The 101,100-nt window shown below is 44.8% G+C and overlaps 5 protein-coding genes across 5 annotated transcripts; 3 read left to right on the forward strand and 2 right to left on the reverse strand.

The window, feature by feature from the left end:
• Window positions 1-5,080: 5,080 nt before the first annotated feature.
• LOC138726631 (uncharacterized) lies at window positions 5,081-11,401 on the forward strand. The gene is made up of 2 exons (XM_069868545.1): window positions 5,081-5,347; window positions 7,021-11,401. Exons 1-2 carry the CDS (start codon window positions 5,081-5,083, stop codon window positions 8,440-8,442), a joined length of 1,689 nt encoding a protein of 562 aa, XP_069724646.1. The 3' UTR covers window positions 8,443-11,401.
• Window positions 11,402-12,070: 669 nt separating this feature from the next.
• TK2 (thymidine kinase 2) lies at window positions 12,071-25,812 on the reverse strand. Its single transcript, XM_069868547.1, has 8 exons — window positions 25,738-25,812; window positions 23,537-23,590; window positions 22,240-22,329; window positions 20,711-20,784; window positions 16,206-16,294; window positions 15,813-15,892; window positions 14,030-14,110; window positions 12,071-13,635 (listed from the first exon to the last, which is right to left on the reverse strand). Exons 3-8 carry the CDS (start codon window positions 22,321-22,323, stop codon window positions 13,537-13,539), a joined length of 507 nt encoding a protein of 168 aa, XP_069724648.1. The 5' UTR covers window positions 22,324-22,329; window positions 23,537-23,590; window positions 25,738-25,812; the 3' UTR covers window positions 12,071-13,536.
• A 2,931-nt stretch (window positions 25,813-28,743) lies between these two features.
• On the forward strand, window positions 28,744-32,254 carry CKLF (chemokine like factor). The gene is made up of 4 exons (XM_069868596.1): window positions 28,744-28,826; window positions 29,627-29,785; window positions 30,159-30,254; window positions 31,868-32,254. The coding sequence occupies exons 1-4, from the start codon at window positions 28,767-28,769 to the stop codon at window positions 31,970-31,972; spliced, it is 420 nt and encodes a 139-aa protein (XP_069724697.1). The 5' UTR covers window positions 28,744-28,766; the 3' UTR covers window positions 31,973-32,254.
• Window positions 32,255-34,058: 1,804 nt separating this feature from the next.
• Window positions 34,059-49,881, forward strand: CMTM3 (CKLF like MARVEL transmembrane domain containing 3). Its single transcript, XM_069868732.1, has 5 exons — window positions 34,059-34,209; window positions 42,920-43,075; window positions 44,837-44,932; window positions 46,188-46,311; window positions 48,264-49,881. Exons 1-5 carry the CDS (start codon window positions 34,099-34,101, stop codon window positions 48,290-48,292), a joined length of 516 nt encoding a protein of 171 aa, XP_069724833.1. The 5' UTR covers window positions 34,059-34,098; the 3' UTR covers window positions 48,293-49,881.
• A 3,712-nt stretch (window positions 49,882-53,593) lies between these two features.
• Window positions 53,594-93,250, reverse strand: CMTM4 (CKLF like MARVEL transmembrane domain containing 4). The gene is made up of 4 exons (XM_069868731.1): window positions 92,970-93,250; window positions 72,339-72,515; window positions 63,143-63,241; window positions 53,594-62,241 (listed from the first exon to the last, which is right to left on the reverse strand). The coding sequence occupies exons 1-4, from the start codon at window positions 93,153-93,155 to the stop codon at window positions 62,068-62,070; spliced, it is 636 nt and encodes a 211-aa protein (XP_069724832.1). The 5' UTR covers window positions 93,156-93,250; the 3' UTR covers window positions 53,594-62,067.
• Between the last annotated feature and the right edge of the window lie 7,850 nt (window positions 93,251-101,100).

A 101,100-nucleotide genomic window follows, 5' to 3' on the forward strand; every position in this document is an offset into this window, starting at 1 on the left:
ACTTCTAAAACAAGCTTAACACAGGCCTGTCATATATTACATGATTAATATCAGAAAGAACAATGTTTAGACATGTTGTTTCTCGCTATGTGATAGCAATACTGTATTTCTGTAGTCATGTCTTTTGCTTCGATTTTTTAGTAAACTAATCTTTACAAAAAACTTTTAGTAAAGAACATACATGTATCCAATGTCGCTTCCGTGCTTTTTATTTCATTGCTATCACTTTGGTACTACGCACAACCTTTAGTCTTCTGTTAACCAGGCAGCTACACAAACACTGTGTTTGCTAAGCAATGCAGTGCTTCAGCCACTTACATTTGGATTTTACATTTGGAATAAGCAGCCTGGTCTCTCCAGCTCAGGAGGACAAGTAAGTGTGTGCCCAGCCAGGATCAACCCAGCTCAGCAAGAGCAGGAAGGGAAGAATCTGCCACCCTGCTGCACTGAAAACCGTTATCATTTAAAGACTCTCAGGCATTTCAAGAACTATCAGAAACCTTCACAGACACATTCGTAGGTACCCATGAAAATGACTAAGGTCAGGAGACTGGAAAACAGCATCACACCACCAAGGAAAAAGAGGAAACACCAGGAAATAACAGGCAAATCTTCCCAGAAACATTCCAAGAGGTAGCTTTTTAGCACAGCAAGATCAGTAACAGCATATTTCCTGAATGGGAACCACAGCAAACTGATCTAACTGTTCATGGTATAGCCTGACAAGTCATTGCTGTCTACGTAAAATTATAACTACAGGTGTTTGTAAATGAAAATAATAATCACCATCACACAAAAAGAGTATTTATCAATCACTATGAGTTAGTTTGAAGGGATGCATGAAGTGGGATCACCTATGTCCTAATGAAAATCCTGAGTGTTGCTGGATTTCAGAGCTTTGAGAGAGAAAATGGACCTATTAAAATTATCGACTTACATTGAAGCAGGTGAAGAGGAGAGCGTAGGACAGCAGGACTGGAACATCAAGAGACAGAGAAAGAACAAGTTGCAATTCCTGCACTTGAGAAAGGGAGGCTCAAATTCACAAACACACAACACAGAGGAACATGTTGGACTGCGGGAGAATGTCTGGGAACTAGACTGAGACAAACACGGACTAACGATGAGCCAGTAATGTCATACTGCTAGGAAAAAAGAAAACCTAACAACAGCCTGGGAATATAAACTGCACTATTAGTCTTAAAATATTCAAAATAGCTCTTCACTCAACTACTGCTGTTAGGGAACAAGTCCACGCTGAGGCTCTACAAGCCAAGGGGGCTGACAAACCCGACTACCTAAAGGAAAGGTACAAGAGAGTTAAAAGGCCTGGTTATTATTTTTCTTGGGTTTGCATGACAAAGTATAGAAGCTGTTCTCCATTGCCACAATACAGAAATAAGATATTAGAATCGAGAGGAAATGGAGAATTAGCATTTTATAAATTGTAGAGAAAGGTTCCATGTCTTGGTGGGAACAGAAAGGCCGAGTTTCAGTCCCCTCTGTTTAGTGAAGTTTTCCACGTCCTCTCTTTATCACTGCCTGACATTGCTTCACAGCCTGGGACTTGGCAGTTGTACTTCAGTCATTTAATATTAGCAGCTTCCCACACCCTAGGTGTTGTGCCTATACCCTCTGGGAAAAGAGGTTTCTCTTAACCCAGACCACGTTAGGGCCCACTGAGAACCATATGATTTCTAACACCACAATTATATCCTCCGGTTCTTTACTCCACTGAACTGATGTGCTACTGGTGCAGTGGAAACTGTAGATACATCAGAAATTAAATCCATGTTTTTCTGAATCCCCAACAGCATCTCATGCATTAAAATTTCTGCTCAGCTAAGTTAAAGCGTTAAAGAACCTAGAAGTATCCATGATGATCCATTCACATTTTGTGTGCAATGCCACGATTCTCTTATTTGTTCTGCTGCATCTCCCATCAATATTGTTTCAATAGCCCTCCTCTGTCTAAAGGAGCCCAACTGCAACAAAATTTCAAGAGCCAGGTACACAGCCTGATGCAGGTCACCAGGGATGGGCCACTGCACGTCTTTAGAACTGTAGTCTTTAAAATAAAATAGGTTTTGAAAACCTTTTTAATAAGTTTTGTCTCCTCTTACTCTCCAAATGAACCCAGGATATTCACAATGGAGAGACTTCTTTTAATTTAAATTCAAGTGACAATGAAGCAGCGAAGGAACCCTGTAAAAAATTAATATTTTGGTGCAGCATTGCTCCTAGAAGGATTTTATATTTCTGCAAGAGATTGAAATCAGCATTAAACGGAATTAACACACCCAGAAAATAGCAAAACTTCTCTGCAAAACATTTCAAACTCTCCTTGAAGAAAGAAGCACAAGATAGGAGACGTCGTAACTCAGAAAAATGCAATTGCAGTTCTGGCACTTAGGTCATGAGCCAGGACTCTGCCCTGCTGGCAGTGATGGGATTGGTACCACACACACACCCCAGGGAAGTGATTCAGCTTCCCTTTTAGAAAACAGGCTTTTAAAGTATTAGGGCCTCCAAAACACAGAATGTAAATCCCATCCTTAGAGGCTGTACTAGGAATCTAAATTCTGAGATTAAGAACACAGTGACAGATGAGACAACTCAGAGTTTACTATACTATGCAAATGTGCTTTACTGAAAAGTGAAACACTGCAAAGAACTAGCAACAAAGCAAGATTCCCTGTGTCATTGTACAAAAATGAACCACGCTACAACAAAATGCAGCTATTCTATACAGTAGCAAGAACAGCAAAGGTTAAAGAACTCAATCCCGCGCCTGCCATGGGAGCCGGTGAAATCCAACCCTCTCATCTGGGTCAATAAAGTGCTGCATATGGTGAGGAGAGTGCTGAGCTGCCTGCAGGCAGCCTACTAAGAGCACAGCCCAGCTTGTCCGTGTACACACACACACAACATATATGGTGGGGGAGGAAACTCAGACATAACAGCAGATGGCCAGATGGTCTCATTTCAACATGTGGTGGGGGAACGGGGATTTGTCCCCTCTTCCCTCTTGGCTACATCAGCAATTTTTATATAGCAGTTTTCCATCCACCACTTCTACAAAACTATTTCCTAATGCCATTTCACTTGGAATGGTGATCAGAAGCATATGTTTTTGGAAAGCCCTCTTGCCTGAAAAGTCAGAGAGAAAACCAGTTTGTTTGCAGCACCACACAGCCACGTCCCACAAGAAAGAAACAAGACTGCAGTTAGGTAAGCCTGCGATTTCCCTTAATCAGGAGAAGCCACACATTTCTAGCAATTAACAGTGAATGCATCATGCAATGAAGACAATCAATAGTAAGATGACCCATTAAAAAGCTGTCAAGTCAAATTCACACTTGGAGCAAATCTTCAGTGGAGCCACCTGAAGACACCAGACCAGCTGGTCTACAACAAAAAAAGTCACAGTAGACCAATGCCAGCACTTATTTGTGAAACCTCACAGGTGCACAGCATTGTGGCAGCCACGAGAAGTGTCTCTAGCACTCAGACTCCAAAAATTAAGATTAACAAGATCACCTGGATCTAAGTCAGGTTTGTGCTCCAGCTGCTGAACCCAACCTCCATTTCAAACCCATACCAGGAAACTTACCATCTACCACAGCAGATGACACAAGTCTCTCTCAGCTGACCATTATACCAGTCTTCCAAGGCAGTGTACAATAAAAACAAGAATCAGGATCACAGAAATCGTAGAGCAGGTGGAAGGGACCTCAAAGCCCATCCAGTTCCACTTCCCTCCTGTCGTGGGCAGGGACACCTCCCACTGGATCAGGGGCTCCAAGCCCCATCCAACCTGGCCTTGAACACCTCCAGGGATGAGGCAACCACCGCTTCTCTGTGCAACCTGGGCCACGGCCATGTAGAGTCGGATTATGTGTGTGTGTTTGCCTTAAACGTTTTGCCTGGGGACCACTCATTCTGTGGCACCAGGTTGTCTGTGGGGTCAGCAGAAGAGCCATGCAGGACCAGGCACCACTCTCCTCCGCTTTGCTGATTGGAGACCCAGAGCTGATGTCGGTGGGGGGGCGAGGGGGATGCAGCAGTGGCTGCTTTCCCCCCCGTCACTTCTCTAAAATGAGAAACAGTCACTTGCAGATGGGGGTCTTACAGGATAAAAGGGATCTTCACAGAACCAGGCTGAGAGCAGTTTCTCCCACACACTTCAACGCGGCGTGTTACTCCTGAGAACTGCTGCCATGTCGAGGTGGTGAACTTCTCCTTCTTGCCCTTCTCTCTCTTCTTGGTGTCCCCCTGGAACTTGGAACACCATCACCTGCACTGCAACCGAGCCAACTGCACCTCACTAGATTCGTGTTGGTGGTAACTAGCAGCGCCTTTACTGTTTCCTTGCTTAGGGATTTCTGACTTTTTCCTTCCTTTTCTCTCTGTCATAGAATCATAGAACCACCAGGTTGGAAGAGACCCACCAGATCATCGCGTCCAACCATTCCTATCAAACACTAAACCATGTCCCTCAGCGCCACGTCCATCTGTGCCTTAAACACCTCCAGGGAACGGGACTCAACCACCTCCTTGGGCAGCTGTTCCAGTGCCCAATGACCCTTGACGTGAAATATTTTTTCCTAATGTCCAGCCTGAACCTCCCCTGGCGGAGCTTGAGGCCATTCCCTCTCGTCCTGTCCCCTGTCCCTTGAGAGAAGAGCCCAGCTCCCTCCTCTCCACAACCTCCTTTCAGGGAGTTGGAGAGAGCAATGAGGTCTCCCCTCAGCCTCCTCTTCTCCAGGCTGAGCACCCCCAGCTCTCTCAGTTCGCCTGTTGACACCCAGCTCAGAGTTAGAATCATAGAATCACTAGGTTGGAAAAGACCCACGGGATCATCGAGTCCAACCATTCTTTGAGCCCCTCGGCGTCCCCCCCCCCCCCCGCCCCAGACCTTCCCGCCCAGGGCCACGCGCCCCCGCCACGCGCCCAAGGGCGCGTGGCGGGGGCGCGTGGCCCTGGGCGGGAAGGGGGGGGGGGCGCGTGGCGCAGACGGTCACGTGCCCCCACGCGCTTCCCGCCCCGCCGTTTCGCTTTCGTTTTCCCGCGCGCCGCCATGGAGGAGGCGGTCGAGGCGGAGCTGGTGCGGGATTACGAGCGGTATTACCGGCGCCGAGCGGCTGAGGGGAGGCTGGTACCTTGCGAGGAGGCGGCGCTGAAGGCGAGGGCGCGGTGGGAGCTGCGGCGGAGAGGAGGAAAAGGAGGTTCGCTGGGGTTGCGGGGCCCCGTCCGGCCCGGGCTGCTGGGAGCGTTGCGGCGGCTTGAGCTGCTCTGCGTCAACCTCCTGCTCCAGCCCTGGCGCCCCGAGATCCAAACCGTGAAGGTAGGGGCTGAGGGAGCTGGGGTTGTGCAGCCTGGAGAGGAGAAGGCTCTGAGGAGACCTTAGAGCAGCTTCTTGTACTGAAAGGGGCTCCAGGAAAGCTGGGGAGGAGCTCTTGGCCAGGGAGTGCAGGGAGAGGATGAGGGGGAACGGTTTCCCCTCTTTCAGCTGATATTTAGAAGAGATCTTAGGAAGGAATGTTTTCCTGTGAGGGTGGGGAGGCCTTGGCCCAGGTTGCCCAGAGCAGTGGTGGCTGCCCCATCCCTGGAGGTTTTCAAAACTAGCTTGGATGAGGCTTGGAGCCCCTGATCCATTGGGAGGTGTCCCTGCTCAGGGCAGGGGTGGAACTGGATGGGCTTTGAGGTCCCTTCCACCTGCTCTATGACTTCTATGATCCTGTCTTGTTCTTTTTTTTATTCTATGTTGCTTCTGAAGGTGTGTGTAATAATCAGTTGAGAGGCTTTGAGGTCCCTTCCAACCCAGACCATTCCGTGGTTCTGTGATAAAAAGGTACAGTGAAGGACTTGAACTCTCATTAATCTGAGTTTTAACTTTTAACTTGCCTCTAAGGAGGGATAACTTTTTACATTAGTTATCACTTTTTCTAAGTTTGATGCCAGTGTCTCCCTGGCTGCATTATTTCACCACCCTTCCCAGCTCTGGTGACCACAGCTGGGGAAGCGGGTAGGAGAACCTCCTTCCTAAGGGGAAGTGCTGCTGCTTTTTGCAGCAAGGTGGTCAAGATTACCCCTCATCCCAAGCACACTGAACAGACCTCATTGCTCAGAAGAGACAGCAATCTTCAACACACATATTTAAACAAAATCCCTCAAGGCCCTTTGTCCTTCCCCTTTGTCCTTCCTACAGCTGCATACGCTGGTGAGGGAAAGCCACTTCTTTCCTTCTTCCTGCCCTTATATCTTACCTGTAGGTTCATATTCTCTACATTCATCTCCCTAGAACAGCGCAAAGCATAAGATGTTCAGGTTTACAATTAGCAAGCTCTCATGCTTGAGGTAGCTCCAAAACCGAGCAAATTGCTGAATAATTTCTTAAGTTGTTACAAGCAGCAGCGTTTTATTCACGCCGTGTTTTGCAGACAGCTTGTGCAAAGAGAGCATGTTGTGGCAATATTTCTGCTAGAAGAGCCTCCCTTCAAAAGGTGCTTTCAAAGAAATAGCAACTTCATTTAGGGGTAGTAGAGTTACAGCAGGAGTCTGAACTGCAGAGAAAGAAAATGTTAGTCTTGTCATCGATCAGGAAATCTGATTCACAGCAACTGCATCATGTCTCTTTCTTTAGGAAAAGATTAGACTTCAGTGATTTATTCCATGAATCTGTGTTTAAAAATCTTCTGTTCTTCAGCAGAGCACAAAAGACATTGCTGAGTTTCTCTAGTTTGATTTAAATTATTTTCTTACTCTTTTCTTTTTTAATATGCGTGCTGCTAGCCAGTATCTCAGCAGGTTTAAATTGGCATAGCTCTAATGCTTGAGAGGCTGACAAAATAAAGCTGTTAAAGCCTCGCTCACCTCAATTCAAAATTCAGACTTTTAGGAACATAGCTTTTTAAAAGACTTAAATAATTTTTGAAGTACTTTTGATTTTTAAGAAGTCTTTCACTCTTCTCTCCAACCCATCCCCCATCTGTTTTTCAATGTTGCATTCTGTTTCAGACATTCACCGGTAACTTTGTCTACTATATTCAGTCTGTGCTCCCAGATGACATTGTAAAAACTGTGCTGGAGAAAATAGGTTATGTTGCAACAACAGCAACAGAGTTTTCACTTGTCAAAAAAAGAAACTATGAGGAGACAAAGCAGACTGCATTTGAAATATTCCTGGCAAGAATTGAGTGCGAAACCATCCTCCAAGTGACAGATGAAGAAAACCATGGCAGTTTGGAGAAGGCCGTACAGAAGAAAGCACAAATGCATCGGCATTATGGAGATAAGGACAAAGAGGATCTGACAGCCCAGAGAGAAGACGCTGGGAATCTAGAAAATGAAGAAAACTGTGAGACATCCTTGTGCCTTGCTACTCAACAGAAGTGCTCAGCTAACAGCAATATGTCCTTTGAAGCTGCTGGGAACCGGAAGATCAAAGATGACATCCCTCAGTTAGAAGCTGCTCAATCCTCTAACAGGCTTGGGGAACACCAAAGGCAAGTCATTAACACCGTACATTTTCCAGGCAAATGCTCAGACAGCGAGGACTTCTTGATCAAATATAGTGACATTGTCATAAGACAAACACCAATTTTCAGTGAGAATCTTTCTCCAAAAGCTTTTGAAAAAAAGCCAAGAGCCGATCTCAGTGAAGACTGCGCTTTGGCAGCCGCTGCAGAGCCAACTGCAAATGAGATCAGGCCAGTACCGCTCTCACCAGGAGCGAGCGGTCCTCCAGCCTTCGCAGTATTTGCTGACAGCTCTGGTGACAGCAAAACCACTTTGGAGTACAAAGCTCAAAAAGTCCCTGAAGGATCAATTGAAGCAGAAATTAACGACGCTATAAATTGCATAGATCCAGATCCTGCTGATGAACCCAGTGAGCTGAAGTCTCTGCCCTACAAGGACGTTGCATCTGTCCAAAACTGCAGCATCCCTAGGGAAGAGGATTGTGAGCTGTCTTTAGCCTTCACAGAACTCCAAATCAAGGACACTGAGGAAGACCTGATGTATCCAGTAGAGGAAACCGGCCAACCTGAGTCAGTACCATATGGAAGTACACATGACAGGAATGTAGGAGAATTTAATCATTCCAAAATAATACAGACACATCTGACTAATGCTCAGATGCAGAACAGAGTAGCTGCGCATACTGAGCCATCTTCAGACCTGTGCTGCACTGCTGGGAACATGGGGGATCCCATTCCTCATTCTGACAGCAGGAGACTATTGGTGGACACCCCTAACCCACACGCAGCTCCAGAGGGCTTCAGGCACATCAGAGAGCCGCCCAACCTCACCTACATCCCACTGCAGAGCATCGATGTTCACTCCACGCACCTAAGGACCAGCACGCGGCGCAGAAGGAAACTCTTGCATCCTGAACAAGACTCTTCTGAATCCAGTGAAGTAAAGGTGGAGAACCTTTAAATTCAAATTTAATTCAAAATTAAAAAGTAAATGAAATTCAAAAGTAAATGAAATCCAGGAGCCTTATGTCATTGTTGACAAAACCCAGCAAGGGTCTTTGCTGTGCCATCACAGCTGATTTTACCCATGCTTTATTTGTAATGTGCCTGCATATTTCTCCTCTCACTTGTGGCCTTTCAAGGAGATGATTAGGTTGAAACAGTTTCAAATAAAACCAAAACCACCACCAGTTTTGGACACTGAAAAAGAGAAGTAGTTGAGCAAATTCTTAAATGGCCCCTTCTCATCTGGAAACTTTGGCACTGAAAAATGAATGGTCACCATTCCAAAGTATTTGCAGCTTCCATAAATTTAAATCCATTTGATTCACCGGTCAGATTCATTCTGGCTATACTTAATACCAGACAGGTTTCTTCAGTTAGGCTACTTCTACTTCTTCCTTCCCTTTTTGCTACTACTACTTCTTCTTTCTGCATGCTTACACTTCTCCTCCAGCTTCCTCCTTCCCCCTTATTTTTTGCTTTACAGACCCACTTCTGGAGTCTTCTTCAAGTACAGCATGCTGCACAGTGACAGAAACAGGTACATGGTTCTACACTGGAAGAAGCTGTGCTCTGAGCTAATCTTGCTTCTGTTTACAGTTGAAAGTAAGTTTAGACAGTTTGATAACATTCCTTTAGGTTTGCAGAAGAAAACGGCACTGTGAATGCTTTATTTTTGTATTATGAATAACAGTTTAGATCTTACAGATGCAATAACCCGTATTACAGGTTTTATACCTGTCTCCAGTTGTTACCAAAATTGTTTTGTGGCTACAGCCACCAATTTCAGAAGCACCAAGCATCGTAATTGTTCACTGCTACCAGAAAAGGGAGATCGGCTACTGCTGCCATTCCCCTTGCCCATGTTCCTGCCACGTAAGTTGCCACCAGCTCTGGAGTTCACTGGATTTTCCCATAAGCCAGTTCATCGCACTAAAATGAAAGGGGGAAACTGCCATTCTCTGCCATTTTAGTGGCAGGCAAAAAGGTCAGAGAAGGGTCCTGGACAGCATCAGAGCCAGGATAAGGGTATCCTGTAGGTGGGAGTGCTGAGAAGGAAAGGGAGCAGGGTTGTTGAGACAGATGGAGCATTTCCCAGCAACGAAAAAGTCTCATATACAATGTCGGATTAAATTCAGAAAAGCATGCAGGCGCTGGTACTGTATTGCAGCACAATCTTCAATGCTTCTCTATACACTTATTACCTGGAAAGACAGTTTAAGTAACTTTTCCAGTATCATTTCAGTCCTAAATGTTTTGGTGTTTCGTGTATATTTAAAATATTAAATGAAATTAATTTAGTATAAATTGTTTATAATTGAATGGCAGGAAGGGGTAAAAGTCAAAGAGGAGCACATGGATTACACTGGAAGAAACTCCGGAGCTACAATGTAAAGATCTGTATTCTGAACAACTAAGTCCTGTCATCACTGGATTCTAGCAGTGTAGGAGGAACAGAACTGTGACAAAGCTAACACCAAGTGACTGAACTGCCTGCAGCTGTGGGTGGGGCTGCGAGAAACAGACACTGTGAACATGCACACACAACTCTATTCCTGTACTGGGTCTGACTGGGATGGAGGCAATTTTCTTAATAGCAGCCCCTAGGGTGGTGCATTTGGGATTTGTGGCTAAAACGGATGATAAGTCACCAGGGTTTTGGCTATCACTCAGCTGTGAGGGCACAGCATCACAGCTTTCTCTTTCCCCCTCCTCCCCTATGAGTAACTGGAAGACAGTAACTGGGACAGCTGACCTGAACTGGCCAAAGGACACCAACTTGCTAACAGTGCATCACAGTTCCACCAAGTCACAGGAACACTGGTGGAGACAGGAATGATATTATAATTAATTTTTTTTTTCTTTCCAAACAATGCCCATCAAATAAACAGTTAAACTGCATGAAATTTACTAAATATAAAATGTTCTGAGAGTCTACTGTTTGTTAAAGTTTGAGTACCTGGACTGAGAAAGAATCCTATCTTTGTGGCAGATTGGCCAGGACCAGTAAGGGTTCTGTCTGCCTTTGTAGGAAGAGCTATAATGCACTTAAAGTCATCTGGATGTTTTCATCTGAGTTTCTTACTGCTGCGCAAGCACCTTTAACTTATCTTCCTGTACAAATGTTGAGGTTTTGAGGTCTCGTACTAGGAACTGCCTTTGTATTTGCAAATTTCAGGGGTCTTGAGAGGACTGCTTTACAGTTTGATGCTTCTGAAGAGGCAGGATTTGAAAACCAGCTGAAATAAAAGATAACTCATATTAAATAGGCCTTAGGCAACAGTCCTTTGTGCAACTTCCACATGAGTAAGGCAGAACTGGGTTTAAAAACCTAATTGTAAACACAGTCATACCTGAGAAGAGGGACAAAGGAGACCGTAAGCTTTCTGACCCCACCTGCCAGTGCCCTGTGACTGCACCTCTCCTTGGCTAATTAACTTAAGTAAGAGCAACCACTTGAGCAGTGCTGCTAGCCCTCCAAGGAAGGTGATGCTTGTTTGTAATCTGTGCCTATCCTCTAGTGAGCAGTCAGCTTTAATTGTGCTACAGCTGGTCCTGATTGTCTGTGAATTGAATGGGGAGTTACTGACTGATTGGATGTCTTTCCATCATAGAGACATAAGGCCAGTTCTGTTCCCAGATTTATATGCTGCACACAGCCACTTTGAATGGCTCAGTTCTCCCCAGCCTTGGATTAGAGAAATTCTCTTTTGATCAGTGCAGACAGAGCTCAGGCAGCAGTCCTGGTAGCTGGGCAATATTCACTCCCACGACCTTTCCCCGCTGGGTCTCTTAACATTCTTATCACACACACTCCCTCACCCTGTCTGGAGCCGAGGAGCTCAAGAAGCATTGCTTGGGGTTTTTGTTGCTTTTGAATCCAAGAATGAAACCCAAATCTCAATGCTAAGACACAAGCAAATGACAAAACCAAAAGCACAAATAGAAAGCGTGCAGATTAAATGGGAGGGAGGGCAATTTGCCTCAGAATTATAAATGATAGCCTAAAAAAAAACAGTCCCTGAGACAAAGCCTATTTGAGAGGGACTGGCAAAGGTGTGCAAAGCACTGATGAAGGTGCCGGTCTCTACTGTTCAGCACCATCTCCACACAAAAAGACAATTTCTGAAACACTGCTTTATCATTTTTTCCCTCCCTTGTTTCTAAACACTGGGAGGATGCTCCACTGCCACAGCTAAAGGTCCCACCCCCTGGAAATTAATCAGCACAGCTCTTTGAGATAGCCAATGAAATCCCACAAGGCTCATTTCACAGCATTACGTAGTTCCACAGACATAAAAAGAACAAAAAGTGTATTAGAATAATGCTGATTGCCCTTTTTTCCCCTCCCCTTATCAACTGAGAGATTTGAAGAAACAAAAGCAAATTCTAGGCTTAAAACCAGCTATTTTTATGTACACATCTACAGCAGACTGCAAACATTTTACATTTATGACACATGAGAAGTGGCCTGTTTGGCTTTGTTCCCAGTTTTCATTAAATACCCCAAATTTTCTATGCAGAAAAATTAACAGCAAAAAATAAAATAAAAGTTCCCTGTAACCACTGTATCTGTATTTTTAATAAATAAATTACATAAATTATTCCTTTACAGTTCATTGTAACTATGAGTATCAACAACCCACACCCAAACTACTGTTCTGATATAATTAAGAAAAAAAAATCTGACAAAAAAGCAAACATTGCTTCCAAAAGCTGAAAGAGAACAGTGATTCTTTTGTGCTGTAAAATTCTCTGTTGAAAACAATTCAGTGCCCTTTACTGCACTATGTGCAAAACATACATCTTTGCCTTCTACAATCCATGATGAAATTAGAATTAAAAAAAAACAGCAGAGGACTGAACTTGACATTTATAGAGCTATTCCCCAAGAAACAGTTCTTTTGGTCCCTTACAGAAGAAGAAGCTTTGAAAGTTTAACAGCAAGTTTCAAGAGTGACTACTGTCCCCCTACAAATCGGCTTCACTAAGGAATATAATTACTTAACACAAAATCTTATTTTCAAGCCAGAATTCTAAAGCTTTACAACAGAACAATAGAACTGAGTTCACAAGCTTTACTATGTCCCCCAAACTAAACAGAAAAATGTGCAGGCAGAACAGCTGCTTTAAAAGGATTATCTTAAAGACAACATTCAAGAGGGTAGAGCAGAATTCATGAACAATTCAACACTTAACTAACAAGTGCAAGAATGAAACCCCCACTATGTTCCTCCACTCTCCAAGTACCTGTAAATCACAATAAATGATCAAGATATAAACCCAAAAAAAGTCTGTCTCCATTTAAAAAAAAAGTAGAATCAAAGAATCAAGAACAGTTAAGAAATAAATTAATTATATTTTTTTTATAACCATGGGAAAGGAACAACAAGTACTGTTCAGCGCACTCTGTATTTTCACTAGACCTGAACTCAGCCATGGTCTGGCCAGTGATTTCATGAACACTAGAGACAAATAAGCCCTTTTAAAAACCTGGCTTTAAAAAAAAAAGCTTCGGGGTCATTCTGCAATCACTTATGGAAACTGTTACTCTTTTACTTTCCACTGAATTCAGTGGGACTCTGCACAGTTATCTTCAGAACTGGAAGATACTGTGATTTCATGTAACGCAGAATATACTTACTGAATTCAATGAAACTGCACCAGTGCAGGTAGGAGTCAAGCGAGACGGCCCTACTTCAACCTGCTACAACCTATTGAACAAAGCTACTTTTACAGAATGCACCTTCCTTGCTTCCTCTGAAAACAGAAGAGGGCATCCTACCTCTTGCTTGGAATTATTTCTTTCAGATGACAGAAACAGGGCTGTCTTGGGGAATAAAATAAGAAACAGAGGTTACTTATAGGGAGCAGCAGTGAGATGACGCAGTAAAGCTGTTGGACAACCTAGAAAGGGAATTGGCTTATACTGTTTACAAGTTGTTTCTAAACATTCTATAGCAGTAAGTTCCCAACAACTAAAAATACTCAAAAATGCCCCCAAATCAGAGTTTATAAATGTGATTTTTTAAAATACAACGATCACAGACTTCTATAAATGGTGTTGCATATTATATGGGTTTAGTATTTGGTCCCGGTTTTCTTCATACTTCTCTATCATTTTCTGCATGTCGTGGTCAGCTCCAATAACCTTAGAAAGAAGAACACGAACGTTAGAAACAATCAAAACCATAAAACGTGGTTGCTTTTGAGCAGAACAGAACAGGACTACGACTGCAGCCAAAGCAATATTCTCCTGGAGATCTTCCCGACCAGCTCTCTGCTCAGAATCTGGCATTCATTGTGAAGCTACACGTCTGACCCTGCAGTCGCAGTGAGCAGACCCCAAATTCCACCAACAGAAAGGAGACCAGACTTTTATGCTATACACTACAGATAGCTGTAAACATTCTTCTGAGGTTTCCCTTCTCCAGAAGTTATTAGAAAAGCAGATTTATTTACTTTTACCACTAAATAACACTCTTAATGTTTAAATAGTACAATCCTCCATATGCTTAATTGGTTATAACTAAAACAATACTCACAAGCACGGGGCAGGAAACTTTAAACAGTGTGTGTTTAATGAGCCACTCTTCGTAGAGCTGATGAATAGCTTCTAAATATTCCTAAAAAAAGAGGCATTCGAGTAACACACATGCCCAGGGATGAAACATGGGTTGCAATTGTTATATATTTGGTAAGTAGACAGGCTGAGAGAGTTGGGGTTGTTGAGCCTGGAAAAGAGAAGGTTCCAGGGAGACCTTAGAGCAGCTTCCAGTACTGGAAGAGGCTTCAGGAAAGCTGGGGAGGGACTTTTTAGGAGGGCATGTAGTGATAGGATGAAGAGGAATGGCTATAAATTGGAAGGGGAAAGAATTATATTAGACATTAGGAAGAAATTCTTCATGATGAGGGTGGGGAGGCCCTGGCCCAGGTTGCCCAGAGCAGTGGTGGCTGCCCCATCCCTGGAGGTGTTCAAGGCCAGGTTGGATGGGGCTTGGAGCCCCTGATCCAGTGGGAGGTGTCCCTGCCCATGGCAGGAGGGAAGTGGAACTGGATGGGCTTTAAGGTCCCTTCCAACCCAAACCATTCTCTGATTCTATGTAGTTACTATGTAGAATTATTCTATATTCTATTCTATGTAGAACTACATTAAAAAAAAAAAAGCACCAGATATTTCCACTAACAGAAATTGAAAGCATCAGAGGTTTCTCAGGAAAATTAATTCACAGTACAAGGTTTTACTTCATGAAAAGCCTCAAAGACACTGAGCTTACAGGACTAGAAGGCACTCAGCTCCATTTAGGATAAAGAATGAAGTTTCCCTCACATAGGTGTGATCTGGCCCAAGATTTTACAGAGAAAAATACAACAATGAGAAGTAGGGATAAAGAGAGTTAAGTGCAAAGATGATGTATTGAAGGCGCTTTCTGTGTCAATACATTTCCCCAAAATTCCGTTTACTTTCTCCTAACTCTGACTCAATTCCCTCTAAAAGCATTCTGTCTGTCATCAACTATTGGGTTTTTCATGGAGACTACTTAACATTTTTCATCACTTCCCTCCCCCTCTCCATAGAGCTGCGATGTTACACAATGTCCCTTCACATCCACTATAGCGAGGATTTTTTTCTCCAAGGCAAAAGTCCACATGGCCCAAAATTCATCTCTCTGCATATATCTCCAACTGACAATTGTTTCTACTGAACCACTCAACAGTAGAGACACCTTTGAGGAACCCACGATGCCTTCTGTAACTACAGTTATTTCTGGTTGGGCTTTCTTTATGAGAAAAGCTGTTTAATGAAGGGCCACTCTGTAAACTCTGACACAGAAAGTGATCATTCCATTGCCACAGTTTATTTTTAAGCAGATTCCCATGCTAACAAATTTGAAGAAGCTGCTTGTTCAAGAAACAAGCAAAGATGCATAAATGTCCTGGTAATGGCAGACAGCAGAAAGTGCTCATGTAAATCTTCAGCACCTGCATGCACAGGTATTTGTGCTTCAACCGGGTGCCTTTATGCAGTTTAATGATACAAAAGCAATTGCTTTTTTACATCCTAAAGATTAACAGTTGATGAATACTCCACCTAAGCAATCAGCTCTAGTACTCTGATTACTAAAACATGACACTTGAGAAAGTCAGTGCACATTATAAATCGTTTTTATGAAATAAATCAAAATTAATTACTGAAGTTTCAGTCTGCAATTCAAACAGCTGCACCACATTTTGGCAATACACTGAGGATAGGATTTTAGTATTTACATTGGAATCATTATGGTTTCAAAGTTCCTTGTAACCACGTGTATTAAAAGAATTCCTTACCAGAGGAATGATCTTTTCCTCTTCTCTGCATCTTCTCTTTAACCGTTCATAACAAACTTCAGGAGAAGTCTGCAGATAAACTGCCAAAACAAGAAGTATATTAGTTATATTCAAGTATCAGCTTTAAAAACAAAGAAGAAACTTATTTCACCAACTGTAGAAGGAAAAAATCCTGACTCAGGTCCCACCACTGAACCTCTCCTGGGGTGTTACTGTTAAATCAACCCATGAACCACCCAGGAATTTGTGCTGTCCAATGCTACACATGGCAACCACTTACCACATTGAACAACGTGGTTATTTATGACCCAAAAAAAAAAAAAAGAATTATTTTTCCTCCCAGCAAGGAAACCCACACACAACACACCCCTCCAGATCCCATCAGAATTTTACCTATCAAATCAACCGAAACGTCAGCGTTGTTTTGGATCCAGTCAAACCATTCCGTTAGGACAACGTAATCCACTTCTGGCATTTTTCCACTGAATGAACATAAAAGCCATCACTCACTGAACAGCAAGCACAGATCAATTCTAAATTCATGAGGTTTCCACCTGACTAGAATCATTCCAAATTTACTCTAGTATATGTGAATTGAAAACAAGACCAATATTACACCCATCCAAATCCAGGGCCTCATAAAGCATCCCTGATACAATAGAGGGACCTAATCTTTTCCTTTAGGAAAAAAAAAGTACTTAACATAAAGTTTCTATTATAAACAGTTACAAATATTATTTTTCCCACTACAGCTGAGAAATAATTACCTGGTGTCTAGAAAGAAAAACAATGCCACGTTGTCATTTATACAGTAACAGTGTATTTATACAGCATTAGTGTCAATCGTATTTATTGCTCAAGTTCTTTAAATCAGGATCATTTCAAGCATATCTGAGCTACCGCAATGTACATCACCAAAAAGGCTTGATTTACTGAGCAGCACTGACAATTCATTACCTAAGCCACAGTAAAGAGCAGTGCAAAAATAAAGACACCACGTAAATAAAATTCACTCTCACTGTAAGAAATATTTGCGGAAAGAGGACTGAAGCATTCAACATGCTTCATTCAAACTGTACTCAGAAAGCACAGACAATATTGGAGACAACTGCCCCGAAGTTATCTCAGTAAAAATAATAAAACATCAAACTACTTATGTAAAAGGGAGTCAGTAGATGTCATATTAAGAACCATGTATTATGGTTTTACTAATACTGGAAGTGTCATTAATTTCCATACTCCTAAACAGTCATATATTACTAGTTTTACGCTATTCTGTCTTCAAAACTGGCGATAGTAACACAATACTCCACACACTTTCCTAAATGCTTCTGCCACAGAAATAAAAGAAAGTGATGGGGTTCAGGAGCTCCTGTCTGCTCCAGCTAAATAATTAAGACCAGTTGCAACTCTTTAAATGCTGATGAAGGAAAAGTTTCCACAGATTTCTCAACCGTTCCCCTGACAATGTGCTCTGACCCCTGGCAAAACTGAATAAAGATAACCCAGAAGGATATTTCCACTTAACTACACCCAGTACTGGCTACCACCTCTCTTCTTTATCTGCCATCCAGCTGAGTATCTTGCCTCCCAAAGCACCCAAGAAACAGGATAACACCATTCACTGCTGTTCTTCTAATCTATCAATAAGTGTATGTGCCATAAAAAGGCACTAAGAGGTGTCTTCACCTCCAAAGTTTGCTGCCATTTGACTCCTACCAAGTAAAGCTGAACGTGAATGGAATGAGCTTTACATCATAAATAACTTAAGAGTGCAGATGGGAGTTGCTCGTGCTTACCCTGTACAGTACCATGCATACTCACGTGCACACTTTAAGATTCTTGAACAGTTTTAAACCTAACATGAGCGTGTCTTTCAGAGCTAAACTCGATGCGCAATCACGGTAAGAACCTGGACATGCATGCATAGCTGTGTGTGCTGGAGAAGCTCACAGCAATTGCTCACAATTTAAGCCTCTTCCATCATCGTTGTAAATCTGACTATTCCTCTCTCTGGAAAATAGCCTGCAAAGCCAAAACACAAATACTGAGTGACACTGGATCAAAGAAGAGCTGGTATTCCTGATACTCCCACAGCTCTTCAACCCTTGCTTATAAACTAACTGTTCTCCTAAAGGAGATGAGCTTGTGTAGACCAGAGATAACAAGGGATTCTCCAGTGCCTTTGAGACTGGGATGTTAAACAACACCTTCTTTTACAGAAAAGGAAGCAGAAAAACTCTGCTCTGTGCAGCATGCTCACCCCACTCACTCTGACACTTGTTTGGAATTAAGAAGTTCCATTTCATTTTTGGGTACTTTTAATAGGAAAACTTATTAGCACACTCTCACCCTTTGTACCAAACCATCAACCCAAAGGCTGATGCAACATAAGTAACCTCCTCCTAGCCCGACACATCCCCTTTCAGCGTGTCCCTTCAGTGGATTTTCCTGTCACATTACAACACCAAGTTCTGCACTTAAGAACAGTCATTCATTAAAGTCTCCCCACCCCCCTCGATAAATACATAACTTCAGACTGACGAGAATGCCATTGTTTGGGGAGCAGGGGGAACTGTTACACAGCACAATTACCAGATTAGTTTAACATCACACGCTGTTAGTCACTGACTTTATATTTTTGTCCAAAGTTTTCATTATTCTTTCTTTCGTTGTTTTTTTTGAAGTTAGTTAGTTAAGGTTAGTTTCTGAAATACTGAGGTGGGTAAACAAACCTGTGGTTACCAAGATGATTTTCCCTACACCATACTAGGGGCTCTCTGCGCTACAATACTCCCTCCTCAGGTGGGATTCCACGTGCTTTCAGACCCCGAAATGGACTTTGTTTCTATTGCAGTTGTGGTCACTGCTATTTCTGTACACCTGTTATCATCCAGTCTTCTGTTATCATCGTTATCAACCTGTTATCATCGTTATCAACCTGTTATCATCGCAGGTCTTATAAGGAGCAGCTGAGAGAGCTGGGGGTGTTTAGCCTGGAGAAGAGGAGGCTGAGGGGAGACCTCATTGCTCTCTCCAACTACCTGAAAGGAGGTTGTGGAGAGGAGAGTGCTGGCCTCTTCTCCCAAGGGACAGGGGACAGGACGAGAGGGAATGGCCTCAAGCTCCACCAGGGGAGGTTCAGGCTGGACATTAGGAAAAAATTCCTCACAGAAAGGGTCATTGGGCACTGGAACAGCTGCCCAGGGAGGGGGTTGAGTCACCTTCCCTGGAGGTGTTTAAGGGACGGGTGGATGAGGTGCTGAGGGACATGGTTTAGTGATTGATGGGAATGGTTGGACTCGATGATCCGGTGGGTCTCTTCCAACCTGGTTATTCTATGATTCTCTTTCCTCTAAGCAGAAGTACTCAGTTTTGAGATAAGTCTAGATGATCCCTAAAGAACTGTGACACATATGGACAGGGCAGGGATCAAACCACATGGAGTAAAGCTATGGAACTGCTTCCCATGTGCATCCTGGAAACTAAAGGGTCACACAAGCTTAGGACCCAAAGAGATTCCCTGTGGGTCACTCAGCTCCAAGAAACCACTGTTGAAGGAGGAAATGCTGAATGTGTACAGTGCTGGGTCTTACACTCTTTGCAAGAACTTTCAACAGCCCTGGAGAGGATATGAGGAGGTAAAAATATTACAAAATTAATACATAGACTTGAAACAAGCAGAGTTGGCCTCATAGCGACAAAGTTGTCAGTCCTTGGGACAAAAGCACTTTGTCTAAAATGAAAAAAGTCAGTAATTAAAAACAAGAAAGACATTTTAGTACATTTCCATTGTATAAAGACTGCAATAAACGTTTGCCTCACATCTTAGGGCGTCTCTCAACTGTCACAGCAGTCCCAGACTGGGCGCTTATGTAGCATGGATGCCACCTTGTGGCATGCAGCCCTTCTCCCTGCAGACAGGGGCGCAGATGGGGTTTGTCCCTTAAAACCACTGAAAAACTCACTAAAACAATGATGTCACATGCACTTCTCAACAGAACGTCAGCTTCTAAACAAAACAAACAAACCCAAATCAGTGCCAATTACTGCATTATTCTTGTTACCACGGAATGGATGTGTTACACATCACCCACATGATAAATGCTTTTTCTACCTCAGCCCACAATCTAATCTCCTCAGAACAAAATGACACAGGTTAGGCCTGATTGGGGTCTGCATCCCTGGAGGGGTTCAGAAAACATGTAGATGTGGCACTTCATGGTTCAGCAGGCACGGTGGTGTTGGAGCAATGGCTGGACTGGATGAGCCTTGAAATCTTTTCAAACCTTAATGATTCTATGATTCTACTATTGCTCTACCTCTGGCCCAGGCACACCAAGGGTGGGGACCCCATTTCGTAAGCAATGTTTAGAGACAAACAGCTTGTTCTTTCTTTACTCAACTAGTCCACACAGGTTTGCAGTCTACTTCGATCCCATGAATCCTGATTCTGATCAAGTGACTCGAGTTCCCGCTTGCAAGAAAGGCCAATCCTGGATGCCAGGCTGGATAACGCTATCTCGTTCCCTCCCTCCTACAGTGTTAGTGTCCGATATCCTCATGGGTTGTTACCCGTTCGGTATGTGTTTGCTTTGATAAGCAAGACTATTGTATTCAGCTGGAGAGCAGATAACTTCAATAAATCCTGTTCTGAATAATATGTTCTAAGCACACACAAGCACTTCTGAAAAAGGCTCTCACCTAGCCACGTCCTACAGGTTTCACTCTGCCAGGGGGCAGCACATCCCATAGAAAGCACACTACCACTCCGACACAGAGCAGATTTCACAGACCACCGAGATGCAAATTATCACAGAAATTGCCACAGATGAAGATATGTATCTTTTTTAATCGAATTAAGCCAAGAAAGCAAAGTAGAAAATAATATCCCTTACCTGCGATACAAATTTTCTACAAAAATGTATTTTGCACTGTGAATCGATCGCTCCATCATTCTCACCGGGGAAATCTACAACACAAAACCTGACAGTCACTGTCTAGTTTGCATTTTCCAGCAGGCTGGTTTCTTTTCAAGTTCATATTGCATATCACGTCCTTTACATAATGGTTTCAGTTCTTCCAGATGTTTTGATAAACAAATTTACTGGGAGGGTGGGAACCACAAAAAATGAATATTTTTAATCTTACTTATGGTTGCTGCATTATGAAACACCTACAGAAGTGATCCGTTATTCATATGCAGGTTTCAAAGCATTCAACTGAGCAGCTGAAGTTAACTGGGAGGACAAAAAAGCAGCAATCCACTCAGGATTTACAGAGCAACAGCAACAGCTGCTCCCTGAATTGTTGCCAGTTTCAGGTGCATTTCTGTGTCGACAGCACAGGTCTAGCATTGGAAAAACAAGAAAACAGAACTTTTAAAAGAAATAATAAGAACTGATTAGAACTAATTAGTACCAGCCTTACTCAGCAATTCGTTTTGGAGAAGAGATTCTCGGACGCTCTCTGGCCCTGCAGAGCCAGGCGGCCCTGGCAGAGCTCTCTCTAACTAGTTATTCTGCACATTAATGACCACAGAAGCAATAATTGCTCCAGCAAGGCTCAAATGGAAGATGACAGCAAAGCTGAGACTGAAATGTAGGCTGATCCTCAGGAATTTCTGAAGGACCTTTTTCTGCAACAGAATGAGGTTTCTATCATCTTGGAAAACTTCTCTTCCAAAAACCTAATGATTATATGTGCGGTACCACTATCAACTGTGATACTTCCTAAAGTCTGCCCCAAACACAGGCTCAGAAAAGACAATGCAAGAAGAATCATTAACATACAAGCCTGCCACCCAAGATCTCATCTTGCGATCAGGGAATGAAAGACAGCTCAGAAGGTATCAAAAGCATTTGAAGGAAAGAAAAATGAACAGATCTTGATAAAAAGGTAGAATATGTGACTCAAGACAGAAAAAGGAAAAATATATGATAAAAAGGATGCAAAACACCTGAAAAGAAGCAAAAGACAATATTAGTAGAAATATTTTGGATAAACACGAGCAGCAATGGCTAAGTTTGTGCTAAGCAGCCTGGAGCAGCAGAATGAATACCAACAGCATCCTTAAGATTACCTAGAGCTTCCCAAAGGTTTGAAACATCTACATTTACCTAGAGACCAATTGCAGACACGGCACTGACAGTGGTGATGAAGATTCACATGCGAGTCCAGCTCATAACAACGGCGTAAAAGAAAGCAAGATTAGTTTTGGGAAGAAACAGTTCTGAGCAGCAGAAACTTTTGCCCCTCCTGGGGTACATGTTGAGCGTATCAACAATGTCTTTGCATTATAAAAATTCACACTCACTAAAGAATGCAAACAACATCTTAACCTATGTATACAAGGTTAGAAATATTTATTTCTCATAGCTGCATCTAACTCTTTTTTTTAAATTAAGATAAAAACAAGTTTAATTACCATTGGTCTGGTATGTTGCTCCAGCATTGTAAGCTGTACGTAAGTCTGTAATGTTATCCCCCACCTTGATGCATCTTGGTACATTAAGCCCTGGGGTTAGAGATGGAAGAAAGAGACGGTTTTGTTAGGTCAAATGGCAAAAAAGCGAAGTTGGGTATTTCGTAAGCTTTCGCACTACACCAGAATTGCTATGGGAAGGGCACTAAAACCACTGACACCAAGCCTGACAAGAAGTAAACAATCATTTGCTCTCCACAAAACAGATGTAAGAATTACAGTCCCGGTCTGCACTGACACTAAGTTGGGCACTTGGAATGCTTGTTGAAGTCAATAGGAATTAGTCACTCTGCACCTGGAACACTCAGGACCAAGGCACAGCTCATTTCAGACAGCTCAACTATGCTCAGTAATTAAAAAAGAAATTATCTGCTACTCTATTTCTATTTGATAGACTCTCAGTATTCCCATTCGGAGTGCACAGACCGTTGTGGCGACGTGCAACACAGCCACACATGCCCCATCCCTTCCCTACTACTAAGAAAGTAAAACATAAGCAACTCTTAGTAGGGAGGATTTCCTTTTCCAGAGGATCTATGTTAGTAGTAACGGCATCACATACACATCTGGGCTGTAACGACAGCACTGTGCTGACAGCAAATTCCACATGGGCTTGAGCACAGATACCCATCTCAGCCAGCAGCGAGATTGTTGCAGTGGAGGTGATTATACAAGCAGGTAAGACTGACACGAGAAAGCACTTCAACCAGCCCAGCAAACGCCCGTCTGCAGATGTCAGCAGAGCCCTCGGTCTGTCTCTGAGCACGGCTGTGACAAAGGGGGGTTCCAAGAACAATGACTACCCAAGAGACAACAGAAGCTCTCAGCAGCTCACAGGACTGAATTTCCTTATCTTCAGCAAACAATATTAACCGACCAGATACACCCCTCACTTTCTGCGCTAATACAATAGCAAAGACATTCTTCCTGTCTTTCAAAGAGGCAGAAGCAGATTTAAAAACAACTGTCACACTCAGGGGTTACCTTTCTGTGACTTTCTTTAGCTCATACCCAGTGAAAGACCCAGTCCTTGCCAAAACCCCATTTTATACACAATGTTCCTATTATGTGCATGTCTTGATCAGAGTAAAAGATCTATTGCATTATAGAGCTTTATTTTTTGCTACGTGAGATCACGACCACACCTTTTCTAACAGTTTTTTTGAGCGGCACGCAGCCCTCATGCACGTTTCCAGAAGAACAAGTAGCTGCAACTGTAGAATTAATTTCTGCCACTTACCAGGATATTGTGACCATGAACATTCCTCCACTTCGACACCGGCTCTGTCAAAACCTTGTTAAAAAGAATTACTCCGTTAAATATGTCTTGCATTCAAAATACTTAATTTGACCCTACGAGTCTAAGCTATTTTTAATGAATACTCATTCAGTAAGTCAGAGTATTCGGGACTGATACAGGCGAGCTCGCCCCTCTTCTGAAAACAACACTGAATCCTGCAATACAAAAGACAACAATGACCACTGCTGAAAAATAGAGAAATATAATTACAAAGCTTTTTTTTTTTTTTTTTTCATTTTTAAACTGCCAAAACCAAAACACTGCATCAATTGCCTAACTAGCTTGGCTATAATTTCACATTTTTGAGTCAAAAGCAGCACCATGCAAAGGAAAGAATGGCTTAATGAGAACTGATTGCACTTCAACGACCTGCTCAATCCCTCACAAATTACTTTCTCAGACAGTAACACTTGTCAGCAGAAAGTATCTCAAGTTTTCATATTATCATTGTAATCTAACAAACCAAATGTATTCAAAACTTGCACAATATTAATCAGAAAAGCTTCTCCCTCAAACAGGCAGCCACATGGGAGACTTTAGTTGGTAAAGCCGGGTCTATAACTCCAATGACACTGCAGAGCCAGGCCTAAGAGAACCTGATAAACCTGGGAAGTTAACCAGCTTTGTAAATAGTGTTGCATTACGTGCAAATTAAAGTTTGTATCCTTTGGGTTCAGTTATTAACTCCATAAGGATCATTCCTGTTAAATTACCACACAACATCTGGTAACCCAGCGTTTCTATGAGGAATCCTACCACACAGCAAATGTGTTCCCAGGTCTGCTGAGAGAAGTGTTAATATCTGCTGTACACAGAAGCAATTGCTCACTGACATTTGATTGCTGATGTGTTTAAAACACAGTAAGCCTGCCCTTCCTCTCCTCTTGTCCTAATCAACTCTAAATCAAATCCACACCAGCCTACGAAATCCCCAGAAACAATTCTGACAGATGTTTTGCTTTTCAGAAAGCATTTGCCGGGACCTCAGTTACATGACAGCAGTATTTCCGTGTCATTACTTCTTTGCCTTTACTTTGCTTATCACAAGATTTAAGTTACAACAACAGCAAACAGGCCCGAACATGCCCAGCTCACCAGGTCTGCGGTTCTCTTCAGAGGTACAAATTCTCACCCATATGTTTCACTCAGGTTTCAGCCTCCATTACTACATTACATATGATTTAAACTTCTTTTCCACAATCTGACTATAAACAGCTGGGGCAAAAGAGGGTCGAATATAGAATCATAGAATCACCAGGTTGGATAAGACCCATCGGATCATCGAGTCAAACCATTCCTATCAAACACTAAATCATGTCTCTCAGCACCTCATCCACCCGTCCCTTAAACCCCTCCAAGGAAGGTGACTCAACCCTCTCCCTGGGCAGCTGTTCCAGTGCCCAATAACCCTCTCCGTGAAATATTTTTTCCTAATGTTCAGCCCAAACCTCCCCTGGTGGAGCTTAAGGCCCGAACATGTTCTCTCATTCTGTCCCCTGTCACAGCTCCCTCCTCTCCACAACCTCCTTTCAGGTAGTTGGAGAAAGCAATGAGGTCTCCCCTCAGCCTCCTCTTCTCCAGGCTAAACACCCCCAGCTCTCTCAGCCGTTCCTCATAAGGCCTGTTCTCCAGCCCCCTCACCAGCTTCGTTGCTCTTCTCTGGACTCGCTCCAGAGCCTCAACATCCTTCTTGTGGTGAGGGGCCCAGAACTGAACACAGGATTCGAGGAGCGGTCTCACCAGTGCCGAGTCCAGAGGGAGAATAACCTCCCTGGACCTGCTGGCCACGCCGTTTCTGATCCAAGCCAAGATGCCATTGGCCTTCTTGGCCACCTGGGCCACTGCTGGCTCATGTTCAGTCGCTGTCAACCAACACCCCCAGGTCCCTCTCCTCCAGGCAGTTTCCAGCCAGACTTCTCCTAGTCTGTAGCTGCTCAGGGTTGTTGTGGCCCAAGTTCATGACTCGGAACTGGGCCTTGTTAATCTCCTGCCATTGAATACGAGCACTAGGTGAGTGCAGTGGCTCACAGCCTGCTGCTCCTTTCTCATGAGCCTACAAAAGGACAACACTTGTGACCTGCCAATTCTGCCAAGACAAGCAACTGCCTCACGCTGTGAAGAAAGAAACGTACATCCCGTACCTCAATGCTGGTCGTTTGTGCAAAATAATCCAGGCATGTTGTTTTTCCACTTGCAATGTTCCCCTCGATACATATCTGATGAAAAACAGTATCACTTTTAAAACCGTAGCAGTAAAAACACGTACAAATATACTCTTGCCATAGCAAGTACAGTTTTCCTACAATGGAAATACCAGATTATTTGACAGGCTGACACTGGGGATCAGTTTGGATTTTGTGACTCCTCACAGACCAACACTTTTTCACTCCTGGCTACTCATAAGCCACCCCTCACTCTCCCAGGCAAAGGGCAGCCTTCGTCCTGGTCCCTGCTGCACTCAGCTGTCCCTGTGCTTCCACAGCCCCCAGGAGCTCCACAGGGTCCCTATTGGGCTGCCACTCCTCCTCCTGCACCGCACTGCCTGCCCACAACTCCCCCTCGGAGACTTCCACTTGGCTTTCACCCTAAAATAAATGCCAACTGAAGAAATAACTTCAATATCTATTAAAAAGATCGATTAAACCATAAGATACATTAATTTTTTTTTACGTTTGGAAACTTGCCCAATTACAATAAAGAAAGGGAATTTTGTTTTAGCTGCCTCTATAATTTATAGCTTAAAGTAATTGGAATTCAAATACAAAAAAAACCCACCACACAGCTAAGACTGTAGAGGACAACTGCAATGCACCAGTGGCACCAAACTGACATACAATCTGCACAAATCCCTCATGACTTTAAACCAGCAAAGCTCAAGTTTGCACCCAGCGAGACCCAGTAACGGATCTGCCACCCAGACACCACTCGGCCAACCAACAGCGTCCAGTAGATGCCAACACACATACGCTCAGACCGGAATAAAATAAAAGGTTGCACATTTTACATAGTTTTCTGAATAACATGCAAATACTTACAACTGTTTTTCTATTATCCTCTTTTATTTGATGTTTATCTGTAACAGAAATAAGCAGGAGTTACAAGCCAGAAGGAGATCTTCCTAATTTAAGTTACAGTGAGCCCCCTCCTGTGAACCCTTCTGGAAAGTCTTTAGTTTCTCCATAGCCTAACCCAAATATTTGCTACATTACCAGTCTTTTAAGTTTTTAAGCAATAGTTGGGTCACGTCACAGACACATTGTGGCATATACTGAAAGCTTTTAGCTCTCCACTGTTCTTGACAGCACAAGGACTCCAAAGATGAGCACCCACACCCCTCCAGCAGGTTCCCCGTACACTCACTGCTCCTCAGCTAGCTCCCATCGGGGAAAAAGTGACTTTGGGGAAGGCCAGTAACAGTGCAATGTCCACCGACTTCACAGGCCTCGCTCCACAGCCTAGTGAAGGTGGAGATTTTAGGACACGGAATTCAAATGTGCCACACAGAATCATAGAATGGTTTGGGTTAGAAAGAACCTCAAAGTCCATCCAGCTCCAAGCCCCCTGCCCTGGGCAGGGACACCTCCCACTGGGTCAGGGGCTTCAAGCACCATCCAACCTGGCCCTGAACACCTCCAGGGATGGGGCAGCCGCTGCTTCTCTGAGCAAGCTGGGCCAGGGCCTCCTCACCCTCACAGGGAAAAATTTCTGCCTAAGATCTCACCTCAGTCTCCTCTCTTGCAGCTGAAAACCACTCCCCCTTGTCCTGTCCCTGCACTCCCTGATCAAGAGCCCCTCCCCACCTTTCAACAACTGAGACTTTTTAAACAATCATTGTTTTCTACCATTCCATAATTAACAACCATTACTCCACAGTCTTTTATGTCCAGCAGCACTTCTCTCTTTATCATTTCCTTATCACAATTACCTCTTCCTCAGGGTCAGGCTTCGACCATCGGTAGGCAAATGCCCTTGGAATCCAAGGGCCACACAGCAGAAAATTAACAGGACTGTTAACAAATTTCTCTCTAACATAGGAGGTGCACTACACCTCAGATCAGACAGAGACACTTCGAGGGACCTGCTGTCGGGAGATCAAACCTGTTTCAAATTAAGTCAGGACACAGGTAGCTGTTTTGCAGTGACCAGGAGCCCAAAGAGGAGGCTGAGGGGAGACCTCACTGCTCTCCACAACTACCTGAAAGGAGGTTGTGGAGAGGAGGGAGCTGGGCTCTTCTCCCAAGGGACAGGGGACAGGACAAGAGGGAATGGCCTCAAGCTCCACCAGGGAAGGTTCAGGCTAAACATTAGGAAAAAACTTTTCACAGAAAGGGTCATTGGGCACTGGAACAGCTGCCCAGGGAGGTGGTTGAGTCACCTTCCCTGGAGGTGTTTAAGGGACGGGTGGATGAGGTGCTGAGGGACATGGTTTAGTGATTGATGGGAATGGTTGGACTCGATGACCCGGTGGGTCTCTTCCAACCTGGTGATTCCATGATTCTATAAAATCGGGTGCCTGTGACACAACTCGTTGCAGCCATAGCAATGACAAAGACTTCTCCGCACTAAAAACCAAACAAACAAATCCCCAAACCCACAAAACCACCCCACACAAACCCCAAACCCACAGAATCCTGAGAAACACACACCCAGGACGTGTACAAATCTACACCTCGGATCAGACGGATCCGCTTGGACCCAGAGGGACCCGTTCCACACCAAGACACGTTCTGCAGCGCCCAGCAGCCCAAAAGGGGCGCCAGGTGCCTGTGGCACAACTCGCCGCAGCCGCACGGAGGACACAGACCGCTCCGCGCTTAAACGAACGAATCCCCGAGCCCCCAACTCCCCCGAGCCCCGCGGGGCGGTCCCGGCCGGGCCCCGGGCCGCCCCTCCCCGCACTCACGGCCGCCCGCGGGTCGGGGTCCCCTCGGCAGCCCCGCCGCGCCCCGCCGGGCCCCGCGCAGCGCCGCGCGCAGCCGCCACATCGCCCATGGCTGCCGGCAGCGCCGCCACCGCTTCCGCTTCCACCCGCCCGCTTCCGGTCGAGCCCCGCCCGCTTCCGCCCTGCGCCCCGCCCGCTTCCGCCCTGCGCCCCGCCCGCTTCCGGTAGAGCCCCGCCCACTTCCGGTCTAGCCCCACCCGCTTCCGGCCGCGGTTCCGGGCGGCGGCCATGGAGCTGCACGCCGCCTTCGTCCGCTCCCCGCGCGGCGCCGTCAAGGTGGCCCGCACGGTACGGGCCCGCGGGAGGGGGCTCCACACGGGGCTGCTCCCGCTCCGGCGCGGAGGTTCCGGTCCCCACGGGTGGCCCCTTTGCAGCGGGTCCCGCCGCCGGTGCTCCCGCTCCGGTAGATCCGGTCCCCCTAGGGATGCCCTCGCTCCCTCGGGTTTTCCCTTTGCGGGGAGTCTCGCCCAGCCCCTTCCCGCCCCGGATGCTCCCGGTTCTAGCCGGGGTGCCCCTCGCTCCGCCGGGTCCGCTCCGATCCCCCCCGGGTGTCCCCTTTGCGGCGGGTCCCGCCCCGGCCCGGTGGGTCCGGTCCCCCTCGAGCTGCCTTCGCTCTGCCGGGTCCCCCAGGGCTGCCCCGGCTCCTCCGGGTCGGGTTCCATCCAGGGATGCTCCAGCGCGGAGAGTCCGATCCCCCCGGGTATCCCCGCCCCGCCGGGCCCCCCCGGTCTGTCCCCTCCGCCGCGGGTCCCGTTCAGCCCCATCCCGCCCCAGGGACTCCTGCTCCGCCGGGTCCGGTTCCCCCCAGGATGACCCCGCTCTGCCAGCTACCGTCCGATCCAACCGGGTGTCCCTTTTGCGGCGGGTCCCGCTCCGGGTGCTCCCTCTCCGGTGGATCCGGTTCCCCCCAGGGATGCTCCGGCGCGGAGGGTCCGATCCCCCCGGGTATCCCCGCGGTGTCGCCCTTCGCGGTGGGTCCCGTTCAGCCCTATCCATCCCCGGGGGCTCCCTCTCCACCGGGTCTGGTCCCCCCTGGGGATGCCTCCAGTCCGCTCCGGTGTCCCCAGCCCCCGTCTGTGTCCCCGCAGGTGGTGGCGGTCACGGTGCTGCTGTGCTTCGCGGCGTCCCGCGCCCCCGGTGCCTGCACCGCGCTGGCCGCCTTCGAGGCCGCCTTCACCGGGCTGTTCCTGCTGCTCTACCTCCTGCGCCTGGACAAGGGGCTGCCCTGGCTCTGCTGGCCGCTCGCGGTGGGTACCGGCCGGGGGACCATGAAGAAAGACCCGGGGTCCCAGCCGCTGCCACCCCCCGCGCTGAGCATCCCTTGTCTCGCTCCGTAACGCACAAATTTAACGCCCGCTTTGGGTTAAACGATAGTGGCCTCTCCTCTCGCCTCCCTGTTCAAAGCCGCTCGCTGCTCTGCTCTGTCAGGCGTAGCCAAATGGCACAAATTTGAGCGCAGAAAGGTAAAATGAGGAAGTTTGATCACAAAACGAGCCGCCGGGTGTCACAGCCGATCCTGGGTGGATAACGGCGTGTGTCAGTTTTACCGTAAACGGGAGCGGCTCCTGCTCCCCGCGTGTGATCGCAGGATAAACACTCCGCTTTCACTGGCTCTTGCAGGATGTTTTTAACTCGGTGATCGCGGCATTGTTCCTCCTCGTGGTGTGCCTGTTTGCCGTCATAGTCCAGACCAACCACGGGACAGTGGCCGGAGGCGTAAGTAGGAATGTTATTAATGGACTTCGGTTCTTAAAGCGGACACAACCTGAACCCCTTGGTGTAATCATGTAGTGGGAAGACCACGGCAATGACTCTGCCGTGGAAGAAGTTACGCACAAGTTGCAGACCACGTTCAGTGTATCTCACTAAAGACTGAGATGTAACGATTATTAGTCAGTAATTTAAAGCTGTTACTAGGCTTAGGAATCGCTACAGAGAAGTTCTAACACTGAAAACTAGAGTCTAACTAATTTGAGTAACTTGCATTGGATTCCATAGCTTGAAACCTAGGTAGGAGAATCCGCAGTTCTTTCAGGACTAGCCGGTTTGGTGGCAGTATTTAAGAAGAAATCCCTACAGTTCTACCAAATAGAGCTGAAACTTTTTAACAGAGACGCTGGTAACTCTTTCCTGATGTGTATATCCTTTATCCTGACTCAAACCAAGAAATTATGGCAGTTACAAAGTATTTTTCAAACCTTGAATACAAAGATTTTTGTGTACTGTTTTAGTTAAGGCAACCAGTATTCCTCATTCAAAATCTAACTAAGTAACATTAATAAACAATAAGGGAGGGGAACTCATTGAATACTCATGGAAAGCATTTCAGTCTCCTGAAACACGAGGTAAGCTAAAACGTACCAAGCAACCAAAAGAAACACAGAATTTGCCGCAGGAGTTGCTCACAATCGGCTGTGGAGCCAGGGGGGTGCTAAGCTCAGCTTGGCTGCTGCTGGCACTGACGACCAAAGCGAAAAGGTGACTGTTTGATAAAGTGACCGGCTGTGCTAGGATATAATTTATATTCTCAGCAGTGAAGTTAATAGAAATTTAAGTTGGAAGCAGGAGACTAAGGAGGTAGCTTGGAAAACAAGATTGGGCAGATAGTGAGAGACCTTCAGTGCCAGGAGAAAGATAATTGCCCCAAGGCCCCCGCTGCTCAGCACAAACTGCCTGGAACTGCTCTTCTGAAGGAGCTTCCCTTCCCATTGCTCCACTGACCAGAGGATCCTTTCTAAAATCGTGCTTATATTAAAAAGGTGGCACGCATGGGGGATCAGGCTGAAGGGCGAGAGCTGAGCGAGTTAACTGGGCAGTCACTTTGCAAACACATTTTTCCAGTCACCTGTCTGAAGTTGCATATTTTTTTAAGTACTTACAAACATTTTCTTCACTTTAGAATGTGTTTCCCATTCAGAGCTTCAGATAAATGCTATTTTTTTCTTGCTAGGCTTGTTTCTACAAATGTTGCCTTTTCTCTGGGCTGATACCATTAATTAGGCCATCCTTAAAGAGATTGAAGGGTTTTCATTTCTGATAAAGGCATTGCCAGGCATAATGCAGCATTCACTTGGCTTTCAAGGAGAACGCATCATCTCCAAGGCTGAGACAAACATCAAACAGAGCCAGGGTGCAGAATGCTGTAGGAAAGGCTTTTAAATACGGATGTTATTTAATTTATCAGCTGTTTTGCATCACATACATATTCAGAAGGCCTGAACCAACTTAGGTAGATGTATTTACTGCTTCTTCAAGGAAGGGTGGATGAGTCACTGCAGTAAAAGATAAGAGGTTCTGTGAGGAAACTAACTTTATTGTTATTTTTATAGGTGATTGGTCTTATATTGCTTGTTCTCTGTGTTGTCGATGCGGTTCTTCTTTTCAAGAAGATTAGCTTTAATAGACCAAGAGGAAGTGATACAACCACGAAATAAGATTACCATTCTAGTAAAAGAACGGTTTCTCCACTGATAACTGTTACTGTTCTCTTTGATTTTTCATGTGTTCATCTCTGAATTTCCTGTGTGTTTATGTGCATTTTTTCAAGTATTGCTCTTCAGTTGTCTTATGTTTACAAATGCAGTTCCTGCATTCCAGTGTCATTGGTACAAGCTTCACAGAAGACTGTGATTAAGCTCCTAAACTTAATTACATTTCCATCTGTATGAAAATTAATTTCAAAATTGTCTTCTCTCTAATAAAAAAGAAAATACAAACTGGCCTAAGTACATTATTTGATATTATATGTAAATTCAGTGCCCCAAAAGTAAAAGTTACTTGATGTAATTTATCAGTAGACACCTTTGGGAACAGGTATTTTCCACCCTTACTCGTGTTCCTCGTTCCATAGATCAGCCTCCTGGCTGCTGGTTGTCTCGCGCTTTAGTGCTGAGACCTTTGAATCCCCAGATCTTTATTTTTACATTCAGAATAGCTCTGAAAATCACCATGCTGCCTCCCTACTGTAATGCAATCACAACTGTACCACAGTACAGTGAAGACAGAAAATAAAAGTCAATTAGTATTATAAGGCAGATAGACTGTGTCTGTGAGGACACTACCCCAGATGCTGCTGTGCTCAGGGGGCTAACGGTGGACTTTGGTGCCCTGGGAATTAATCAGGCTGCGGATAGCCCCGAGGAGAAGATGGGATGCTGGTGGATGAGGTGCTCAGCATGAGCTGGCAATGTTTTCCTTGGCTGCATCCAAAGCAGTGGGGCCAGCAGGGCAAGGGAGGGGATGCTGCCCCTCTGCTCTGCTCCCCTGTGACCTCACCTGGAGCCCTGCGTTCAGTTATAGAATCATAGAATAACCAGGTTGGAAGAGACCCACCGGATCATCGAGTCCAACCATTCCTATCAAACACTAAACATGTCCCTCAGCACCTCGTCCAGCCATCCCTTAAACCCCTCCAGGGAAGGTGAATCAACACCCTCCCTGGGCAGCCTCTGCCAGTGCCCAATGAACCTTTCTGTGAAACATTTTTTCCTAATGTCCAGCCTAAACCTCCCCTGGCGGAGCTTGAGGCCATTCCCTCTTGTCCTGTCCCCTGTCACTTGGGAGAAGAAGCCAGCTCCCTCCTCTCCACAACCTCCTTTCAGGTAGTTGTAGAGAGCAATGAGGTCTCCCCTCAGCCTCCTCTTCTCCAGGCTAAACACCCCCAGCTCTCTCAGCCCTTCCTCATAAGGCCTGTTCTCCAGCCCCCTCACCAGCTTCGTTGCTCTTCTCTGGACTCGCTCCAGAGCCTCAACATCCTTCTTGTGGTGAGGGGCCCAGAACTACACAGGATTCGAGGAGCGGTCTCACCAGTGCTGAGTACAGTCCTGGAGTTCCCAGCACATGAAGGACCTGGATCGGTCACAGCGAGTCCAGAGGAGGCCACGAAGATGATCAGAGGGCTGGAGCACCTCCTGTGTGGGTACAGGCTGAGAGAGTTGGGGTTGTTCAGCCTGGAGAAGAGAAGGCTCTGGGGAAACCTCAGAGCAGCTTCCAGCACTGAAAGGGGCTTCAGGAAAGCTGGGGAGGGGCTCTGGATCAGGGAATGCAGGGATAGCACAAAGGGGAATGATTTTGAGCTGAAAGAGGAGAGATTGAGAGGAGATCTTGGGTTGGAATGTTCTTGTGGGAGGGTGGGGAGGCCCTGGCCCAGGTTGCCCAGAGCAGTGGTGGCTGCCCCACCCCTGGAGGTGTTCAAGGCCAGGTTGGATGGGGCTTGGAGCCCCTGATCCAGTGGGAGGTGTCCGTGCCCCTGGCAGGGGTGGAACTAGATGGCTTTGCTGACCCTTCCCACCCAAACCCTGGCAGGGTGCAGGCAGAGCCGCAGCCGCGGGCGGTCAGGGGCCTTCACCCCGCCCTCAGCCCCGGGCGGCCCGGGGGGCTCCGCGCTCTCTCCCCGCACTCTCCCCTCCTTCGGCTCCAACCCTGCCCCTCGCCCCCGCCCCCCAGATTTGGGGATGCTGAAACTCTTTTCCGCGTTTCCGCAGTGTCACGATTTCCGCTTCCCTCCTTCTGAGAGAGAGAGAGAAAGAGACAAACCAGCCCCAGGGAGGAGCGGGCGGCGATGGAGGAGCCTGAAGCCGGAGCCGGAGCCGGAGCCGCCGCGCTGCGGGCGCTGCTGCCGCCCCGGGAGTTCCTGCGCTCCCGCAAGGGGCAGCTGCTGCCGGCCGAGGCGGTAAGGGGGCAGAGGGGACCTCACACCCACCCCGTCCACCCCTGCCCTGGGCAGGGACACCTCCCACTGGATCAGGGGCTCCAAGCCCCATCCAACCTGGCCCTGAACCCCTCCAGGGATGGGGCAGCCACCACTGCTCTGGGCAACCTGGGCCAGGGCCTCCCCACCCTCCCACAAGAACATTCCAACCCAAGATCTCCTCTTAATCTCCCTTCTTTCAGCTCAAAATCATTCCCCTTTGTCCTGTCCCTGCACTCCCTGACCACGAGTGCCTCCCCGGCTTTCCTGGAGCTCCTTTCAGTGCTGAAGCTGCTCTAAGCTCTCCCCGGAGCCCTCTCTCCTCCAGGCTGAACAACCCCAACTCTCAGCCTGGCCTCATTCAGGAGGTGCTCCAGCTCTCAGATCATCTCCGTGGTCTCCTCTGGACTCGCTCTCGCAGCTCCGTGTCCTTCCTGAGCTGAGGACTCCTGAGCTGGACACAGGGCTCCAGAGGAGGTGGCAGGGGAGCAGAGCAGAGCGACAGGATCCCCTCCCTCACCCCGCTGCTCTCACTGCTGTGGATACAGCCCAGGACACCGTTGGCTTTCTGGGCTGCAGGCACACCTCGCTAGCTCATGTTGAGCACCTCATCCACCAGCCCTCAGATCACCTCCATGGCCTCCTCTGGACTCATCTCATCTCAGTCTCCCCTCTTTCAGCTTAAAATTGTTCCCCCTCATCCTATCCCTGCACTCCCTGACAGAGTCTGTCCCTCCCCAGCTTTTCTGGAGCCCCTTTCCGTGTTGGAAGCTGAAAGTTCGGCTGGTTGTGTGTAGGCAGAGCACGCTAGGAAACCAAAATGCTCATCACATTAAGCATCCTGTGCCTTAGGTGTTAGCAGCAACCCCCTTTTGCTTAGGAACGGCTTTGATTTTGTTTTCACCTACTTGGACTGTGAATCCAGAGTCATTCCTGACCAGATGTGCGTCATCTCCAGGTGCCGTGGGAGAGGTGGGAGGGGCAGGACAGCTTGGCCCGAGTACGTCAAGACAGACCTTAATCATGAAATTACGATGTGCAGCATCATACAGGGCATCAGGATCTGTCCTGTGCACTGAGAAAGCCACATCTATCCCTACCTCGCAGAGGGACAAGCTCGCCCACTGCTATGGAGCCGACTAAGAGGGCACCAAATAATCAGCGTTAGAAATGAGTTTAGTCTGGCAATGGAAATGTTGCTCTCCCAGCTGCTTTTTTTCCTTTAGGTCCCAGTGCCGAGATCTGGGTGGTGGCATTTGATTTTTGTTTTAGCAGTTTCTTGTATTTTACTTGTAAAGGCTGAAAGCCCAACAGATGAAACGGTGCCCGCCTGGTAGGGACAGAGAAAACTCACCCAGGGGCAGCAGGAATTTGATAACCAAACATTAATTAAGAGTAAGTTAGTGGATTGCAATTAGATTTCCAACATCATTTACACCAGAAGTAACAAGAAATCGAAACACTGTGTTCTCTGCAAGTGTAGCTGGAGCTTTGACAGCCGGTAGTTAATACCAGGACAGCCCGAACCAGGAGTCAAGAGCACTGAGCGCTGTTGGGTCTCAGGTGGCCAAGAAGGCCAATGGCATCTTGGCTTGGATCAGAAACGGCGTGGCCAGCAGGTCCAGGGAGGTTATTCTCCCTCTGGACTCGGCACTGGTGAGACCGCTCCTCGAATCCTGTGTTCAGTTCTGGGCCCCTCTCCACAAGAAGGATGTTGAGGCTCTGGAGCGAGTCCAGAGAAGAGCAACAAAGCTGGTGAAGTGGCTGGAGAACAAGAGGAGCGGCTGAGAGAGCTGGGGGTGTTTAGCCTGGAGAAGAGGAGGCTGAGGGGAGACCTCATTGCTCTCTGCAACTACCTGAAAGGAGGTTGTGGAGAGGAGGGAGCTGGGCTCTTCTCCCAAGTGACAGGGGACAGGACGAGAGGGAATGGCCTTAAGATCCACCAGGGGTGGTTCAGTCTTGACATCAGGAAAAAGTGGTTCACGGGAAGGGTCATTGGGCACTGGAACAGCTGCCCAGGGAGGGAGTTGCGTCACCTTCCCTGGAGGTGTTTAAGGCACGGGTGGACGAGGTGCTGAGGGACATGGTTTAGTGATTGATGGGAATGGTTGGACTTGATGATCCAGTGGGTCTTTTCCAACCTGGTGATTCTATGATTCTCTGGCTGTGCCCAGAGAAGGGAACAGGGAAATTCAAGAGACGGGGAAGGCAGCGTCAGGAGGAGGCAGCGCTATCAGGGTCCCTGTCCAGCCCTGCAAGGTCAGGAGTCTGTGGGCGCTGCCCTGTGGCAGAGGCGTGGGACCAGCCAGGAGGTGTGAGGCCACCTTTGAGACAAAAACCCCTTAGTTCTGGAGAGGAGGAGGATTTCTGTGGTGGGGAACACGGGCCGGGCAGCAGCAGGCCACGGGGGCTGTATTTGCTCCACCAAAACTACTGCAAAAATTCCAAGTACCCCCATCACTACAGCATCAGTAGCTCAAAAAAACCACATGTTTAGAAGATAGCAGCGCCCAAGTAACTTAGTTTCTTTAGGATGTGGGTTTGTTACATACCATAACACATACTGGAATTTCCTATACGAGCCTACAGCCAGCAAATTGTGACTTTCACAGCGCCTGGCTTTTTAACATCTCTGAATGATGACATGCTTGAGGAATACTGTTTTGGTCACAGGATCAGACTCACCCTTTTGTTGTCATAGAGAAGCGCTGATTACACCTCCTTGGAGTAATAAAAACTGCTCCGTCTTGACAAAGCGGGGATTTATCCTTTGTAAAGCCACTCGGGGCTTCTCGAGGGTTTGGCTGGCTGAAGGCAGCTCTAAAATCCCATCTGCAGCGAGGCGTTCAGCCCACGTGCTCAGGATCTGTCCTGGCAGAGGGGAGGCAGCAGTAGTTTCTCTCCAGTTGTCTTAGCTTTGCCAGAAGAAATCCTTGAAGACAACACAGACCCAGGATAAAAGTCTGTATACAATTAGAGAAATGCAGTGCCAAATAATTGAAGATCAGTCCAAGTTCAATCTATCATAGTTTATATCTGTTTCATCTTTAGCTTTTTGTTTCTTCTCTTGAATGTCTGATTTTTCCTTTTTCACACAGAACTAACACAGGGTTCAGCATAAGTGCATGTAAATAATACTCATGGGATAGGTTTTGAATATTGACTTTTGTTCAGAAACAAAATGGGGTTCTCAGCATTTGTTACCAAATATCTCAGCAGCTTGGCAAGTCACAAGAAATGTGCTTTATTTCTCTCTTTCAAGTCAGGCAGACATCGGTGTCTCTGCAGGTAGAGCTCTGTTCTGGTCTCTGTTCAGTTAACAAGAAATGCCAAGTCAGTTCTTTCAGCATTCAAAAAGTAAACCACCATAGACTGGAAAATGCACTGCAAGCCTAGCAAAGCAGCAGCTTGCAAACATGCCTTGGCGGGGTAGATGGTTATAGGTACTTCTCTTTTTTGGTGTGTGGCAGACAGGGAGCAGAAGCTGCCTTCAGCAAATTCCTTCAGCCCAGAGACGGTGCTGGTGGTAGGAACTGCATTAAAAAGCTTTGCTCTTCCCAGGAGAACTGGCTGGCAAACGATGGGATCAGCTGTAATAAGTTACTCCAGACTGACTCCAACTTTGTAAATGAAGGCAAGTGCCACATTCTTGGAGAAGAGGATGCTGAGGGGAGACCTCATCGCTCTCTGCAGCTCCCTGAAAAGAGGTTGTGGGGAGGTTCTTCTGGGTTCTTCTCCCAGGTAACAAGGGATAGGACAAGAGGAAATGACCTCAAGTTGTGCCACGCTAGGTTTAGGCTGGATATTAAGAAAATTTTCTTTACTGACAAAGTGATGAAGCCCTGGAAGAAGCTGCCCAGGGCAGTGATGGAATCTTCTTCTCTGGAGGGGTTCAAAAACCGTGTGGACATGGCACTTTGGGACCTGGTTTAGTAGGCACGGTGCTGTTGGGCTGACGGCTGGACTGGATTACCTTGGAGGTCTTTTCCAAGCTCTAAGGATTCCATGATTCAGCCCAGCCTGTTCCCTTCCCTCGTGCTGCCAGAGGTGGCTGGGAGGGCTGGTGCCCGCGGCTGCGCCAGAAGCGTGGGAGCTCAGTGCTGCCAGCAGGGATTGCTTTGTGCGGACTGAGGAAACTGCTGCAGCTGTTTTTCAAAAAATAACCCTTACACACTTTTTCACATGACGGGAGTCTGGTTCTTGACAATGTTGGGATGTAATTTCTGTGTTGGCAGATAAATGTGCTGTGGGCTACCAGACCTGAGCGTTCTGGTGCCTCATCCAGAACAAGGTAGCCTGGTGATGAAGCTGATTATTGCTAGAAGCTTAATTATAATCTCAAATTTTATTCAAAGAAGGAAGTTGCCCCTCCCCTCCCCCTTTCTTTTGATCTTCCTGCCTTATTAATTTTTTATTTCACCTGGGATAGCTAGACAGCCACAAAGCAGCAGTAACATCATGTATGTGTATGAGCTTTGCTGTCTCTCCTGATCCTACTCAGTCTCACTGTCTTGCTCCTCCACTTTCTATTCAACATTCTCTGCCTGCGAGGTTAATTTTTTTCTCTTTGCATTCTCTTTTCTCCCCATACCATTATTTCTTCTGCTTAACACTCCTCTTAAGCCATTCCTGTTTCCTAAATACTCAAGTTGCTATCTTGAAAGTCAACATCTCAAGATGCATTTTTCAGTCCCCTCAGCCCTGCCGGAGCCATTTCACAGCCACTTTCCCGCCTGTCACCAGATCTTGTCTAGACAAGGTCCACGTTTACACATCGTGCTGCTCACCCTGCCTGTTTTAGCCAAGCTTTTGTGTTAGTCCTGGTGACTCCTGGAACAGGCACCTCCTCCATCCTCAACTCCAGTACGCAGTGGCACTACATTTGTTGGGTTTTAATACAAGTACAGTATGAATATGTCAGGTTGTCCTGTGGTGACGCAAAGGATGTAGAACTCATTCTGCCTGTTTTCCTCCTCTTTTCCTCTCTGCTGTCTTTTCAGTCTTCTCTGACCTGCCGCGTGGAGCAGCGAGTGGAGGGCACCAGGCCAGGTGTCAGCTGCTTCCCGGCACCCGCAGCATCCTCGTCGGGCTGCAAGGGGGTCTGTTCACCCTCCACAGAGGATGCGGACACCTTCACGCTCTGTTGGGATCTCAGCACTTCAGCAGCTCCCCCACCCGTAAGGAGCACAGTCACAGTGCTTTCAAACCAGTGTAACTAATTTTTATACCTTAAACTGCAAGCTGGTTATATGAGCAAGTAGAGCTTCATAATGCCTGCCCAATTTAAGAAGCCCAGCAACACAATATTAAGTAATAATTACATGAAAATTACTTTTTGAAATGCAATACCAAACAAGTTCCTTTTAAAAAGGAGAAGCAACGTGTAATATTTCTTTCTCATTTAAGTGTATTCCCATTCCCACAAAAAATGGTGCTGAATGACAGATCAGGACTCCTTTTTGCCAGGTTTTTTATAATCCTACCTCTGCCAGACTGTGAAAGGCTCCTTCTCTGTTCTTTGCTGTATTAGAGCTTTCTGCATCCACAGTGAAGCTGGCAGCAATCACACTGACCTTGCAACAGCAGCACAGAACAACTTGGACTCCCAGCTCCCATCAATGCCAAGGATGTAATCCCAGAGGAAAAAGGACCCCTCTGTGAAAATATAAATGGACAAAATTGATAAACCACCACATTTTGTTTTTACCCAGAAGCATCAGGGCTTTCTGAGTCTGCAAGTGCTAGAAATGAACTCACAACTGCACTGATTCGCACAAACTTCCTCTCTTGCTGTTTCTGCTAAAAATATCTCAACAGACTGTTAAAAAATGACGAGATCCCATTGCTTGACTTTTCTTGGAAATCAATCACACAGCTTCAGAAAAAGAGGGGGAGAACTCTAAGCAAAGAGAAATGAGAAGCATCATCAAAAGCTGAGAGCTTTGTGGGCTCTTGGATTGCATGGGGCTGTCCCCAGCTCACTGAGTAGATCTGGCATTAAAAGCCATATCAGGGCTGCGACAGAGCCACCAGGCAGACAACAAAAGGCAACCAAGGACAAGCTCGCAGAGCCCTCAGGCACCTCCTTCTTTTTATTTCTCCTGTTCTTTCTCATGTCTGCTTGTGCCTCCCAGCCTTGCCTCAATGAAGACTGTAGCATCTAAAAATACCATCTTTCAAACCTTCATTCTAAAAATCCAGTCCATGATTTTATAGGCGTGTACTTCACATCAAATCTTCCTCAGGCCTTTCAGTCCCCAAATGCCTCCAGAATGAGGAATGATGCATCATTTGGGAACAATTACTACACCTCAGGTGGGATTCTTTCCCTTATTATCATCAATAATCCACCGACATCAAGGGACTGCTTGCAAATCAAGGGCATTTAGTTTTTAATATCGCCTTGATACGCAAGTTCCCTGCACACAAGATGCTGACAAGCAGAGTCAGGAGTGGCAAGCCGGGTGGCTGTAATGCCGAGAGCATCAGTTACCGATGAGCTCAGTTACTGCTCATCGGGGCTGAGGAACCAGCAGCAGGAGCCTGGCATCATCCCACCAGTAACCCAGGAGTTATTGGTACCTAGTAACTGCTTGTTAAAGCAAGAAAACATCAAACTGTGTCTCAGTTATATTCCGCAAATGTTGGTGAAGCAGGTTCACAAAGTTAAAGCCTGGTCCTTTCTGTTTCTATTCTGTGGGCATGGAAGGGGTGATAGAAGGAGGTGTGGTAGAAAGGAGGAAGAAGTCCTCTCTCCTCTTAACAGCTTTCAAGCTCTGTTACATCCACTTCTTTTCAGAGAGTACATATCGCTTTTCATTCTCAGCAATGAAATACCATGTTAAGGATAGGATGCACCAAGTCCCCTCTTCTGTATCAAAACGCTAGAGAAGCCTGCCACGAGCCTACTGAGCAAAAAATAATAGGGTAAATAATAACAAATAGGGTAAATATTAACTCCATACAGATCAGAACTCTCTATATCAGACCAGATCCATTTCTTACAACTCAATGAACAAGAACAGTACGGAGGCATTTTAAGATAAATGCAGTGTCTTACCAAGAGTGCCACATCCTCTCAAACTTCACCACCCAGTCCAAATGGATCAAAACAATATATTCCAGTTATTGGTGTGCTGGTCAAGAACTGTGTTCCCCAAAAATCAAGCTTAGAATAAAGGCTTATTAATTAAGAAATTATTTCAACAGGATTGAACTGCTTGGCTGCCCCCTAAGCCTAAATGGGGTCTTTTGATATGTGTATTCGAGGACGGCCTGACCTCTCATAGGAGTAATTATTAATTAATAATTATAGGAACCTTATCATTCAAGTATAATGATGACTTTTTTTGAGGTACAGGCAATTCTCAGGAACACATGGTAGCAGCAGGCAAATAAATCCATGGATCTGAAATTCAATGAGGCAAACGCATTGATCATCGGATCAAGAAGCCACATCTGCCTTCAGATATGCCCTACGGGGGAAAATAACACATCTGTTTTCAGCTTTATACGAGTGAGAATGTGCCACAGTTTAGCCTTGTCTATAAGGAAATATCATGGAGATAACACAGATCTATGGGAGTTATTGATCCTACTGCTCTCTGAAACAGCTCTCTACGAGGTCTGACACAAAAGAGAATGACCTTATAGCTCAGGAACCAAGAGTGGGAGGGGAGAGATGGAGAGATGGGTACAGAACATGTTGTGACCCGTCACAGCGAGACAAGGCTCAGCTCGATCGCTTCACTCAGTACAAGTGGGTGCGTGTTCAAATATAGACGTTTTCTTACCCTCGGATGGAAAATATTGGTGTGTGAGTGAACAGTGTGTTCACACCAAGACACCACGCCACCCCACAGCACTTTGTGACGCATTTTTCAGCTCCTAACAACACTATTCATCAGACCCTGGCTCCCTGCGCTTTCTGCCTCTTCCCAGAGATCCAGTCAGGGCTCAATGGAGCCTTTTTTTATTGACAGAAGATGTGAAAGCAAAACTAATGGAGATCCTCAACAGCCTTCTGCAAAATTACATGTGGAATTGCTTTGGACATTGGCAGCATCATAAGCAGCCAAGTCTCAGCTCAGAAGGGAGCTGTCTTGAAGGTGATCGTAGCTGATTTTCTTAATGTGCTAAATAAAGAGTTACAGGCAGTCTCGGGGTTTTTGTGTCAGATCTCGTGCACTGGAGGAGTAGAACGAACCAGAGACTTCTAGAAATTACAGAATAATTCTTAGCTCTTTTCTATCCATCAACAGCAGACTCCTAAGATTATAAATGCTGAGTTACTTCAGGCTGTCTGAACAATGATTTGGATTTCAAATGAGAACTGTCACAGCTGAAAGCTTCAAGCTCTGTTTGCTTGGCAATGCCCCACTCTATTTTTAGAATTATGTTGTCAGAACCGTTTACAATCCAGAGCAAATTACTGACTCTGAGAGGTGCAAATCCACCCAGCTCTCCGGAAAGTTGATTTCACACACATTGAAATAAATGCCATTACTTAAGATTTATTCCATGCTAAACAAGAAAATTAATTTTGCCTAGGAAAAAAAAAAGTGGGAAGCAGGATGTGCCATCACGAGCAGCCCTGACAGGAATAGGCAGGGAGAAAAACACTTCAAAGCTGCTCAGCTGCCCAAGGCTCTGCTATTCCATGCAAATAATTGGTGTTTTCCCTTTTCTGTAGGTGCTGTCGTTCATCATCTTTATCTGCTATATTGCGTCTCTAGCTGCCTCTTTCATGATGGCACCACTCCTAGAGTTTCTGCTGGCGCTGTTTCTTTTCTTTGCCTATGCCTCCAAACTTAATGAGAAGTTTAAAGGAATCTACTGGCCTTTGTCGGTAAGTGAAACGTGCAGTATAAACCCGTGGATTTAATTGTAAGGTATGGCAGGAGTAAAAGGGACTGTATGGGAGCCAAGGCTGACTGTGAACAACTTCACCTCCTTATTAGAAACCTGTTCCTATCGCCTCTCATTCAGAAGGTCCCAAATAATTCCTTAAACTACGCTGTATTACATCCTACAGCTGTGCTGGTGCTGACACAAGGCACGGCTTTATTAAAGCACAGAATTTATGCCTGATTCCAGGCAAATAGCTTAGGGCTGGATCTTCAGAAGCAGGCAACGTCAGCCTAACTCAGTCTGACCACTACTGGGGTCTCTGCAATATCACTGCCCTTACAAGCAGGGAAACTGAGGCACACTATTCCATAAGGCATATACTACTAAAATGTTTTTGGATTCTTGGGTAGGTCCTGTTGAGATGCAGAGTCATACTCACATGCAAACAAACTGACAGCTACCTTTGTTAGCGGGGAAGCCCTGCAACTCGTGCTGGCAAATGCTCATTCACCCAAAGGAAACCACTGGCTGCTCCTTCAGAGGTTTCAGGTTCGCAGTCACCAGTGGTTACTGCACCCTGGCCACTGGATGTCTCTGTTGCTTCAGGCATGCACTGGGAAGACAGCATTTGTCTAGCAGTACAAATGCTTCCAAAAACCACTAATCCAATCAATTTGGATTCTCTTTTGGTACAGTTTTGCAACAGTTTTTCACAGTGAGAACTAGAGCGCTCAATGCATAAAAATAGCATTAGCGAGGGCCCTGGTGGATAAAGCTACAGCAGTGACTGTGGCAGTGAGCAGGGCTTTCAGAGCACAATCTTAGTTCTATCCTTCTCCTGTCTTCTGCGTGCATCTGATTCCAGAACTCAAGACAAAAAGCGCACTTGTATGTTTATGATGTCCATTACCATAATATACTCCAGCCGGACTATAGATAACTGACCTTGTGCTGACTGCAGAGGAGTCGAGTTCCTCGTAGGATTTGTGTTTTGGACAGTATCTTACTCGTGCATCTGTTCTGAAAAGGCAGAAGATTTAATTGTGAACAGAGGTCAAGATGCTGTTATTGAGGCTCACACGATTTACACGTGCCCTGGGAATTACCGCTCTTCATTTAACAGAGAGTTTGGAGGCACCGTTGCTCCAGCACATCACTGCCTGTATTGCAGGGCACGGCCCCTGCCTTGCAGAGCTACGGTCTCAGCCACAGCAGCATGTATTTCAGTGATCACCATGAGCATGAGGCAAGTATACATACCAAGTCATATTTTTAAACACTAAAGAAAGTGTTTAGTTCCTAACTGAGGAGCTCCTGCACACGCTGCTCCCTGTAGGAACCGGTACGCTCCTGCAGAGCCTTTGGAACCACGGGAGTTCTGCTTGAAAACGAGACTTTTTAAGGCATTTCAAATGATTCTTCCACTCGCCTTGCTGTGCCGAGTTAAACACCACAGACGGCCCTCTGCAGCCTAAGCAAGGCCTGCCCAACATACACACTTTACAAGTAGGATTTTAACCAACATCTGTAGGGACAGAAGCCAATGCCAAGATTCCGGTCATCTCACATTTAAAAATATTTCCCAGATGAGCAATTCATCTGCTACGAACTGCCAGGGGTTGTCACACTCCAGCACCAGGCAAGGCCACCGACACAACAACAGAGAGGTTTAATGGTCATTCCCAAAATCACTTTTGGAGGCGTTTGTATATTGGATTTACAAGAGTAATTCAAGAATGCAACATGGCTTGTTTTACAGGATTTCTTGCGGTGCGTCACTGCTGCCATTATTTACTTTGCCATTTCAATTGCCGCTGTCTCAAAATACAACGATGGAGCATCGAAAGCAGCAGGAGTAAGTAGCCCTGAGCCTTCCGCTTGGCTGTTTTGGTGAACTGCGTACAGTCAGGCTTTCAAAACTATTCCAGTGTGACCACACTGCAAGTTTCTTCAGTTAACTAACTGAGAATTAGACTTGCCTAAAGCCAGGAAGAAATGGTTGGGTATTTAGAAAAGCAAGTTTTGAATCAATGAAGAGTTTTGACATCCTAACAGAGCGGCTCAGTGCTAACTGTAGCACTTGGGGAAGGCACCTATTCTGCTTCTTAATTTCACCAGCTGTACAGGGAAGGTAAACTTCTCTGTTCCTGCAAAGAACATCCAGATCCTTGAATGGAGGGAATAACAATAATAATAAAGGAAATCAAACCTGTAATTACTAAGGACAGTCTAAGTTAAGTAATTTCAACCTCCTGCCCCTACTGCGTAATTTTAATTGGATGAGTTGAAACAAAAGCAGTGTCATTTTAGCCTCCAGTATAAGGTCTGTCCAGGAGAGAGCCTTCATCGTCAGCATTTAGTGTTCAGAAATAAGATACGGCCTCACCATCTGCAACTCAACTCTAAGCATCAATAATGTATGCAGCAGAAAGAAAATTTGAATAACGATTTTTAAAGGGAAGAACAAGGTGCAGTAGCGCTAGCCAGCAACCTTCCTGAACCATCCCATCATACTCAAATTCAAAACAAAGGCTTTGGTTTAAGCTTTGTCCCTCTGTTCAGACATGCAGCAATGCAAGAGCATTCACCCTAGCTTCTCCGACTGAAAACCAGCGTGTTCTTGCCACACTGCTGCTGCCTTGACACTAAATAGGTAACTCCAGAATCTTATCTCAATCTGCAATAGACCTGTCTCCTTGCAAACCAGTAACAAATTATTTGGAGAGCAATCAAGGTGATTTCTTGGTGACCCAGAGAGGCCCTGAGGTAGTGGAGGTGCTCGTTACGTCCTTCCACCACTCCCAGCACAGGGCAACACTGATGCTCAGAACGTGCCCAGAGCCAGAGAACAAAGCAGCATGGGGAAGGGCTAAGGACACGTCTGACAGAGCAACTGCACGGATCGCTACTACTCAGGAGTCCAAATTAGCTGTAATTTAGTTGGTGCCAGTGGGCCAGGGGACATTGCCCTTCCCCGTCTTTTCAGAAAGGCACAAGCCAAACAAATCAAGCGCAGTTTTTTTCTTTAAGAATTTTTCCTGGGTTGGTTATTTTGGTTTGTCATTGATGGACACAAACTGTTGTTAACAAGTGTGATTTTGCCATGTTAGGTGTTTGGATTTATAGCCACGATAGTGTTTGCCATTGATTTCTACATAACCTTCAATGACCTGGTTACATTCCTCAAGCAAGGCAGTTCTGAGTCCGAGTCCCCTGAACAGCGCAAGTCAGAAGGTAGGTAAAATTCCCCAGTGTGGCTATACAAGCATGTAACATGAGATGTTCTTCTCCATTTCACACTTCACAGGGAGCAAGAGCTCTCACAGAGTACTAACAGTTTCTCTTCTTGGCTACCATGAGTTTATATGCCACAATTACGCTGAATTATGAAGCTGCTTCATCTTAAAATGCACTGGCTGGAATTTCAGTGATTTATAAAGATAAATAGCAAGCCAAGAATGGGAAGTTTCTCAGAGTTTTGCACCACTTAACTTTGAAAGGACTCAAATCCATATTTTTTATAGAAATTCTTGTGCAGCACAGACTTTTTTACGCCCATCAAGATGTCTTTCTTTAAAAATCACAAAATCATAGAATGATTTGGGTTGGAAGGGATCTCAAAGCCCATCCAGCTCCAAGCCCTCTGCCACGGGCAGGGACACCTCCCACTGGATCAGGGGCTTCAAGCACCATCCAACCTGGCCTGGAACCCCTCCAGGGATGGGGCAGCCACCGCTTCCCTGGGCAACCTGGGCCAGGGCCTCATCACTCTCACAGCAAAACATTTCTGCCTGAGATCTCATCTCAGTCTCCCCTCTTGAAGCTCAAAATCATTCCCCCTTATCCTGTCCCTGCACTCCCAGATCAAGAGCCCCTCCCCAGCTTTCAACAACTGAGACAAACTTTTTAAACAATCATTGTTTTCTACCATTCCATAATTAACAACCATTACTCCGCAGTCCTTTATGTCCAGCAGCACTTCTCTCTTTATCATCTCCTTATCACAATTACCTCTTCCTCAGGGTCAGGCTTTGACCATCAGTAGGTAAATGCCCTTGAAATCCAAGGGCCACACAGCAGAAAATTAACAGGACTGTTTTCAAATTCCTCTCTAACGTAGGAGGTGCACTACACCTCAGATCAGATGCTTAGAGACAGAGAGGGACCCGCTGTCTGGAGATCAAACCTGTTTCAAATTAAGTCAGGACACAGGTAGCTGTTTTGCAGCCCAAATCAGGTGCCTGTGACAGAACTCGTTGCAGCCACAGGAATGACAAGGACTGCTCTGCACTAAAAAAACAAACAAATCCCCAAAATCCTGAAAAACACACACCTAAGACATGTACAGAATCCTAGAAGATATATAATAATGCTGACATTCTGTTCTAGGTATTTAAGTAGAGTGTTAAATGATTTGCAAGCTCTAGGCCACAAAGAAAAGAAGAAATAAAGGAACAGATCATAGGAAACAGGCTGACTAAAAGCTCCTTGTCCCCACAAAGTGAACTGACCTCAAGAAGATCAGGTGACAAGGGCACAAAATTAGACTACAGATTAGATCTCCTTTCCCTGGAGATGGAAAGAGAAGTACATTAACTTACAAATATGCAGACGCGCAGGTTTGCATCGATGATTTGAGCATGCAAGAAGGGCTCTGCCCTGCAGCGCTGCTCCTCCAGCACCAAACTCATGTTCACGCTGGGGCTCTCGACTGCCAAGGCCAGAAATCCCTTGCTGCCTTGCAAGCTGTGGCTCAAGCTTGGGCGAGCTCTACCTCTATAAGCCCACTGGGATTTCTTAATGTCTTAACAGTTCTGGTTTTCAGATACGTTTAACTGGCAGTGCAGAACTGTGACCCACGGCAAGCAGCAATGGTCTAGTAGAGGAAGCGTCCCTTCAGCAGGCTTCCTCTTGGTGGTCATGCCCCCAGTAACCTCGCTGCAACTTCAGTTGAGCTGTTATCTACGTTGTAGTGGTCTAAGCGCCTCTCCACAGCATTTCTCAAGCCCTTTGAAACACCATTTAAAGCTCTGTCATGTTAGAACAATCATTTTAGAAGCCTTTGCAGAACTCTGCCACGTCCTTAAAACCAGACACCTGCCCAAGAGCAGCAGATCTCTCAGCTAATGCTGATGCAGGGATTCACAGTTTGCATTTTCACTGTTGTTTCTTGTTTTAAATTTCAGATGAGGACTCGGATTCCGACTCGGACTGAAGAATCGAACACCAACCAAGCGTGAAGGCAAGATGATCAAGCACTTTCCCCTTTGCTGAATGCACTGCCAGTTGAAGTATCTCCTTATTTCAGCATTGGTATCCTCTTTCCACCCCACTGTTTATGGAATCACCAAAGCTCTGACAGGGCAGTGATGTGGAAAAGGAGACTATTCCCAAAGACATTAGACACTCCTTCAGAACTACAGATTTTACAGTAGTTCAACCTGCCACAGATACCAGTATCCAAACACGGCATCTCAGTTCACCGTCACCCCTCTACTCAGCACCACAATGTACTGAGTAAATGGGAATGTAGTATTTTAAACATAAGTGGAGCTTTTAATACGCTTTCTTAATTCCAAATCTTTAACATTTAATAGCTTTTATACTTATTTCTGTGCCAAAGAGAGGCTCAGAATGCCTCTACTTTATTTGTATTTTTCTTGATTAACTAACAGTATTTCTTAAGCGTGAGTATCCCACTCTCTCAGGCACTGAAGGCGTAGATTGCATTTAACACATTGTTTCAATATCTATCTGCTGCCTCTCTGTGACAAGAGAAAGTGATGACTGGAAATCTGCAGCAAGAACAAACCTCAATGTAAAATATAATCGTGTGGCAGGGTAGGTGGCTCATCAATGTGAGTATCACTATTTTTAAGCTGCTTGAATGGGGTCACATCCCATCTGCAATTTCACCAGATATGAGGTGTAACAGATGAGGCATTATCTTACCAGCCCCTTCCTACCCTTCGCCTGGAAGCCCTTGTGCCTGTTTGCACGTGTGGGTAAGGGAGGTTTGCCAAATACCATCCACCGTCACCTGCCTATCGAAGCCCGCAGGTATTTGTGTGCAAGGCAGCACTGAGCTCGCGCTCTGTGTTGCGAACACCAGTCCTCCCATGAGAAGAAGCGCTGGGCTTCGTCCCCTGGGTTTGCAAAACAGGCGCTTTTTTCTGTAATACTCAGGATACCTGGGCCCCCAGAGGGCAATATTTCCTTCCCACTGTGAAATGGCAAAAACCCAGCCTCCAAACCAAAGAACGTCTGCAGTGAAATCCATTTTCCCAAACCCCTGGTTTCAGTGGGGGTTGGGTTGGGTTTTTTTTATTCCTGGAAGGACATGATTTATCTCATGGTCTTGTATTCCAGGGAAAAAGCTTTCTGACATTAAAAGAAAGTGTTCTCATCACTAGCACGACCTACCTTGAACTGTTTTGTGTCCACCTTGGGGAAAGCACAGCACGCTCCCTGTGTGCGGCACCAGACAGGTCGACTTCAAAGAAACCTGTACACATCTTTTAAAAATTAATAGTAACAGAACAGGTGGCCTTAACAGAAAGTAATTAAAATGAGAGCAGATGGTACTAACAGAGTAAATGAAAAACAGGGATAAAACAATACAAGTAGATTTCCTTTGGAGCAAAATTACCACTTGGGTTCCAATTCCCTGCTAGCAGCTGGCTGCTGACGGGCAGGAGCGCGGTACCTGGCGGCCGGCAGGGGCTGGGGAGGTGCTGGCCGTACGCAGAGCTCTCTGACAGGCAGCTCCTCCACCTCCTGTTTCCAGACCACTGCATAAAAGCATCGGTTGCTTCCAAATGTGAACAAGTAATCTATGCTTTTATGAGAAAAAGCTCTTTGAGCCACTTCCGGTGTGAAATTCCACATTTTTTAATCTTTTCTATTGTCATATCTTACTGGCACACACTGTGACGTCAGGGGACCTGGGCTCATTTTTTATATTTGTTTTGTATTTCTCTTTTCTTTTTAATTAAAAAATGTACTGCATGTCACAGCTGGAAACCAGTTTATGGTGATATTTAGGAACCATGCTGGATTAAACTTCTTTTAATGGAAGCGTTGGGTGTCTTTACTTATTTTAAGACCTGGATTTATGCCCTTGCCTCAGACTAGCGAGAGTAGTGGCGTTTGAAGAAATTCCATCAGGAAGGACACCACGTGCTGGGGAGGCGACAACCACGCAGAGCCAGCACTGGATACCACTCACTCACACTTACAAGGAGAAACTTCATCTCCAGCACATTAGCATGAAAGGATTTAACCAAGAACTAGTTTTAGCACATTTAGTAGATGCTGGAGATACTGTGCTCTTACTTGCCAAGCAATAACCTCGTAAGCAACCACCCCTTTGGATTTACCTTTCACAGACAAGTTAGAACTTGAAACCTGCTCAGGTTTCTTTGTAATTTTTTTCACTCTGCAATATTCCTGACATCAACAGGAGAGGCAACCAAAAGTTCTCATTAGTTGTTTCAGGGCTACATTAGCAGGCGTGCAATGAACTGCCTGCCTAGAGCATTTCATTATTAGCACTCGAGTATTTGATCATTACATTTATTTCTAAGCAGTTCACTCCCAGGGTCAAACACTCATGTAAAAATTCCAGCCTTTCATTTAACAAGAGATTCCCATGATTGAAATAAAATACGCTTCTGTATTTTATGAATATCATGTCAGAAAAGAGAATTCAATTAAAAATTACTTTCAAGCCAATTCTCACTGGGGCAGCCAGGGGAGCTGACTCAGTCCTTTGTTCCTCTCCTGCCAGCAATATTGCACTAAGCCAAGAGCCAGGGCAGAGGAAAAGACTGCTTGACTTTTTTGTTTGCTTGCTTGCTTGTTGTAACTCAGCTGACAAGATCAAAATAATGGGAGTACTGGTTTCTCTGCAATTGAAGATTCGCGACATAGGAGTCCTGTTACACCTGCAGCACGGAGGCCTTACTGAAGTTCTTGTGTCAGTGGACCAGCAGGGTCATAATCAAACGTCTCTTTTCCATCACAACATCATTCCTGTTCCAAACACAAGCCGTTTCCAAAACCCACATGGGCTGAGTATACGAGTTCATTACAGCTGGAGCCCAGTTATTCCTGTTTGAATTCCTGTGCTGTTTGAACAGCACTCAGCAGCAGACGGACCTAAGGAGCAATAAGGGTTTTCAACAGCAAGCGTGGAACAAATCTGACTAGAAACGATGCAAGAAGCCTTCTGGTATCAAACCCGTGAATCAAAGCCACTAGCAGGAAGGCAAAACAATCAGCTGGCACCACAGATGAATGACTTCATACAGCGCTCACACCCTTGGAAGGTCCCTATCCCACCCTCTCCTGTCAGAAAGCTTTTATACTTATCTGTGGGAGATTTGTTCAGTCTTGTGTGGTGATTTTGGACAGAAAACCTTTCCAAGCAGCCTTTTTAGATTCCCACTGAAATCAAGAGGCTCAGCTGTCCTTGCTGTCCTTTTAGCACTTTGTCCATTACTCCACTTAATTTTGCTTCTCACCTGACACTGTCCAAAGTCTCAAATTTCCAACTGACGAAGTAATTTCCAAGATACTGAAGGAAAAGTGGTGCATCTCAGCCTATACAGTGTTTGAGAAAAACAGCATGCTGGAAAGCAGAAGACAATTTAATGTTCTGCAGAGCAGGCAAGATGTTTCTCATTCATTATGTTTCTGTTAAGTGTTCACTGTACACATTTCTAAGCCTGGATTTTATAGCTGCATCTTCCCCTGCTAGGAGACCAGCAGCCTGTATTATTAAGTAAGTGTGTACTGGTAGCCAAACACTAATGGTGCATGTTTCTGACTTCCAAAATGCATAAATAAATGAGAAAAATATACACACTGCTACTATGCTGAGCTACACCTCATAGCAGGGAGCTTGCAACCCACCTCGTAAGACATAAAAAATAATAAATGAAGTGGCTTGATTACAAAGACCAGAATACAAACTGCCCCAAAGAGTGAGATACACATTGCCTTGTATTTTACATACGCCTGTAACCATCCTTTAATCCTTTCTTGAGCACAGAAAGAGAGCGAGAACACAAGGAAGCAGAAAATTTAGAAGCTCTGAGAATGCAAATCTTGGATATAAAATACCCGAGATACCTTTTTGCATGGAGGATTGTTTAATGGTACGATGGAGACACCATATCTTGATTTTCTTCCAAGTAAACATGACCACATCAAAAAAACCTCACTGCAAAACAGATTCCTCCTCTGTGGGAAGAATTCACAGCACTCCCAAGTGTTTCGTAAAACTCCTAGGGCAGAAGGCAGGATACTGCTACCCAGAAAATACAAGTGTATTCTTAATAAAAAAACTTTTCAAGAATCTATTTTTTAATCTATTTCTGTGAAAAAGAAAACAGCAATTTCAGTATTAATTTTGGCCAAGCAATACCTGTGCTTTTGGTTTATACCTTTGTGACACTGTCCATCATGCTTTGTTAGCCTGATGCATTAAATAAGAAATTGGTTGTAGTCTGCCCAGGAGACTGACAAAGATTCAGCATTTAAGTTAGAAAGAATAAACCTTTTTCTTGTTTGTTTGGTTTTTTTAATTCAACATCTGACAAAACATCTCTTGCCCAAGGAACACTCTGGATAACTTCATCAGGAGCAACGCGGCATTAAGTCCAGCACTTTAACGCTTTGTTTTTAAAGGGCATCGATTTCATTGTGGCCTGATCTCTAACCAGCCCCAATCAACACAACACAACCCTGGGTTACAATTCACCACGGCTGACAACCCCACACAGGGAAAATTAACCAGCTCATCTTCTAGGAGAGTTGTACAAGCACATGATCTCCTTCGGGAACCCTTCTGGAGAAGCTCAATTGTATCAACACCCCCAACCACTTCCACACCGCATGTTATCCCTAAGCAGTGTTTTAAGAGCATCATTCATATTCCCAAATCCTTCCACAACACTCACTGAACCATCCATACGCTTCCTCGGTCCTTACCGTCATTGACTCAGCGCTTCCTCCTCACACCTAAAGCACTTGGACACCAAAAATACCAGTTGCATCACGGTAGGGCTTGCAGCCCATGAGGTGGTAGAGCATTACCTGTTCACTCTGGCATTTCAGCTCCAAGATTCCTTTTTGGTCCAGAAGGTGATGTGGCCAACCACAAGATACAGCATTTTGGCCCATTACAATGTACCAGACAGAGAAACCTCCACAAAAGCAATCCCACCATAACCACTTCAGCAATAAAGCGGTTCCATGTGCTTTCTTCTACACTCTTATTGTGGATTTCTTATATATAGTTTTTCCCTAACTCCTGCACTTATGAGGTTTATTTTTTCAGAGCCTGGTTCACAAACATCTTGGACAGGATTGATTTCTTTGATGTTGAATGCCAACTGCTGCCTTGAAAAGGAAGTGAATTTAAGCAACTGCTGTTACTGGATCATCAACTCATCAACCACAACGCTCGGCATACTGAGCTTATACGTTGCCTTTACAGATGAAGACCATGTTTTATACTTTAATATCTCCATTTATTAAACAGGAAGTCCTTCACAAATGATTCCATACTAGATTGATCAAGATAAGTGTTAGAAAACTACCATTTTCCCTACATAAAAAAATACAGACTTTTACCACTATGAAGACACAAAGAGTACCATGAAAATCCAGAAAGCTCAAACCTTCAAATATCAGGAAGAAAAAGACAGAAAGACAACTAATTAAAAAAAAATTTACAAAAAGTATTGTGCCCATATACAAAAGATCGGAAAAGCAAAATGACATTTAAAACTGATAAATACACCATTTAAATTATGCGATAACAGCATGGATTTTATAAACAAGACTGCTTTCTGTATTGCAAGACATAACAATTCTTCAGCTTGTGGTTTTTTTTGTTTAGCATAGAAACCAACAGAAAAGAAGCACACAACATATTGAAAACTCATTACTGGTGTGAAAACGAGTCGGAGGTTATGCTTTCTTGTAGATCGACCTTGCCTTTGAAACTGGTCAAGCATTAACAACGTGGCTCACAGAGAGATGGAAGATGCCACGATTACATGTATCAACTACAGCTACCGATACTGTAGGGGATCGTGATCGCAGCTGGTAGGTCACAGACCAGAAAGCGTCTATGTTATCAGCTACCCCCCTGTGCAGCGCGAGAACCTCAACAACACTTACCAAAATCATCTGAAATTGTTTCAAGGCTGTAAGTTGTCTCTACGTGAACACGTACTGACTGGTGATATTGTTCAATCCTCGATCAGGATTTGGTGATAAATGGGTACCTGATCTGCAGTCTCCTAAGTCAATGGGGAACTTTGCCTGAGTAAGGACAACAGAGTCAGGATCGGCAATCACACAGAGAGTGTGCTTGGAAGATTTTCCTTGGCAAAACATTACAGTTTTTCTTACTTCAAAAGCAAAATACCATGGGTATTACACAACAGGCTTGTGCTCATATGATAAAAGGAAAATTGCATCCCTTTTGCTCAGCTCGAGATGGAATTTCAACCCACAACGTCAACTAATATTTCCGAGCTGTTCACAATTACAGATCCCTCAGCGTAGGATGTGTATCCCTGAGGGATGAAGTCTTTCTGTCAGGCCTGGATGCTCAGACACCATAAATTATGAGCTAGAATCAGACCATTTTGATTACACCTGCTATGTTTTTCTAGAGGCAGCAGAATCAGCACCGAGGATACAGATATCCCACACTGAGCATCTCCCTATACAAGTCTGAAAGAAAGAATTTGGAAGTATCTTCCAGCTCCCATCAGCCATCCGCTTAATCTCCATCGTTTGGGTGGCAGCTGGAGGCAGAGCAGAGCAAAAGCGATACAACCTCTGGATTCACCATGCTATCAGATTTACTATTTAGCGCACAACAGGAAAGCAGTGACTACAACAGCCATAAAACCTGGGATTTATGGAAACAAAGCACGATGCGTTAGCGATGGACGTTACAAAAATAGTGTTTCCCGGTTTAATAACTTTACAACTCTCTTTCTGTGAATGACAAGTGCTTATACCACACATGGAAGGCACACCAGGTGAAGCAGTTTTCCGGTATTTGTTTACAATTCTGTGAAAAGACATACAAAGTGTCAACTTTCAAATAAAAATTGAGCATTATTATGAGAAATAAATACATACTTTACTATTTTATTGTGGGTTCCTGAACCCTTACAAATTTCAACATATACAAATAGGTTCAAAATGACACTAACACAGAATAGAGTTAAGTCTAGACAGATATAATGATTAGCTAAGTCATTTGTTATATTATGTCATAAATGTTGTGTCTTAAGTATAGAAATCATTTAAAAATGCAATAAATTGGCCACAATATTTAAATCAAAATATTTCCTTACTCCAGAACTGTGATGTATGAGTTAAAACTGGATGAACTGTAGTGCTAAGTTACACTCTTCCTCCCCAAATCCAACAAGTAGAAACCGGTAAACATTCAAGATTAAAGTATAAACAGTAGAAAAATGAAGGTAGCAACTGTTGTAATCAAAGGGTGCTAGCCAGAACCACTTTAACTTGTAGACATCAGGATAACTGTAATATTACTAAAAATTTTTAGACAATAATACTTTTGGGATTAAAAGGTTACCAAAAGTGATAAATTGGCCTAGTTACGAGAGGGTATTTTCTTTCGAACACATGAAGGTTTTAATTAAATGTCTATTGAGACATTTGTCCAAAGCAAAACAAATACAATACCCTGAAATTTCCCATACTCCAGACAATAGTCCGTGACAGTCAGAAGAGGCAGATGGTCATATTTCATTCTGTTACTCACATCCAGATGTTATTAAAACAGCTGTAGGGACCAGCCCCAGTCACAAAATAAGAAAAAAAAACAAACCAAAAAACAGATACTCCGTTAATACGATCTGGCTATTGCTTTTTGAAATGCTCCTATATCCTCATTCTGAACTCATGAAAATCGTTTCCATACCCCTCCATATACGCTAAACTGGCTCTTTAAAATTTTACCCATCTAGTCCCTGGTATACAGATAAAACCTTCACAGTAAACACAAAGCTCTATGTTATAAATATGTCAATCAAGGTAACTATGTATACTGTATATAAAATTAAATATCTTCTGTTTGCCAAGTATAATTTAAAAAGGAACATCTGTGGGTAGGTATAAAAAAATATTTATTAACCCATAGAGATTAAAAGGCAATTTTACTAACTCATCCTCCCAGCACATCTAGAAGAGCTGTGCTGCGATTCTGGATAGGTAACTTTATCTAATCACATTTTAATGATAAATAGACAACTTTCATTTCTGGGCACATATAAGAACACTTTTGAAAGATGCATATCCCAAAAGAAAATTAGATTGTGTTGCACACTTTAAATTAAAGGCTATTACAAATCACAGTGTAAGCAGATTTCTTTTCAAGATCATTTTTGGAATACAAATGGTTAAATTATAGACAGGTTTTAAGAAGACACCACAAAAATAAGACCAAAATAAGAAAGCAACTCTTTCAGGTTGGACAGTACTGACACTGTCAAACAGATCTATTCAGGTGGCCAAGGGCTAACAGGGAAAAACAACGCACCAGGAAAAACTCTAGAGTGGCACCCAGAGATTTCCTGAATATTTGTATAAATTCATTTTTAACCAACTCCCTCTGTTAAAATAAAGAGAGGAAAATGGCGTCATTTCTACTAAGTATTTGCAATCAATCTGCTAGGTTTTGTACCTATTTCAGTTTAATTTGTAAGTTCCTACTGTCACTGCCATGAAAGCTTGCACACACAACATCTCCACCTGCACAGCCTTTCTGAGCTTTGCTGGCCCTCCAACAATCCCTTATTTTATGTCATGAACAAGAACTAAGTACCTGATTCTCAGAAATGCTACGTAAAAGTTTCACTCATTTCAGTGGGACCGGGCAGAGATTAGTCTGCACCTCTCCTTCCTCCTAGACACGTCGAGCCCTTCCGATACCAGCACCTACGCCTTTTGCAGGTCTCTGTGAAGCAACCGCTACCCTCCAGCTGAGCAGAAGTCATTTGATTATCACATCACGTTGTCAACACACCCCAGCTTTGGAGATGCACCATGAACAACGTCGGTGTAGAAACTCTCTGACTGTATGACACAGCCAGCGTGGCCCCAGACTTGGGGATGGAGAAACTTCTACACCTGATGGTCTGACTGAGTGTCCCCCTCTCCTTCTCTTTCCTTCTGAGGCTGGGGATTATTAATGTTCACACCATCATTTTGATAGCACTGCATTAAGTATCAGGTATGGGTTTCTGTCTCCTTCTTGCCCTTTATAACACCTCAAATTCATCATCAGACTGTGCCCACCTTTTGATTTATCCTAAATACCTTATGACGATGTTTGGCTCCAGGGCTTTCAGCATAAGACTTGTTCTTTATGCTCCGATTCTCATGTACAAAGCTGTTCAGTGTCTCAGCTGAGAAGGAGAGAGGATATTTTTGACACTGTTTGAATTGCTATAAACTCGGTGTTTTTTAATTATATATTATTCTTATTTATTTTGAGGTTTTGGCTTTATCCCCTCACAAAAGAGAACAATAAGGAATGTTTATGAAGTTGTCATGAGACAAGAAGATAACAGATACAAAACAAAGATTAAGGAAGGGGGAGAAGAGGTGCATTAATAAAAGCACATATTACATAAGCATTTGCCGTGCCCGCACATCTCCAAAAGAGCACAAAGGTGACAAGTACCAAATTTGTTCAAGGACCTTAAAGTTCATGGAAAACTAGTGGTTAATTCACTCCTAACAGTCCATGTGCAGCTCACAGGAGACAAATTCCCCTGCTGCGTGGCACAGCATTTTAAGCACCAATAAGTCTTGCTGGCTTAGGAAGGTGCAATGACCGTATGGTACAGGTGAAAAGAAGTAAGATAAGATTATCTTAGGGAAGACTGGAAACCTTCCCCAGTTTTCCCCTCTTCTTTCTAGACTCAACAATGAAATAGAAACATGATGAATGTCACAGACTGAAATACAGACACCCAATCTCTACCATCAGTACCTTGTCTCTCAAAAAGGCAGAGGTAGGCGAATCTCTAATCCTCTCAACCTCTGAGCACGTGGCTCCTACCTGAAAGCTCACATAGAAACACATGCAGGACACCAACTAGTGTCCAAAGTCCTAGGGGAAGAGTAAATCCCTCCAGCACATCCAGCCCAAACATCATAAGCCATCATAAAAGGAACAAGTACCATATTTAATCAAAAGGACGCTGGACACAGTATTCTCATCCTCCTTACACTGAAACAGACACCAAACAGATCAATGGAGAAGGCTTAACAAAAATTAAATGTCAAAACGCAAGATAGATGGGACATGACTATATGAAATTATAAGAAGAAATGGAGAGTAAGAAGGAATCAACTTCACTAAGAAGCAATTAATCTGTCAAATCAGTTCTTAATTATGGTTTTAGAAACTCCTGTTGGAGGCAGTTTGCACGTCATTACCAGCTTGTATAATAAACTGAGCCTAAAGCTGACAAAACTGAGCATACGTAGCTTTAAGAGGATAACAGATATTCTTGTTTAATCTTTTGATGTCTGTGCATAGGGTACAAAATTTCCCATCATTTCTACCTGCAGAAACAGACGGAGACTGCATATCTGAGGGTTCAGTTTGATGGGAGAGGACTGATCAGAACCACTACAGTTTCGAGCATCCCGCTCCTACAAGGTTCAGCTGCTTAGCTTTAATTTAGTTTTACTTACAGTGGGTTTCGAGTCCCTTTATGGAGCCAAACAGCATTCTTATGGGGAAGAAAAAAGTATACGCTCAACACTTACAAGCAAGACTGGCTGGGAGGAGCAACTTAACGTCACTTTTCTAGTTTCCAAAAAGATTTCATCTTTCTACCCTACTTTATTCCTTCAGATATTTTTTTTATGACTTCAGTTTGGATAATAGTCTTAAAATACTACCACCTCTTCGATCCACTGTGTAAAATTAAGTGAGGAATCAACCACGTATATCTCATGTGATCTTCATGTCTCAAATTCAGTTGTCTCTCACAGCTACCTCAGTTCCCTTCTATATAATCCAAACAGTAAATGATGTCTCTCTAGAGTAAGAAATGCTTAACTTAGATTTTTAGAAAGTATATACTGTACAATACTAAAATCAATTAAAAATTTACATTTTTTTTGTTTAAGAAAGTGTATCAGATCGTATTTTTTTTAAAATTAATATTCTCTTTGACTTCTACCCTGAAAGCTGTGCTAAGCTCAAGTCATGATGTAAGTAATAAATAATGGCATGCTGTTCTGAGCTCAAGCAAACTCATTTCACATGTAAAACCACTCAAGGTGATTCAGGTACGCTACAGGGTGAAGCATGACACCGTGTTAGAAGTGTCACCGTATCACTCTGCATTTCTCATTCTACCTAAAAGGTAACAAAAGCTTTTCACGATCTCACTCCAGAAAAAGCTTGGTGAAGTTATCCTTTCTCTAGGTAAGGGAAGGTGTAAGGATTTGAAAGACACCACATTAATAAACCTAGATGCACGAGACCTTCCACACTTCTGAAAAAACACAGACTCAGCACAGGGAGCAGAGAGAGGAACAGGGCGTTCTCTTAGACACACACCACTCCAGTCCTTGTCATGAACAAGGACATGCTCCTCATGAAAAGCGTTTGTTCTGTATCACCTAACTCCTGTTTCTTGATTCCAGGTAAGGGTTCCACTCTAAAAACACGGCCCTTCTGGAATATACTGTAGTTGAGCACGGGCAGGGGTTTGTCGTGTGGGGTTTTGTGGAGCGGGTGGGGTTGCTTGGTTTTGGTTGTTTTTTTCCAATCTTTATACAAACTGCTTTAATGCCCATTTATAATTCCAGTCTAGGTACCATTGTGCTACTTTTAAAAAGGTTGTTTTAGTAACCAACAACATATACAACCTCTCCTTGCAAAGTGGGCAGAGGGCCAAACAACAGCGGGATAGTAACCACCGCACCAGCAGCAATAAACTTCATTATTTCATACCACGTTGAACACAGAGCTGTCATTTCCTTGTGATGAAACACACTAACCTGGTGAGACACCACGACAGGAACACGTCTACGTTCTAAACCCAGATCTAGAGCCTGGCTCACGCAGTTTGGTTTTTAAACCGGTGTTCCCTTTGGCAATGCCTTTCATTGAAGCACAATAAAATGCGACTTTACTAAGTGATAAACCATTACTCGTTAAGAAAATGCTAGTTTTCTTTAACCTCGTTAGTACCTTTTTCTGAATTTTAATCTCCCTCTCAGCCACTAAGGTGAAACGCACTGCAGACAGCAGTAAACTGAAAGTAAGAAAACAAGAGTTTTCTATAAGTAAATAATTCCCTATTGCTCAATTCAAACACTGCAGCGCCAGGGTCCCACCTGCCACCATCCCCGTTCCCTGCAGTATTGAGAAAGCCCAGGTATTTCTACTGCTCTTCTGTTCAGTATAACCTGTGTTTGATATTTAAAAGCAACCTGTCTGCAACATGTTGCCATTTGCTCTTAACGCTCCAGGTAACAACATTCACCCAATTAAGAGCACACCTACAGAGGAACACGATGCAAAGAGTGTTCAAGCCAAATGCGACATAAATTCAGGTGTACATGCCACACAGTTCTGCTCATTTCCGATTTCATCGGAATTTGAGTTTTCAGTAGAGAAAATATCTTTGTCTTCACTGGAAATGCAATTTAAATAAGAAAACTCCACTTAACTCAAACTATTTCTAAACAAATCAGCACAATTACCCTCCAATTATCTAAACTGATTTTCCAAAGAAATATTAGGGAAAAAATTGGCAGAAACACCCAATTAGAATTTTTTTAAGAAATAGTTTCATCTACTATCAACACTTAATTTTAGAAGAAACAACCAACCTCCCAGAAAGGAAAATATTTATCTTGCATGAATCACAATATCGCAGCACTATTAACCTTAGAATCATATTTTTTTGCTAGTTTTTGCATACCTGGGGTTCTCAGAAAGGTTGAACCTTAAAAAAAAAAAGAAAAGAAAAAAGAAAGCCATGACCAGAATGCAAGCCTATTGATGACAGCCTCTTCTTTCTCTGCCCTGCCTCTCAATCCCCTTTTCTCCACCCTGCCTCCCAAGCACATTTATTTTCCCATTTTGGAATGAAAAATAAAGTATCCCAACGTTAGCAGAATACCACATACTCGCACTTGATGCATGATGGTGACCATTCAGCAAACACACTAACTGTGCACAAGTTCTGATGTGTCCAGGGCCATGCATGACCTGAATATGGCAACGTCAGTGCCACCCCCAGGTAAGCACCTCCACACCCATCGAAAACATGGAATGGTTGTCCTTGTCAGCTCTCCAAGTGCACCAACAGTGAAACTACAGGAGATCTTGCAGATGAGAATTGAGCTGTGCTGCTAGAGCTCCGTGAGGACCAACACAGAGAGTTTGCTGGACACGACTCACGGCTTAAGTTATTGCTATTTGCCCCTCGCTTCCTTTTCACCTGTATTAAATTTACTTCTGGTGGATTTCTTTCCTACACAAGCAGTGTAGTGCTGGTCTTAGTGTTTTCAATGGGTGAAGAAACAGTGGCAGAAGATGGATATTCAGAGCTTGCGTTGGGGAGAGGGAAGGAAAGGATTGTGCAGTTAATCCAAAACCACAACGTACTTTGAAACATATAGACATTATATATTATATCAGCTATATAATATAAACGTATATGTATGTACGTGAGCATCTTAAACTGATCTTGATTTGAATGACCAACATTTACTGCCTTCATGACGACAGCTTCTGACTCAATGCACTGCTGCACAGATGCAGGGCTGGGCACTCTTTGCCACCATCCGATCTTCCTTTTCTTCCTTAAACAAAGAAAAAACCCTTTATTCCATGAGGGAGTTAAGCACTACTTCTTTTCCCTTTGCAGTCCCATTTGAAGGTCGCTTTCACGCATCCAGACGCTGAATCTCAGGGCGGTGATCTACTTCTCTGGATTCTGTCCGAGCACGTATGTAATCGCTTGTCTGCCGACTGTTTTGTTGTCTGCTGTTCATTCGCCACTTTTTAATAGCTAAATAGGTGTTCACAGCATATGCTGCCATTGCCAAGAAACCAAATATCTACAAGAAGTAGAAAGAATTGTCAAAGACAATTTTCTGAAAACAAGAACAATAGAAGTTTCACAACAAATTCCTCACAAGCTTGGTTTTCTACTTTATTTGCACTGACAAGTCATCATGGCCTGCAAAATTGATGGTTTTATTCTTCAATGAACTAGAGAATGTGCAAAAGCAACTAAGAACAATGATCCCAGAAAACAAAGCTCTCTGTCTACAAACGTGACAATTAAATCCTGCAGTGTAACTTCAATGGAAGAATCTCTGGTAAAGAAGAATGCAGCTCTTCATCCAACAGCTCATTCCTCGAGGTGCACATAACAGTGAATGAATGATAAGAGAAGAGATGACCAGTCCAGGCCATGAGCCTGGAGAAGAAGCTAATTTGCAGTTCTTCCTATATGCTTCTGCAGAACTGTTGTGTGATTTTCAGTGTTCGGGTTTGGAAGAAGAAAGGTTGCCAACTCAAACACAAAATCAATTTGCTTGACCTTACTCTTCTAGATGTGAAACCCTGAAGTAAAGCACTACTGTACTCACTCCACAGAACAAAAATTATCTGTAGTGAGCAAGAATTCAACAAATCATGTGTAAGCAGCTCCAATTTTTTGTGAATTTTTTGCTCTATCTTTTTCCTTCAGCCAGCTACAGAGAAAGCAGCAAGGCCAGTCTGACTGTTCAAGCGCTCTCTGCAAGTCATTTTCCTGTTTGTTCTTGCCTCAAGCTTTAAGATAAACAATTCAAAGGATACCAGTACTTCTAAAAGCAGAATTAGCTTACCGCCAACTGTAAAATCAGAAGTAAATTGTGATGGAAAAGGCAACAGGAGTATTCAGTGGACACAAGGGAAAAGCTAGTTTTAACAGAAGACAAGAGTCATATAAAAGTAAGTTAAAATTCTTACCACAGCAGCAATTTCTGCTCCAGTTTTATGGTTTAAAGCAGCAAGAACTACAGAGGCAACGAAAAAGAAGAAAGTGCTGAGTCCAGTGTTGACCAGATCCTAAAAAAATAAATGAATTAGCGTTACTAAACAATTATTCCTTGCTTGCTTTTATTAGAAGTGATGAAACAGAAAGTAGTTAAAACAAGAACTACAGCTATACCTCCCCATTTAGTATGCAGTTTATGACTTACACTAAAGGCAAAGACCATTCCACAGGAAACACAGTCAAACAGTGTGCACCATACAGCACCAGTGCCAATTCTGATGTTACCTCCATTTCTACTGGGTTTATTAAGAAAGCAGTCAGCATGAACCATGAGCAGAGCTGTTCTACTTCAGCCAACCCTAAAGCCACCTGAATATCAAACCTGTGCCCTCCAGAAACCCCTTGCTCTCTTTCACATCATGACAGTGCCCCATGCATTGCCCTGGTAACAGTCATGGATGTTTCTACAAATTCTTTGAGGCTGTTGTAGAACCCTGCACATCCTGTGCTATTTCTACCAATAACAGCTGCCTGTATGATGAGAATACACAGATTTCTATGCATTTATCACATAAAATTCAAGCCTACAATTCAGGCAGACGTTTCAGAACAACTGCACAGCAACACCCAAGGTGCATCTACATTCAGGGAAAATTCTTGCTTTGCTCCCAGCCCACTAAATCAACAGGCAACATGTGCTTCAGTTATAGACACACTGCCTACGTCACGTAGGGTTCAGGTGATTATGCTGCCGTGACTTACATAAAGCAAGGTCATCAACAGATCACTGGAACACAAGTGAGACTTCTGAACAGCAGCTACGAGCATAGGAAGAATGACATCAACACAAGGCTGTGTGATCAGATTTGTTCCCTGTTCTCATACCCACATTTTCAGAAGTACGTTGAAGATTGGACAGGGCACAGAGACAAGCCACGAAGTTATTTGAAAGGGAGAGAACACTTCTTACAGTATGAATCAAGGAACTTAAGCTGCTCTGAATATTAATAAGATTGAACTATGTACAACATTAAGACCCCAGTGTTCAATGAATCAAAAACTACTAGTAGTTTTAAAAGTTTTAACATAGAAAAGCATAACAAAGTTAATAGTATAACAAAATTAACAGCTGCAAAGTTAAGACAAAAGTCATATTCAAAATTTAATGACTATTAATTGTAACAGAGCTAAGCATCAGGACAACCAAAGATGTACTTAATATTCCATCTTTTCACTTCTTATAATCCAGATAAAGGTTTTTTTCAGACACACATTTTGTATTTCCTCAGTACCATACCTAAAGACTAAGTGGAGGGCACATAATGCTCTGATTTATGGGGTCAGATATGCTTAGTCATTAACCCTGTTGACCTCTGACTTTTTGAATCTGTCAGCTTGATAATGCTGCTGGAGGAAAACAGTAGAAGCGAGATAGCTAGATCTACCCACAACATGACAGACATCAGCATCTCTCTCCATGCTACAAACTGACTTGAAGGCTTGGTGTAAGAAATTTGAGACACTCTGGAATATGAAATACTGCTGAAATGAGACTGCTGGTGCCATGTCATAATATTTCCAAGAAACCAAAACTATGAGTATGTTAGGAACTTTGTCATCATCACTGGCATTTGATTTTATTTTATTGTACTCTCAAAGAATATGAAATTTATCCTTGCAAAGAATGCAACAATTCAAATCTAAAGAACTGAATCCATCTTGGGGCTCCAATTTATTTGATTCTGCAATTCTATTTTTTCTATTTAGGTCAATACCTTTTAATGCAATTAATAATTGATTCACATTCATACATCAAGGCTGCTTTCTTTAAAAAAAACTAAAACAACTACATATCCCCAGATCAGATTGTTCGGAGTTTAGGGGAGCAATGACACTTCTCAACAGTGTCATAAAATCACAGAATCACAGAATGGTTTGGATCAGAAGGAACCCTAAAGCCCAGCCAGTTCCAACTCCCTGCCATGGGCAGGGACACCTCCCACTGGATCAGGGGCTCCAAGCCCCATCCAACCTGGCCTTGAACACCTCCAGGGACGGGGCAGCCACCACTGCTCCGGGCAACTTGGGCCAGGGCCTCTCCACCCTCACAGAAAAACATTTCTTCCTAAAATCTCACCTCAATCTCCCCACTTTCAGCTCAAAATCATTCCTCTTTCTCCTGTCCCTGCACTCCCTGATCAAGAGCCCCTGCCCAGCTTTCCTGCAGCCCCTTTCAGTACTGGAAGCTCCTTTAAGGTCTCCCCAGAGCCTTCTCTTCTCCAGGCTGAACAACCCCAGCTCTCTCAGCCTGTCCTCATATGGGAAGTGCTCCAGCACTCTGATCACCTTTGTTGGCTCCTCTGGACACGCTCCAATTGATCCAGGTCCTTCCTGTGCTGAGAACTCCAGAACTGAACACAAGGCTCAAGGTGAAGTCTCACAACTATAGAGCAAAGAGGGAGAATCGCACCCCTCGCCCTGCTGGTCCCACTGCTTTGGATGCAGCCCAGGACATGGTTGGCTTTCTGGGCTGCAAGTGCACATCTCGCATGGAGCTGCTCATCCACCAGCACCCCCAAGTCCTTCTCCTCAGGGCTACTCTCAATTCATCAATATACACATCACACAGATATATAATGGTAACACCATAGATGCAAATATCGGTAAAAGTTTTTAATCCAAAATTTCATACTTACTGCTTAGAGCAGAAAGATAAGAAAAGGAAACGCGCAATAGTTTTGGATGAAGCCAGAGCAAACAAAAGAGAATGAACTACAGCAAGAACTCAAGAAGTAAAGGACACTCCCTAAAACAATGTAGGGTTTTTCCACGTAAGAAAATGAATAATCGTGACAATAAAAAGAATAAACTAATTGAAAAAAGATGAGCCATTTCAAATCTGGCCATGATGTAGCTGAAGTTCTTGCTATTATATTTATAGACAAAGTAAAAACCACATCACACACAAGAATTTCTGCTGAAATTACAGCAACCTCATGAGACAGTGTGCTGTGCCATAAAATACTGTGCAAAGCTGCCATCCATAACAGAGAAAAAAATCTATGAGCTGAATCAAATCTACTCTAGGCTGCTGCTGTTCCCTTTCTCCTTTTCCAAGAGGATTTCAAGAGAAAGACTGACTTCTGGTCACTGGCGAGTTATTTGCAAGTCATTCTGTTCAGTCAGCAATGCTCCTTTCATTCTAAAGGACAGTATGCAAGGACAGCGACCTGTCCAAGTCAGAAGGAGCAACAAGCAGAGGAAGCATCTTAACTTGTGGGTGAGGGGCTTTTGTTCTGCTGATTCTGCTGTAAAGGTGGGAAACTTCAGAAAATTAAAGTGGTCAGCATTCTACAGTTTTTAAGGGTCTAGGCCAGTATCATTCCTGGATGAATAAGGATGGGAGAAGCTGAATTGGTGCTATGAATGAGATGTTAATAGGCCTGAAAAATTCCATTAAGGAACTCCTGAAAGGCACACCAGCTTGGAAAGCTTCTATTTAATTCTCTGCTTCAGTATAATATGTTACCAGAGCTGGCTCTGACACTCAGAGGCATCAGCAACAATGTGCCTTTACCCATCACTCTCCATGACTTCACACATGCAAACTTTTACTAGGCATTCAATCAAAGTACATGCTCTGCCCTTTTATCTTGTATTTTGGGGTGAAGCAAGAGACTGCACAAGTGACCAGGTACAGGGAGACAGTGCCATACTGCAGTTGCAATTTGTATAAACAAAACTATGACATTTAACCCGCTGGCTGCTTTTGTTACCTGCTTTCTGAAATCCAAGAGTGATATTTAGATGACGTGGCTAGATTAGTGTAATCTGGAAAACAAGCCTGCACATTTCAACAGCCTCACTCTGTCACAAAAGATGACAGAAGTCAGTGCCCTGCTACTGACCAGGTAATTTTCCACAAAAGAGAGCTCAAAGTAACCTTTCCTCCTAGCTCTGTTTGGGGTTTGGTGGTTTGTTTTTCAGTTGGCAGGGGAAGGGAGGGGGAATGTGGTTATTAATTTTGATTATTCAGGAGAAGGAGAGTAGGGGGTGTACAATGCCTCTAATTTTCCCCTCCAATCGGTACTTTACTTGCAAAGCTTCCCTTGTTTCTATGTGAAGTACAAACACACCCATCACCCTTCTAAACCAAGCACCTCTGTACAGACGCTTAAAATTTTACTCTATAATCATATAATTAAACACTATATGACTATTCTGAACCACAATTGAAAGCGGAAATATGGTTTCTCAAGCAAAAAAAAAAAAGTCTCAGGTAGAAAGAACTGAATTAACTGCATGAGCATTAATTCCCATCTTTTTTACTTTTTATTTAGGCTTACATAGGTAAAGAAGTCTTTATTCAAGCATTGGATTCTGCTACTCCAGGACTGACACAGGCATTCCCTTTACTCAGTAAAATGGTCCACAAGCAGCGTTGTCAGAAACATGTTAGTGACCCAGCGGGCTGGATCCACACTGCGCAGAGATGCCTGTGTGCCCATCTCACAGCGCGGGGCTACGCTGCCAGGGCCCCACAGGTCCCACGTCACACACGGCAGCCCCCAGAGGTCTCTAGCATCCATATGTATGCGCTCCTGTTCAGGTGCTCCCATCCCAGGTGTCTGGGCACTTGCTGGAAATTAGTTCTTTTTCCAGATCTCAAGCAAAGTAAGTAAAAAACTACAGAGTTAACACAAGCAACTTTAAAAAAAAACTCAGCCAGCTCTCCAAAGAGTCAGAGACAAGCTTCAATTCTGAAGAAATGGAAGAAGTGCCCTCAAAAAATCAAGATTTTTATGATTTTATTCTAACTATTTTTTCAGTTGGAGTACGAGCTCTGTTAGATGTAGTAACTCTGCTGTAAAAGACATGTTTCTGAATAAATACTTCTACAACCTCCATTTCGTTTTCTTGAAGATCAGCTGCTCGATTCCCTCTCAGTTCAGAAAGAACTCAAGAGTTCTTTCTCAGCTGCTCCTCACTGCTTCCCCTGCTTGTTTTCCCATGCTGCACACAGACAGGACCCCTGGTTATCAGCACAAAGCAACAGATCTTACTAGGAAGAACTACTAAACATTGTAATATTTCTCCTATTTAAAACTTCTGTTTGTATTACAGTTGGACAGGACGATCTTAGAGGTCTCTTCCTACCTTGATGATTCTGTAAATCTATGATTCTATGATTTCTTACAGAATTAGGCATCGTTTACACCATGCTGTACCAAACGAGGCCTGCAAAGAACACTAACCCAGAGGAAATCAGTTTATAAAAATGCTCATTTTTATCCTTAATAGGTATTACTACTTAGACAGTAAACATAAGAGTGAAGGATGACCAACTTAATTTTTCATTCAACAGCTAAGCAAGCAAAAGAAAAGCAAGATTTTTTTTCAAAACGGAAGGGGGAAAATTTAACTTGTGAAGGCCTTTGAACTGCAGTTTTGCAATTGCACACTTTGGAGCTATAAGATAGTTTGTCACTCTGGCACCACACCAGATTTTCTACCAACTCCTTCAGGTGTTGCTCACTTGCACGCAAGGTTTCATGCCTGCAACAACTGAAAAACCTTAACCCTGCAAAGATGACGAAATAAGTTTTCAGTCAGCACAAAATAGAACCACTGGTCTGTGTCTAAGAGACACACCTGACTCCACTGAGGTTTCCGTCGTGTTGCAGCACTTCCCTGGGACTGAGTCCAGGCTAACAAGCCTAGCAGAGCACCAATTAAGGTTTGTGCTCTGCTCAGTTCTGTGCCTCATCTTTGAGGCTGAAAGAGTCTGCAATCAGAACCACGCACACACACACAAAACACACTGCTAGAGCGCCAGTGGATGGTTAAAATTAAAAAAAAAAAAAATCAATGGTCACAATCTACTGGAAGATTTTTTTTTTTCCCTACACACAGGCAGAAATAGTTCATTCTGTTGGCTGATTATGCAAGGATTTACATCCATCACGACTTGAATCTCACTCGTCATACAAACTCTCATCCAAGAGACACTATCAAATTCCAGTACTTCCAGTTATTTGCAATCACTTCTCCCCCTCCCTAAGTCATCTCTGTTCTCAGCCCTGGAAAAAAGGTACCGCAGCTTTACAGCAGAACCACTGCACGGTGACAGTGATTGTCAAAGCCTGGCAAACCACATGCGAATTCACCACAACACCAACACTGCTACAAACACTGCTTTAAACTTTCCTACCCTGCCCCTTCCTTCTTCTGGAGGGCCATGTCACACACACAGTGCAGTTACAAGATCTTCAGGTCTCCCTGCAAATCACGTGAGATTCAAATAAAGAAATAATTTTTAAAATAAGGACGATTTAGCCAAACATGAAATTACAGTAAACATTCAGTTACTAGTTAATTCTGCAAACAGACGTTTCAAAGCAGCAGCTCCTCAGTTATGCAGGAGCCTCTGCTGTGTGCTCATTCCCCTATGCCACTGAGTCTCCTTGCAGAACAGGCTCCCTTTCAGCTGTGAAGCATAAAGGAAATGGAAATTTCCACTGACGGGTTCCCCGGCTTTTGCATTTCTGCATAATATCGGTAATACTGCACAACGCAGACCAGCAACTGTTCTTTCATCTTACGGTGACAGACTTGCCTCTTCCCAATACATCCAAGCACGGTTCTTTCCTGGCCTCACCAACTGCGCAGTTCTTTCGTGTTTACCTCAGGAAAACATGGAAATGGCTGGCGAGTCTCTAATTAGGGTCAAAACAAAGCTCCTTTCCCCAAATGGCTAAAAACATATATTTAAAAACATTAGAAAATGTGTACACACTAATCCACATTTTCATTCCAGTTGGGACAGCGGCCACCAGACAGTATCCACAACACATTAGAAAGAGTCTAATCTTAATAAAGTACTAAAGAAACAATTCCAAATGGTACTTTCTTATCTGTAGAATCAAACGGTTTCTACAAAGTTTGTGCAACTGCAGTGTCTAAACACAGACTTCTTCTTAAATTGAAGACTATTAAATTACCCTTCGTTAAAAGCTGTCCAGAACAGCCTCCTTTAATTTAATACAAGTTGATGAGCTGGTTTCAAATTTAAAGGTCCATTAATCTATAAATTAAAGTGCAACCAAAGGTATTTCAAGCACTGTTAACAGTCTCTTCTTTTCACACAGCTTCTAAAAGCAAAGCTTGAAGCTTTTCACAAGGGAAATACCCATTACAAAGTCATATTTTTTTTTAAAGCATATATATTAAGGAATTTATAAATAAGAAGGAGCAACTTCCTCCTAAAGCATTATGAAGCATAAAAGTGTGTTGTTCAGAAAGCAACTCTGGTGCTAACCATGTCATACAGAGGCTGCAAAATTATCCAAATAATCATTGGAACACAGGAAAGTACTAAATATTGGAAAAGGCAAATTAATGTATGAACATATATCTAAACTGTAAAGACTAGAACGCCAAAATAAGCCAAAAAAACATTCAGCCACAATTCTACATTCTAAATTCCTGCTAACTTTGCCAACTTAATCTCCCATAGATGTTTTATGAGCAGTCCTCCATCCACCACTCTGTATGCACAACAGAGACCACAGCCATCAAATAGCGAAGATTTCCCTAAAAACTGAAATACATAACTTTTTAACAAACAAACAAACCCACCCAATCAAACAAAAACCCACACTGCATCTTGTCGGATTTTTAAGGCTTTTTTTCCCCTCTAAAGAGCTCTAACGGGGTGCTGAGCAAAGGCAAGTAACGCTGCACTCAAAGCGGCAATTCTCGTCCCTCAAACACCATGAGAAGCCAGAGCAGCAGAAAGGAGCTCCCAGTTCCGCACTGGCACCTGCTGCAGCACTGGGGCAGAGCGCTGCATTTAAGCTTCTGCACTTATGTTTGCTCAACATATTGACAGTGCGTTCTGCCAGGCAGTCAAAGCCACGGGGCCAACAGCGGAACAACAGGTACAGACACACAGAACCAAGGGTAGGCAAAGTCCTTACACCGACTCCTCCAGAAATACAGCTTCAGCTCAGACACAGACACCACTCATACCGCCTTGTGGTCTCTTCTTTGGTCCTGGTCAAATTTACTTTGAAACACGAGCTCGATCCAGTACGCACTGTGAAACTGGTTTTGTTTTGCAAGCCACCTGGATGTCCCCCAGCTACAGTTACCTCTCACAGTTCTCAATCCATCTGATCTATCTACCAAGCACTCTCAGGAAGTGTTCCTCAACAGATCATTCATTCCCAGAGTCATCTGATTCCACATTCCGGTCTCATTTTAGACAAGTCGATTAGGCTTATAAACAGTTACTGCAAACGTGCAAATTGCAACATTAATAAATCACAATAAAAACAAATTACAAAAATCACACAGAAGTCTAAAACCCTCAGGGACCAGTTTCCAACAGCGCTTACAAAAGTACTGTTATAAAATAAAACAGAACAAGGGCACATCTGTATCCATACTGCCCAAAGAAGTTGATATAAATATTGTCCTTGAAGTTGACAGATCTTTTGCTAGAGTGACTAACATGTTGATTTTATGACCTGTGTTTATGCAACCCAATCTGAAAGTTTAACTCATAATACAGCATGGAAATAGAGACTTGTAAAAAAGGAATGTGCACTGCCAGCAGTTCTCTTCCTAAAACTCCTCGCATTTGAGAACACATTAAGCATTGTTGGTCAATGTTTAATAGTTATGTGTGTAAGCAATTCAAAATAGCCATTTTTCACAGAAAGCACAATATTTTACACTCCTACCCGATGATTGTATTAATCTCTGTAGGAAATTACATGCAGCATGGCTGTCCTAATAGAAAAAAAACAGCTTAAAAGGGAACAACAGGCTACTGTAAATACAGCATCTACGTTAAACAACTCCAGGCTGCGGTTTTATCCGCTTCATCTACAAACAGTAATTGCTGGCATTAGCAGGAAGCTTTTTCCTTCCCAAGCGAATCTACCAGAAGACAATTTTAGTTCTGTTTAATGGAGTTTAATCTTCCTACATTTCAAAGCTCTTTCAGCTTTTAGTATTCAAAATAAATATAAATAAAATGTATACTTTACTCAGCAGCAAGGATTCTCATACACAAACTTAAACAACAGTAGCAATTAAAGACCAAATTTAAAACCAGCTTTGCAGCTGTTTCTAACAGAATGAGGATTCGAATGAACTTACAGTAAGATTCCAGTTGATCTGTGGTATTCTTGTGTGAAGATTTAGACTGAACATAAGCAACAGAACTCCGGTAACCACCAAGGCGCTACAGCTCACAAACTCGAAGAAATAAAGGCCTTCACACGGAGAGCATTCCATGATGGTCTCTATGCAGATGAATGCAATCAGTGCCAAAACCTAGGAAGAAAAACAAGTGGAAAAAATATAAATAGATTTCCACATTTTGAAAGCAGCCACAAGTATTCCTGACATTTCCATTGGGAACACGATCAGTTTACACTCAGGAATGTGTGATTTTAGCTTATAACAGGACACCGTCTAAAGAGCAAAAACAAAAGCAAATTAATGCAAGACCCGCTGGATATCTCCCGTTCAACAAAGTACATTTTAGCAAAACTATGAGGAGCCCAACATCAAAATGACTGAGACCCTTCAAAAGCCAGGAAACCCCTTCAGGCCATTGCTTTATTATGCACCTCAAATAATTCATTTCATTTTTCACCCATGGTACGCTATTCCAAAACCTGAAGATGGAATGCATTTGTCTGTTGGGCCAACCTCAAGCTCAATAACGCAGTATTAATATAGTGTGATTGTGAAAGACATTTCAATAAAGCTGCTGTTTAAAATTCACTACCAACTCCAACATCTAAATCACTTCAAAACAGAACAGATTCAGGATCTCTCCCGGCCTCCAAAAATGCCTGCCTTGTTCATGTTTTTTATCCTCATGTTTTTATAGCTCTTTATCAGGGAGTGCAGGGACAGGACAAGGGGGGGCAGTTTTCAGCTGAAAGAGGGGAGATTGAGATGAGATCTTAGGAATAAATTCTGCACAATGAGGGTGGGGAGGCCCTGGTCCAGGTGCCCAGAGCAGTGGTGGCTGCCCCATCCCTGGAGATGTTCAAGGCCAGGCTGGATGGGGCTTGGAGCCCCTGATCCAGTGGGAGGTGTCCCTGCCCGCGGCAGGGGTGGAGCTGGATGGGCTTTGAGGTCCCTTGTGTCCCAAACCATTCTAGGATTCTGTGATATAAAAACCCACTTTATCGTTCTGTTACAAGACAATAAAATAGGCAGCTAATAGAAGATGTAAAAACTCATGCTGTTGCAAACACGTACAACTGGGATAATGGTTAGTGGCACTAAATCCAGGAGCTATTTTGGTAGAGTTAACACAAATGCAGATTGCTGCAAGATGAGAGTTTAACTTACTACATACGATAAAACAGTAAAAATGACCATACTTTAAAATTTGCTCAATGGCCAAAACCGAAATATGGAAAACCCATACAGTGCTGCTGGCTCCTCCTGAGACACCATTAGACACTACTGATGAGCTACCTCCAAGTAATTCAACTTACATATGTATGCTGATGTTTCAAACTGATTTCTCTTTAAATATAAGCAGTAAAAGAAAAGCAGTTAGAATGACAGTTTTGTTGTTCGGTTTGGGGTTTTTGCCTCTGTTTTCAAGACAAACACCCCCCTCCCTTTACATTTTTCAGAAAGAATTCACTTTTTTTTTGCCGCAAAATCCTAATGAAAGTGTAGTAAGTCACTTCAATTTGAGGATGAAGAACTCTAGGAGACAGCCTCCTCAGAGCTAAATATCCCGTAGTTCGAAAGTTTTGCACCAACAAAACACAAGTTTGAAAGGCTGACAGAAGCCACAACACAAATCCATCTGCTCCTTTGCCAGTCTCAATAATGTTTTGCAGATACGCTTTCTTCCAGCACTTCTTATGCTTCATCCATTAATTCGTCTTTGCCTCCTAAAACCACACCCACACAAGGAAGCAAAAGGATTTTGAGAGAAGTTATCATTTTTGCTGCTAAATGAAAGGAGAATACCCTCCCTACATGCTTCAGTTGCCTCATACTTCAGAATACAAGTGTTAATTTAAGTTTAAAAATGGATTAAAACAAAGTAAAACAGCGTTAAATCAAACAACTCGCACTTGGACAGAAAGTCTCTCACAGTTCACTTAGATCTCTTTAAGAGAACACATGCCATACTAATTTTTGCCAGCTAACTCACATCAAACAAAGTCTGAATGGATACTCAGTGACTCAACACTTCACTTCAGATTTTATCTTTGACATTGAAAAGCTTTGGAAAAAAAAAAAAAAAACACAAAAGAAAGAATTCGCAGTGAAATGGAACATTCAGAAAACCGGAATCAAGGTCAAACTATGATTTCAGCAATCACACACGAAATCACTGTCCAGAACACAGCTTCGTTTTACAGGAGTAGCTGTAAAGTCCCCCTTTTCTGTGAACACAAGCCTCACAGCTGAAGACGATACTGAACACCATGTAGGAAAAAAAAAGTAAAGCTCAAAAAATAATCTTAGTTCAAAGAATATTAGGCTCATTTTCTAAAAATACGAACAGCTCTGAATTGTGCCACCAACATTAGTCTGGAGGAGCCAAAAGCTCTGGCATCTAAATTGCTGAGCTTGGCAACCGTGACTTGGCATATGGAGACTCTGTTGTTACACTGACTCTTCCCCATACCAGACAGCACTGCTTCTTCAAGGCTGATGCACACATCTCAACTGTTAAAGCTCAAAAACGATAAGAGATTTCCCTGCATACAGAATTCGAAATCAATTACGTACTGAAGAGGCACTGGGAGCAATGAATTCTAATCAGCACGTTACTGCTATACGCCCACTCTAAAAATTAATAAACTTCAGAGTAATTCTACCTTAAGATTTCATTTTATCCCCTTAAGAAATTATAAAATATGTTTATCTGTGAGACATACTTATAAGTTAGTCGTGCACGCTGCGGTTTGGTGCAACGCAAAGTGTTTCAAATGCAGGTAAAGATGTGCCACCAGTTTCGGTGAGATGCAGCAGCATCGGTGAACGCCGGGCTGGGCTGCAACAGCCCAATGGGATCAACCTTTTCATCAGAAAGGCTGAAAGAAAACCTCTCGTGCTTTAGTTCACAATGAGGATTCTGCCCACAAAGCAGAGGCTGCATTTTGGAAACACAGGATAACCAACTATTAACAGGAGTATTCTCATCACAGAATGGGTCGGGACACTGAAACACTTGTTGGTTGAGGGGACAGGGAAAGGAGAACATTCCCATTCATACAATTTATTTGCAACACTTTTGTACTCAAGTAAGATCCCAACTAAATCTGTCACTGGTTTTCTTGCTATAAAAATATACTTTCCCTTTTCTCAAAGATCCTGCCAGCCTACAGGTGATCTCCTCTTGTTAACTGTCCGTTATGAAATCCCAATTAATCACATCAGAAAAAGCCATCCTCCCACAGAAATTTCCCTTTGCGTAAATACGAAAAAAAAAAATCTGAGTCTTGAATAGAAAATATTTTCTCTTTGAAACATCAGGGCAGCCTTGTCCTCCTACACATTTAGAAACCTGCCAGCAGCATCCTTCCAATTAACTATGAGTAACGTGAGTCTTCTATAAAAACACAGTAGAGTTGCTTTCAGTGGCCACGCAACTCAGGATTTAATTAATAAAATCTAATTTTGTTTCTAATAAGAAAAGTTAACTACTCTGAACGCAAAATGAAAGTGAGGTACGGTGTCGAATCAAACCCGTGGCTTACTCTGACAGCTACACTACTAAAAGGTGCCGTGTAAATGCTGCCACCTGAGCCAAGGCAGCTCGCCAAAGGCCACGAGGCATCCAGTGACCGAGTTCATTTACAAAAGAATGTGTTAACATTGTAAGAAAAACACTTCATTTTCTCTGCATTTTAAATCTATGAAGTAAATTATTTATGAGACAGGCTATATAAATTAGGTAGTGAATTAATACAACTTTGCCACCCAGAATAGCACTCAATTGAGGACAGGGTCGTAACGCAGATGGATACGATCACAAGGGCAGCCCCAGAGCGTCTGTCCCAGTGCAGACAGACCCCAAAGTCACCTCTGGTCTCAGCTTCCCCAGTATATTTTCCAAGGGACGTCATTGCAGATTTACCGCTAACCATTTTCTCTGGTTCTCTCACAGAGCTCTGTAGCTGTAATGAAAACATCTCCACTGCCTGTCTACCACCCATCAGTGCCTACCAAATCAGCCCATCTACATGCAGCTCGCAGCTCAAACACACCCTTCTCCACAGCCTCCTGAGCCCTTTCCTCTGCCACACCACACGCCCAAGATAAAATCGGTGCTTTGCTTTGCTGTGTAGCAAAAAATACACACTCTCTTGGGAGGAGGGAGGAAGGACAAAGCCCCTCCAGCCCTGCTGGGAAGCTTCTGTGCTCCATCCAGGCACTGTTTGAGAGCTCAGACACTCGCATTGCCCAGGTGACAGAGGAACAAAGCTGCAGCAGAGGAAACCCTCACTCCCCACCTCTGAAGCTTTGCTCTTGCTTTGTCACCAATGCTACCATGGAAAACCAGGAGCTAGACTCATTCCAGGCCCCCACCTGCAGTTACAGGACTTGCTGTCAAAAACCCAAAACCCGGCATCACAGTGAAGCACATCTCAGCCAGCAAAGTGCACGCTGCCACTTGTCCCACACAGGAGGTAACCCCCACTTTGGAGTCTCACCTCTTCTCAGTTTAGGGTGATGCATTTCAACATGTTTTTCCACAAGCAGAAGTTTTCAAGGTTGGTTTACTGAGGCAAAAAAGAGAAGCTGAATGTGGTGGATATCTCCCCTATCATGAATGGATGCTGTCTCCCACAAATGACACAGCTACAGCATTCTCAGGCAGAGTCTGTTGAGAAAGAATGGATGAAACAAACCTTTTCTTCTGTTTTCCCCTGTACTGAGTACTTCGTGAAGTTTTCTATTCCACCCTAATTCCTCCAACACCCTAAGATTTGTATAACTCTTTCACGACTATCTTCCTCTTTTTAACAGTTACTTTTGGTTTCCCTTCCACTTCCACTCTTCCTGAAGTAAGCACAGTGGATATTGTGTGGTTATGCAACTGCATCATGATGGAAATATCTGCTTATTCACTTTGGGACATGGTTCAGCAAGCATGGTGGTGTTGGGCTGATGGCTGGACTGGACAAGCTTAGAGGTCTTTTCCAACCTCAGTGATTCTATGATTATTCCACTGGATGCTCAGGTCCATGCAGAGGCATCCTAGGCTACCTGCAAGACCACATTTTCCTTGAACAAAGGAGATGCAAGACTCTGGTCCGCAAAGCAGGATCCAAAGGAATGAGCTTCAAGGTTAGGTGAGAAAAGGCCTGGTTCTGGGAGCCCCGTGCGTGCAGCCCCATGTGCCCAATACAGCTCCAACCGTGTGACGGGGCAAACCGCCCCTGCCCTTCTTCTCCCATCTACCACCACCACATCATGAAAAGGCAGAAGAAAAAATGCTCCAAGTAGAGGATTAAGCATGAGATGCATTTCCCAGGAATGATTTTTTGTGTGTTTCCTCTTGACTCAACTGCCAAGCTGTTATTGTTTGGGATATTTTGGATCACTGAGAACTCCTGTACAACTCGAGGTTCCTGTGCTCCATGAAGCAGCGCTGAACCCCGCAGAAAGGCTCCATTCAGAGGGACGCAGCCCCTCGCTGGAAGGGGATGCAGCGACCACAATTTAGGGCCATTTAAGTCCTGAAAGCGAGCCTCTACACGGGGATCCGATGTCGTTTAATTTAGCCACATTAGCCTCCTACTATTATTGTATTCATCTCAACTTTCCTGCAAATTCCCCTGGAGAAGGGTCCTTAATGCAGAAATCATCTGCCTGCAGGCTATGTAAATGGCTTATATTTACATCACTTTCTTGGCAACACAGGCACCTCAGACATACAACACCGGTTCCCCAAAATGGAGAAAATGTGCTACAGCAAGCACCAGTGCTGAAAGAGAGCTTTTAGGAGGCTGCTAAGGGTGTATTTTTCCTGTCAGAACATGTTGTGTTTTATTTTTGAAGAAAATAATCAAACAACTTTGCACTAAAAATAAAAAAGACAGTTCTGCAATGAAAACAAAGTAAATAAAAAAAAATGAGTTTTCCTGTTTATCTAAAACGTTACCACAGAAAGCCTTATTGTGTGGTTAGATGACATAATTACGCATGATTTCCCCAAACCCACAAAGTGGTCAGCATTTTTTCTGCCTGAAAAATACCCACAGAATTTTAGTAAGAATGTCACACTACCGAGACATTTTTTACATCCAGACTGTTTAAATTAATGGCGCAGCACAATACACATGCACGAAAGAGAGAAGGGATAAATTGCTTTTACACCACTTAAAGTATCTGAAGACATTAAACTTTCTTGAATTAAAATCTAGATTTATTGTTCTCATTTACTTGGCCCAGCAGCCCCAACTTAATGTACGAAACCAAGCGGGTCTCATTCCTTGCAAAGCACATGCATTTCCCACATCTAAAACAGCTGGCACAGAGATGAATATTTGGGATCATATGGCCTAAACACAGTCCTGCTTCTCCAGCAGGAAACCATCCTTTACCCTAAGCAGAAGAATGACTGATTTCCCGCCTGTTCCTACTCTGCATCCTCAAGAGTAAAATAAATGAGTTATTAACTCGGGTAATTGGACTGCGAGGAGCCTTAAATCACAAATGAGTATTGATTACAAGATAGAAAATTTAGGAAAACTGTGCTTACCAGAGAGGGGAGCTTAAGAAGTAGCAGTGATTCAGCACCCTGGAGAAACTAAATTGTGCTCTAATGGCATGAAACACAACACTGAACAAACTCAGAGAAACTCTGATTTGGTTTTGGTGGCGACCACAGAAAGAAGAGCAGGGTGTTTAAATTTCAGGTCTTCACTGCACCTCTAGGGCTTTACAGAAGGCTACAATTCTGACGTTTTCATTATTTCTTAGTTCAGTTTTGGATAGAACGTGGCAAGGCTTCAGTGCATTAAATATTGTGGAATCTTTATTAAACCAGCTCATCTTTTGCTACTTACAGCAGTTTTCTAGAGTCCTTGAAAGATTCAGCTCGCTTCACTTTCTCAATTTAGGCAAAAGACCAATTCTAAAAACAGAACATAGTTCTGAGGTCAGAAACATCTTGATGGCGCATTCTGAGAAAGAGTCACATTTAAGAATGAGGGTAATCAACGTGCAAAGTTAACAACAGAATGATGGCTGTTTTGCAGCATTAAATACACCAAAACTAACACTTATTCTAAAACAATTAATTAACTGGACCGAACTAAGGAAAACAGAAGAGATTCTCAATTGCCTAAAATAGGACTGCAGCAATTTCTAAGTGGAATTAACCACCGAATGAGTCCAGAAGGAATACAAAGCTGCAGACGTGAAGCGGCGATCATTTCCTGCTCACTGTGCACCAGCACAGTGGCTTGCTCACTGCTGGGACACACCTATACAATAAACACTCTTATCTGTGAGATAAATGCAAACCCAACTCCAGTTCAAATACCATTAAACAGTATTTTACAGCATGGAAACATTTTATGTTTGGGGTTTTTTTTAAAGAGATAGAGTCAGATGTTCCTGTTACTGCTAAACAACTTCAGATTTTCTTTCACATGACATTTATATTGTTGTCAAAGGAAACCAATTTCAGCATTCAAAGTGAGACATGCAGACAGTTGTGAATTCCCAGCTTATTCCAGAGTTGTCCAGACCCACTGTGTGCTGCCACGTGCAAGGTGGCCCCAGGCTGCAGTGACCCAGTGGCAGCCACCACCTCCTGCCCAGGCAGCCCCCCACACCAGCGCCTTCAGGCATTAGGGGTGCACCCACCAGCACTGGGAGAGCCACCCTAGAATCACAGAATCATAGAATCACCAGGTTGGAAAAGACCCAGCGGATCATCAAATCCAACCATTCCTATCAAAATGTCCATCAGCACCCTGCCCACTGTTAATTCTGGCACCTCTGAAAAGTCGCTTATTCCCTCTGCACGTGACTTCGCAGACCTGATGCGAGTTTGTCTTATTGACTCACATCCAACCCAAACACAGCCATCTTCCTAACAAAACAGAGAAAACACACACAAATCACTCTGATTTATGTATATTTCAGGTTTTATCCAACCACACAGATGACCAAAAGAACCACTGAACAGAACGCTGAAGCCAAAGCACACTGCAAGGAGTTCTTTGTTCTAGGCACATGACATTTCCCCACAGAAACCTGAATAAGACTCAAACCTACCTTCCAGATCAGATAGAAAAGGAATGTAACACCACTGTTTCCATAAACAAAAGCCCATCAATAGTTTTGTGGGAACCCCATAGAATCACAGAATCATCAAGGTCGGAAAAGACCTCTAAGCTCCTCCAGGCCAACCACCAGCCCAACACCACCGCGACTGCTGAATCATGCCCTGAAGTGCCACATCGACACATTTTTTGAACCTTTCCAGGGATGGAGACTCCACCACTGCACTGAGCAGCCTTCTCCAATGCTTCACCAATCTTTCGGTAAAGACATTTTTTCCTAATATCCAGTCTGAACCTCACCTGGTGTAACTCGAGGCCATTTCCTCTCATCCTATCACTTTTTACCTGGGAGAAAAAAAAATATCATGGGCAGGTGTTGGTATCTTGTCCCATCCTATAGGACCATTCATGTGAAGATCACAGAGAGCCACACTTCAAACAAAGGCAAATAAAACATGCAAAACATAACCAGTTTCTCCCAAGAATTTCTCTCCACAGGAACCTGTGCCTCTAGTCTCCAGAAACTACAATATATGTTTATCATAATTCAAAATATTTTCATAAGCAACAGGTCCTGCAAGAGACTAATGAACAAAATCCCAACATACTGAGTTATATGTTTCTAACTTTCCCACTTATATGCTGTATTAGTCACTTCATTTCCATGCCACCTCACAAAAAGAAAGGCTTATTCCACAGGTATAGCACACTGAATTGTGCGAACGGCTTAAGCAAGTGGACACGTAACAGTGTATTTTATAGAGGGGGTGGGGGGAAGGTGTCTCCTTTTCACCATACTCTGATAGTTAAGGCTTAATTTTCCCTTTCATTGTCTCCTACTCGCTTTGTCTCCAGACATCTGCAAGCTGGTCTCTCTAATGACACTGCCTGGTGCAAGACATGGCAGGTCCCCGGAGGCTGCTGCAACTCACCAAGCTCAGACAGCAAAACTCTCTCAACGATCCCCCCAGCGAGACCAGCATCTTCGCCAGGGGAGCAGAGTGGACACACCACAACGTAAATGCAGCTCCTGTAGACAATCAATGCAACATGTCCACATCACACCTCAGAACAGCACTCCGGAGTGCTGGTAGAAACCAGCATCAAATTGTGCATGTAACAGAAAAGAGAAATTCTTAGAACTCCTCAACTAAGCTTTTTGAAGTCCGATTTTATCTCAATTTGACTAGCAACTGTACATCACGTTCTTAGACAAGCTAGGTAAAAATAGGTCAGAAAAACATCATGCATTTCTTCAGTGCTGCACTAGACATAATTTTGTACACGCTGAGCGCTATGCAACTTCCCCAGCCCCTGCAGCTGCACCCAGTGGAGCAGGAGGGTGGGAGAATAACATATTTTGCCATTAGTCCTATTTGCTGCTAGTTCTACTCATGCAGGCTTTACTACCACAGTCCCACAGAGTAAAGAGCGACAACAGAAAAGAAAATGGGAGGAAAAAAATCTAGTTAAATAACTGAGCTCAAGAAAGTTTAGTAACTCTCAGTCACTAAGGCTGGGGAAGAAGCAACAGCTCCTTAGTCTCTGGTGATTCTTGTTTGTCTTAATGATTAGTTTAATAGCGTCACTACAAGTCTTTAGGTTTGCATCAGCATTCATTAGTTTGTTAGTAACAACTGTGCAGGGCGCTCAAGAGAACGTGTCGAGGAGAGGAACCTCTCACTATAGCATCCAGCTTCCCATCCCCACTCTCCCAGCAAGGGTACAATGTCCTCTCCAGTACATTTCATAGCATTTGCTACTAAGTCAAGCTTTAAGAACTCATTACTTATCACATCTTTACTATTTAAACAAAATGAATAAATACAGCCACCCTATTTTTATCCTCGGGCTACACACCCGCATTCCGTATGGTACATACACACGCTCTCTGCTGGAACAGAGCAAGTTACTGACATTGTGTTTATAAGATTTTTTAAACAAAGTAAAAAAATTTGGCTATTGCTTCCTTTATGAGAATTCTTTATTCAGCTCTTAAAAAGAGAAAAATCAACACTTTTGCCATGGCTTCGTGTTCCCATTCACATTCACAGGCCAACCTGCGCTGGAAACCTGGTAATCAAAACAATATTAAAACCCAGTACTGTAAATCTGTAACAAACAGTAAGATAAATTAATTGGTTTTAAGAAGTAAAGGCGTACTCATAAAATTTGCCAGGCATTTGATCTGTGCAGCCTCCTGTTTAACTGGCCTGTTTGGCTATTTTAAAAAGTGAAAGTTCTATTTTAAGTTTATCAGAATGAGTTCGCATCCTTTAAAACCCCATTTAATCCCAATTATGGGTAAACATCAAACATCCCACAAATACTAAAAGAAGAAAGGAATTTTGATGAGAAAACAACCAAGAACTTGAAGTAGTCCGAAGGAATCCATTAGTGTTTTTTGGGTTTGTTTTTTGTTTAAAGGAAACGGTGCAAATTGTCCTTGCAATCCCAAGTTCCCAAGATTGCAAACTGAAGGCCTCCTTAGATGCCATGCCTTAAAAGGTAAAAAGAGTCTAGACGCACTGGTGAAAGAGAACATTAAAAAATAGATGTAGGCCGGGACATTAAAGAGCTGCCAGCTGCACTGAGGAAGGCAGGAAACCTTCGAGCCCGTCTCGCTGTTCAGACTGTCCCAGCAGCGCAGTACAGTAGCGTCTCACCCAAAATAGAAAGGAGCCCACAAACTTTCCTTGCGTAAATGCAAATCCACCTACTCGTGGTTTGGTAACTCGGAAACAGATCTGCCCCAGGACTGCAAACAAACCTGGCACGCTGCAAACAGAGGCCTGCAAAACGTTGTTAAGGACGCAAAACGTTGTTAAGGACACAAAAGCCCCAAGACTCTACAATGCCTGCGCCTTCTGGTCCCGACCCTTACTGTACCACCAGCATGAACACGACATCCCCAGCATCCCAAAGACTTGGAACACTCTCTTATAATTCTAGGAGAGCACCGTTTCAAAAGTGGTTTAAATGCATTACTAAGTGATAACATCACAGAAAATTCAAAGATTCTGATGTTTAACAAAGGGTTTCATCTACATCAGATAAAGCTCTAACCATCACACGCAACAATTAGTTCCTGTTAGAAGAGTGTATGATCAAACTACTAATTAATTCACTTACAGCTTTCAAGTAGCAGTATCGGCTCCTAACATGAAAAAAAACTTCATAAGGCAGAAGTTGCTGAAGTTTATTAAAGAACTGTAGAACTTCCAGTATTTTGTAATATTCCTAACTGTGCCTGTTGCTTTCCTGCGTGAACATTTCCGTTTAAAATGTACAGAAAGTCACTAATATGGAAATGCTTGTACTCGATTCATACAGTATTTCCGCAGAGAACTGCCAGGACTGTTAGGAGCAGCACTGCGACACTGGTTGGTTTGTAGCATTTGAAAATCGCAGTTTTTAGCTGAAGTGAAAGCTACAGCAGAAGCATCCCCATACTCAACTCCAGACACAAGCACGGGACGCATTTCCACACACCAGGCCTGCAACTGCTGGGCTTTTAAACTATGTCATAACAAGGGGAACTGCCACGAGCAAGCTCAGCTCACTTGCAAGGTGAGCACTTTGGGACCCCACGTACAAGATCAACAACATGTCAAGGAGTCTCTTAAACAAAACAGGGGTCAAGCCTCAACGCCTGAATACAAGTTACAGAGTAAAAAAGTTTTACTGCAAAAAATGCTGGGTATACTTGTTTGGGTAAAAACGCATCATGTTCTTCCACAAGTAAAGTCATGAAATGCCAGAGCCTTAATCACAATTAATTAAATACAATAGTCAGAAATGTGATACTTAGAATTACAGGTCCCAGTTTACTCTGCACACAGCGAGATTAAAAATCTAAGAGATATCCTGCTTACCTGAAGCCCCATTTCAGGCATGATGCTGCTCTAGTAACACCCTGCAGCACACCTACAGATTTCATCCTGGACATCCACCACATAAAGAATCACTTGAGAACTGTCTCTTGTATCGGCTGCATTACTTGACTCATCCTGTCACGTACTGCATGGGCTTCTCAGTCTGGGCGAGTGCTACACCACAGAATCCCAGAATGGTTTGGGTTGGAAAGAACCTCCAAGCCCACCCAGTTCCAACCCCCTACCCTGGGCAACCACCTCCCACTGGATCAGGGGCTCCAAGCCCCATCCAACCTGGCCTTGAACACCTCCAGGGATGGGGCAGCCACCCCTGCTCTGGGCAACCTGGGCCAGGGCCTCACTCCGCCTCACAGGAAAACATTTCTTCCTAAAATCTCATCTCAATCTCCCTCTTTTCAGCTTAAAACACCAGCTGAAAGACCTCTGCCCACAGTAAGTAATATTTTTACCCCTATTTTTCCTCTACTCATGGTTGTATGTTTTTATATCTATTCTACATCAGCTTGGTGTTATCCAGCTTTTGCTTCTCTCCTCCCAAATTCTGAAGAGTTGATGGTACAATTAATAGAGAGACCTGAACATCACTTACACGTTTTGGAAGGGAACGACTACAGAAATCAGCTGATAATCAGGTGATTGACTTGTTTAAAAATATCAGATTTTTTTTTTTTTTGCATCCAGCACTAATTTAGAAGTAGTGACCACCACCCACTGTGGAGTAACAGCAGCCGGCTCCCTGTTAAGATGTCCATTCACTGTATAAGCAGGCTTCACTGTACACAGAATTTCAGTACAAAATTGTCGAGGTCTAGAAGCAAGGCAGGTATTTCCAATATGCAATTCTGAGCACAGGACGACAACTACCAAAAACTGCGCAAACTGATTTGGAAAAATGATGCATTAACTTGCATCAGAAGGAACAGATGCCTCCTATACTGGTTATGTTAAAAGCACACTCTCTTAAATTTTTAGTCCTTCTCCTTGTCTTAACTCAAGATGATAATTAAGTCACTAGGGAGGGTCATCAACAAGAGATACTACAAGGAAGATTACAGGAACAGAAGGCAGCTTTCCAAGTAATGCTGCCACTCGACCTGCGCTCCCTGACTGCAGCACCTCTCATCACTACAGCACATCTCTCACTATTACGCTGGCTCCTAATGGGGGAAAAATAGAGTGTATTTATTACAGGGATGACAGAAATGTCTTCTGAAAGCAGACTCTAAAACACTCCACCCGCTCAGAGCGACATTTACCACAGGGATTTGGAGTTCACTGACAGCAGGACGCCAGCCCACGGCCAGATGGCAATTAAGGGACACCGTGACAGAGACCAAAGCCCATTTGCCTTCCTGTGGGAAGGCAGCCACGGTCTTTGCTTTAGTGGCACAAAGAAACAAGAAAAAACAAAGCTAAACAGAGTTCTCATTCTACTCTCTCTGCCAGTATAAAAATATCACCACACGGCAATGCAAATCTACAGTCTTTGAAGATAAATCTTCCCAAAGGGAAATCAAGAGTTTAGGAGACACGAAAGAGACCCGGTTTGCCCAAAGAGGATTTCTAGGCATATTTGCGTATGATAAATTTGATCCTTTTAATACCATATCATAACAGTCTTTTGCTAAGACCAAATGCCAACAACCATCAGTATCCACTGTCAAACTTCTGAACAAGCAGCTACAAATGCCACCGAGATTCAAAGCTCAACATACAACGCACACAGGCGCAAGGATTTCTTCCATACCGTTTGAAAATACGAGAATGAAAAATGGAAAACGGAATTAATTACAGAATGGCTCTAAATTACCAATGCAATCCTAGAATGTAAGAGGAGAGGTATCCCCAGCAGCGGCTTGGTAAGCGATGTGCCATCGTGCGCACTGGAAAGGCACAGTTGAAAGGTCACTTCCTGCACCATCTGCGCCTGCTGAGGAGCGATCGCCACGGTCAGGCAGAGGTGAGAAGAAGGGCTGGACGATCCTGAGAGCAGAGCACCCTCCTGTCAGCAGAGCCCAAACTAATTCTGTCTTGCTGGCTGAGGACAGACTGCTGTTTGAGCACACGAAGGAGCCAGGAGCAGTTATGGGAAGGGCAGCGTTAACACAAGAACGAATGGCTATAAATTTGCTAGGAGTAATTTCACACCAGAACTGAGGAAGGTTTCTACACCTCTGAAGTGCAGAAAAAACAAACAAAAGCTAACTGTAAGGTGGAAAAAAATTTTTATGGAAAAAAATGTGAGGTACAGGGCTGCCTGTGACACCAAAGCTGCCTGAGAAGGCTCAGGTGTCTCCTGCAATGCTCCACTGCTCAACAAGATCACCAAATACTTTATGTCAGGACTGAGTACCTGACCGCCACACAACCTTACCATGCAGAGTATGTCATTTACTGACCTCTACCACATACAAGTCTGATTTTCTGCAACTTACTTAACACGTCTTTTACCTAAAGCCAAACTTTACAATAACTCAGGTGAAAGAAATCGCTATTTACTCATAGCACTGGGTGGCCAAATGGTAACTTCTATGATTTGCAGAATGACAGCTGCCTGTAAAGCACAGAATCACTAGGTTGGAAAAGACCCACAGCATCATCGAGTCCAACCCAGCTTTCTGCTCTGACAACCCATAAATAAAGCAGTTTTCTGCTTTGATCGTCCTGCAGGGATACAGGATAGATGGACACAGGAGTACTGCAGAGAGATTCAGGGAGCAAGGTCCAGGGGAAGAGTTCGACATGCTGTGAGATGTGACACACTGGACAGGCTTCCCTTCCAGAAGGGCTCAGAATGAGATGCTGAGCTGAAGGCACAAGACAGTGATAATTAAATACGAGATGACTGAACACCTCATAATGCTTTTCAACCAGATTCTAGTAGTTATCAATTAGCTTATTCTAAATGTTATTACTCTAACACTTTAATATAATTAACAATGAGAATTCTCAGTACTCTTATTACCCATGCAGGCGCGTATTACAGGCTTTTAGAATTTTGTGTTCTTCATTGCAGTAGACCCTGATAGCACAGGAATTTTCTTGGCCTTAACCAATTTCTGGATCTGGAAATGTATAAAAACAGTGAGCCACAAAACAACTTTTTCCAACGTTCAGCTACTGCCCACCAATGAAGATGGAACTTCTTATTCTGAAAATTGTGAACATATGAACTGCTATTCCCACCAGGTTTCATTTATCTCAAAATCTTGCCTCCACTGACGGGCAATAGCATATGCTATAGAGAACAAGACGAGAGCAAGCACGCAGTGATACATCCCAGTGCGCTCATCAGGAGCTTGTAGCTCGGAGACCTCCCAAGCAGAAGCATTATCTTCTTTAAAAGGAGCCTCTGATGGGTTTTTGCTGCATTTGGAACAGATACATGAAGAAAATAAAGTCTGGGGCTGTCCAAGCCACGAAGGCCATCACCACAAATGCCATGCTCTTTCAAGCCAGCACACAGTAAGGGTTTTCTGACAGTCGCCACTTCCATCAGAAGGTTCTTCTGTGATTTTACTGCTCCAGTTAAATCACGACACTGGCAGTCGTTTGGAATGAGAACTGGCCAGGCAAAACTATTCACATCTACTATGCAGAGGTGATAGATGTAGCTTAAACTCAAGTGCCTGAGAAAACCTTGTAGGATTCCAGTGAGAACCAACGAGGCTTCCAATAGGATCCTGCCTGGTTTCCTTATAACTCACCTGGGTGCTTGATGAACAGCCCACATGGAGCTACCATTCCCAAAGAAACCCCGGAGCAGACAACAGGCAGTCACAATTTACTGTGAGAATTCCAGGGGGAAATGTATCTCTACACCCAACTTTAAGGACAGTAAGATCCTCAACAGTGTAGAACAAGAACAATAGAGGAAAAATAATAACGTGAGGGAGAGGAAAAAGCAGGCAACCTCATCTAGAATGAAACAGTTTTCAGCCAAGAGGTGGTACCTGCTAACCAGCCCATCTCTTGCAAGACAGTGATGGCCCCTCACACAGGAAACACACCTCTCGTCAGCAAGCGCGCTCAGAAAAAGGGGAGACTGGCCCTGGGAAATTCAAGGGAATAGAGAAGAAGTACTGAAATTAAACAAATCATTTGAGGAGATCCCTAGGAAAGTTTTCCACTGATATCTGTTTGATTACTGTACAATAACCTCCCTGGGAAGTATTAAAGCCCCCAAAAGCGTGAGAAACGTTAAACCGTGCCAGAGAGTAATGAAAACAAACTCTAAAGAGCTCTTCTGCTCCCATCTCCAAGGACAGCTATCTAATCCATCACATCTGCCCCATGGCAAGGTGCTGCTCCATCTCAAAACTAGAAAGTCAGCTGAGACCATTTCCACCTAATTTCAGCTTCCCCAGAGGAAAAGCATTTCTTTGCTTACTACACAAGTGTACTGGCTTCTCCCTGACTTCCATTTCAAGTTCAAACTCTCGTTCAAAAAATTCAAAAAGGCACAAAAGCAACCACGAGAGCTCCATGCTACTTGAGGCCTCCCCCTCCCCATTAATTTCTCTTCACGCTGTTTGCTTCCCACCTGCCTGACAACACCCGATCAGGCATCTCAGCCACCCCAGGAGCCCTGAAAACTCCTTTCCTGGTACAGCCCAACACTCACCACCTTCCTTCCAGCTGCTGCTCTGAGAGGCTTACAGCCCCAGCCCCAGTTGCAGCAGATGTTTCCTCACAGATCCAAATAAACACACATGCTACTATTGCAACAGAACAGTAAGACACAAGCAAAAGAGCTCCTTTCCGAAAAGCTCTCCTACCTAGCAATAAAACTTTCAAAAAGAGGAAAATCAGTTCAATACTAAGCTGTTCCACATGGGTCCTTTTTATGACTTCCTCGCTGTTCTTCATACTGAGTATCACTGACCATTGGCAGGCAGACAGATGTAGTACATAAATGTTTGACTTAGCCTTACAGATTAATAAGAAGCCCTAAATCGTAAAACACAGCTCCCTTAGTTTGCATACCCAATTTAAAATTAACAAAAACCATAATGCTATCCAGCCCTTGCTGGGAGGCGAGGGGAAGAAAGCCCAAGTAAGACCTGGGAATCAGCCGCACAGCGCTATAAATAATCGTCATCATAACCCCTATGATGGTGCCCCTTCAAAGGACATATTCTCCTGAAATGTTAATAAATACGAGTTAAAGCTATTCTCCCCTCTAGCAGCACTTGAATTACTCCACATGCCTGAAACGCCATACTGCTCTCCATCTCATAACAGCTCCTGCAACAAGGTTTTGAATCAATAAGGGCAGATCTACAGCAAAAGAACAGCCCTACAGCTGCCTGTTTCCAGTCGCTTCCCCCCTCCATTCCCTGTTCCTTCTGCTTTTGGCAGTCGAAAACCAGCATTTGAAAGAAAAGCCGTTCCAGCCCCATGCCCAGCAGTCACTCTTCACACACAGTGCTACGGATCAATTTGCGGAAAGTCCTTCAACTGAAGATTAGAGAAAGCAGCAATGTTTGTCTTGAGCTGATACTCTTGTCTGCCAACCACATCTGTATTTTAAGACAACTCCTGATACTAAACAAAGCACATGCTTTGTAATCTTTCCTGTAGCATTCTTTTTTCCAGAATATATTTAGAGACCTTTTATCATAACCAAGACTCGTCTTTTTCTTTTTTTTTTTTTAAGTTTTCCTGTGTGCAACAAGGGGGTTCTTCCTCGTATTTTAGAGGTGGAGCTCTATACTATGGACTTTGACACAGTATTTCTGTAAAAACATTAGAATTCCAATAATTGTACTTGGCAAACATGCAAATTAATTGCACTGTGTTCTCTTTCCTTCCTTTTCCAAAACTGCTCAGCCTCGGATCACTTTGCAAAAGCAGAGCCTGCTCTACCAGCCATACCGTGGATTAGACAGAGCTTCTTTTGAGGACAACTCTGCAGAAACCAAACCTGTCAACATGGCTTAGACTTCCACCCTATACCAGCTAATTCAATTTTGTGTTATCTTCTGACCCACTGGATTCATACACTCCATAGGAACCACGCACAATAAGCTTGGATCACTCATATTAAAAAGGTAAAAAACATTACTCAGGTCCCCTGAAAATAATGACTTGCACGTATATGTCTGTGCAACGATGTGCTGGAAGCAGCAACGTCTTCCTTCAATAGACAAGAAACTCCCCTGTCTGTAACTCCATGAGACATGTATTCCATGTAACTTTGGGACTCGTTCCAAGCAAATTGGAGCTTAACAACAAAGGATTCACCTACTCGTGATCAGTAATCGCTCATTTTAATTACAAGCTTTTAACGTGACTTGCCACAGTTATTAGTGTTCTACCAGCAAGGATCAGCAGAAGGAACAGAAACAAAAATCCCGAGGGCAGATTATTTCAGCGTGTTAGGCAACACCACCCCGGGATTTCCACCACATCAACAGTTTCTAACAGTTCAGAGGCAGGTGGGTGTTGCACTGTGATGACAGATTCTCTCACTGCAGCCCTGAGAACAGGCTATGCAACCACCACTATTCCTCATCGTTACCCTGCTCGGGTAACGCGCTCATTGCTACCCCTTGTAGACCACAAATTTTGTTCTGCACTGAAATGAGAAGAAAACAAATCACGCTTCCAAATCCTGGAATCTATTGGGCGTCCATCAAAAATGGTCACAGATTCATCACTGCATGGTTGAACCTACGATACCCTGAAATCTTCTGTCAACTGTTCTATGGTTGTTCTCTCACAGTTGGACCTAGGGTACTTTGGATGGATTTTACATGAAACCTGCACATATGAGCCTTGTCTTGTACGAAGAGTAGTGGTTTTAGATACTAAAGTTATACATATGAAACATTAACATGTTTCTGCAACCACAGTCTTCAAAGAACTTGCCTGCTTTAAGGGAGAACAATTTGCAGTCCCCTATAAGAAATTACTGAAAAAAACACTTCAAGCTGATCACTATTTCCATTAAACCACCCATTTTAAAGCATCCTAAAACACATATTTGACAATCTAAACAATATTAATATCAGACTGCCTTTGAAACTGGGTCAAACGGAGACAAATGCAGCAAGAGACAAACACGGCATCATCAACAGGATCACGGAACGGTTTGGGCTGGAAGGGACCTCCAAGCTCCATCCAAGCTGGCCTGGAACCCCTCCAGGGATGGGGCAGACACCCCTGCTCTGGGCCAGGGCCCCCCCATTTCTTCCTCAGATCTCATATGAATCTTCCCTCTTTCAGCTTCCAACCGTCCTCTCCAGCCGCTCGGGCACTGCAGCACAGCCCTCACACACGGGGTTTTTGTAAGTCTGCTGGTCTCAGCGCCCCAGGACTGGGGGGACGCGGTGGGGGGAGGCTCCGGGGCTCCTTCCCCACCCCGGGGAGCCCCGCGGGCTCGGGGCCGGGTCCCCCCATCCCCGGTGACTCCGGGGCACCAGGTGTGACCCCTCCAGCGTCACACCTGGACGGGCTGGGGGCCGGTTTCACGCCCCTCACCCCCCGGTGGGGCCGGGCCCCCCACCCTCCTCCTTCTCTTCCACCTTCTCCTCCTCCCGGTAGGTCTGGGTCCTCCCCTACCTTCCTCCTCCCGGGGTGTCCAAATCCCTCCACATTCCCCGTACTCCTCTTTCTCCCGGTAGATCCAGGTCCCCCCACCCTCCTCCCGGTGGGTCTGGGTCCCCTCACCTTCCTCCTCCTCCTCCTCCTCCTCCTCTTCCTCCCAGCGTATCCAGGTCCTTCCACCTTCCTCCTCCTCCTCTTTCTCCCGGTAGATCTAAGTCCCCCCCAACCTCTTCCTCCTCCTGGTGTGTCCAGTTCCCCCTCACCTTCCTCCTTCTCCTGGTAGGTCTAGGTCCCCCCCACCTTCCTTCTCCCGGTGTATCCAAATCCCTCCACCTTCGTCCTCCTCTTTCTCTCGGTAGGTCTGGGTTTACCCCCATCCTCCTCCCGGTGTGTCCAGTTCCCCCTCACCTTCCTCCTCCTCTTTCTTACGGTAAATCTAAGTCCTCCCCTCTTTTCCCTCCTCCTCCTCCTCCCGGTGGGTCTGAGTCCCCTCACCTTCCTCCTCCTCCTCCTCCTCCTCCTCCTCCCGGTGTGTCCAGTTCCCCCTCACCTTCCTCCTCCTCTTTCTCACGGTAAATCTAAGTCCTCCCCCCTTTTCCCCCCTCCTCCTCCTCCCGGTGGGTCTGAGTCCCCTCACCTTCCTCCCAGCGTATCCAGGTCCTTCCACCTTCCTCCTCCTCCTCTCTCCCCCGGTAGATCTAAGTCCCCTCACCCTCCTCCTCCTCCTCCGGGTAGGTCTGGGTCCCCCAACCTTCCTCCTCCCGGTGTGTCCAGTTCTCCCTCACCTTCCTCCTCCTCTTTCTCGCCGTAAATCTAAGTCCTCCCCCCTTTTTCCTCCTCCTCCTGGGGTGGAGGAAAGTCTGAGTGGGTCTGAGTCCCCCCAACCTTCCTCCTCCTCTCTCTCCCGGTAGATCTAAGTCCCCTCACCTTCCTCCTCCTCCTCCTCCGGGTAGGTCTGGGTCCCCCCAACCTTCCCCCTCCCCCTCCTCCTCCCCCCGGTGGATCCCGGTGTCCCCCCCCCCCGCCGTCCCGCTCCCCTCACGCACCACCTCCGCCAGCTTGGCGGTGCCGAGGCCGCTCCGCAGGTAGCCGCGGTCGCAGCGCAGCCCGGCGAGCCCGCGGCGCCTGGCGACGGGCTCCGTGGTGGGCTGGTAGGGGCTGCTGGCGCCCGAGATCATGGACGCGCTGGACGCCTCGCCGTCGAAACCCTCCAGGTCGTCGCCGCTCCTCATGGCGCCGTCGGGGCTCAGCGCGGCGCCGGGGGCATCGCTGCGGGGCTCGGGGACCGGCCCCGGCCCCGGCCGCTCCGCTCCTCCGCCCCGCCCCGACCCCGCCGGAAAGGGCGGCGCCTCGGCCCGGGCCCGAGGGGACCGAGAGCTGCAGCGCCGGCCCCGCCGGGGGCTCCGGCCCCATCCACCCGGGCCCAGCGCCTCCGGGGAGGGCGCTGACACAGCTTCCCTGGGCGACCTGCTCTCACAGGGAAGAAATTCATAGAATCACAGAATCGCCAGGTTGGAAAAGACCCATCGGATTATCGAGTCCAACCAGTCCTGTCAAACACTGAGTCATGTCCCTCAGCGCCTCGTCCACCCGTCCCTTATTCCTCCTTATATTCCTCCTTATGTCCAGTCTAAATCTGCCCCTCTCCAGTTTACACCCGTTGCCCCTCATCCTACCCCAACAAGCCCTTGTAAACAGCCCCTCCCCAGCTTTCCTGTAGCCGCTTCAGGTACTGGAAGGTCTCCATAAGGTCTCCTCAGAGCCTTCTCTTCTCCAGGCTGAACAACCCCAACTCTCTCAGCCTGTCCTCCAGCCCTCGGATCATCTCTGTAGCCTCCTCTGGGCCCGTTCCAACAGCTCCATCTCTAGGATTCCATAAATGGGCACAATAATCCACATGAGGTGGACAGGATGAGAGGGAATGGCCTCAAGCTCCACCAGGGGAGGGTCAGGCTGGACATCAGGAAAAAATATTTCACAGAAAGAGGCATTGGGCACTGGCAGAGGCTGCCCAGGGAGGGGGTTGAGTCACCTTCCCTGGAGGGGTTTAAGGGACAGGTGGACGAGGTGCTGAGGGACATGGTTTAGTGATTGATGGGAATGGTTGGACTCGATGATCCAGTGGGTCTTTTCCAACCTGGTGATTCTATGATTCTATGAGGTCTCACAAGAGAATAGAATCATAGAATAACCAGGTTGGAAGAGACCCACCGGATCATCGAGTCCAACCATTCCCATCAATCACTAAACCATGTCCCTCAGCACCTCGTACACCCGTGCCTTAAACACCTCCAGGGAAGGTGACTCAACCACCTCCCTGGGCAGCCTCTGCCAGTGCCCAATGACCCTTTCCGTGAAAAATTTTTTCCTAATGTCCAGCCTGAACCTCCCCTGGTGGAGCTTGAGGCCATTCCCTCTAGTCCTGTCCCCTGTCCCTTGGGAGAAGAGCCCAGCTCCCTCCTCTCCACAACCTCCTTTCAGGTAGCTGGAGAGAGCAATGAGGTCTCCCCTCAGCCTCCTCTTCTCCAGGCTAAACACCCCCAGCTCTCTCAGCTGCTCCTTGTAAGACCTGCTTTCCAGCCCCCTCACCAGCTTTGTTGCTCTTCTAATAGCGGGGCAGAGTCCCCTCCCTCGCCCTGCTGGCCACGCTGCCTGGGATGCTGCCCAGGGTAGGGTTGGCCTTCTGGGCTGCGAGCGCACGCTGCTGGCTCATGCCAAGCTTCTCATCAACCAGCGACCTTCCAGTATCTGAAGGGGCTACGACGCAGCTGAGAAGGGACTGTTTATAAAGCCTTGTAGGGATAGGACAAGGGGCAATGGGTATAAACTGGAGGGGGGCAGATTTAGACTAGACATAAGAAAGAATTTCTGCACCATCAGAGTGGGGAGGCCCTGGCCCAGGTTGCCCAGAGCAGTGGTGGCTGCCCCATCCCTGGAGGGGTTCAAGGCCAGGTTGGATGGGGCTTGGAGCCCCTGATCCAGTGGGAGGTGTCCCTGCCCATGGCAGGGGCTGGAACTGAATGATCTTTAAGGTCCCTTCTAACCCAAACTACTCTGTGATTTCTACCCACAGTGCTTCCAGTACTGGAAACCTTCAGAGTGTTCTTCCTTCAGTACCGGAAACATGCTGAAGTGTAATTTTAAATAGTGAAATGTTCATAGAATCACAGAATAGTCCCATGTAGGAAGGGACCTCAAAGCCCACCCAGTCTCACCCCCTGCCATGGGCAGGGACACCTCCCACTGGATCAGGGGCTCCAAGCCCCATCCAACCTGGCCCTGAACACCTCCAGGGATGGGGCAGCCACCGCTGCTCTGGGCAACCTGGGCCAGGGCCTCCCCACCCTCACAGGAAAACATTTCTTCCTCAGATCTCATCTCAATCTCCTCTCTTTCAGCTTAAAACCGTTCCCCCCCATCCTATCCCTGTGCCCCCTGAGCTTTCCTCCCCAGCCCCTCCCCAGCTTTCCTGGAGCCCCTTTACTTTTCCCCCTAAATGATTAGTTTTGACAGGCTCCAAATCCCTTTTTCTCTTGTTTGTCACCATAAATAAGGAGAAATCACAACATAATCTGGCACCTACACGTGTACCACATGCAGCTGGAGTTTTCTTTAGCACACAGAGGCAGAGGGACTGCTCTCTGCTGCAGACCGAGCTGAAACTCAAGCGTTCAGCATCACGTCTTGTGATCTGCCATCAGTCTGATCCCTGCTCTTGTTCCCAGGGCTGGTGGTCTGCAAATTTTTCTTCTTTGGCATGTACCAGTTCTTCCAGCATTTTCCTGTGGCCTCCAAGAGCCCTCCTTACCGCTTCAGTTTTCTGTTTCCACAAACACTGAGTCTTATCAGCCTTGTGATTTCCCTTCCAGTTATCTTTGTGATTTGCCTCATCTCTCTCTTTCAGTTCTCTTTGAAGTCCCTTTCTTTCCTTCTCCTTTTCGTGGGTTCTGCCCAGTACGCGTGACTTAGAACGTCAAGAGATTTTCTTTCTTTTCATCTTTTCTCTGTATCAATCAGCCCTAAGAAGCAAAGTGAAAGAGAAACTCAGAGAGCACACCAGGGAAAGAGATGGGGTCTGTCTACCAGTAACAGCCGTCGCTTGGTTAGCTGGAGACACAGCTAACAGAGGTCTTCTCACAGCTTCTCTGATAACGTGGTGCTGGAAGAGGCTGGGATCCTCCGGCAAGATGAATACATGCTTAACAAAAAAGAAATATCACCCTTTGGTGAAGGGCAAATGGAAGGAAGAGAAAAGAAAATATGAGCAAGGCCTGGAAGAGGGTGGGAACTGTTGCTGGGAACACATGAAATGCCCAACAATATGAAATCATAAATCATAGAATCATAGAGTAGTTTGGGTTGGAATGGACGTTAAAGTTAATTTGGTTCCAACCCCTCCCGCCATGGGCAGGGACACTTCCCACTAGACCAGGCTGCTCAGGGTCCATCCATCCTGGCCTTGAACATCTCCAGGGATGGGGCAGCCACAGCTTCCCTGGGCAACCTGGGCCAGTGTCTCACCACTCCCATCATGAAGAAATTCCTCCTTATGTCTAGTCTAAATCTGCCCCTCTCCAGTTTATACCCATTCCCCCTCATCCTATCACCACAAGCCTTTGTAAACAGTCCCTCCCCGGCTTTCTTGTAGCCCCTTCAGGTAGTGGAAGGTCGCTATGAGATCTCGGAGCCTTCTCTTCTCCAGGCTGAAAAGTAACGGGGAAATTCTGCATTGGCACAGGGCTGGCCATAATGGTTTTTACGGAAAAAAACAGACCTGAGGTTTTTACAGTCCCATATTTCAGTTGTTGCATAACTCTGGGTAAATCAGACATCTCACAAAGCCCTTTTCTTGCAAGAAATGTCACGGGTAGGTGGTTGCCACTTTGGAGAGCTTCTCTGGATTCTTTTAACTTGAGAATCCACAGCTGTTTGAGGAACACAGGAATTCCCCGTTCACCTAGGGAGACGTTTTGAGGGTCTGCTGTGACAGTTCTAGAAACTTTCCCAAGCAAAACAATGAAAACATTTTTTGAAACATCCATTATTTTGATGAACCTTGTGCAGTTCCAACCAAACCAGGTCAGGCTGTTGAAGGAGAATCAAAGGGTGGTATAGCAAAAGGCAAATGAAGGACAAAGGGAGAGATGGTTGAATGATCTGAGAAAAAGGTGATAAGATCTCGATTCTGTTTTATTTTTTTGGTGTAGCTGCTGCGTCCTGCACAGCCTTCAGCAAACTTCGAGTAGCTCAGTCTGTGCTATCAAGTGGAGGCCACAAAGTCTGAACGGATTCAAAATCGTTAGAGCGTATCGAAAATGCCGCAAAGCGCAGCCACACGGTGACAGATGCACTGCGGGCAGGGAAAGCACCGCAACGTGTCGGATACGAAGAGTTATCTGAAAAGGCGAGACGTGGTCTGCCTGGTGGGGATGAATGTCAATGACCGGTTTTGTTTGCGTGGATCAATACTACCGCGGTTTCGCAGGCGTTCCAGGCAGCTCCTGGGGCAGCGGGATGTCGGTATCTCCGTCCGGAGCCGCCGTGCCCCCGTCGGCACCCTGGTCTGCGCAGCCAGCGTCCCCCCGCGCGGCAAATGGCTCAGTGCCCACCCCCAGCCCTTCTGGGGGATTTTCTGGCGTCCGGGAGGACGGGTGGGTGGGCTGGACAGACTTGGCAAGGGCTTGGGAGGTTGCTGCCAACATTTAACAAAGGAATCCTTTACAGACCTTCTTGCCTGATACGGCACCTTTGCAGCGTGCTCTGGAGCACTTGAAGGGGAAAAAAAAAATGTCGACGTTTAATATGTAAATAAAAGTATTGATCCAGCAAAAAAAGGTCATTGCATTCATCCAAGGCAGACCACGTTGCTTTCAGATAACTTTCTTTTCACAAGTTGGGGAGCTTTCCAAGCACAGCTTGCCATTTCACCGTGTGGCTGCGCACCAGGTCAGTGATCAGCACACAAGGCACCACCATAACATCAAGCTAATTGGATCATGGAATTCACCAGAGAGGACCTCACATCCAAGTAAAAATACGGTTGAATAGAGAAAACAAGGACAAAACAGCACAGAGGGGAGGAAAGCCAAGAGCGGGGTTCACAGCCACTGTCGTTACATGATGGCAGAGATGTATTTCTTACAGCCAGCTTTCAACAGAATCAAATCCTCCCCATCAGAAAGAATCTCCAGGACAAAAGCAATAAATTAAAACCAACTAGTGATTTAAACTTAAAAAGCACTGGAAAGAGAATCTTAAACATTATCACTGATCAAACTGAACAAAACAACCCACATTGCTCGACTTTCACCTCAGCTCTTCACACAGCCTTTAATAAACTGGGGGACATCTGTTCATTTCACTAAGGACAATTACGTCTTATTCTCACAATGAAAACATGTGATTCTGTTGCCACTGAACATGAATATTAACTTAAAACTAGATTTTTAAAAGCTGCATTTATGTAGTTTTCACACACTTAGAAGCATTTTAATGTTTACACATAAAATTCTGTAGATCTGAGTGGTGCTTATTATGAATGGTGCTTAAACGTAGTTAAGAGCGTGAAAGGAATTAGAACCCTACCAGGAAAGTCCAATCTGTGCAAGTACCTGAAAAGAGCCGAGAGGTTCTTTAAGAAAGCGCTCCAGTATTTCCACATGACCTACCAAAGGGAAGGAGCCCTGGTACACTGCCAAATTCCAAGAGAGCTGAGCAGTGATTAGAGTTTAACTCTGGCACCAGAGGGGAGGGTTGTTGGGGTTTTTATTTTGCCCTTGAATTTCTCGATGTAAAAAATCCTGAATCTTTTTCTCAGCTTTTCATTTGGGGCAAAAAAAAAATAATAATAACCCAACACCCCACCCTAAAAAGCTCATAAAGAAATTGCTTTAGGAAGACATCTGGTGGTTTAAAGTGCCTTTGTGCAGTAAATTGTCCCTTCTCACAGTGCAGCACACACACTTCCATTCTGTAGCCGTTAGCAGCATGGGAAGCGGGCAAATAACTTTGCTGAGTCAGTTAGGAATTAATCCGATGTACACCAGGAATAAGCTTCAAGTTCTGACATGGAATTTGAGCAGAAGGAAGACCAGAGGGGACAGCAGGGAGTGGTACTTACTAACTGGTTAACGATGGCTGTTGAACTGCACAGCCGTTCCCATCGCCCCGTGTCCAACCACTGCTAAGGTAGCACTGGGCAACAGCCCAGGGCAAGACCACAAAGGCACTTCAGGAGCAACAAGGATAACAGAATTCCTCAGCTGGGAACCAAAGCACAGGCCCAGCAACTGAGGGAAGCACCAAGGGAAGCAGAGAGGAGGAGAGAAAGAACTAATGTGAGGGGCAGCCTACAGATATTCTCATGCTGAATATCTGGAGTTTCCCAGCCTGGCAGCATAGTGCCCACCTCTCCAATCAGACAGTTGTGCCGGGGTCACAGAATCATAGAATCACCAGGTTGGAAAGGACCCACTGGATCATCGAGTCCAACCATTCCCATCAATCACTAAACCATGTCCCTCAGCACCTTGTCCACCATCCCTTAAACACCTCCAGGGAAGATGACTCAACCACCTCCCTGGGCAGCCTCTGCCAGTGCCCAATGACCCTTTCTGTGAAATATTTTTTCCTAATGTCCAGCCTGAACCTCCCCTGGCGGAGCTTGAGGCCATTCCCTCTTGTCCTGTCCCCTGTCACTTGGGAGAAGAGCCCAGCTCCCTCCTCTCCACAACCTCCTTTCAGGTAGTTGTAGAGAGCAATGAGGTCTCCCCTCAGCCTCCTCTTCTCCAGGCTAAACACCCCCAGCTCTCTCAGACGCTCCTCTTGTTCTCCAGCCCCCTCACCAGCTTTGTTGCTCTTCTCTGGACTCGCTCCAGAGCCTCAACATCCTTCTTGTGGGGAGGGGCCCAGAACTGAACACAGGATTCGAGGAGCGGTCTCACCAGTGCCGAGTCCAGAGGGAGAATAACCTCCCTGGACCTGCTGGCCACGCCGTTTCTGATACAAGCCAAGATGCCATTGGCCTTGTTGGCCACCTGGGCCACTGCTGGCTCATGTTCAGGCGCTGTCAACCAACACCCCCAGGTCCCTCTCCTCCAGGCAGTTTCCAGCCAGACTTCTCCTAGTCTGTAGCTGCTCAGGGTTGTTGTGCCCCAAGTGCAGGACCCGGCACTTGGCCTTGTTAAACCTCATGCCTTCCTTTTGGCACACGGACGCAGCACAGCGAGTGGCTCTCTTGCCTTTTCACCCAGTTCAAAAACTGCAGCTTTAGCACCAGAGACCATTGGTGAATCCTATGACTCTATACACTATCAACAATGAGCCATTCACAGAGCAACCTTTTTTTCTCTCCAGGATTAAAGTCGATATCTCCTTCCGTATCGTCTACTGGCCCAGTTTTGCTTGTGGTTTTTTTTTTTTCCCCTGCCTTCACTACTGATGGAGTCGTCACCGACTCCCTTTCACCTCCAAAAGCTTTTAAGGACATCTGCTGTCCTCACGTGCCAGACAGGGGTGACCCTGGAGCCACATCTGGGCTGACGGGCAGCAGACATTCTGCACAGTAGGGAGGTGAAATTAATTTCTATAAAAAACAGAAGCAAAACCTCATATTCTTCAGAAAAGTGCCAGCGAACCTTTAATGGTGCTGGGAACCAGCCAAGACCGGGGGTTATATTTCTTCTGAAAGAATCCTGTATAATGAAGCATGCTGAAAAATATGCAGAGAGACTGACAGCAGTGTTTATTTTTTTCATGGCACTACATTTATTCAGGGAACAGAGAGGGTAAAAAAAAAGCCCTGAAAGAAGAAAAAAGGTAGTTGTCTTCCAATAAAACTACGAAACCAGACAGGGTTAGAAGAGAAGGTCAGAAAATGCTATTTCCCCCTTACTGCAGGGGCACGGTCACCCTGCCCCTCCGAGATCCAGTATTTCTACAGCGAGAGGCAGAGTGTGTAGGGCACGGCCGGACTTTGGAGGGAAAGAGCTGGAGTTTGTTTTTTGAGGAGGTGAGAACCTGAAGGGGAGAACAAGAAATGGTATAAACCGTGTTTTATAAGCGAAGTTTTAAAGGTCCCTTAGCTGGCTTAAAAAAAAAAGATGAAGTACACTCACCACATTCCTCCTTCCCATGGATGAAACGGGCCAGCGAAAACAACTGACCTCAACTGTTGTA

Source organism: Phaenicophaeus curvirostris, chromosome 14 (genome assembly GCF_032191515.1).
Source record: "Phaenicophaeus curvirostris isolate KB17595 chromosome 14, BPBGC_Pcur_1.0, whole genome shotgun sequence".
Taxonomy (NCBI): domain Eukaryota; kingdom Metazoa; phylum Chordata; class Aves; order Cuculiformes; family Cuculidae; genus Phaenicophaeus; species Phaenicophaeus curvirostris.

Excerpts from the sequence above, each read along its gene's own strand:
- LOC138726631 (XM_069868545.1), top strand. The coding sequence starts at position 5,081 with ATGGAGGAGGCGGTCGAGGCGGAGCTGGTGCGGGATTACGAGCGGTAT. Across the intron at positions 5,348-7,020 it reads CCGAGATCCAAACCGTGAAG|ACATTCACCGGTAACTTTGT; the intron begins GTAGGGGCTGAG and ends ATTCTGTTTCAG.
- TK2 (XM_069868547.1), bottom strand. The coding sequence starts at position 22,323 with ATGTACCAAGATGCATCAAGGTGGGGGATAACATTACAGACTTACGTA. Across the intron at positions 20,785-22,239 it reads AGCAACATACCAGACCAATG|ATTTCCCCGGTGAGAATGAT; the intron begins GTAATTAAACTT and ends TTTGTGTTGTAG. Across the intron at positions 13,636-14,029 it reads AAGTTTCCTGCCCCGTGCTT|GTTATTGGAGCTGACCACGA; the intron begins GTGAGTATTGTT and ends CTTCTTTCTAAG.
- CKLF (XM_069868596.1), top strand. The coding sequence starts at position 28,767 with ATGGAGCTGCACGCCGCCTTCGTCCGCTCCCCGCGCGGCGCCGTCAAG. Across the intron at positions 28,827-29,626 it reads CCGTCAAGGTGGCCCGCACG|GTGGTGGCGGTCACGGTGCT; the intron begins GTACGGGCCCGC and ends GTGTCCCCGCAG. Across the intron at positions 29,786-30,158 it reads GGCTCTGCTGGCCGCTCGCG|GATGTTTTTAACTCGGTGAT; the intron begins GTGGGTACCGGC and ends TGGCTCTTGCAG.
- CMTM3 (XM_069868732.1), top strand. The coding sequence starts at position 34,099 with ATGGAGGAGCCTGAAGCCGGAGCCGGAGCCGGAGCCGCCGCGCTGCGG. Across the intron at positions 34,210-42,919 it reads AGCTGCTGCCGGCCGAGGCG|GTGCTGTCGTTCATCATCTT; the intron begins GTAAGGGGGCAG and ends CCTTTTCTGTAG. Across the intron at positions 44,933-46,187 it reads GAGCATCGAAAGCAGCAGGA|GTGTTTGGATTTATAGCCAC; the intron begins GTAAGTAGCCCT and ends TTGCCATGTTAG.
- CMTM4 (XM_069868731.1), bottom strand. The coding sequence starts at position 93,155 with ATGAGGAGCGGCGACGACCTGGAGGGTTTCGACGGCGAGGCGTCCAGC. Across the intron at positions 72,516-92,969 it reads CCGCCAAGCTGGCGGAGGTG|GTTTTGGCACTGATTGCATT; the intron begins GTGCGTGAGGGG and ends TTTTCTTCCTAG. Across the intron at positions 62,242-63,142 it reads GAGCAGAAATTGCTGCTGTG|ATATTTGGTTTCTTGGCAAT; the intron begins GTAAGAATTTTA and ends TACTTCTTGTAG.